Below are 144179 nucleotides of genomic sequence, written 5' to 3'. Positions count from 1 at the left end.
CAAAAAGATCCTCTTTTATTCATCTCACTGAGAAATGTACATCGATGTACAGTGATACAGCAGCAAAGCAGGAGAGCAGAAAATCACACTAAAATTAAATTAGATAAAAATATAAATCAAAAAAATAGTTAAAAGATCCAGCAACTTCTTAACAATGTGAAGAACAAATGAAATAAAACATACAGGAAGTAAAATAAAATACAGAATATAAAGTGAAATAAACCAGTAAAGATGCAGACTGTCAGAGAAACGACAAACTACAAAGACACAGGGGGTCAATCAGACACAGGTGAGACTAATGAGACAGGTGAGAATAATCAGAGTAATCAAGACAGGAAGGAAACAACACTGAGGACCAGAACTACAAAATAAAACAGGAAACACTAAAGACGGAACTAAGAAACACAAAACACTCAGGAAGAATAAACCCGAACTCAAAACCCTGAAACAAACCGAACCATGACAGCAGACGTGAATCTGAAATCCTTCTTCCCACAGAGGGGGAAAGGTTTTAGAATACTGCACACGTTTGTTGTTGTTCATTCAAAGGACTTTAACTCCAGATTAAATTCATCCATGCTCCTTTGTTTTCATTTGGAGGCGCACGTGAAGGGACGTTTTACTGTTAATTTTGCAAAGCATTGTGGGAGTTAAAATACAAATCATTTCCTGAATGGGTGCATCTGATCCATGCTGCATAAAAGCAGGAAGTGAGTATCCATACTGACATGTTGAGTCTACTGAGGTGGACTCAAACAATGACCTCCAGAGTTCAGTCTGCTGAAACTACTGAAAAGTCCTGCACATTGAACTGTGTCGTTTCTTTACTTCAACAAACAGAACTGAGACCTTTGACCTTTGACCTCAGGCTCAACATGTTCCTTTATAGCTGGATGAACACAGGGAACAACCAATCTGTGCTCTGAGCTCTTTACATGCTGATCAATAAAAACTACAGGTCACACTGATCCACTCATATGGGGTTCAGTGTTTTATCCAAGGACACATCAACATGAGGCTGCAGGAGCTGGGGATCGAACCCCGACCCTTCAGATGGGAGACGACCAACTCTACCACTGAGCCACAGCTGACGAATTAAAGGGACAATCTGTCATTTTTAAAGATTTAAACTTGATGCTGATCGAGCGCTGATGAAAATGTTTGTGTTCAATCAAAGTCTGAGAAAAACAAAACTGGAACAGATATAAAAACAAACACATATAGGCCTATGCATATACACAGATATAAATGTATAAACACATATATCCACAGATATGAACGATGTGTGTCAGGGTCCAGCAGCTGGACTAGAACAGGATCCTGGAGATGGTTCACTCTGACCCGTCTGAACCTGAGGAGAAAAGAGATTTAGTTTAAAGCAAACATTTAGTAAAGCTGTAAAAACAGGACAGAGTTGATCTCAGTCAGTCAGTGAACATCTCACCAAACATCTGCTCTCTCACCTGACTCTCTTTTCTTCTCTTCTTCCTCCTCTTCAGATTCTTATGACTCCAGACTCAGCAGGAATGGATCTTCTGACTTCAGACTCTGCAGGAATGGATCTTCTGACCACAGACTCTTCAGGACTGGATCTTCTGACCACAGACTCTTCAGGAATAGATCTTCTGACCACAGACTCTTCAGGAATAGATCTTCTGACTTAAGACTCTTCAGGGTTGGATCTTCTGACTTCAGACTCTTCAGGACTGGATCTTCTGACTTCAGACTCTTCAGGGTTGACTTCACACCTTCCTGTAAGTTAAACATGAATAAATGAGACTTTATTAAATCATTGAACATAAAACAGACTGAGAGTAAAGAGAGTTTAAAACACACCAGGCTGAGTTCTATTTTTCTTCTTCTCATTTTTGAGTCCCTGTGGTTCCTGGCATTGACACTTATTTTGTTTCCTGGAATAAAAACATAGAAATAAAAATCAAATGACTGATGAGACAGACCATAATATCTATAAAATAAACATGATCATGTTTCATTGTCACAGTGGAAACCTAACCTGAGTGTAGATATTGTTTTATCCGCCATCTGAAACAAATCATTCCAAGTACAAATACTGAAATCACAACAACACCACCTCCGACTATCAGTCCAATCCAGACTGACAGTCGTCCTCCACACAGAGCGTCCTCTGTCTTAGTTCCTGCTCTCAGCAGCTGTAGACCCTCTGATAGACATCTGTAATGACAGAGGGACAGTTATTACAGGAACATGTGGAGGATCATGAACTCAGGTGTGTCCATGTGTGATGTGAAGCTTCACTCACTGTGTGTGATTCTGACAAGATGGAAACGTCCCGTCTGAAAATGTTCCATCAGAGCAGGTGGAGCACTCGGTGTCTGTGGAGGACGTTCCTGCAGGAAGGACACAACACATGATTTCACTGAGGCTGATTTAGACTCACAAACACAAACCATCATATATGTTATAAACTCGTATAAAATGATGTCATAAAATAATCAGCTGTTCAAACTTTAGCTAATTAAAGGCCAAACTCCGGAGAAGAGTAATGAGTGATGAAAAGCTCTAAACTGTCCGTGCAAACCATCACTTTCAATGGACGACTTTTTTTTAATGTCATGTACAAAGTGTCCAAACCTTCTGGATTTATAAGACAGTGTTTTACATTTACTATTTAACATTACAAAGTGTTCCTGTCACAGTTCAGTCTTTAACAGTCTCCTGGATCTAAAATCTGCTCCAACAAAGGTTCCTTTTTGAAGGTCATCATAGATCAGACAGACTCAGTGTTCCTCTGGAGTGGTTTCAAACCTGCCGGTCTCTGAAGGTCACGTACCCGTGCACAGAGGGATCTTTGTCTTCAGGTTAAATAAACTTAAAGGCTTCTACTCTCTAACCATCCTTTGAGACAATACGTCTGTAGCTTTGGTCTACAACATAAATCAACCCATCGTTTCTCTCTCTGGTGAGTTAGCAGTGAGTTCACTTTGGAGAGGAGCTCAATCCCTGAAAGAGGAAATCCACAGAAATGTGACGTCTTAAAGAAATCCTTCAGAAGACATGAATGTCCATGTTAATATTCTTCTTTAGGACACAGTGGACGTAAATGTTCAGTTTAGTTTGGCTAAAAATAAACCAAAATGTTTGTTAAAGGCAACTCAGGCTCTCATTGGCTAAAGGCTGGAAACGGAATGGAAGCTCCTCATTGGCCAAATGTAGTGTCAATCAAAAGGTTAGAGTTTTTATTATCACATATAATACAGCGGGACATGTGGAACATTTGCATCAACCTGTGGATCATTATTAATGTGATGTGTTTGATTAAATCTGTCTCTGGATTTACATCATGAGGACTCAGAGTCATTAGACACCAGACATCATTTCTGTATCAGTGGTCTGTAAATCATGGTGACAATGAGAGAACACACTTCCAACAACAGTGAACTGTGTTTGTTAAACTCACCATTCTCTCTGATGTATTCTCCTGGAGCACAGCGTCTGAGTATCTTTGCTTTATAACAGTTGAACCCATCAAACTCTGAGCAGTAAAATCCTTCCAGAGGTTCACAGACTGAGTCTGATGATATGGAACAGGACGTCTTCATCTTCAGACCAGAAGCTGTGGACACAAACACAGAGGTTATTGATGAAGTAGAATCTAAAGAAGAGTTGAAGAAAAGAAGAAGTGGTCAGATGTTCTGAGGATCATCTGTGTGTTTGAGTTCTGCTGAAGTGAATCAAAGGTTAGAAAGCTGCTTTTAGACTGACCACTGTTTAGTAACATGTTCTGATCTTTATTTAGTTTGATCAATAAAGAGACAGATCTACCTTCATCACACTCTGAACAGATGTAGCACTCTCTACGGGAAGTCGGATGGTCCATAAAGGTTCCTTCAGGGCAGGGCAGACAGTGAGTACTTCTGTCCTCTGTGCAGTCTGCATGAACTCGACCTCCTGTTGGAAACAACATGAAGTTTTTTATTCTTAAGAGAGAGAGAGAGAGAGAGAGAGAGAGAGAGAGAGAGAGAGAGACACAGAGAGAGCGAGAGAGGGAGAGAGAGTACTCTGTTGAACCTTTCTCTCTGGAGCTCTTTAAAAAGCAACTTCCTGTTTATTAATATGCAACAAAAATAAACTTATAAACAGGGACAGAAGATCAGGATGTTCATCTGACCTGATAAACTTTAACTAAAGTTGAACAGAGGATCTTACCAGGTGGACACTTAGCACAGCATCGATCATTTATCTCATACTGGTATGGACCACATGTCAGAGTCTGAGCTGAGAGGACACTCATCAGGAGAATCTGTGAAGACAAAGTGTAAATGAACACAGAGAGAAATGTGAACTCATGGTCCAGTCCATGTAAGAGAGAAGAGGGAAAGAGTTGAAGTTTGTCTGTTTGTAAATGTGAAGAAGAATCATTGAGAACAAACAGAAAGAAATGTTGAAGATGTGAATGTGTGCTCAGATCATCCAATCAGATCATTTACCAGAAAGGCTGCAGCTGATCCAGCTCTCATCGTCTCTTTAACAGAAGAGCAGCACACACTGATCGTCTGCTTCAAGTCCACCAACGCACACTCAGGACCAAGACTAATGAAGCAGCTGGAAACGCCTCAGAGCTGGATCTCAGCAGGTGGACACTTCTCACAGCATGGATTATTGATCTGAGTCTGATCTGTGAAGACAAAGAGCAGATGAAAGTACCTGATGAAGAGGAATCACTTTAATACCTGACAGAGGAGAAACAGTGGGAATAATGTCAACATGAAGACATTTATAAGACATGTCCCTTTCAGACAGGTAAACCATTCACACTGCTCCAGGTGAGCGATGAGGATATCATGGTTTATTGTGTCAGAGGCAGCTGTAAGGTGTGAAAGCATGAGGATGACTCTTCAAAGATTCTGTGCTGTGGAGGCTCAAACTGTTCTTTCATCTCCTCATGTTAACAGGTCTGAAGGTCATAAAAACCTCATGAAGCTGATTCATCAAACACAAAGAGTCAGGTTTGTTCATCTATGATGCATTCAAGGAGGTCAGGAAATCTAAAAACTGATCGTCTTTGAGACCCAGCATGGAGCAGGTTGTTCCCTCCAGTATAGAAATGTTTGATGTAGAACAGTTTGTTGAGATATGTGTTCATAGAGAGAAGTCCTGGTCAGATTAATGCTCGTCGATGGGAGCTGGACTGTCCTAACTTAGTCTTTAAACTGGATCCCTGTGAAACCTGAATCCAGACCTCCGAGCAGAGTCCAGGTTTAACATAGAACCAGTTTATATAGATTGGTGCTGCAGAAACATGAAACCAGTGAGTGACTGGGACAGGACAAGGTGCAGAATAAAGTCTGGACTTTGATCCAGAGCGTCTTTAGATAAATGATTAATCAAGTTCATGATCAACTGAGAACCAATCAGAGAGAAGAGGCTTCAGATACATGAGGAACAACCTTAAAGCTCAATATCTGAGAGGTTTGAAATTAAAATCCATCAAAGTGTTGGACTGAATGAAGACGATCTCTGATACGACTCTATGATGAAGAAGGTTTTCTGTACCTGAGACGTGAAGCCTCAGGACTTCTCTGACTGTAGATGTTAATGAGGCTGACCTCAGAGTTCACTTTAAAGACTCTCCTGTCTAAAGAGGGCACAGAGCCACCAGGCGTCATTACATTTCTTTAAGCACATGAACCAACCAGCTGACCTCTGGTTTTAAAAAGACTCTGGATTTACATCAAGAAGAACATCTGTTCCTTTTGTAAACCCACCCACTTTTGTACACCAAGTTCCTGGGGCTGCAGATAAGTGACAATCTGACCTGGTCCCTACACTGCAGCGAATGCACTTTTTGCATTGGATGAAAAGAGCCCAGCTCCTTCCCCGATTCTCACCACCTCCTACAGAGAACTATAGAGAACCTCCTGACCAACTGCATCTCTGTCTGGTCTGGAGCCTGCAGTGCCTCAGACTGGAAGTCTCTGCAGAGAGCGGTGAGGACAGCAGAAAAGATCATCAGGACTTCTCTTCCTCCTATCTGAGATATCGCAAAAAGCTGCTGTGTGAACAGGGCTCAGAAAATCAGCAGAGACTCCTCCCACCCCACCAAGGACTGTTTTCACTGCTGGACTCTGGAAAGAGGTTCCACAGCCTCCAAGGCAGAACCTCCAGGTTCTGTAACAGCTTCTTCCCTCGGGCCATAAGACTCTTTAACACATCAAAATAATCCCCTCAATTCCCCCTCAAACCCCCAAAACTGAGTTACAATATAACATATAACATCAAGAAACGTGCAATATATTTATCTGTACAGTGAATTTATCCATAGCTCTTGTTTTAGATCTATTTATATCTGCACCTACTTCTGTAAATGTAAACATTCTGCACCTACTTCTGTAAATGTAAACATTCTGCACCTACTTCTGTAAATGTAAACATTCTGCACCTACTTCTGTAAATGTAAACATTCTGCACCTTCTTCTGTAAATGTAAACATTCTGCACCTACTTCTGTAAATGTAAACATTCTGCACCTTCTTCTGTAAATGTAAACATTCTGCACCTACTTCTGTAAACATAAACATTCTGCACCTACTTCTGTAAACGTAAACATTCTGCACCTACTTCTGTAAATGTAAACATTCTGCACCTGACTTTGTAAACGTAAACATTCTGCACCTGATTTTGTAAATGTAAACATTCTGCACCTGATTTTGTAAACGTAAACATTCTGCACCTGATTTTGTAAATGTAAACATTCTGCACCTGATTTTGTAAACGTAAACATTCTGCACCTGATTTTGTAAACGTAAACATTCTGCACCTGATTTTGTAAACGTAAACATTCTGCACCTGATTTTGTAAACGTAAACATTCTGCACCTTCTTCTGTAAATGTAAACATTCTGCACCTGATTTTGTAAACATAAACATTCTGCACCTGATTTTGTAAACATAAACATTCTGCACCTGATTTTGTAAACGTAAACATTCTGCACCTTCTTCTGTAAATGTAAACATTCTCCTGCACTACAACGAGCTAATGCAAAACAAAATTTCGTTCTTTTCTGTACTGCAAAGTTCTAATTTGAATGACATAAAGGAAGTCTAAGTCTTTGACTGAAGGTGTTCATCAGACACACAGCATTAAAGATAACCAGGACAAACAGCTTCACAACATGAGCTCGGTAACTAAAGAGAGAGAGAGAGAGAGAGAGAGAGAGAGACTGGCTCCTCTCTCTGCTGCTCTCTATTAAACCCAATTAACTCCACAGACTCCGCCCCTTCCCTGATCCAATTAACTTCAAGCTGTTTCAATTACAGCTGCTCAACACACATCTGCATCTTATAGTTCCATCAACCAACCATAAAGACCGTCCACATACAATCCCTAAATATGAACCTCAATTCAACAGGAAACCAACACAGATCAGATTATTAAGAGTTCAGTTATTAAAGAGTTCTGATATTAAAGAGTTCTGATATTAAAGAGTTCTGATATTAAAGAGTTCTGATATTAAAGAGTTCAGATATTAAATAGTTCTGATATTAAAGAGTTCAGATATTAAAGAGTTCTGATATTAAAGAGTTCAGATATTAAATAGTTCTGATATTAAACAGTTCAGATCTTACCTTGTAGAAGATCTGAACCTCCTTTCTCTGAAAGACTGAAAGAATCTAAACTTAAAGAGTCTAAACTCTTTCAGTTTAGACTCTTTCAGTATCAGCAGTAGGAGGATGTAGGATGTGGGATGTAGGATTATTTCCATGTGATTCATCATGAGGATGTTTTACCATAGAGAGCAGGTTATGTGATGTTTCCTTTTAGACTTTAATCATGTGTTTATTACAGGACAGAGTCGAGCAGAAATCTCCTTCACTGTTTTCAAACTGAAACGTTTTTACTGTGAATGTTTTCGAACTTACTTCAAACTCACACTTTTCATTTTTAATCATCTTTAATAAGCCAACAAAGATCATTTTACATGTTTAATCAGCACTTATCTCTTCTGTGAGTGCGCGCTCCCGTAAAGTGTGCACGACTTTATGGTTGAAATAAAAAGCCTTCTCTAAAGTAAAGCTTCGTGTTAGTGAATATAATCATGTGAACAGTCTGAATATTTCCCTTTAACGTATATTAACCCTTTACAGACGGTGTGGACAGAGTCCTGACTTCCTGACCGCTGAGGAGTCACAGACACAGAAACAGAGACAGAGAAGGCAGCAGAGAGAGAGGAAGACATTTCCTGGTCTCAAAGTACAGCAGCAGTGTCAACGGACAAACGTCTCTCGGTAAAAACCGGAACACAGGCTTCAAATGTGTCGCGATAACTCCTGAAGACTTTAACATACAGACAACAGACTGTAAGTGAGTTTTCAGCTGCTCTGTTTGACTCTTTTAAAGAAAATGTGAAGAGAATAAACAGCTACGTACCTTGTAACATGGAGACCAAAGACTGTAACTATGGGAGAGGCTGAGCGCTTCACAGATGGCGTCACAGAGACGTCCAGAGAACCAAGTCCAGCGTTATAAACCCTCCTCCTGTGTGAATCATTCACAGTGAAGTTTATACCATGTAAAACATTTATCAGGTTTATTGATGAACTCCTAAACGAGACCTCAGAGAGCAGACGAGCATGACTTCAGCTGCTTCTTACTGGTCTGATAATAATAATAATAATAAAAGGTGGGTTAGTTTGTGCACGGTGTATACTTGCAACATGACGATGTTTATAACATTTACACACAAATTAAATATAATATGCATACAAATTATTTAACTTTTAGAACCTTGCTGTCTAACTAAATATACCCTCTTGAGGTCACCCAGGACCTCCAGAGGGAACTGAACCCATCAAGACAGCAGAGGAGGGACTTCCTGCTGAAGAAGTTCAACCTGCCAAACACCATGATGGAGCACTTCTACAGCGCCATCATGGAGTCCATGGAAATCCCCTCATGCTCCTGATCAGCTTCATCACTCAGGAATCTTTCTCTTTCTCTTCACAGATATTCATGATGAATATTTTCATCAGTCGAACCCTCATCTGCCATCGGACAGAATATGAGTTTGGTACCGAGTGCTGTCCGATGTGTCCCGTCGGTAAGATCATGAATCTGATTTCATTTCTAAAAGGTGAGAATGTTTCTGTCCACTGTGAGTGTCTGCGGTAAAGATCGAGATCCTCAGCTCCGTGCATCCTGATCCATCAACACCCACAGGCTGCGTCCCATGGCAGGAAAGGACTTCCTGCTAGTTTTACAGATTGACTCAGGACAGTGTGAGATAGTACGATATATGTGGTATAATAACCTTTAAAAAAATCTAAACAAACACGTAAGGAACCGTCTATACAGAGTGTTTTATTCTGAAAATAAAGCGGATGTTTATTTTTGGGGGCATTTTTAGCCTTTATTATAGAGGGAGGACAGTGGACAGGGGTCGGAAAACAGGGAGAGAGAGTGGGGATGGACATGCGGGAGAGGAGCCACAGGTCGGACGTGAACCCGGGCCGCCCACACGAGGACTATAGCCTCAGTACATGGGGACGCGCCACCAGCGCCCTCCATAAACCAGATGTGTTAATGTTGTTTCGGTCACTGACTTCCTGTCTCCCTCAGTCTGCTCTGTGGTAAATTGCCTTGAGTATTTGCAGCAGAGAATTCTGATCTGCTGAGACGGAGTCAGTGGAAGCACACACACTGAATAAAGTGAAAACCAGCTCTGCTAACGTGGCGGAGTGTCGACAGACCGAAAAACTACAAATTATCTGCGTGACGATGAATGAATCCCACAGAGAAACAGAAATCTAAGTGTAAATAGCAGTGGACCCAGGACAGACCTCTGTGGAAGGACTCAGACTGAGGTTAAATAAAACATGTTGAGATCTTTCAGAGATCGTAAACACAAGAACACCTGACCTGAGTCTGACCAATCGTATGTGGTCGTCTACGCCGCCATAAGCAGCGCTAAGATCCAACAATAACAACAGCAGAGCTACAGAGGAACATCAGGCTAACGTAACGTTTGCTATCACATGATCAAGGTTCAAGGTTCAAGGTTCTTTATTTGTCAATTCCAAAATATGTCAGACATACAGTGAAATCGAAATTATGTTTCCCCCCTCCCCCTAAAAAGGGTACGGTAAATAAAATAAAACGAGGTAAAAAAGATAAATAATATTTACATTAATAAACCTAAATGTGCAAAAGTACAAAGTTAAATAAAATGGAGTATAAAACAAGATTTAAGAAAAGTGAAACTTGTGCATGCGTGCAATGTGCAATAAGTGACCAGGGTTCTGTTTCAATCTTCAAACAGGAGGAGGTTCCAATGTTCAGTGTTCATGGGGGCAGAGGGGAGGGAGGGAAGAGAGGGGAGGGAAGAGAGGAGAGGGAAGAGAGGAGAGGGGAGGGAGGGAGGGAGGGGAGGGAGGGAGGGGAGAGAGTTCAGCTTCCTGACAGCTTGGTGGAAGAAGCTGTTTCTCAGTCTGGTAGAGCCGGCCTGCAGGCTGCGGTACCGTGTCCCCGATGGCAGGAGGCTGAAGAGGCTGTGTGAGGGGGGGGGGGGGGGGGGGGGGTCACTCACAATGCGGGTTGCTTTGCGGGTGAGGCGGGTGCCGTAGAGGTCCAGAAGAGAGGGGAGCGGGACACCGATGATCCGTTCAGCCGCCTTCACTGTGCGCTGCAGGGTCTTGTGGTTGGCAGCAGTGCAGCTCCCCATCCACACAGTGATGCAGCTGGTCAGGATGCTCTCCATGGTGCCTCTGTAGAAGGAGCACATGATGGGTCGGGATGCTCTCCATGGTGCCTCTGTAGAAGGAGCACATGATGGGTCGGGATGCTCTCCATGGTGCCTCTGTAGAAGGAGCACATGATGGGTCAGGATGCTCTCCATGGTGTCTCTGTAGAAGGAGCACATGATGGGTCAGGATGCTCTCCATGGTGCCTCTGTAGAAGGAGCACATGATGGGTGGGGGTGCTCTCCATGGTGCCTCTGTAGAAGGAGCACATGATGGGTCAGGATGCTCTCCATGGTGCCTCTGTAGAAGGAGCACATGATGGGTCAGGATGCTCTCCATGGTGCCTCTGTAGAAGGAGCACATGATGGGTCAGGATGCTCTCCATGGTGTCTCTGTAGAAGGAGCACATGATGGGTCAGGATGCTCTCCATGGTGCCTCTGTAGAAGGAGCACATGATGGGTCGGGATGCTCTCCATGGTGCCTCTGTAGAAGGAGCACATGATGGGTCGGGATGCTCGTGCTCTCTTCAGCTTACGGAGGAAGTAGAGGCGCTGCTGGGACTTCTTGGCCAGTGATGTGGTGTTTGCTGTCCAGGAGAGATCCTCACTGATGTGGACCCCCAGGAACTTGGTGCTGCTCACTCTCTCCACAGCAGCACCGTCGATGGTCAGGGGGGGTTTGGGAGTGGGGGCCCTCCGGAAGTCGACAACAACCTCCTTGGTTTTGTCGATATTCAGGAAGAGGTTGTTGTCTTTGCACCACGTGGCCAGTTGGTCCACCTCCATCCTGTAGTGCGTCTCATCGTTGTTGGAGATGAGACCGACCACTGTTGTGTCGTCCGCGAACTTCACAATGTGGTTGCTGCTGAAGGATGGCGTGCAGTCGTGGGTCAGCAGCGTGAAGAGCAGGGGGCTGAGCACACAGCCTTGGGGGGCCCCAGTGCTCAGGATGGTGGTTTTTGATGTGTTGCCACCAACCCGCACAGTCTGAGGCCTCTCGCTGAGGAAGTCCAGCAGCCAGTTGCACAGGGAAGTGCTGAGCCCCAGCTGGTCCAGTTTGCCGATCAGCTGCTGAGGGATGATGGTGTTGATTGCTGAACTGAAGTCTATGAACAGCATTCTGACGTATGAGTCTTTGGAGTCCAGGTGGGTGAGGGCTGGGTGAAGAGCAGAGCAGATTGCATCCTCGGTTGATCTGTTGCCCCGGTATGCAAACTGGTAGGGGTCCAGGGTGGAGGGAAGGGAGGATTTGATGTGGGCCATGACTAATCTTTCAAAGCACTTCATGATGATGGGGGTCAGTGCAACGGGTCTATAGTCATTGAGAGTGGATGGTGATGGCTTCTTTGGAATGGGTATGATGGTGGTCGTTTTGAAGCATGTTGTAACAACAGTCTGCCTCAGAGAAGTACCCTCTTGAGGTCACCCTCTTGAGGTTACACTTTATTACAGATACACACTCATGCACAAACAGGGTTCTAGTGACATGCATTAATGGAGAGGTCTCAGAGTGAGGGGGCTGCCCACAGCGAGCGCTCCAGAGCAGTTTTGGGGTTCGGTGCCTTGCTCAGGGGCACCTCGGCAGTGCTCAGGAAATGGACTGGCACCTCTCCAGCTACCAGACCAGTTTCCGGACTTGGTCCGTGCCGGGACTTGAACCGGCGACCCTCCGGTTCCCAACCCAAGTCCCTACAGACTGAGCTACTGCCGCCCCAATTCATGAATAAACCGAGCGGATTAAAACACTGTTTGTCCTGCACTGAATGTTCAGAAGGTAAATGAATGTTTGTGTTTATTTCCTTTTGATTGTAAAAGCAGAAAGAAGTTGTTTCAACCTGCAGCTGTTCTTATCACAGGAAGATCAGGCATCCTGACGACATGGCCACGCCAACGCAGATGGTGTTGCGTGACTGTGGCCTCCATACTGGTGCAGCTGGTCTTGCAAAGTCTCTCAGTATGGGGGACCTGGTCTTGCCAAGAGAATGCTTTGTAGATATCTGATGTGAAAAGCAGCCTGAGGTGTCGGCTGTACAGTGTCTATGCTTCACAGCTGGAGAGGAGCGTTGTCAGGACAGCTGCCTGGTAAACGCCTGTTTTGGTTTGGAGGTCTTTATTCTGGAAGACTCTGTGTCTTAGTCGTCCAAAAGAAGAGGATGCCTGCTTGATCCGGTTTGTATTTCTCTTTCAATGCTGCAGTCATCTGAGATATTTGAAGGATTCCTCTACTGCAAGGGGCTTATTGGAGATGGTGAAGGGTGGTGGGTGTGATGGGGTGGTGGAGCCCACCATAGGCACTCGCAGCAGCTGTGAGCACAGTCATCAGCATATTATAGCTCAATGATGTGCTCAGATGATATTTTCGTGACTGCCTGGAGCCTTCTGATGACTGTGGATAAAGTCCACAGTAACTCCACCATCCGTCTTGATCTTGGTACGGAGCAGCAGCGTCACACAGAGAAGGAAGATCTGGAGCACGGACGCACCCCTGACGTACGCCAGTACGTCTCAGACGTACTCTGGACAAAATGCTCTCCATCATGGACAACACACACCACCCTCTGCACAGCACCTTCACCGGGCAGAGCAGCATGTTCAGTGACAGACTGCTGTCACAGTCGTGCTCCACGGACAGGCTCAAGAACTCTTTTGTCCCCCTATAGGCCATCAGACTGTACAACACTTCACTGTCACAGCAGGGAAGAAGTACATGGTGAACCCTGGACTCATTTTTCACTTTTTTTCTCTCACTCCTCATCTGCACTGTTGACCTCAGAGTCAGTCCCCAGCTGGACACTTTAATGCATATTGATAGTCACCTTACTGAGCACAGGTCACTTTAATGATAATCACCCTAATCATGTCTGGTTTCATCCTACTGTTGTGTTATGCTACATCTGTAATGGTTGACATGATCACCCTAACTAGGTCAAGTTTCACTCTATTGTCTTTGACACTTAATGCTAATCTGCTCCTCAATAGTTGGGTACTTTAATGATAATCATGTTACGGAACCCAGAATAAAACCCAAGCGCGAGACCAAGGACCAGATAACAATTTATTATAAATGGGGAAAGTGACACTGGTGACAATAAAGAGCAAGAGTCCAAGCTCCAAGGTGCGTAGTGTAGACAACAATCCAAGTGACTCTCCAACAACCCTAATCCAGCACGCATGAGGTGAAATCCAAGTGAACACGATTCGACGACAGGACACAAGAGGCAGTTAGGTCTGGACTGGGAGCTGACGAAGGGAACACAAGAGGAGGGTAAGTACAAGTAAATCACTAGGAACATCAAATTACAAGGAAGCCTGATTTAGAGAACTGATACCACGGAGGGTTGACAATAATCTGGCGCCGGCTGCATGTGGAGAGCCGGCTTAAGAGGAAGAGTTGACGAGACGTGGAATGAGTGACACCTGGTTGTGCAGCTGAAACAAATTGTAATCAAGGGGAAAGGGAGCACACAGGAGGAGAAGACAAACGGGGAAACCAAACAACAAAAGTGCACACACTAACAAAAACCCAAATCATAACAAATCACCCTAATCACTCCTGGTTTCATCTTATTGTTTTGGACACTTAATGCTAATCACTGCTCCTTTATGTTGCTGAGTACTTTAATGGCCCAGTCTGCATCCCTGCATTGACTGTTTAATGACTGTACTCACACCTCTGGCACTACCTCAAACACCTCTGTACATGCACATGTAACTAGTTTCTAGAAGGTCAGCACTTTGTTTCTAAGGCTCTTTAACTGTTTACAGGTCTCTTTTATCTATCTATCTATCTATCTATCTATCTATCTATCTATCTGTCTGTCTGTCTGTCTGTCTGTCTGTCTGTCTGTCTGTCTGTCTGTCTGTCTGTCTGTCTGTCTGTCTGTCTGTCTGTCTGTCTGTCTGTCTGTCTGTCTGTCTGTCTGTCTGTCTGTCTGTCTGTCTATCTGTCTATCTATCCATCTATCTATCCATCCATCCATCCATCCATCCATCCATCCATCCATCCATCTATTTGATGCCTAAACTGCAGTATCATCTGCATACATAGTTTATTTAGCAGGTGTTAGCAGGAGAGCTAAATCATTGGTAAAGATGTGTCACGCCCTCCACCTCTGCCAGTGGTTAGTGGCAGTTCTCTTCCTCTTTCTCTTGTCTCTCTCTTTGCTCTTAGGAGGGCGTGCACTCGGCTGGTGGTGTGTTGACAATCAGGTGTGGCTAATCACTGATCAGCAGATGAGACGCAGCTGAGCAGAGTTAGTGGCTGCAGCAGTCTGCATTTAAGGAGCCTCCAGCCTGCTGTCCAGTGCCGGACCGTGTTTAGTCACCGTTAGTATTTCGACCTCTGCACATGCCTCGTTTCTACATCCTGTTGTTCTACTGCTAATTAACCTATTCTTGTGCAGTTGGATCCCCTGCAGCCACGGAGCTCGACTTCACTACAGCACGGAGCTACTCTGCTTAAACCCCTGATTTGGCACGACGGATCATCGGCAGTTCGGATCACCACCAGCCTTGCTTCCCCCTCCTTGAGTATACCTCAGCTAGTGTTAGTTTTTAGTCCGTCAACTCGACTCTTGTTTTGAGTTCGTGGCTTTGCCTCTGCTTTGTGGGTAACTTAGTTTAACTCGTGTTAGCACGACGCTTTAATTTTATCTCCGGCTGTTAGTCGCTCTTTTGTTTTTCAGCAGTTAGCCTTTTTTTTCCTCGCCTGTTGTTTAGGGTTGAACGTCCTCTGTTGTGGAATTTATTTTGTGTTTATAAATAAATTTATTATTTTGTACTTGGTTCTACGTGTTCTCTGTTCTGCGCTTGAGCCTCAACACCCTCCGTAACAGTACGGTCCGGCCAAGATGAGCTCAGCAGACAGAGACTCTGGGTCGGACACAGCCCGTGAGAGTAGCGCTATTCAACACGCATTGTCGAATCAAGGTACGCTTTTAGGTCAGCATGACACCGATATTCGCAGACTAATCGAACATAATGCTACACTTAATAACCAGGTCACACTGTTAACCACGCAGTGCAATCAGTTATCTGCACAGGTAGCACAACTGACCAATGCACTAGCTCAGTTAGCTCCGTCTAGCTCGGGCAGTTTGTTGGGTAATGTTCCGGTTAATGCGTCATCTCGTGAACCTAAAGCGTCGTTACCTGAACGTTATAGTGGAGATTTAGGTACCTGCAAGGCGTTTCTAACCCAGGTGTCGTTAGTCTTTACACTTCAGCCACAGTCCTACTCTTCCGATAGTGCTAAAATCGCCTTTTTAATCGGGTTATTGTCTGGAGAGGCTAGGGAGTGGGGAACCTCGGTCTGGGAGCAACAAGATCCCATCTGCAACTCCTACCCATCCTTCATCACAGAAATGAAGCGAGTGTTTGATCATCCAGTGAAGGGACGGGAGGCTAGCCACAGGTTAGCAGGCCTAAAACAAGGAGGACGGAGTGTTGCTGCCTACGCTGTGGAGTTCCGGACCTTAGCCGCAGGAAGTGGTTGGAATGATAAAGCCCTCCAAAGCATGTTCTACATTGGACTCTCCGACGAATTAAAGGACAAACTGGCCACGTTGGAGGAGAGCTCCAGCTTTAATCAGTTTGTGACCCTGGCGATCGACATCGATAACCGGATACGAGAGAGACGCCGTGAACGAGGGTCACGAGCTGAAACCAATCCAGCAGTCTTCTCCCCTCGTATGTTCCAGGCCTCGTCGCACTCTCTACCGGCCGACTCTGAACCCATGCAGCTGGGACGAGCATCGTTATCGGCACAGGAAAGACAGCACCGCCGGGAGACTAATGCTTGTCTTTACTGCGGGAAGAGCGGTCATGTCCTGGCCACCTGCACCCAGCGGCTGGGAAAAGAACGGGCTCATCCGTAAGCGGGGAGGTACGGTTGAGCCAAGTCACACATTCTGCTCCTTCTCCACAACGTCTCCAGGTAACCGCATCTATTTGTCAACAATCCTGCACATCTGAGATTCTGGCCTTGATTGATTCCGGGGCTGAGGAGAACCTTATGGACCATCAGACCGCTCTTCGGTTGAAGATTCCTCTGGAACGCCTGGAGAGACCTTTCAAGGTTCGAGCCCTTAATGACCTCCCCTTCTCTGAAATTTCTCTGAAAACCAGTCCTGTTTCTCTCCTGCTGGCCGGAAATCATTGTGAAACCATTTCATTTTTTGTGATTGAGCATTCCTGCCCTCCGTTGGTTTTGGGATTTCCTTGGCTCCAGTGTCACAACCCCCACATTGACTGGAAGAGAAGAAGAATCATCTCCTGGGATCCTGCCTGCCACGCTTCCTGTCTCCAGTCAGCTCTAACCCCTGCCACGCCATCTGCAACCGCCGTTTTACCTACCATCAAATTGGATTTGGTTCCCCGTGAGTACCACGACTTGGCACCAGCGTTTAGCAAAGAGGATGCTCTCTCACTCCCCCCTCATCGACCATATGACTGTGCCATCAATCTCATTCCTGGGTCCACAATGCCCACCAGCCGCTTGTATAACCTGTCTAAGCCAGAACACACAGCTATGGAGGAGTACATCCGGACCTCCCTCGCTGCTGGGATCATTCGTCCATCATCTTCTCCAGTGGGGGCAGGTTTCTTTTTCGTGGCCAAGAAGGACAAGACTCTTCGCCCCTGCATTGACTTCCGGGGTCTTAATGACATCACGGTGAAGAATTCTTATCCTCTGCCGCTCATTAACTCCGCCTTCACTCCCCTTCACGGTGCATCCATCTTCACCAAACTGGACCTGCGCAACGCCTACCACCTCATACGCATCCGACAAGGGGACGAATGGAAGACGGCGTTTAACACCCCCCTGGGTCACTTCGAGTATCTGGTGATGCCGTTCGGGCTCACCAATGCACCTGCTGTTTTCCAGAACCTCATAAATGACGTTCTCAGAGACATGATTGGGCGGTTCGTCTTTGTCTACCTCGATGACATCCTCATCTACTCACGGAATGCAGTGGAACATACCCGTCATGTGCATCAGGTGCTGGAACGCCTTTTGAAGAATCGCCTCTTCGTTAAAGTGGAGAAATGCGAGTTCCATGCTGCTACTGTGGGATTCCTGGGCTACATCATCTCTGCTGGGGAGGTGAGCATGGATCCCCAGAAGGTATCTGCTGTACAGGACTGGCCAGTGCCTGTGAACCGCAAGCAGCTCCAACGGTTCCTCGGGTTTGCTAACTTCTACAGACGCTTCATCAGGAACTACAGCAAGGTTGCGGCACCCTTGACATCACTCACCTCCATCAAACTAGTTTTCCAGTGGACCCCTGAAGCTGATCGTGCCTTCCAGGATCTCAAGCGGAGGTTTGTGTCTGCTCCTATCCTGGTCCAGCCCGACCCTGCCCTACAGTTCATCGTTGAGGTTGATGCCTCTGATTCTGGTGTAGGAGCTGTCCTCTCCCAGCGTTCCACCTCCGACCAGAAGATACATCCGTGTGCCTTCTTTTCTCGACGTCTGTCACCAGCAGAGAGGAATTATGATGTCGGAAACCGGGAGTTATTGGCAGTTAAACTTGCTTTGGAAGAGTGGCGACATTGGTTGGAGGGCACGGAGAAGCCGTTTATTGTTTGGACCGACCATCGCAACCTGGAATATGTTCGCTCAGCCAGGAGACTCAACGCTCGCCAAGCTCGGTGGACATTATTCTTTGGTCGATTCAACTTCGCCCTCACTTACCGCCCTGGGTCCCGCAATGTCAAGCCTGACGCACTCTCTCGTCAGTTTTCAGTCCAGGAGGACTCGGGTGAACTGGAGCCCATTCTTCCCAGGGACCGTGTTGTGGCTGCCGTGACTTGGGACATTGAGGCCAAAGTCATCCGGGCCCTGCAGCAACATCCTGCTCCAGGTAACGTGCCCCCAAATCATCTGTTTGTTCATGACTCTGTCCGTCCTCAGGTGTTGTCATGGGGCCATGCCTCCAAGGTTTTCGGTCACCCTGGGGTGGCACGCACGGTGGAGGTTATCCGTCAGAGGTTTTGGTGGCCATCGTTGGAAAAAGACACTAGGGAGTTTGTGGCTGCATGTACCATCTGCGCCAGGAACAAGAACTCTTCTCAGCCCAGTTCCGGACTCCTGCAACCCCTGCCGGTACCTCATCGCCCTTGGTCACACATTGCTGTGGATTTCGTCACCGGACTTCCAAAATCTCAGGGTAAAACCACTATACTCACCATTGTGGACCGGTTTTCCAAGGCTGCACACTTTGTGGCATTAACCAAACTGCCCTCTGCTCATGAAACGTCGGAATTATTAACTAATCATGTGTTTCGTCTCCACGGCATCCCTACGGACATCGTTTCGGACCGTGGACCACAGTTCACTTCGGCAGTCTGGAAGGGGTTTTGCACAGCCTTGGGGGCCACCGTCAGTCTCTCGTCTGGGTTTCATCCGCAATCAAATGGTCAGACTGAACGGACTAACCAGTCGTTAGAAACATTCCTCCGGTGCATGACGGCGGAGAACCAGACCACCTGGAGTAGCCTGCTTCCTTGGGTTGAGTATGCGCACAATTCTCTGCCTAACTCATCTTCGGGATTATCTCCTTTCCAGTGCTCCCTGGGATACCAACCACCCATGTTCCCAGCCCAGGAGCGGGAGATCAACATTCCTTCGCTCAATTCCTTCATGAAGAGGTGTGAACGGATTTGGAGGCGGGCCAGGGCATCTTTATCGAAAGCCTCTCTGAGGATGAAGAGACAGGCAGATCGTCGTCGGATTCCCGCCCCTGCCTACATCCCAGGTCAGAAGGTCTGGCTCAAGGCCAAGGATTTACCCTTAAGGGTGGAGTCAAGGAAATTGGCACCACGGTTTGTCGGACCTTTCGAAGTAGATCGGATCATCAATCCCAGTGCGGTGCGTTTGAAGCTACCAGCGACCATGAGAATTCACCCTACCTTTCACGTCTCGCAGCTAAGACCTGTGAAGGAGAGTAACCTAGCCCCCCCGGTCCGTCCCCCACCTCCACCTAGGATGGTGGATAACGGGCCTGTTTACACCGTCCGTCGCATTCTGGATGCTCGGCGCCGTGGGCGGGGATTCCAGTATCTGGTGGACTGGGAGGGTTATGGCCCAGAGGAGAGGATGTGGGTTCCAAGACGCCACATCGTCGATGCTACACTCATCCGGGATTTCAATCGGGAGAATCCTGGTCGCTGCGCACGTGCTCCAGGAGGTGCACGTAGAGGGGGGGGTACTGTCACGCCCTCCACCTCTGCCAGTGGTTAGTGGCAGTTCTCTTCCTCTTTCTCTTGTCTCTCTCTTTGCTCTTAGGAGGGCGTGCACTCGGCTGGTGGTGTGTTGACAATCAGGTGTGGCTAATCACTGATCAGCAGATGAGACGCAGCTGAGCAGAGTTAGTGGCTGCAGCAGTCTGCATTTAAGGAGCCTCCAGCCTGCTGTCCAGTGCCGGACCGTGTTTAGTCACCGTTAGTATTTCGACCTCTGCACATGCCTCGTTTCTACATCCTGTTGTTCTACTGCTAATTAACCTATTCTTGTGCAGTTGGATCCCCTGCAGCCACGGAGCTCGACTTCACTACAGCACGGAGCTACTCTGCTTAAACCCCTGATTTGGCACGACGGATCATCGGCAGTTCGGATCACCACCAGCCTTGCTTCCCCCTCCTTGAGTATACCTCAGCTAGTGTTAGTTTTTAGTCCGTCAACTCGACTCTTGTTTTGAGTTCGTGGCTTTGCCTCTGCTTTGTGGGTAACTTAGTTTAACTCGTGTTAGCACGACGCTTTAATTTTATCTCCGGCTGTTAGTCGCTCTTTTGTTTTTCAGCAGTTAGCCTTTTTTTTCCTCGCCTGTTGTTTAGGGTTGAGCGTCCTCTGTTGTGGAATTTATTTTGTGTTTATAAATAAATTTATTATTTTGTACTTGGTTCTACGTGTTCTCTGTTCTGCGCTTGAGCCTCAACACCCTCCGTAACAAGATGGAAAACCAGAGTGTGCTGAGGAACAGCTCATCGCTCAGACGAGTGGCATGATGGGGGAGTTGAGACCAGAAAATTCCACTACAATTCCAAACCAGCAGGGGGTCTACAGGCAGATCACACTTTGATGTAATATAAACATTTACCAAATTACTGTACTGCTAAAGTTATTCACTTAGGCCAATGTACCTCCGCTTTCAATGTCCTAACTCTGCAGCACTGAACTGACTGTGTACTGAATGTCCTCATATTGCAACACCTCAAGGACACCTTCTTTACCAGACACTGAACATCAGACACCTTCTGCTAAAACTTCTGCTGACACAGCAGAGGAGGTACCTAACTGATAACTACATCATCTTCTAACAGTCGAGGTCCATTCTCTGATTGGTGGCTGATCTGTATGTCAGTGAGGTGGACCTCTCAGCTGAGAATAACTCTTGGTATGTGCATTGTATCTCATTGCTTCATTAAACCTTCTGGTTTGTTCAATTTGACCCTGAGTGTCTTCTCTTCCTTCTCTGAGAAAACCAACACGCACAAGGTGACTTAAAAACAACAGAACAATGTCATGTCCTTAAAACAAGTCAGAATGAGGCTCAGTAGTGTGTGTGTGGCCTCCACCTGCCTGTGTGACCTCCCTACAACACCTGACCATGCTCCTGATGAGGTGGAGGATGGTCTCCTGAGGGATCTCCTCCCAGACCTGGACTAAAGCATCCTCCTCCTCCTCCTGGACAGTCTGTGGTGCATGGTGGCATTGGTGGATGGAGACATGATGTCTGGGGAACGGGCGGGTCGGTCCATAGCATCAATGCCTTCATCTTACAGGAACCGCTGAGTCACTGCAGACACATGAGGTCCAACAATCTCTCTATCTTTCAAATTGTTACTTTAAATATGGTGAGAAAAACACGGACCGTTACCTTCAAGCACCAAAAGGTGTCAATTCCAAATTCAACTTTCGTTTTCCAGCCCTTCAAAATAAAAGCTTTAAAAGTAGAACCAAATAGTTTTCACTTCCTCTGGAAATCAATAGAAACATCTTATTCTGTTATAATATAAAATATATAGTAGAATTATATATAAAATATAAATTGAATCAACTCTGATGAGGACATCAAACAGAGTCCAACTGATCAGAAGAAGAAATCATTTTCTGTGAAAAGCAAATACATGTGATCCTTTAATGCAGTCAAGATGATCCTTGAGGAGGTGAGCAGCAACCTTGCACACTGTGTGGATGATAACACGTCTGAAGAAGACTTCGGTCCACTTCTTTCCAGATCTTCCAAAGAATCTGAAGACCTCACAGGAGAGATTTTGTAAACTGTAACTAATGAAGCTGAACAGGACCTGGATGTTAAACGTGATGGAGAGATCAAATCAGAGATGGAATCACCCAAAGCTTCAATAATGAAAAGGATAGCAAGCAACATGAAGGCTCCCTGTGTCCGTACATGCTCAGGAAGCAATCCTGAACATGAAGGCGACTTTAAAGAACAAACTTCAAATCAGCCAACAAAATACAGAAAAGCTTCAACAGAGCAGCTCTTTGAAAACGTGGATCTCCTGGTGCAATAGATGATCTTTGATGCTGAAGACAGAAACTGGGGGACAGATGAGGTCTGCCTGTTCGAGAAGATCGGCAGCGACATTTCCAGCAACACAAGATGGTTGCTCAGGATCTCAGAGATGTTCAGTGTGATCACCTGAAATCAGCAGGAGAAGAAGGAGAAGTCTCAGGTGAAGACATGAAGATGGAGCCTGAGCCTGAGGTCGAGTCTTTCATGAACAGGATGTGGACCTGGCTGAAACAGCAGGCACAAAGGTACCAGGCTCTGAGCGAGCTTGTGTACTCTCTGCCAGAGGATCCAGAAACTCTGGAATCAGAAATGATGATTTTGCCAGCAGAGGAAGCTGTGTGTGAAGAAGACGCCCCCACATTTAAAACTACAGAGTGTGAGGCAGCATCAGCTCGTGATGAGTCGGAGGTCGTTATGATTTAATCAGAGACAGAGGATAAAGACGAAGAAGAAGAAGAAGAAGCCTCCACACTCTGGGAGTTAGATGAACTGTGATATCCTGGTGTCAGAGCTGTTACACACACACACATGAAACATGTTCCCATCAGTGAGTCCCATGATGTCCAAAGCCACTGGAGAAACTTTGAAAAACATGCTCTTGGCTGAAGTCAGAGCTTTTGGCATTGACATTGATTTACAAGAGAAGAAGATCAGAAAGGTGCACAAAGATGTGTGCCAGCAGTTTGGTGAAGGGTGGCTTTGGAGCAGCCTGCTGACACAGACAGATTGTGACTGAGACTCTGAAAAGGCGTCTTGTATCAAAAGAGGCATGAAAGGATTCTTCCAGTCTAAGTGGAGTTCTGACACTAACCTCTGTAAACGTAGAGACACCACGGCTGCTCCTCAGGTGGGCGGGACACACCTTTCTCACAGCCCTCATTTTGTGTCTCAGCTCCAGAGAAGGACTTTCACTGTTGACGGGTCAGGAAGGGAAAGCACGGGATGGAGAACCGCTCTGAATCCCCCAGGAGAAGCTGGGAAATGTTGAAGGAAGTCTGGGTTGATGTATTTTGTCTGCAGCCACAGAGACCTGACCTCAGATATACTGAAGAACATGTCGAGATGAATGGAGGGGGCTTTTTCATTTATTTCAGCTGATATCAAAACAAAACTTTATTTACAAAATCTTTCATACAGAGACAAACAGGATTATTTAGAAATGGTGTCATCATGTAGTTTGGCCAGTAGAGGGCGCTCCTAATCCACAGTTAATACTCTCAACTATTTTTATAATCTCCCTTCAAACAGAACTGATCCTCAGACTTTTGACCTTTGACCTCAGAGTTCTTCCTACAAAGTGCCTCCTCCATCTGTCAGTACCTACTGTCTGTGCTGTTTGGACCTACTGTCGAGGAAATGATCTCGACTGGACTCAGAAAGTTAATCCCTCAGATGAATCCTGCAGGAGACATGATCACACGTGTGCTTCAGTATCATGTTCAAACATCAGACTCTTCCTCATCCTCCATTTCTTTTGTTTTAGCTTTGTTCAAAAAGAGTAATGCACATATACAGTCAGGTAAACAAAAAGATCTTTTATTCATCTCACTGAGAAATGTACATCGATGTACAGTGATACAGCAGCAAAGCAGGAGAGCAGAAAATCACACTAAAATTCAATTAGATAAAAATATAAAAAATATAAATAAAAAAATAGTTAAAAGATCCAGTAACTTCTTAACAATGTGAAGAACAAATGAAATAAAACATACAGGAAGTAAAATAAAATACAGAATATAAAGTGAAATAAAACAGTAAAGATGCAGACTGTCAGAGAAACGACAAACTACAAACTACAAAGACACAGAGGGTCAATCAGACACAGGTGAGACTAATGAGACAGGTGAGAATAATCAGAGTAATCAAGACAGGAAGGAAACAGAGAGAGGCAGGAAACAACACTGAGCACCAGAACTACAAAATAAAACAGGAAACACTAAAGACTGAACTAAGAAACACAAAACACTCAGGAAGAATAAACCCGAACTCAAAACCCTGAAACAAACCGAACCATGACAGCAGACGTGAATCTGAAATCCTTCTTCCAACAGAGGGGGAAAGGTTTTAGAATACTGCACACGTTTGTTGTTGTTCATTCAAAGGACTTTAACTCCAGATTAAATTTATCCATGCTCCTTTGTTTCCATTTGGAGGCGCACGTACAGTTAATTTTGCAAAGCATTGTGGGAGTTAAAATACAAATCATTTCCTGAATGGGTGCATCTGATCCATGCTGCATAAAAGCAGGAAGTGAGTATCCATACTGACATGTTGAGTCTACTGAGGTGGACTCAAACAATGACCTCCAGAGTTCAGTCTGCTGAAACTACTGAAAAGTCCTGCACATTGAACTGTGTCGTTTCTTTACTTCAACAAACAGAACTGAGACCTTTGACCTTTGACCTCAGGCTCAACATGTTTCTTTATAGCTGGATGAACACAGGGAACAACCAATCTGTGCTCTGAGCTCTTTACATGCTGATCAATAAAAACTACAGGTCACACTGATCCACTCATATGGGGTTCAGTGTTTTATCCAAGGACACATCAACATGAGGCTGCAGGAGCTGGGGATCGAACCCCGACCCTTCAGATGGGACAGATATAAAAACAAACATATATATTAGTATATAAACACATATATACACGGATATGAACGATGTGTGTCAGGGTCCAGCAGCTGGACCAGAACAGAATCCTGGAGATGGTTCACTCTGACCCGTCTGAACCTGAGGAGAAAAGAGATTTAGTTTAAAGCAAACATTTAGTAAAGCTGTAAAAACAGGACAGAGTTGATCTCAGTCAGTCAGTGAACATCTCATCAGCTCTCTCACCTGACACTCTTTTCTCCTCCTCTTCAGATTCTTCTGACTTCTCACCTTCCTGTAAGTTAAACATGAATAAGTGAGACTTTATTAAATCATTGAACATAAAACAGATTGAGAGTAAAGAGAGTTTAAAACAGACCAAGAAGGGTGCTGCTCTTCTTCCGTTTCCTGGAATAAAAACATAGAAATAAAAATCAAATGAATGATGAGACAGACCATAATATCTATAAAATAAACACGATCATGTTTCATTGTCACAGTGGAAAACTTACCTGAGCATAGCAACATCTTTATGGGACACAACAACACAGTCCAATGAATAAAAGAATCACAACAACAACACCAACACCAACAACAACACCTCCGACTATCAGTGCAGTGCTGTGTGATGATGTCAGTCCACACTGAGCGTCCTCTGTCTTAGTTCCTGCTCTCAGCAGCTGTAGACCCTCTGATAGACATCTGTAATGACAGAGGGACAGTTATTACAGGAACATGTGGAGGATCATGAACTCAGGTGTGTCCATGTGTGATGTGAAGCTTCACTCACTGTGTGTGACTCTGACAAGATGGAAACGTCCCGTCTGAAAATGTTCCATCAGAACAGGTGGAGCACTCGGTGTCTGTTCCTGCAGGAAGGACACAACACATGATTTCACTGAGTCTGATTTAGACTCACACACAGTTAAATATGAATTATTTTCTGTGTAAACAAAAGGTCTCTGATGAAGTCAGTCTGTCTTCATGCAGCCTGAAGGGAATGATCCTCTGGTCAGTAAACTGACTCTCAGCTTCCCTTCAGTCACCAGGAAAACAGTTTCATGTTGGATAAACACTGAACAGTTTGTTTTCACTTCATTTTTAGGAGGAACTGAAAATGAAGTCTAACACGGAGCTTTTCCAGGATAATATCTGGACTGGTGTTGGATCCAGCCAGGATGACAAAGTTCAGGCTGTGTCCCTTTGGAGAACCATGACAAAAGACTCTATATCCCAGCAGACCTTGCAGGTACTCCCAGAATGCATTGCCACTCCTAACACATAGGTGTGAAGTTTGGGAGGGATAAAACCAGTCGTGTCCCCTTGTTCACTCTCTTTCACACGTCGTCTGGCGACGTCCGAGGATACCCCTCTGCTTCTCTTTGTTTAAAAGTTTTGGCGCGCAGCTAATCCAAAGGCCTTGAAGCATACCGACATCCTGAATTCCGAGCTTAGATCATCCATTTGAACGCATCTCTAAGAAGAGCGTCTTAATTCTCCCGTAGTAAAACAGTATTGAGAGAGATTGTAAGGATTACGTCTCGTTCCGTCCTTTAAAGAAAGGACATCCATGGAGATCACCTCGCTCGACGGAGGACACCACGGCCCTGCTCACCCTCTGGGACGCGCCACCATCACCATACAACTGCAGGGAGACGGCTGCAGACCGTCCCAGGACCCCTTTGCTTCCTTTCATCAACTGCGGACAAACGGTTCCAAGTGAGGCTTAGCTAGGTCTGGGCAGTTAGATATAGAGAGTGTGTTTAATAACTGAGTTATTATTGTGAAACAGTGATAATATTTGCTTGGTGTTTGACCACCGTGTCTTTGGTTTACCAGAGTAAAATCTCTTTTGTTTTCTTTATTTGTGCTGCTGCGTCCCGTGTGTTTCTCTGTGAACTCTCGCGTCATAACCGGGTAATAGACTCATTATCAGAAAGACTAGTGTGAACGCCGTCTGATACAAATCCGGCCACTGGCTTCTGGTAGTGAAGTAAACTATGCTCTGAGTTGTGCGTGAGCTCCAGGCTGAGATTGAGCTTTCGAGGTGCGTTGTTTTCTCTCTCGCTCTCTCCCTTTACGCACACACGCACCTTTCAGCAGACGCACACACATAGAGATCTGTGGCTTTCCAGACGCTGCAGAAACGTAGATCAGGTAGAGACAGAGGTTGACTCCGTCTCTAGACAATAGACCAGGTGAGGAGACCCTGTGTTCTGTGTCCGCCATCACGTGACCATCTATCTATCCATCTATCTATCTATCTGTCTGTCTGTCTGTCTGTCTGTCTGTCTGTCTGTCTGTCTGTCTGTCTGTCTGTCTGTCTGTCTGTCTGTCTGTCTGTCTGTCTGTCTATCTCTCTCTCTCTCTCTCTCTCTCTCTCTCAGAGAAACACACACACACACACACACACACACACACACACACACACACACACACACACACACATGTTTATGTTTGTTACCTGTAGTTTAGTTTGTGTATTTGTGGATTTGCATTGTGACTTAGGCTGGGTGAAAGGGCTTTGTGTTCGGATTTCACACCTTCAATTAAATACAGATTATTAATTAATTAATGATATTGGTATTTAATTAATCAATTTGAGACTGATAGTTGTAATATTTTGGTTGTTCCCTGTTTACAGGGTGGTGCCCCGAGGTTTATTAAACTCAGTTTAATAATAATTATTGATTTATATTAATAATTAAGTAAACTTAATATTAAATTTAATTTGACAACTAAATTTTACATCATAAAACCCAACCTAATCGTTGGTCAGGTATTCGCTCCTGAAAACCCCAACATAATGGTGCCGCCCGTGTGAGGTCCCTACACTGGATTTCACTCTTCTGATTTGTTCTGGTGGACTCAGGATGCTTCTGGGCGGAGCTGGTGTGTTTCCTCCAGCCAATGACAGCGCAGCAGGCGAGTTTAGGAGTGGATATAGCTCAGTGATTGGACGCCATTTAGACTAGGAAATATGATGGATGTAGTGTAGTTCCTTTGATCTGCTTTCTGTTGGACAGGCAGGTCCCAAAGCCTGGCGGCTAGCTTGTGTTAGCATGCCGTAGTTTGGTGCTCAGTATCAGAATTACACGTATGAACTAACCTGTGTGTCTGATGTATTCTCCTGGAGCACAGCGTCTGTGTCTCTTTGCTTTAGAACAGTCGTTCTTTCTAAACTCTGAGCAGTAAAATCCTTCCAGAGGTTCACAGACTGAGTCTGATGATTTGGAACAGGACGTCTTCATCTTCAGACCAGAAGCTGTGGACACAAACACAGAGGTTATTGATGAAGTAGAATCTAAAGAAGAGTTGAAGAAAAGAAGAAGTGGTCAGATGTTCTGAGGATCATCTGTGTGTTTGAGTTCTGCTGAAGTGAATCAAAGGTTAGAAAGCTGCTTTTAGACTGACCACTGTTTAGTAACATGTTCTGATCTTTATTTAGTTTGATCAATAAAGAGACAGATCTACCTTCATCACACACTGAACAGCTGTAGCACACTGTACGGGAAGTGATCTGGTTCATAAAGGTTCCTTCAGGGCAGTGCTTACAGAGAGTACTTCTGTCCTCTGCGCAGTCTACATGAACATGATCTCCTGTTGGAAACAACATGAAGAAGTTTTTTTATTTAATTAGAGAGAGAGAGAGAGAGAGAGAGAGAGAGAGAGAGAGAGAGAGAGAGAGAGAGAGAGGGAGTACTCTGTTGAACCTTTCTCTCTGGAGCTCATTAAAAAGCAACTTCCTGTTTATTAATATGCAACAAAAACAAACTTATAAACAGGGACAGAAGATCAGGATGTTCATCTGACCTGATAAACTTTAATTCAAGTTGAACAGAGGATCTTACCACGTGGACACTTAGGACAGCACCTATCCCCGATCTCATACTCATATGGACCACATGTCAGAGTCTGAGCTGAGAGGACACTCATCTGGAGAATCTGTGAAGACAAAGTGTAAATGAACACAGAGAGAAATGTGAACTCATGGTCCAGTCCATGTAAGAGAGAAGAGGGAAAGAGTTGAAGTTTGTCTGTTTGTAAATGTGAAGAAGAATCATTGAGAACAAACAGAAAGAAATGTTGAAGATGTGAATGTGTGCTCAGATCATCCAATCAGATCATTTACCAGAAAGGCTGCAGCTGATCCAGCTCTCATTGGCTCTTTAACAGAAGAGCAGCACACACTGATCGTCTGCTTCAAGTCCACCAACGCACACTCAGGACCAAGACTAATGAAGCAGCTGGAAACGCCTCAGAGCTGGATCTCAGCAGGTGGACACTTCTCACAGCATGGATCATTGATCTGAGTCTGATCTGTGAAGACAAAGAGCAGATGAAAGTACCTGATGAAGAGGAATCACTTTAATACCTGACAGAGGACAAACAGTGGGAATAATGTCAACATGAAGACATTTATAAGACATGTCCCTTTATCTTCTTGAGAGTTCATTAATATAATGTTAACGTTCATCATTAGTGAGTTTCGTTCTTTAGTTGAAATATAAAGTTGTATACAGTTCTCTGGGTCTCGACCCATCACCAAGGTAACTCAAGGTTCAATCTTAGGATCAGTTTCCTCACACATGCTCCCTTCAGGTTCCATCTTTGAGTCTGTTTATATCAGAGAAATGAAAGGGCCGCCTGTTTGCAGTTTAAACAACACAGTTAAACAGTGCTGAAGGTTGATGTGGGTCAGTGGAAGGAGGGGCGCACTCTTTGGTCTTGGGTTTGATAGGCTGGCATAAAGAGAGACTTCATACTGACTGATGTGTTCTTGGGGCTGGTGGTCGTATTTCTGTGGAGGGTGTTTGACGTCCTTCACTCTGTCTGACTCTCTCATCACCACCTGTGTCTGATGATCCTCAGGTATATCACTAACACAGTTTCCATGTCTTTATAACACCTGCAGAACAAATCTGATCCTGGTTTTATAGGACAGACACCTGAGGTCTGGACTACAAAGAGAGTTCAACATATCAGGGTCTCTGTGGGGGATCTGGTTTAACAAACTCTGACATCAGAGATGGTGATTATCAGTCCTACGATGCCGGTTATCAACCTGATCCATCAACCCGGGTTACCAAGAGCGCGCTCACGTAAAAGGGGCGGAGTTAGTGTCATTTAACCTATCACAATCATCACTGCATCTGCTGTCAGCAGATCATCATATCTACAAACATATTTACACAAAGTACAAATTATATTACTGATATAAATGTGTTGAGACAAACAGGCTGCAGGAACAAATGCAGGAAGAACAAAGTAAACAGAGGTCAAAGGTCAGCTTGTATTTGTCCCGTGGTTAGTTCACCTTAGAACTGACTCTAAGAACTGGTCTCTGAACTCAATGTGCTGCTCTGACTCTTTAAAGTGGTTAAACTGCAGCTCATCACAAACAGAGCAGGACACATTCAACATGAAGAAGAAAACATTCATTATTTTACATCTTTAACTGAAATGTTCCGGAGCTTTCTTCAGTCTCTGTTGAAGGATATCAGTGAAACATCATCAACAACTAAACACACTATAATGTCAAATCATGATGGACACATCAAGTGTCCTCCCCTCTCTCCATCAGCTCCAGGAGCTCCACCATCTAAACATCTGATTGGCCAGTGGGCAGAGCTTTAACCTGCTCCGGAGCAGGTCAGGTGTTCAGCATCAGTTACCATGGTGATATAACCAGGTAAAAAGTCATCGACCCTCGTAGGACTGAAAACCCAGAGTTAACCCTGAAGTGACCCCGCTAAGCTCAAATCCTGCTTCAGAGTCCAGACCTGACCCCGCTAAGCTCAAATCCTGCTTCAGCCTCAGGTTTAATAAATTGAGCTTGTTCCCTTTGTCCCCCTCTAAGAAGCCTGTTTGATCAAATATTTAACTCATATTTGTACATGAGGTCAGAGAAAGATGTTTTTAAGTCCCTGTATGTTTAGATCTCAGCAGCCTTTAACTGAATGTGTTTAGTTTAAAGTTTCATTTCTCTCTAACACTGTCTGTTAACACATGATCTGAACGAGAGGGAGCATGTAGATGTTAAATAAAAGCGGCCCAAGGATGGAACCTTGAGATCACCTGTGGAGTTCCTCAAGGTTCCATCCTTGGGCCGCTTTTATTTAACATCTACATGCTCCCTCTCGTTCAGATCATGGAATATTACAACGTTTCCTATCATAATTATGCAGATGACACACAGCTCTATATATCAGTGTCAACGAATGACCATAGTGCCTTATACTCACTGAGCAAGTGCATCAACGAAATCACTGAGTGGATGTGTCAGAACTAGAGCTGAAACGATTCCTCGAATAACTCGAATAATTCGATTACAAAAATTCATCGAGGAATTTTCGCTGCCTCGAGGCTTCGTTAAGTTTTTTTTTTTTGCGTCATCAAAACTTTGGTATGAGTATAAAACACGTTTAATGTAGCTGCAGCTACCTGCTCCTCTCTCTGACACACAGACACTTCAACACGCACACGCGCGTACGCGGCGCGCCCCTTTTAGCACACACAGTTGATCCGTGATCCAGACGACCCAGTCGGGAACACGTGATCCGGTCAAATGGTCGGCTTTTCTCCGTTCACTCTCTCCGTGTTTGCAGCTAACATAACGATAGCAACGTCCTCACAGTCTCTGTCATAGACACGTCTCTGGTCTCTGTAGTCTCAGCTAACATAACGATAGCAACGTCCTCTCACAGTCTCTGTCATAGACACGTCTCTGGTCTCTGTAGTCTCAGCTAACATAACGATAGCAACGTCCTCTCACAGTCTCTGTCATAGACACGTCTCTGGTCTCTGTAGTCTCAGCTAACATAACGATAGTAACGTCCTCACAGTCTCTGTCATAGACACGTCTATGGTCTCTGTAGTCTCAGCTAACATAACGATAGCAACGTCCTCTCACAGTCTCTGTCATAGACGCGTCTCTGGTCTCTGTAGTCTGTGAGCGCGCTGAATGCACGCGCTGCAGGAGCAGACAGAGATACACTTTTAATAATATACAGGCTGATTATATTAAATCTCTGATGTCTTCAAAGCTAAATCAAGAGATAACTTGTTTGTGGAATAATAATTTAGCAAATATATATTTAAAGTTTCTCAATTTCCTTATCTGACATAATGATTGATTCTGTGATTGATTCAACAGAACATAATGCTTTCTCTATTAAATGTACTGTAACAGATGTGTAGGCTACACAAAACACTATTTGTTATTTCAGCCATTAAAACGTGTTTGGCCTGTATTTTTCATCTACCTGCCGCCTTGACCAGTGAATCAGAAAGTGAATTTGGGACCCTGTCAGTAATATGATGAGCATCATCAGCAGCTGTAGAGCAGAGGTGGTTGGCTGTAACAAGCAGGCGTTGCCACGGTAACTGCAAAGAAGCAGGTTTGTAGGGACGACCCAAGACGAGTTAAACCTTAATTAAGCAAAAGTTTGATTTATTCGATTACTCGATTAATCGATGGGATATTCGATAGAATACTCGATTACTAAAATATTCGATAGCTGCAGCTCTAGTCAGAACTTTTTACAACTGAACCCAGAAAAGACTGAGGTGATTGTTTTTGGCCCTAAAGAGGAAAGGTCAGAGGTCAGCACTTGTCTTGAATCCATGTCCTTAAGAACAACAAATCAAGCCAGAAATCTTGGTGTGATTATGGACTCAGACCTCAAATTCAACAACCACATTAAGATGGTCACAAAATCAGCTTATTACCATCTGAAAAATATTGCAAGAATCAAGAGTTTTCTGACCAAACAAGATTCAGAGAAACTTGTTCATGCTTTTATTTTCAGTAGGCTGGATTATTGTAACGGTGTGTTTACAGGCCTTAGTAAAAAATCTGTCCGACAGCTGCAGCTGATCCAGAACGCAGCAGCCAGAGTCCTCACCAACACAAAGAGGGTGGAGCACATTACACCTTCAATCACTGCACTGGCTGCCTGTGTGTCAGAGGACCGACTTTAAAATCTTACTACTGGTCTATAAAGCATTAAATGGTCTTGGCCCTCAGTACATGTCAGATCTACTTGTAGAATATAAAACATCCAGACCGCTCAGGTCCTCAGGTAGAGGTTTACTCCCAGAGTCAGAACTAAACAAGGTGAAGCAGTGTTTAGTCACTACGCTCCTCACCTGTGGAACAAACTCCCTGAACACCTGAGGACTGCTGGCACACTCAACTCCTTTAAATCAGGCCTTAAAACTATATTATTCACTCAGGCTGAACATTAGAAATATACTGTCTGCCTTACTGCAACACATTCTTCCTTTTTTAATAGTTTTAACAGTTGTTCCTTTATCGAGTATTTTCACCTGCATCCCCATCTTTTAATGATGTATTTTGCATTCTTTCCTTAAACTCAGTTTTTATGTTTTTATGTTTTTATGTCTGTAAAGCTCTGTGTGAATTGCCTCGTATCTGAACAGTGCAATATAAATAAACTTGCCTTGCCTTGCCTTGCAGTTATAGTGTAACAGCTGCTCCTTTCACCATGAGCCATGTCACTGCCTCAGCCTGTCTTACATTTAATCACAATAATGCATGTTTCCTTCACGAAAGCCTTTAAAGACACTAAACACAACCAAGAAGCTGAAAAAGAAAAAAACGTGTGTATTGTGCTACTTCCTTCTTTCTCCACTTCCTGTTTTTTTGTCTTCTTGGCCTCCTTATATTAATTGTGTTCACATTCACAACATTTCCTGCTTTGTAGATTTAATTTAATAAAGTTGTTTTTTAAACGTCAGACTTTTGGGAGCTTCATGCGGTAAATGTGCCGACCTCTCATTTCCTTATCTTTAGATTGTAGAGGTCGAAAATCATCACGTGTGTATTCATTAACCGATAATCACACCAGAAGTGTTCCAGCGTCATAATTACAACAACAACAACAGAGTTTTACACAGAGCTCACCTGTGCTGAGTGGCTCTATTTAAAGAGAAGAAACATCAACGTACCTGTTATCGAGAGCTTGCGTCTGTTACAGGAAATCAGTTCTTTTTCATCAGCCTCTTAGAAACACACGTAGACGACACGTCTGTCTCTACACCTTTCTCTGTTCTTCACCACAGCACACAACCACCACCTACTTTAGCAAAAACTGATCTGCAGGAAAGAGAAACAGGAAGAGAGCTGTCAGTATTACACAAGTGTAAGGGCAGAAATAAAGAGAAAGAAACAAACGTGCTTGTTGCGGCTTCCAAAACCAAACCCTTTAGTCGCTGAGAGTCGGAGGTTTTGTCCTCAGGTTTCCAACTTTGTGACGCGCTAGGAGGTTATTGTGACAGTGCTACAGTGCTGTTGCTGCCTCTCATTCGTTTTAATGAATCCAATTGAATCATGCAATAACACACATTACATTTTCCCTGCACACAATTAAATAAGAACAACGTTCCATTTGTTTGCACACTTTAATGTGAAAAGCAGCGAAATGACAATAACTGAACAAGTCATGAGCAACTCTAAAGCTGTGTCCCATTCCAGAGGCTGCAGCCTTCGGAGGACGTGGCCTTCGCGGTCCATGAAGGCCATGTCCTCCGTGAAGAGACTTTGACCTGAGAGTTCTTACAGCAGGTGATATATTTAGTTATAAACAGAGAGTTTTACTTCTGATACAAACAGAACTGAGCCTCAGACATGTGACCCTTGACCTTTGAGGTTCACAGACTGAGTCTGATAATATGGAACAGGACGTCTTCATCTTCAGACCAGAAGCTGTGGACACAAACACAGAGGTTATTTATGAAGTACATCCGGGGTACTCAAGTACAAATCTTAAAAAAAGGCCATTATTAAGGTCAGTCAGACAACATGCAATAAGACTGTAATATTCAAAAATATCATTTAAAATGACAAAACTACTAACTAGACCACTTACTGATGCAAAAAGCAGAATCAGCAATATTTTTTGCCAAGCATCGATTTGTCATGTCTGGTAACAAACCTGGCAGGATACTCGCCCGGCTGGCTAGAGACCAAACTGGTCCTACCACAATATCATCTCTCAAAGATAGCACAGGCACCCGGCACTTTAAAACCAAAAGTATTTGTAATATAATCAAAGAGTTTAATCAGAATCTGTACACAGCGGACTGTCAGAACACATCAACAAAAAGGACGTGTTTTTTTGATGGAGTTGGCCTTCCCTCTTTGTCTCAGGAAAATAGTTGAAACCTGGGTCGACCAATTACAGCACAAGAGGTCATGGAAACCATTAAATCCCTGCCAAGTGGGAAAGCTCCAGGCCCGGATGGGTTTGGACCTGAATTTTATAAAAAGATGGCCAGGCTGGTTGAAGGACCTCTGACTCACATGTTTGTTGAATCAGCTGAGAGGGGTTATCTCCCACCAACTTTAAATCTGGCCCACATTTGTTTAATTTTGAAAAAAGATAATTGTGCTAATTATGTCTTACAGACCAATTAGTTTGCTTGGAATCGATTTCAAAATACTTGCAAAATTACTTGCAAGAAGACGGTGTTGCCTGCCTTAATCAATCTGGATCAGACTGGCTTCATAAAAAGTAGATACTCTCACTCCAATGTTCACAGGTTACTTAATGTTATACATTTTTCCCAAAGTTCAAAGACAAGAACACTCCCAGGAGCTCCCAGGAGAAGTTGAAAATAATCTTATTAAAACTACCCTCAAAACATGGCGAGATATTACCAAACATGCTGGCCAACAAGGTTTTTCATTAGCATGACAGACATTAATTCAACATAAAGCTTTCCCCCCTGGTCTGGGTGTGACCGTCTTTAATGATTGGTATTCAAAGGGATTGAGATTTGTGGCTGATTTATTTGACAATGTTTATGTCACGTCATTCTCACAACTTCAAATTAAATCCCACACTGCCCATTTTTTGGCATTTTGTGAAGTCCTTATGCTCACTCCCACTGGATCGACCAATTAAACATCCGATTGAAAGCTTTCTGTTAGATTTTAGCTCACGTGCACTTAACAAAAAGTTTATTTCTCTTTTTTATGGTAAATTATTCTCTTGTGACAGCGTCAGAGTCACCAGAGCTAAAGAACTCAGGATCGACTTGGATTACAACAGTTGGTGTGATGCTTTTGAATCTGCAAAGAAATTATTTTTGTGTAACAGACTGAGAGAAAATCAGTATAGAGTATTACATAGACTTCAGTGCACCCCTTCCCTCTTGAACAGACCTTACGCTGGAGAAAGCTGTTGACATTGCACGCTCATATGAAATAGCGCAAGACTAGCTAAAGACGATGGTGGCCCCACGTCCAAGTTCCCAAGCACCTATAGCAGCACATGCTATTTTCACAAAGCGGGGGCACACCGTGCAGAAAAACCCAAAGACAGGCAGCAGTAACTACCCGAAGTAAACATGCGGGAGGTGTGCGCTGCAGCACGGCGATAAAGAGGAGTGTCCTGCTCAAGGGCTAAAGTGCAAAAAGTGTCAAAAAATGAATCACTTCGCCAAGGTTTGTCAGTCATCACAATACAAGTCTAACAAAGTGTACACAGTTGAGCAACACAATTCAAGTGGCACAGATGAGCTGTTTATTGACTCTATCACTAAAACAAATGAAGGGGAAAACAACGAACAGGCCTTTGCAGATGTGCAGGTAGACTCACAGTCACACAGTATCCGATTTAAAGTAGACACTGGAGCTACCGCCAACATTATCCCTGTTCAGTTCTTCAATAGACTTTTCAAGCATATCAAACTGAGACCAGCCACACGCGCTCTATCAGACTATGGTGGAGAGAGACTAGACATCAAAGGCACGTGAGCTGAAATGCAGCAGAAAAGGCAGTCACCATCCATTGTAAACACAGCAGCCCCTCCAATTCTAGGGCTAAGGGCATGCCTTGACCTTAACCTTGTCAAGTTAGTCATGTCAGTAGAACCCACTAGTGCCACCGAGAGCATCATGGAGGAATTTGCTGATGTTTTCTAAGGGATAGGAAAGTTCTGCATGTAGACCCCACAGCTGTGCCAGTCGTGTACCCATCCATCCATCCATTTTCTACCGCTTATCCGGGGCCGGGTCGCGGGGGCAGCAGTCTAAGCAGAGACACCCAGACTTCCCTCACCCCAGACACCTCCTCCAGCTCTTCAGGTGGGACCCCGAGGTGTTCCCAAGCCAGCCGAGAGACATAGTCTCTCCAGCGTGTCCTGGGTCTACCCCGAGGCCTCCTCCCGGAGGGACATGCCCGGAATACCTCCCTAGGGAGGCGTCCAGGGGGCATCCGGACCAGATGCCCGAACCACCTCAACTGACTCCTCTCGATGTGGAGGAGTAACGGCTCTACTCCGAGCTCCTCCCTGGTGACCGAGCTCCTCACCCTATCTCTAAGGGTGCGCCCAGCCACCCTACGGAGGAAGCCCATTTCGGCCGCTTGTATCCGAGATCTCGTTCTTTCGGTCATGACCCAAAGCTCATGACCATAGGTGAGGGTAGGAACGAAGATCGACCGGTAAATCGAGAGCTTCGCCTTTCGGCTTAGCTCCTTCTTCACCACGACGGACCGATACAGCGACCGCATGACTGCAGACGCCGCACCGATCCGTCTGTCGATCTCACGCTCCATCTTCCCCCCACTCGTGAACAAGACCCCGAGATACTTAAACTCCTCCACCTGGGGCAAGGACTCCCCACCGACCCGAAGAGGGCAAACCACCTTTTTCCGGTCGAGAACCATGGCCTCAGATTTAGAGGTGCTGATCCTCCTCCCAGCCGCCTCACACTCGGTAGCGAACCGCCCCAGTGCGCACTGAAGGTCCGGGTTCGATGGAGCCAACAAGACCACATCATCTGCAAAAAGCAGAGACGAGATCCTGTGGTCCCCGAACCGGACCCCCTCCGGCCCCTGACTGCGCCTAGAAATTCTGTCCATAAAAGTAATGAACAGAACCGGTGACAAAGGGCAGCCCTGCCGGAGGCCAACACGCACCGGGAACAGGTCCGACTTACTGCCGGCAATGCGAACCATACTCCTGCTCCGGTCGTACAAGGACCGGACCGCCCTTAGCAAAGGGCCCCGAACCCCATACTCACGGAGCACCCCCCAGAGGGCGCCGCGAGGGACACGGTCGAAGGCCTTCTCCAAATCCACAAAGCACATGTGGACTGGTTGGGCAAACTCCCATGAACCCTCGAGCACCCGCTGGAGAGTGTAGAGCTGGTCCAGTGTTCCACGGCCAGGACGAAAACCGCATTGTTCCTCTTGGATCCGAGGTTCGACTAACAGCCGGAACCTCCTCTCCAGTACCCTGGAATAGACTTTCCCAGGGAGGCTGAGGAGTGTGATTCCCCGGTAGTTGGAACACACCCTCCGGTCCCCCTTCTTGAAAAGAGGGACCACCACCCCGGTCTGCCAGTCCAGAGGCACTGTCCCCGACCTCCACGCGATGTTACAGAGACGCGTCAACCATGACAGCCCCTGCACATCCAGAGACTTAAGATACTCAGGGCGAATCTCATCCACCCCCGGAGCCTTGCCACCAAGGAGCTTGCCAACTACCTCGGTGACTTCGGCTTGGGTGATGGACGAATCCACCTCTGAGCACTCAGCCTCTGCTCCCTCGGTGGGAGACGTGACGGTGGGATTGAGGAGATCCTCGAAGTATTCCTTCCACCGTCCGACTACATCCTCAGTTGAGGTCAGCAGCTCCCCACCTCCACTGTAAACAGTGTTGGTGAAGCACTGCTTCCCCCTCCTGAGGCGACGGACGGTTTGCCAGAATTTCCTCGAGGCCGACCGAAAGTCCTCCTCCATGGCCTCCCCGAACTCCTCCCAGGCCCGAGTTTTTGCCTCCACGACCGCCCGGGCTGCAGAACGCCTGGCCTGCCGGTACCCGTCAGCTGCCTCAGGAGTCCTATGCGCTACCAACGCCCGATAGGACTCCTTCTTCAGCTTGACGGCCTCCCTTACTTCCGGTGTCCACCACCGGGTTCGGGGATTGCCGCCACGACAGGCACCAGAAACCCTGCGACCACAGCTCAGAGCAGCTGCTTTGACAATGGAGGTGGAGAACATGGTCCACTCGGACTCAATGCACCCAGCCTCCCCCGGGATCTGTGAAAAGCTCGTCCGGAGGTGGGAGTTGAAGACCTCGCTAACAGAGGGTTCAGCCAGACGTTCCCAGCAGACCCTCACTACACGTTTGGGCCTGCCGAGTCTGACCGGCTTCCTCCCCTGCCAGCGCATCCAACTCACCACCAGGTGGTGATCAGTTGACAGCTCAGCCCCTCTCTTCACCCGAGTGTCCGAGACACACGGCCGGAGGTCAGATGACAAGACCACAAAGTCTATCATCGACCTCCGGCCTAGGGAGTCCTGGTGCCACGTGCACTTATGAACATCCCTGTGCTCGAACATGGTGTTTGTTATAGACAGACTGTGACTAGCACAGAAGTCCAATAACAGAACACCACTCAGGTTCAGATCAGGGAGGCCGTTCCTCCCAATCACCCCACTCCAGATCTCACTGTCGCTGCCCACGTGAGCATTGAAGTCCCCCAGTAGAACAATGGAGTCCCCAGTCGGAGCACTGTCCAGCACCCCTCCCAGGGACTCCAAGAAGGCCGGGTACTCCACACTGCCGTTCGGGCCGTAGGCCGAAACGACTGTCAGAGACCTGTCCCCTACCCGAAGGCGTAGGGACACGACCCTCTCGTTCACCGGGGTGAACTCCAACACCTGGCGGCTGAGCTGTGGGGCTATGAGCAAGCCCACACCAGCCCGCCGCCTCTCACCGCGGGCAACTCCAGAGAAGTAGAGAGTCCAGCCCCTCTCAAGGAGCTGGGTTCCAGAGCCCAAGCAGTGCGTGGAGGTGAGCCCGACTATATCTAGCCGGTACCTCTCAACCTCCTGCACAAGCTCAGGCTCCTTCCCCCCCAGTGAGGTGACGTTCCACGTCCCGAACGCCAGAAGCTGCGTCCGGGGATCGGGTCGCCGAGGCCCCCGCCGTCGACTGCCGCCCGATCCACACTGCACCCGACCCCTACGGCTTCCTCTGTGGATGGTGGGTCCACAGGAGGACGGGCCCGCGTCGTCCTTTCGGGCTGAGCCCGGCCGAGCCCCACGGGCAGAGTCCCGGCCACCAGGCGCTCTCCTGCGGGCCCCAACCCCAGGCCTGGCTCCAGGGTGGGGCCCCGGCTCCGCCATGCCGGGCGACGTCACGGTCCTATTCGTGTTATTCTTCATAGGGGTTTTATGAACTGCATTTAGTCTGACCCGTCGCCCAGGACCTGTTTGCCTTGGGTGACCCTGCTGGGGGCTAAAAGCCCCCGGCAACATAGCTCCTAGGGTCATTCGAGTGCTCAAACTCCCCCACCACGGTAAGGTAGCAGTTCAGGGGGGAGCAGTCGTGTACCCCCCACGGAGAATACCGTTCATGTTAAAAGACCGTCTAAAACAGGAGCTGGATGACATGGAACGAAACGGCATCATCACCAAAGTAAACGAGCCTACAGAATGGGTCAATGGACTTTGTGAATGTTGTTAGTATGCTGGGGTATACAAGTCTGGCCTAAGTCTTCTGTTAGAAAGACTGCAGCAATCCAGGAGTTTCTTCAATCTTCTTTAATTGTAATCCAACATGATACAAAATCTCAATGCTGCTTAATAAGCGGTTTTCTAAAGGAAATAAACAAGGAAAACAAATGTCAATCAAAAGCTGTTTACAATCAAACATAAATAGATCACGTGCAGTAAACTGAAAATCACAGGCATACATGTGATCAAACAATACAGCATAGTGTCCAGCAGAGGTCTCCCTACTACAAAGAACACAGCACGTGTTATCAAAGCTAGTGCTAAATTGACATTATAACAAATAACGATTTGTTACCATAAATATAAAAGTGTGGCAAACGCCAACAACATAAAAGTCACACCCTACATAAATGTAGACAACAAAACTCACAGTTTTATAGACGCACGACGGCTGGAAAGTCCGACAACAACAGCGACGTTGTGTTTCATGACAATCTCGCGAAAGCCAGCATCGCGGAGCAGGGAATTTGCACAGCCGCCCCCAAAAACACAGAGTGAGTTTATAATCCTCCAAATGTCCCTGCTGGAGATCGCGGTGGCCGTCACTCATCAGGTATTGCAGGGAGTGGGATGAGCTTGACCACCGGACGGGTGCAGATTGTTCCTTTTATGTTCACTTCAGCTGACCGTATCTTGCCATCATTGCTTGGGATCACTTTGGTGACACGCCCAACTGGCCATAGAGCTCTCGGCAACTGTGGGTCAACAATCATGACCACTTGGTCTGTGGTGAGGTCTGGGTTAGATGTGAGCCACTCCCGACGAAACTGAAGAGTAGGAAGGTAGTTACAGTTAAACTTAACCCAGACATGGTCAGCGAGTACCTGGCTGTGTTTCCAGCAATGACGCCCGAGCAGATCACTGTTGCCACATACTGCTTGTGGCAAGGAAGCATCCCGCCGCCCCATGAGCAGCAGATTTGGTGTAATAGGGTCCAGATCAGCGACATCAGATGTAGCATAACCAAGGGGCTTTGAGTTGAGAATCCCCTCAAACTCACACTTTCCCGGAGGGCCCCATTGTGAAACTGATGCACCCCACACTGGCCCTGGGGTCACAGCTGGAAGCTTCAAGAGCTGGCAGCGGGAGCCCCTCTGGAGAGAGTAGCCGTGGACATAATGGGCCCATTCCCGTGCACAGACAGGGGGAACCGTTATGTCCTGGTTGCCATGAATTATTTTACGAAATGGCCAGAGGCGTACGCCATACCGAACCAGGAGGCAGAAACTGTTGCTGATATGCTGGTGGAGGGCATGTTCGCCAGTCTCGGGGCAGCTGAGACTATCCACAGCGACCAAGGAAGGAACTCTGAGTCAGCAGTTTTCTCTGCCATGTGCGAGTGCCTGGGAATGGAGAAGACTTGGACCACACCTCTGCACCCACAGAGTGATGGACTCGTCGAGCGGTTCAATAGGACTCTGGCAAAGCAGCTGGCAATACTCACCGCAGAACACCAGCGCGATTGGGACATGCACCTACCCCTTGTCTTACTGGCCTACAGGTCTGCTGTGCAGGATTCCATCTCTTGCACACCTGCTCTGCTCATGATGGGTCGGGAGCTGCGGACCCCAGCAGAGATGGTTTTTGGAAACCCCCCGGACACACCAGCAGTTCCACCAAGGCCGGAATACGCCAGGAGGCGCCAGGATAGGATGGAGTCAGCTCTTGCTTTTGCCCGTCGTAAGCTTGGAAAAGCAGGGATGAGGCAGAAATGAAACTACGATCTGAGGTCCAGGGGGAAGGACTTCAGGTCTGGTGACTTGGTGTGGGTGTACACCACGAACAGGAAGAAAGGACGGTGTCCAAAATTGGACTGTCATTGGTTGGGGCCCTGTGAAGTGCTAGAGAGGTTGGGGGAGGTCATGTATAGGGTCCAGCTGCCCCCTAGAGGGAGACGAGTGGCTCAGGACCCCGACATCCCCTCGGAGAGGTGGGACATCACCACCCCTTGACTCACCTCCTGCAAAGCAGCAGGATGCTGCAGGGTTGACCACTCGGCCCCACAGACGAAAAAAGCCTCCGGGTCATTTCTGCATTCCTTCAGCGGTTCAACAACTTTATCCTCACATACAGACTCCACACTTTCACACAGTTTGACCTGTGATAAATTAGGCCTAACTACTATTTTTAAAAGAGTAAAACATCTAGGTTACCTACCTTGTGATCCCCCAACTCAAAAGCCAGACTTATAATAATTATAAGGTGTTTGTCATAGTACTCACCTGCGGCAGGTAACCTGTAGCATTAATCACAGAAGAGAAAACGGAAGTAGAGTGCTGCCTTTAGGGGCTCCTCGGACGGTCCGGAAGTCATGAACCCATGACGTCACTTTACAGACGAGCAGCTCCACCTGGCCATAGCACGCCTTCAGGTCGGTAACAGGCAGTCACATGTTCATGAACTTGGTGTGTCTCAAAGTGTCATCAGCAGAACTACTGACAGTGTTCATGACAGACCCAGGAGTGATGGACCTCAATGAAGACCAGTACCTAAGGACCTCTGCACTCACACACTGTTACTGTCACACAGCTGCAGGCCTGTTTACCAGAAGTGAGGGGTACCAGGGTTTCCAGACAGACCATTTACAACCAACTCCAACCAACCAGCTTTCACTTGGTGCCAGATGACCAAGACAACACCGTGACCGTTTGCAGTGGGCACAAGACCGTGTGACCTGGACAATGCAGCAGAGGCGCAGTGAGTGTCGGGTCACCTTGCACTGAAATGATGGTCATCAGCGTTGCTGGAGAAGGCGAGGTGAGCAATACGCCGAGGTCAACACGGTCCCCAGGGTTCACTTTGGTGAAGGAGGTGAAACAGTCTGGGCAGGCATCACCAGCCGGTGTAAAACAGATGAGGTGATTATAGACGGCTCAGTCACGTCACATCATCATCCCCCAATTCCACCAGCACACCCCCAACTTGAGTCCACCATGTCTTAGCAATCCAGAAAAACTAATGTTAACCTTGACAACTTTAAATGAATTTATCACTATTAATCTTTACACATCCTTAGAGAAATTCTATTGAAATGTAAACTTCCATTTAGAGAAAGATAGTATGTGTGAACAAAATGTAATGTTTACTAGAAAATATGAATATGTCTAACATTGTCAAAGAAAGAAAGGGTCTAAATTTCACTTCTAACCCATTTTAGCCTCAACTCTCGATGTCCGGGTCAACGGACCCTGGGTGTTTAAGGTTGATATGGGGGGGGGGGGAAGCAAATGCATGAAATGTACCATTTTCACATGTTAAGTACAGTAAATAAGCCAAGTAGAAGAAGTTTCATACAGAAAAAACATTTTAATGTACTTTTCATACATGTTGACATTTTCAAACGGGTCAATTTGACCCAAAGACCCCAGGAGGGCTCGACAAAGCTGAACTGGATCAGGTCTGACTGACAGCAGCAGCACTGAACTAACATCACACATGACTGAAGTCATTACAGACAGTATATAACACCTACTGTTCAGCAGACACAGTAGGATGATATTTGTTCCTACTTCGTCTGATTCCTTCACTTGAATTCCTTCACTTCGCTTGAATTTCCCTCGGGATCAATAAAGTATCTATCTATCTATCTATCTATCTTCACTGTGGAAGTGACGTCATTTGTTTAGCTTTATTCAAAAAGAGTAATACAAAAATACAGTCAGGTAAACAAAATCAATATCACCTTAAATAAAGTGGAAAAAAAGCAATAATAAAATAACATACAGTACAGACATGAAAGACAATACACTGAATATAAAGTACCCTTTTTATCTACATTGCCCCGTGGGGAGAGGGGAAACGTAATTTCGATTTCACTGTATGTCTGACATATTTTGGAATTGACAAATAAAGAACCTTGAACCTTGAAGTCAATTAAACCAATATAGATGCAAACGTGAATCTGAAATCCTTCTTCCCACAGAGGGGGAAAGGTTTTATAATACTGCACACGTTTGTTGTTGTTCATTCAAAGGACTTTACTCCAGATTAAATTCATCCATGCTCCTTTGTTTCCATTTGGAGGCGCACGTGAAGGGACGTTTTACAGTTAATTTTGCAAAGCATTGTGGGAGTTAAAATACAAATCATTTCCTGAATGGGTGCATCTGATCCATGCTGCATAAAAGCAGGAAGTGAGTATCCATACTGACATGTTGAGTCTACTGAGGTGGACTCAAACAATGACCTCCAGAGTTCAGTCTGCTGAAACTACTGAAAAGTCCTGCACATTGAACTGTGTCGTTTCTTTACTTCAACAAACAGAACTGAGACCTTTGACCTTTGACCTCAGGCTCAACATGTTTCTTTATAGCTGGATGAACACAGGGAACAACCAATCTGTGCTCTGAGCTCTTTACATGCTGATCAATAAAAACTACAGGTCACACTGATCCACTCATATGGGGTTCAGTGTTTTATCCAAGGACACATCAACATGAGGCTGCAGGAGCTGGGGATCGAACCCCGACCCTTCAGATGGGACAGATATAAAAACAAACATATATATCCACAGATATGAACGATGTGTGTCAGGGTCCAGCAGCTGGACCAGAACAGGATCCTGGAGATGGTTCACTCTGACCCGTCTGAACCTGAGGAGAAAAGAGATTTAGTTTAAAGCAAACATTTAGTAAAGCTGTAAAAACAGGACAGAGTTGATCGCAGTCAGTCAGTTAGATGCTTTAGGCCCCGTTTACACGGAGACGCTGTGACAGAAACGCATCGAAACGACGCCACTCCGGATTGGAACTACAGACCGTCTACACGGCAGGTCTTGCCTGAGTGAAAACGATGTAGTTCTCACGCCCGGCCAGTAGTGGGCAGTGGAACTTTACAACACGACAGTTTGGGGCGGCTGTGGCTCAGTGGGTAGAGGCATCGTCTCTCAACCGGAAGATTGAGGGTTTGACCCCCAACTCCTATGAGCAACATGTCCGATGTGTCCTTGGGCAAGACACTTAACCCTGAATTGCTCCCCCTGCTCTGTCAGGGTGTCTGCAGTTCGCTGCTCCTGTGGCCGAACACTTGGTGCGCTAATTGCCCCTCGGGGATAAATAAGAGTTTAAAAAAAAATTTTTTTAAAAGTACAACCACTTCCTCCACAACATCCTGTTTAGCGGCTAGTTCTCCCAGGTCTTCCCTAAACGCTGCGTATAGTCGCCCTGCGTATGGTCGCCCTGCGTATGGTCGCCCTGCGTATGGTCACCCTGCGTATGGTCGCCCTGCATATGGTCGCCCTGCGTATGGTCGCCCTGCGTATGGTCGCCCTGCGTATGGTCGCCCTGTGCGTATGGTCGCCCTGTGCGTATGGTCGCCCTGCGTATGGTCGCCCTGTGCTCAGGTAAAGGTTGAACTGTTTGCTGCAGGTGTTCGATGCTCTTTGGGCGGCGACACACACGATGTCTCATATCAAGGTTCTGTTTATACAACGAGCTGCTGAAGCTCATAGCACAAGTGAAGTGTTCTGGACTACTGCGCATGTCCACATGTATGGGGGGAGGTGTGGTGAGGTCATCGCAGCCAGAGAGTTCGCTCCGTTCACATGGCTGCGATACGCCCCCCCGTATTCGTTTCGTTCCACCCTGGAGGTCGAATTTGCCTTGAAACATACCGACGTCCTGAATTCCGAGCTCAGATCATCCATTTGAACGCATCTCTAAGAAGAGCATCTTATTTGATGTTTCTTGTTCTAATTTAAAGAGCAGTTTGTGATTACTGTGTAACAGCATTGTGACTTAGGCTGGGTGAAAGGGCTTTGTGTTCGGATTTCACACCTTCAATTAAATACAGATTATTAATTAATTAATGATATTGGTATTTAATTAATCAATTTGAGACTGATATTTGTAATATTTTGGTTGTTCCCTGTTTACAGGGTGGTGCCCCGAGGTTTATTAAACTCAGTTTAATAACAAATTATAGATTTATATTAATAATTAAATAAAGTTAATTATTTAATGCTAATTTCACAACTAAATTTTACATTATAAAACCCAACCTAATCGTTGGTCAGGTATTCACTCCTGAAAACACCAACACTCGTCTCCTGAAGGAGAAATTTGTTTTGGACAAAAGAGAAGCAACATGTAGCACAAAACAAGGAACACAACACAAACAGACAGGAAACATGAACGTCTCATCAAACATCTGCTCACTCACCTGACTCTCTATTCCACACTCTGACTCTTCATGTTCTTCAGGGTCGACTCTTCAACTTCCTGTAAGTTAAACATGAATCAGTGAGACTTTATTAAATCATTGAACATAAAACAGACTGAGAGAAAAAAGAGTTTAAAACATACCAAGAAGGGTTCTGTTTCTCTTCTTTTTTTTCCTGGAATAAAAACATAGAAATAAAAATCAAATGAATGATGAGACAGACCATAATATCTATAAAATAAACATGATCATGTTTCATTGTCACAGTGGAAACCTTACCTGAGTACTTTTTGGAAATGCAATAAAACAGTCCAACTCCAATGGATAAAAGAATCAAAACAACAACAACAGCTCCGACTATCAGTCCAGTCCAGTCTGGTGATTTCTGTCCACACTGAGCGTCCTCTGTCTTAGTTCCTGCTCTCAGCAGCTGTAGACCCTCTGATTCACATCTGTAATGACAGAGGGACAGTTATTACAGGAACATGTGGAGGATCATGAACTCAGGTGTGTCCATGTGTGATGTGAAGCTTCACTCACTGTGTGTGATTCTGACAAGATGGAAACATCCCGTCTGAAAATGTTCCATCAGAGCAGGTGGAGCACTCGGTGTCTGTGGAGGACGTTCCTGCAGGAAGGACACAACACATGATTTCACTGAGGCTGATTTACACATGAACACAGTCCCTCTGTCTATATGAGATAAAGTGAACTGTGTTTATTAAACTCACCTTTCTCTCTGATGGATTCTCCTGGAGCACAGCGTCTGTGTCTCTTTGCTTTAGAACAGTCGTTCTTTCTAAACTCTGAGCAGTAAAATCCTTCCAGAGGTTCACAGACTGAGTCTGATATGAAGGAACAGGACGTCTTCATCTTCAGACCAGAAGCTGTGGACACAAACACAGAGGTTATTGATGAAGTAGAATCTAAAGAAGAGTTGAAGAAAAGAAGAAGTGGTCAGATGTTCTGAGGATCATCTGTGTGTTTGAGTTCTGCTGAAGTGAATCAAAGGTTAGAAAGCTGTTTTTAGACTGACCACTGTTTAGTAACATGTTCTGATCTTTATTTAGTTTGATCAATAAAGAGACAGATCTACCTTCATCACACTCTGAACAGCTGTAGCACTCTGTACGGGAAGTCGGATGGTCCATAAAGGTTCCTTCAGGGCAGGGCTTACAGTGAGTACTTGTGTCCTCTGTGCAGTCTGCATAAACTCGACCTCCTGTTGGAAACAACATAAAGCAGTTTTTTATTCTTGGAATAATCAGAAGAGACTGATTTGGGTTTTTTCTTCAAGAACATGTATACAAATAAAGATTGATTAAAGATTGAACATGATCATTTTAACGTCACTTCTCCTCCTGTTGTGTATCAGAGAGAGAACATTTGAGTTTTAAATCTTATTTATTCGGATCAAAATGATTCACATTTCAGACAACCGATAAGGAAATGATGGATTTATATGATAAGGTGCAGATGTGATGCCAGAGTCTTTGGTATTTATAATAAGCGTCCAAGTCATCCATTTTAAAACTTGGTTGGGTAACGACTTAGACTTCCTTTATTGTCCTTCTCTCCATGGTGTGTCTGCTCTCTCTTTAACTTTAACAGCTTTATCCTGATGAAGTGTTCACACAGAGTCCAACGGCCTTCAAACCGTACTGCTCTCTTCCAGAGGACCCAGTCCAGTCCTTCACAGTCTGGAAGCTTTGGTCTGATACTAACCCCCTATCAGTTGTCCATTAAACCCATCCATCCATTTTCTGCTGTGTATCCGGGGTCGGGTCGCAGGTGTAGCAGTCTAAGCAGAGACGCCCAGAATTCTCTTTCCTCAGACACTAGGTCCAGCTCTTCCGGTGGGACCGTGAGGCGTTCCCGGGCCTCAGCCTCTGCTTCCTCAGTGGAAGACGTGACGGTGGGATTGAGGAGATCCTCGAAGTATTCCTTCCACCGCCCGACTACATCCCCAGCAGCTCCCCACCTGCACTGTAAACAGTGTTGATGAAGCACTGCTTCCCCCTCCTGAGGCCACGGACGGTTTGCCAGAATGTCCTTGAGGTCGTCTGAAAGTCCTCCTCCATGGCCTCCCAGAACTCCTCGCCTCCTTCTTCAGGTTGACGGCCTCCCTTACTTTCGGTGTCCAAAGCAAAAGTGCTCTCTTGTGAGCCCCAACACCAGGCCTGGATCCAGGGCGGGACCCCGGCTGTGCCATACCTGAAGTCTGACCTCATCTGACAGCTTCTCTAGAATCAGCCCAACAACTCGAATCCACCTGACCTCCAGTCTCCTCGCCATGCTTACAGAATGATTTAGCTCCAGCCAGTTCTAACAGCTGGTGGACTCTTTTGAGTCTCTTATTTGTCAGACACAGAGTGCCAAATACCCTGTGGCAATCGGAGGGCCCTTCCAACACGGGGCTTGAAAAAACTTGTGATGGGGGTGGGGGGGGCAGCAGTTTCTCACAAACAAGTTAAGGAGGATCTGAGGATCTCCCCCAGAAGATTTTAGACACCTGTGCAAATTCCCTGCTCCGCGATGCTGGCTTTCGCGAGATTGTCATTGAACGCACCTCGAGGACCATGACGTCATCGACATGCGCATCCGACCTGCTCCGTTCAAAGTTGTGCTGCGATGCAAACAGGTGGTTTGTCGGTGTTGTTGTCGGACTTTCCAGCAGTCGTGCGTCTATAAAACTGTGAGTTTTGTTGTCTACATTTATGTAGGGTGTGACTTTTATGTTGTTGGCGTTTGCCACACTTTTATATTTATGTTAACAAATCGTTATTTGTTATAATGTCAATTTAGCACGAGCTTTGATAACACGTGCTGTGTTCTTTGTAGTAGGGAGACCTCTGCTGGACATTATGCTGTATTGTTTGGTCACATGTATGCCTGTGATTTTCAGTTTACTGCACGTGATCTATTTATGTTTGATTGTAAACAGCTTTTGATTGACATTTGTTTTCCTTGTTTATTTCCTTTAGAAACACACACACACACACACACACACACACACACACACACACACACACACACACACACTAATTAAGCTGCATTGAGATTTGTGGATTAGAATTAAAGAAGATTGAAGAAACTCCTGGATTGCTGCAGTCTTTCTAACAGAAGACTTAGGCCAGACTTGTATACCCCAGCATACTAACAACATTCACAAGTGGTCCTTTGAGCCGGATTGTACAAGCTGCGCTATGGCCACATCCAGAGTTGAGATGTCAGAGTATGATGGACAGCCGCCACAGAGTCCCCGTCCCAGCAGGATTCGCCATATTCCCGGAGATCTGGAGGACTACGAACTCGGCTATCCATTACAACATGAACATTCATCCAGCATGAGGCAAGTCTCACCACCGGGACCCGATTATGTAGTGCCAGGAAGACATCCTGAATACACTTTAGCTCATAATCAGCCCATTGGAAGTCCAGATGACAGATGGCAACACCTAGAGGCAAGATGGTGGGTGATGAGTCAACAGATGAAAGAGCTTGAATTGGAACTGGACAATGTGCGATTAGCATCACATCCCCACACTGCCCTTGCTCGTCCTTCATACCAACATGTTACATATCAGCCTCAGTACAGTAGCCTCCCACATCTAGAGCTGTCTAGTCCACACCATTCAATCCCTCCTATTAGAGCGAGAGAGCAACTTTCCATTCACGAACAAACCATGTTGGTGTCGAGCAGAACAGAATCTCCACAGCCACCTGCATCCCTATCGCAGCCTGTGTCCCCAGCTCCACCCACACAGCCGCCTGCCTCCCTATGGCAACCTGTGTCCCCAGCTCCACCCACACAGCCGCCTGCCTCCCTATGGCAACCTGTGTCCCCAGCTCCACCCACACAGCCGCCTGCATCTCCAAGGCAGCCAGTTACCCCAGCTTGGCACCCGCAGGCTCCTGCTTCTTTGTCGCAGCATGTAGTGTCTATGACTCCAACTCTACCAACGCCATTAGAACCCTGTGTACAGCCCAGACTGTCTGAAACGACTGTGCCTCATCATACACGGGGTCCACTGCCTGCACCAATGCCGCAGGCTCCTGTAGTGCTTGCATCGATGCGAGCATCACCAGTTCAGTCTGCACCAATTGCATCCCAACAGCCATATGGCGCATTCCAGAGTTATAGACAGCCTGCTTCACAGCCTTACCCACATGCATATTACCCTGCACCACATCCTCATGAGCATCCCCAGTCAGGGCAGCATCCCGCATCCATGTGGACTCAGAACAATCCCAGCCTACCCAGTATAATGGAAATGGCAATTGCTTCATCATACGGCATCCCTAAACCTAAATTAGTTGTGTTCAGCTCAGGGAAAGAAAGTGACTTTCTTCTGCTTAAAAAGGGATTGGATAGTATACTTGGCCCTCACAGACATTTAACTGAAGACTACAAATATCAAGTCCTTCTTGACCATCTCCGATTTCCCTCAGCACTTCAAGTAGCTAAGAGGTTTGTGAATAGTTTCACACCATACACAAGTGCCATGCAAGCTCTGATGCAAAGGTATGGGCAACCCCGACAGCTTATACAGGGCGAACTAAAGACTATCCTGAATGCACCAGCAGTAAGAGCTGGCGACTATCAAGGGTTTGAGGACTTTGCAGCATCAGTTGGAACCCTAGTGGGAATGTTAAGCACCATGGAGGGCCCTGCATCAGCTGAACTGAGGTGTGGATCCCATGTTGACACATTACTCACAAAGTTACCTCCCAGCTTCAGGGATGCATTCGCCGAACACTGTTTTAACAGGGGAATTATCCAGAGTGGCAGTGGCCTCACGTATACTCTCCCAGATCTTGCTGAGTGGCTTGAGAGGAAGGTACAGACATTGCAGGTGTCTCGCCGAATCACAGGTACATATCCTTCAGAGGTTTCACATACTGACATTAAGGAGCGCAAACCAGTTAGACCAAAAGGCCTCAGAAATGCCAACGTTTTACTTGGTAGCCCGCAAGAAGCTCATGTGTCCTCTGAGCTTAACCCCACATCAACAGGGCCTAACTACACAACTCAAAACAAGAAACGGGATCGTTTCAAGCCCTACTGTCCTTACTGCAACAACCAAGATCACTACCTGAACGCCTGTGTTGACTTTGCTAAACTTACCAGCAATGCAAAAACAAGCTGGATAAAGGAGAAGAAAAAATGCTGGAGGTGTGGCAGAGGCCACCTGCCTGAGAACTGCACATTAAAGAAACCCTGTGTTACTTGCGGAGAGCAGCATCTCCTCATACTCCATGATGTCGCCCTCACAGAGAACGTCCTAACTGTAAGTACATCTCCCAGTCTTGTCACTGATCAAGCAAGTCGTTCAGGAAAGGTTATGCTAAAAGTCCTCCCTGTTTGCCTGCATAACGGGAAGAAATCAATGGACACACATACTGTTTTAGATGACGGTTCAGAGAGAACAATCATATTACCTGCAGCAGTTCACCACCTCGGTCTTGTCGGAAAGGAAGAGACCCTATCCCTGAGGACAATCAGACAAGATGTAGTGCATGTGCAGGGAGCTGATGTGTCATTTAAAGTGGCTGCAATGACTCAAGGGGGAGTGAAACACAGCATTCATCATGCATTCACAGCCAACACGCTAAATCTAGCAGAGCAGTCATGCTCAGCTGAATCCCTTAAAAGTAGGTACAGACACTTAAAGGACATTCCATTGTCATCCTTCCATAAGGTCAAGCCTATGCTACTCATGGGGTCAGATAATGCCCACTTGATAACACCAACAAAGCCTGTGTGTCATGGTTCTATAGGTGGCCCGGTAGCTGTTCATACTGTACTCGGATGGACCATACAGGGACCAGCCAACTTTCTCCAGCATCCCCTTGGTGAGAGTAGCTGTCTGCACACATCATTCCTTTCGCCATCAGAACAACTGCATCAACACGTTGAGAGGCTTTGGCAGCTTGATGCACTGCCTTTCAGAAACAGCAAGTAAGTGATCCGTTCAGGTGAAGACAAAACAGCCCTAGAGCAGTTGGAAGAAAAAACTGTGCAGGTCATCGTAGACGATGTGTCTCGCTACGCCACTCCTCTGCTGTGAAATAAGCATGCTCCTCTTCCTCATGCCCCTCCAACAGCAGTAATGGCACTCCTGAGAGCTACAGAGCATCGTCTTGCTAATAACCCCGAACAATTAGTAGTGTATAATGAGGAGATTCACAAACTGGAGAAAGCTGGTTACGCTGTCATGATCAGTAGTGAGGAGGTGAGCAACTCAAAGGAGTCGTGGTTTATCCCCCATCACCTTGTACACCATAATGGGAAGGCTAGAGTTGTCTTTATCTGCTCATTTCACTACCAGCAAGCTTCTCTCAACAACAACCTGCTTCCTGGACCTACACTAGGTTCATCATTGCTAGGTGTGCTACTCAGGTTCAGGGAACATGCCGTTGCAATCAGCGGAGACATTTGTGCCATGTTCCACCAGGTGCAGCTCCTCCCTGAGGACCGGCAAGTGCTTCATTTTTTGTGGCGTGATGGGGAAAAAGAGCGCAGCCCCGACATCTATGAGTGGCGTGTACTGCCTTTTGGGACTACCTGTAGCCCGTGCTGTGCTACCTATGCACTGCAGCGTCATGTAAAGGACCACAGCAAAGGGAACGAAGAGGTCGTTAACTCTGTGCTTCAAGCCTTCTATGTAGATAACTGCCTTCAGTCTCTGCAGTCTTTAGACGAAGCCAGAAAGCTCATTGATCAGATGAGAACTCTTCTCGCTGGTGGGGGCTTCGACATCAGACAGTGGGCCTGTAACATACCTGAGGTCATTGCTCACCTGCCAACAGAAGCCAAGTCCACAGGATGTGAAGTATGGTTGACTGCAAACAAGATTAACCCTCAAAAATCAACCCTGGGTGTTCTGTGGCATTGCAGTTCTGACACACTGGGATACAAAAATCGAGTCATTCCAGTAACTGCGCCCACCTTGAGGTACATATCCAGAGTTCTTGCAAGCCAATACGACCCGATAGGCTACATAATACCCTATACAACTAGAGCCAAAGTCCTGGTTCAAGCACTCTGGAAGAAGGAAAGAGGTTGGGACGAGCCAGTCGTAGACGAACTCCTCCCTGTGTGGCAGGCATGGAAACGTGAGTTGCCACAATTGCAAAACATCAGTCTACCACGGTGTTACATATCAGATGGTCGTGTCAGCACACCTTTCGAACTACACATCTTCTCCGATGCATCAGAGAGAGCTTATGGCTCTGTAGCTTATTTAAGGGTTGAAGACAACCAGGGCAGAGTTCAAGTGTCCTTTGTGATAGCTAGGTCTCGTGTAGCTCCTAAAAAACAGCTCTCCATACCTCGTCTTGAGCTCTGTGCTGCCCTTGCCGGAGCACAGTTAGCAAAGGTCCTGCAAACGGAACTGACCTTGAAACTACGGCAAACAACACTGTGGACAGATTCTACTACTGTTCTACATTGGATCCAGTCAGAATCTCAGCAATACAAAGTGTTTGTTGGGACTCGAATCGCAGAGATTCAGGAGCTTGTTGGAGCCGACAGCTGGAGATACGTCCCCTCCGAAGAGAACCCTGCTGATGATATCACAAGGCGTCGTCGCTGGAAACACAGCCAGGTACTCGCTGACCATTTCTGGGTTAAGTTTATCCGTAACTACCTTCCTACTCTTCAGTTTCGTCGGAAGTGGCTCACATCTAACCCAGACCTCACCACAGACCAAGTGGTCATGATTTGTAAACAGCTTTTGATTGACATTTGTTTTCCTTGTTTATTTCCTTTAGAAAACCGCTTATTAAGCAGCATTGAGATTTTGTATCATGTTGGATTACAATTAAAGAAGATTGAAGAAACTCCTGTATTGCTGCAGTCTTTCTAACAGAAGACTTAGGCCAGACTTGTATACCCCAGCATACTAACAACATTCACAACACCTAACATTCATTTTCCTGCATTCTGATCAGTTTTATTATCAATTTGTGCCTTTTCTGAAACACTATTATAGTCACATCTTTTTATTAACATTTCAAGTGTTAGTCAGATTCATGTATCTGACACAACAATCATTCATTTGAATATTTCTATAAATGTGGACCTAAGAGTTGTAATGTTTCGGGATCATGTCACTGACACACACACTTGCTCTGAGCGCTGACTCAGCACGCTGCAAAGAATTAATGTCCAACGGTTTGGACGACCACGCTGAACTGAAGTGTCTCCAGTCTCTGTGCAAGACAACAGAACTCCCGTTTTAAAAAGTTCTGATCCCAGACCCGTGTTAGGAATTTTTTATCAAGATGCAGCAAACCCGAGAGTGTGTGTGTGTGTGTGTGTGTGATTCTCTCACATGGGAGAGAGAATCTTAATGTTGTGTTATTGTTCATATTACTGTTTGTGTATTTTCTGAATATTATTCCTGATATTTTCATACTATTAAAGCTGTTTTGAATTTAAATCACAGAGAGGCTGATCGTGTCCGACGTTATTCAAAAACAAACTTATAAACAGGGACAGAAGATCAGGATGTTCATCTGACCTGATAAACTTTAACTAAAGTTGAACAGAGGATCTTACCAGGTGGACACATAGGACAGCATCCATCATCTGTCAGATACTCATATCGGCCACATGTCAGAGTCTGAGCTGAGAGGACACTCATCTGGAGAATCTGTGAAGACAAAGTGTAAATGAACACAGAGAGAAATGTGAACTCATGGTCCAGTCCATGTAAGAGAGAAGAGGGAAAGAGTTGAAGTTTGTCTGTTTGTAAATGTGAAGAAGAATCATTGAGAACAAACAGAAAGAAATGTTGAAGATGTGAATGTGTGCTCAGATCATCCAATCAGATCATTTACCAGAAAGGCTGCAGCTGATCCAGCTCTCATTGGCTCTTTAACAGAAGAGCAGCACACACTGATCGTCTGCTTCAAGTCCACCAACACACACTCAGGACCAAGACTAATGAAGCAGCTGGAAACGCCTCAGAGCTGGATCTCAGCAGGTGGACACTTCTCACAGCATGGATCATTGATCTGAGTCTGATCTGTGAAGACAAAGAGCAGATGAAAGTACCTGATGAAGAGGAATAGAGCTGCAGCTATCGAATATTTTAGTAATCGAGTATTCTATCGAATATCCCATCGATTAATCGAGTAATCGAATAAATCATACTTTTGCTTAATTAAGGTTTAACTCGTCTTGGGTCGTCCCTACAAACCTGCTTCTTTGCAGTTACCGTGGCAACGCCTGCTTGTTACAGCCAACCACCTCTGCTCTACAGCTGCTGATGATGCTCACCATATTATTGACAGGGTCCCAAATAAACTTTATGATTCACTGGTCAAGGCGGCAGGTAAATTAAAAATAATGGGCCAAACACGTTTTAATGGCTGAAATAGCAAATAGTGTTTTGTGTAGCCGACACATCTGTTACAGTACATTTAATAGAGAAAGCATTATGTTCTGTTGAATCAATCACAGAATCAATCATTATGTCAGATCAGGAAATTGAGAAACTTTAAATATATATTTGCTAAATTATTATTCCACAAACAAGTTCTGTCTTGATTTAGCTTTGACAACATCAGACATTTAATATAATCAGCCTGTATGTTGTTAGAAGTGTATCTCTGTCTGCTCCTGCAGCGCGCTCACAGACTACAGAGACCATAGATGCGTCTATGGCAGAGACTGTGAGAGGACGCTGCTATCGTTATGTTAGCTGAGACTACAGAGACCATAGACGTGTCTATGACAGAGACTGTGAGAGGACGCTGCTATCGTTACGTTAGCTGAGACTACAGAGACCAGAGACGTGTCTATGACAGAGACTGTGAGAGGACGTTGCTATCGTTACGTTAGCTGAGACTACAGAGACCATAGATGCGTCTATGACAGAGACTGTGAGAGGACGCTGCTATCGTTATGTTAGCTGAGACTACAGAGACCAGAGACGTGTCTATGACAGAGACTGTGAGAGGACGTTGCTATCGTTACGTTAGCTGAGACTACAGAGACCATAGATGCGTCTATGACAGAGACTGTGAGAGGACGCTGCTATCGTTATGTTAGCTGAGACTACAGAGACCAGAGACGTGTCTATGACAGAGACTGTGAGGACGTTGCTATCGTTATGTTAGCTGAGACTACAGAGACCATAGACGTGTCTATGACAGAGACTGTGAGAGGACGTTGCTATCGTTATGTTAGCTGAGACTACAGAGACCAGAGACGTGTCTATGACAGAGACTGTGAGGACGTTACTATCGTTATGTTAGCTGAGACTACAGAGACCAGAGACGTGTCTATGACAGAGACTGTGAGAGGACGTTGCTATCGTTACGTTAGCTGAGACTACAGAGGCCATAGACGTGTCTATGACAGAGACTGTGAGAGGACGTTGCTATCGTTACGTTAGCTGAGACTACAGAGACCATAGACGCGTCTATGACAGAGACTGTGAGGACGTTGCTATCGTTATGTTAGCTGCAAACACGTAGAGAGTGAACGGAGAAAAGCCGACCATTTGACCGGATCACGTGTTCCCGACTGGGTCGTCTGGATCACGGATCAACTGTGTGTGCTAAAAGGGGCGCGCCGCGTACGCGCGTGTGCGTGTTGAAGTGTCTGTGTGTCAGAGAGAGGAGCAGGTAGCTGCAGCTACATTAAACGTGTTTTATACTCATACCAAAGTTTTGATGACGCAAAAAAAAAAAACGTAACGAAGCCTCGAGGCAGCGAAAATTCCTCGATGAATTTTTGTAATCGAATTATTCGAGTTATTCGAGGAATCGTTTCAGCTCTAAAGAGGAATCACTTTAATACCTGACAGAGGAGAAACAGTGGGAATAATGTCAACATGAAGACATTTATAAGACATGTCCCTTTATCCCGTCTTCTTTTCTTTTAACTGCATGTTTGTTAAGAACGGTTCAAAGAGGAGAAACCATCATCGTGGTCGTCGGTCGGGTCAGGACGCACGACTCCAACAAAGAAACTTGAGTTTAATGTTCACAGGTTTATTTCCTCCAATCAGTCTTTAAGGATGGGAAACAGAAAACATCAGTGCAGCGCTGAAGTTCTGTCCCATGTGGAGATCTGAACCTGAGCGCAGAGAGCAAACAGCAACCAATCAAGAGGGAGAAGGAGACAAACCAGGAAGTGTCCACACTGGAGGTAGAAAAGAGAGGAAGTGAAAGGAAACAAAAAGGTGATCTTCACCAAATTTAACTCAAAAAGTGTCCAATAAGAAAAAAGTTGTGAGTGTTCGTCTCACTTCAGTCTTTAGAAAATAAACCCTGCCAAGATAACTTGTCATAGAGTCCGTGTGTTCCCGTCTCTCCTGGTCTGAAGTCAATCAAAGAGCCATTCCTACATTATCTTATAAAGACATCACCTATTATATGGACACCTTTGATTTAAATATCATTTTCATACCTGTAAATGGAAAAAAACATCAAGCCCTCTTTTTCTGTTATTTAATAACTATAAATGATTTAAATATCTGAAAAAGAACAGAAAGGTCGACAAACTTGATTCAGATATATTTGAGTTCTTTTCATGCGTCATGCCTGTTTGTGTTATTTCTCCAGCACCTCGTCCTCATGTCATATTTTATGTGTTGATCACTCCAACATTAGTCTCTCTATCCTTTCTGTTCTTCTTCTGTACATTGTCTTGTCATCAATAAAACAGATTATAAGTATAGATATTTTATTAAGACCCCTCGATCAGTCACTTCTGACATGTGGTCTGTTCCCTTTTTAAATTCTTTTTATTTAAGCTTCATTTAAAAGACAAATAACTAATCTTCAAGTGTGCATCAGGATCATTCACAGACACATCAGGGAAAACAACTACAGTCACGTGGTCTGCTTCCTCCTAAAAGCGTCCAATGAGAGAAGTTCGTTCAGTTTTGATTCTGTCGTTTGTAAATTAGTTTGGGGACTGGTACGTTTAACAACCACACTCTCCGAATCATTCACTAATCTACCATCAAACAATGATGAAGTGCACAGACTCACAGAGACACAAAGACCAGAGACATCTGTGCGCGCTCCCGTGAACATGAGCGCGCACAAAGTTTCAGAAAACACTCAGCTTCTCTGGACGGAAACTTGATGTTCAGTAATATCTTTAACTTTGTGTAGAGTCTTGTTGTTGTGTTCATCATGTCTGTCCTGATGTTTGAGGACATTCACACAGACTGAGAGTGTCTCCAGATCCGGAAGCTTCCAGAAGTGTGATCTTTAACACAACAACGATCTACTTTAACACTTCTTTATAATGTTCTTGTACTTTTTACTTTAATCTTTAAGTATAGATTAAACAATCTCTAAATCTTTCAAATTGTTACTTTAAATGTGGTGAGAAAAACACGGACTCTTACCTTCAAGCACCAAATGGCGTCGATTCCAAATTCAGCTTTCGTTTTCCAGCCCTTCAAAATAAAAGCTTTAGGGCGCGGTGGTGACGCAGTGGTAGCGCGGCCACGGGCGGCCTGGGTTCTCGTCCGGCCTGTGGCTCATTTCCCGCATGTCTCTCCCAGTGGGTGTGGACTGTGAGAGAGGATTCAAGATGGCGGAGTGAGAGGCAAGGTCTCTGCAGGCTCTGTAAATAAGTCCGAGTTTAGTCCTTTCATTGTCGCTTTTTCGGTGTAACTTCCCTTCATTTTCATTTCTAAGTCTTGTGCCAAGAATTTGCACATCTTTTTTTACAGTTTGTAAATTTTTGTAAAAGTTTAGTTTCTTGCTGCTAGCATGTCTGACCACGATTACAATTTGAAGGTCGTCCAGGAGGCGTGTAATGACAGTGATATTGAAGATATTGAAGTGGATCAAACTCCTAAAGACAGCAGACGTAATTTGAGCCATACTCCTATTAAAAGTCCAAACCCGAAAAAGATGAAAGCAACACAGGCATCTGACAAGAAAGAAGAAGATAGTGTGAGTGCTGCAATTCTGCACGCCATCCAAGTCTTAACTAAAAAGGTTGACGAACAGACTGTGCTGCTTAAAAACTTTGAGAAGCGTATTGAAGACAACAAAACGGCGATAGACGAGACCAAGAAAGAAATTGATATGCTGAGGAAAAATTTCGACGAAGTTAAAAGAGAAAACAGCACCATGAGAAACACGTGTGAGGAGCAAGCCCGCTATAAGAGGAGATGGAACCTGAGGCTGACGGGGCTACCTGAGGAGGATGGAGAGCATCCAAGAGAAGCTGTCATCGGCATTCTCACACGAGTGGTACCGATGTCTGTGGAGCGTCTGCGAGACACAGTGGACACCGTCCATCGTCTGGGGACAAAGAACGACCCCGCTCACTCCAACAACACACCGAGGGCCATAATTATCCAATTCGGGATGAGAACCGTTCGGGATGAGGTCTGGAGACGTTCGAGGGAAGCGAGAGTCTGCAGTGAGATGCACATCCGATTCAAGGAAGATTTCTCCAAAGAAGACCGAGAGGCTCGCACCAAACTGTGGCCGCTTGTGCAGGAAGCGAGGAGACATGGGAAAAGAGCGTTTCTCATTGATTGATAACCAACGGGTTGATCCAAAATAATCAGTGATAAAAGTTTTAGTTTCTATGGTTACAGGCACGCCGCCTAGTTTGAAGTGTATGTGTGGCACAGTTGTTTATTAGGATGTTACACTGAAAGGTTTTTTGAATCAGTAGGTTGATAAGGACAAAGCTGCTCATTCCTGCGCATCCTTTTTCTAGCGCATTTTTCTTTGAATAGTTTGACTTGGTGAATGTTTTCTTTTATTTCTTTAAATACTAGGGGGTTGAAAAATATTACAAAACGTAAGGCAGCTTTTCTTTTTTGTAAGGAGCAAAAGACTACATTTATTTTCTTACAAGAGACTCATTCAACAGAAGCAGATACTTCATTTTGGAAACAGCAATGGGGGAACTCTGTTTTTTTCAGTCATGGTTCATCTCATTCAGCTGGAGTTATGATTCTGTTTAACAGATTTTCTGGGAATATGATTGACCACAGAAGTGACACTGATGGTCATTGGCTAATGGTAGTGATTGAGTATAATGATATAAATTACATTCTGATATGTGTGTATGGTTACAACCTAAGACCACTGAACCAAAAATTATTTTCTTGTTTAAGCAAACTGATAGAGGACTGGAAAGTGACTTATGCAACCGATAAAATAATAATAGGTGGATTTTAATTTAGCTCCCGATCTTTGGTTAGATCGTCTTCCTTGTAGAGGATTATGTCACAACCACGAAGAAATTGTCCTTGAATTTACTTCCCAGTTAAACTTGACTGATTACTGGAGATTAAAAAATCCTAGGGAATTAAAATACACTTGGTTTAATCCTGCTAATAATGGCCAGTGCTCAAGATTAGACTATTGGTTAATATCTCTAAACTTAATTAACAATGTTTCTAAGTGTGAAATTTCTGCGTCTCCTCTTACTGATCATTGTGTCATTTCTTTGTTGCTTAAGTTGTGTAGTACCGAGTCTGACCTTCACCCTATATGGAAATTTAATAACAGTCTTCTTGATAATCACGTTTTTTGCAGTGAGGTCGTGAAGTTAGCTCGAGACATTTCTGAAATGGAAATGTCCTCTGTTAGTAAGTGGGAGTGGTTTAAATTTAAAACTAAAGAGTCTGCAATCAAAACAAGTAAATATATCTCAAAACTTAAGAAAGAAAAACAACAGGTGTTGATAAGTGAAATAAACAATTTATGTCAGAAAAAAGATCTATCAATGGAAGAACATGTCAAGTTAAATAGCCTCCAATCTGACTTGGATAATTTATACTTGGAAAAAGCAAAAGGGGCTTTTGTACGTTCTAGAGCTCGATGGTTAGAGGAAGGTGAAAAAAATTCTTCATATTTTTTTAATCTGGAAAAGCACAGACAAGCAAAAAAGAAAATTCGGAAGTTAAACATCAATGATGTCATTATAGACACTAAAGACCGAGTTGAGAAAGAAACAGGAGATTTTTACAGTAATTTATACAAATCCAATTTTTCAGAAGAAAGCTGTGCTCCACTTTTTCAAAGAATAAATGAACATAAGAAAGTGATGGATGCCGATTTTAAGTTTGCGTTGGAGGATGATCTCAAAATTGAAGAATTAGATGATGCAATTTTGCGGATGTCTAAAGTGAAGTCACCAGGTGTTGATGGTTTAACCGTTGAATTTTATATATTGTTTTGGAAAGATATCAGAGAGATGTTGTACAATGCTTTTATAGATTGTATATCATCTGGGCATCTGTCACCAACTATGAAGCAGGGGCTGATCACCCTAATCCCAACACCTAATAAGAATACACTTCTACTGGACAACTGGAGGCCAATAACCTTGTTATGCAATGATTATAAATTATTAGCACATGTATACTCTAACCGTTTAGATGGGGTTTTAACCGAGTTAGTTGATGAATGTCAGTCTGCTTTTGTAAAGGGTAGAAATATTCATAACCACACCAGACTGATACTTGATATGTTAGACTACAACCATTTTATTAGTACAGAAAGTTATGTGTTATTTCTAGATTTCTACAAGGCCTTTGATAGCATTGAACAGCCCTTTCTGTTGAAAGCGTTAAACTTTTTAGGTTTTGAAGACAAGTTCTGTAGCATCATTAAGATGCTCTATACTGACATATACAGCTGTGTTTCCCTGAACCCTGGGATGACCCCGAGATTTAAGGTTCTTCGAGGCATAAGACAGGGCTGCCCTATCTCTCCTAAGCTTTTTATTTTAGCAACTCAGCTTTTAACTATTCTTATTCAATTTTCTCCCGAAATACAAGGTATTTCAATCTTCAACAAAGAATTTAAAATAAGTCCATTTGCAGACGACACATCTATTTTTCTAAAAGATAAATCAATGGTTGATAAAACACTCAATACAATCTCAGATTTTTCATATGCTTCAGGCTCCTCCCTTAACATAAATAAATGTGAACTACTTCCCATACATACAAGTTCTGAAACGACAATTGCTTCTATTAAAGTGGTATCAGAAGTAAAATACCTGGGAATAACATTAACAAAGAACCTTCTTAGAAGAGAAGACATTAATGTGTCCAACCGGATATCAGATACAAGAAAGTCTCTTAGTCATTGGCTGTCCAGAGACCTTACTATTTTTGGCAGGGTTATTTTATCTAAAGCAGAAGGTATCTCGAAACTTATTTATCCATGCCACTCCCTGTATATTTCCTCCAACAATATTAATAAAGCTAATTCAGTGATTTTTCAGTTCATATGGAGAAACAAGACTCACTACATTAAAAGGTCCCAGCTTGTTAAAGACTATGATAAGGGTGGTGTCAATGCTCTTGATTTTCAATCACTAGTTGGCACGTTTAAAATCAATTGGATTAAGTCCTTTTTGTCCCAAACAAACTCTATGTGGTTTCATATTCCTAGATCTTTGTTTAGTAAAATAGGCGGTTTAGACTTTCTTTTAAAATGTGATTTTGAAGTGTTCAAAATTCCACTAAAACTGTCTAATTTCCACCGTCAGGTTCTCCATTTTTGGAAAATGATATTTACACATAACTTTTCTCCTCACTGTTCAACTCTGTGGAACAACAGGGTAATCACGATCAATAGAAAATCCGTATTCAAGAATGATTGGGTTGAGAGAAATATTATGTTTGTTACTGATTTATTGAATTCAAATGGTGACTTAATAGACTATACATCCTTTGTTAACAAGTTTAACTTTACTTGCGGTCTTCGTATATTTAGTAAAGTTTCTAAAGCGATTCCCTTACCTTTAATCCAGATAATCAAGAACACCTTAATGTACGCTAATGTTAAGGCTGTGTTACCAAAATTGATGATTGATGGGTGTGACTTGTGTGATAGAAAATGTAATAACAAAGTTATTCGGAATATCCTGAAATCTCGTTTTTTCCATGACTGCCACAGAGGGCCGCTTACTAGGTTTCCAGAGAAAATTGAGCTTTCTATTCTGTCTAAAGCACAAATATATTAAGATGCCTGTTCTCCCTAAAGTGAAAGAAACCCATTTTAAATTAATTCACCAGATCTATCCAACTGCTACTTTTCTTCAAAACAGGTTTAATTTGGAGGTGAACCCTTCCTGTGCTTTCTGTGGTGAATCTGAAGAGACCTTAGAACACTTGTTTGTACTCTGTCCTGTGTCTCAAATATTTTGGGTCAACATTAGAAGCTGGTTATCGCTAAAAATGGACGATATTCCTTCTTTTGATTTTTTCAGTATTGTTTATTTCATGGATAATCTAAAGCCTTCTGTTACTGACATGGTAAACGTTATTTTACTCATGTGTAAATATCATATTCACTGTAGTAAGTGGAGAAATAGCAAACCCTCCTTTGACTGGTTTATGAATGATTTCAAATATTTTTACTTGTCCCTGAAAAAAGTTAAATCTAGCAGGATTGCTAGGAAGATTAGAGCTGATTTGTCTAAATTCTGTTTGTTTTGATTCCTGGCCCTCCTCCTCCTCCTCGTTGTTGCTGTTTGTAATTTGTTTTCCTTTTTACATTGCTCCAGTTTTGTTGTCTGCTCCTTTAATTAATTTGCACTTAATCGCCCCTAGTCTTGACTGACGTTTTTGAATGTACTTGTTCTGTATATTTAGCTATTGTTGCTCATCCTTTTAAGAGTTTGTTTTGTCTTTTTGTGTATGTTGAAATTTTCAATAAAGTTGAAGGGAAAAAAAAAAAAAAGAACCAACTGACCCATAACCCCCTCACACATCCGGCGAGGGAAGCCAGCGGATGTTACATTACTACTTCCGGTTATACTTTCACATAAAATAATCAAACTAAGTGTGATTTGATTCCCTGAGTCTGGCAATAAACAGATTATTATTCATTTTTAATAAGCTTTTCAGTTTTAACCATAATGTTTCATTTATTAACTTATTTATGGATCGGTTTCCTTCTTTAGTGAACCGTTGTCCCTCTTTTATTCTGAATAACATATACAGTATTTGGTAACGCTGGTTTTTAAACGTGCTAAATACAATAAATGACTCCAGTAGGAGTCTGTTTGTTGCATAATTTAAGTGATAAATACTTTTTTTGTCTGCTGCATTGAGAGCAGGCATGAGTAGGGCTTTTATTTTGAAAGGAAACCTGGTTTTGGAGTGCCTCAGTCTTTCGAACTTGGTGGTTTCTTATCCGTCACCATGGTTACCAGAGTCCAAATTCACCTGTCCGGTTTGTTTCTAACGCAGCTTGTTCATAACGCAACCGAACAGTTTTTAATGTTCATGATTGGATTCATATCCGGTTTATTTTTTTATTGTTTGACGAACTTAATGCAGGTTAAATTAATTTTCATAATATGAACAGCTGTATCTCTTCACTCTGTATAACCATTCAAAAATCTATATAGGCCTATATATGTCACGTTTTTGTCATCAGGAATGTAATATTTGTTTTTATTCTCTAAATATTGTTTATTATTTTAGATCATTTTGGGGGGGGAAATAATAAGAAAAAAAGCCGATAGATAGATAGATAGATAGATAGATAGATAGATAGATAGATAGATAGATAGATAGACATGTTTTATTATCAACAGGTGTTTTGTCGTGATCCATGAAACCCATGAAGAGTAACTAATCACTCACCTGCAGCTCCAGGCTGCTCTGTAAGGCTGCCGTTTAGCGCCACCTGCTGGTAGATTTATGAATAACGAGTTAGAAAACCTTGTAGTTTGCTGACTTCCAAAGTTAACTTATAGGCAAGGCAAGTTTAATTCTATAGCACTGTTCAGACACAGGGTAATTCACAGTGCTTTACAGACATAAAGCCTATAGGCCTTTTTTTATTTCGTTTTGACATTTTGTTTGTAACTTCAGTTTATTTTTCATTTAATTCTGTTTGGTCAGTTTTAGGTTGGTGTGTTTTTTGTATTTGTATCATAAATAAACTGTTGCTAATCAACTGGGCAACATTCAGTTTCACCAGATGTTTAAAATTCTTTATAAATGGTTAATAACTCACATAGAGCATGAGATTGTTTTCTTCAGTTAGAGTTATATATTTAATTTTAATGTTTTATTTTTATTTTTTCAAATGCAGGTAAATGTTCTCAAACTACACGTGCTTTATATCCCTGATCACTTATCTATCTTGAATAAAAGATGAAAGATGAGATCAATGTAAGGATAGGATAGGATATAACTTTATTGATCCCCATTTGGAAAATTCGGGCGTTACAGCAGCAGCAGCAGAATCAAAAACAAAAAGTCAAAAATCGAATAAAATAACAACATAAACATAAATACAATCCAGGTAGTGGGGGGAGGATATATACAGAGGACTATAGTGTGGTGGACTCAACAGGACAAAAAAGATAGTAATAATACTGTGCAGTAAGTGTGACATTTGTGATCAGAAGGTTATGTAAACAGTTATAAGTTATAAGTATAATAAATATAGTGGAGTTTTGACTTGAGTATAGATATATAGTTATAAGAATATAAGACTATAATGTAATAATGTAATATATAATATAGATAGTGTAGATATAATAAAGGTAACATAATAACATTGTAATAATAATATTGTATACTATATATAAAGAGAATATATATATAAATACAGACTCGCTCCTGCTAGCACACCACAGCAGAGAAGAGTGTGCTGGCCACCACAGACTGGTAGAAGGTCTTGAGGAGTCTGTTGCAGACACTGAAAGATCCGAGTCTCCTCAGGAAGCCTGCTCTGTCCTTTCCTGAAGATGGCGTCAGTGTTGTGGGACCAGTCCAGTTTATTGTTAATGTGAACCCCAAGGGACTTGTAAGAGTCCACCCTCTCCACTTCCTCCCCCTGAATGATGACTGGGACAGGGGGGCACCTCTTCCTCCTGTAGTCCACGACCACCTCCTTTGTCTTGGCGATGTTGAGCTTCAGATGGTTGTTGTTACACCATGTGACGAAGCTCTCGATCAGACCTCTGTACTCCTCCTCGTTGTCGTCAGTGATGCGGTCCACGATGGAGGACTCGTCAGAGAACTTTTGGAGATGGCAGGAACCAGAGTTAAAGTCTGAGGTGAAGAGAGTGAACAGAAAGGGTACCAGAACAGTTCCCTGGGGTACTCCAGTGTTGCCCATCACCACATCAGAGACACAGCCGTCCACTCGGACGTACTGTGGTCGGCCAGTGAGGTCGTTGTGATGTCGGGGTGCAGATGAATATCCGGGCTGGATGGTGTTAAAAGCACTGGAGAAGTCAAAGAACACGACTCTCACAGTGCTTCCCTGCTTCTCCAGGTGTGACAGGGCTTTATGGGTCAGGAAGATGATGGCGTCCTCCACGCCGCTGTGTGTCGCTGATAAGCAAACTGCCGATGTTGAGACAGAGTTCAGTATTCAGTGACCTTTAACCTCACACATGATCAGGTTTCATTCTTACTCTCCTTTAACTTGAAAAGATCTGAAATATTTGAACCGTTAGCTCAGTGTTGAAGTGAAAATAATAGATATGTCTATTTTGTCCACCAGAGGTCAGCAGCACACAGATATTCAACCGATTGTATATTGTTATTCTGCAAGGTGACTTTGAGTGTCATGAAAGGGGCCTATAAATAAAATGCATTATTATTTTGATGTTATTGTTCGAGAATCAGACACTTTGATTTAGTCCACTCTTCTTATTCCTCGCTCTTTAAAAGAGGAACAAAAACATAAAGAGTCAGTTTAAACTTCAGGTCTCTGCAGGTATTTATTAAATCCATTTTAATTGTATCTTCTTCAAAACTACAGGTCACACTGATCCACTCATATGGGGTTCAGTGTTTTATCCAAGGACACATCAACATGAGGCTGCAGGAGCTGGGGATCGAACCCCGACCTTTCAGATGGGAGACGACCAACTCTACCACTGAGCCACAGCTGGCCAAAGGAATTAAAGGGACAATCTGTTAAATTCATATTCTAAAGATTTAAACTTGATGCTGATCGAGCGCTGATGAAAATGTTTGTGTTCAATCAAAGTCTGAGAAAAACAAAACTGGAACAGATATAAAAACAAACACATATAGGCCTATGCATATAAACAGATATAAATGTATAAACACATATATACATATACACATATATTAGAATATAAACACAAATATCCACAGATATGAACGATGTGTGTCAGGGTCCAGCAGCTGGACCAGAACAGGATCCTGGAGATGGTTCACTCTGACCCGTCTGAACCTGAGGAGAAAAGAGATTTAGTTTAAAGCAAACATTTAGTAAAGCTGTAAAAACAGGACAGAGTTGATCTCAGTCAGTCAGTGAACACCTCACCAAACATCTGCTCTCTCACCTGACACTCTTTTCTTCTCCTCTTCAGGATCTTCAGGATCTTCTGACTTCAGATGTTGCACGTCCTCGACGCGCATGTTATGGGTAAATAAATAATAATAGCACGATCCTATGTGGCTAACTTAAGAAGTCACCTGTTGGAACTGAATAGTTCTACTATTTCCCAGGTGATTCAGAGCTCACGATAAAATCATCAAACACCCAGACGAGGAGAAACGCTCCACCTGATCCGTCCCGTAGGATAATTAGGCATCAGTACATCCCCTTCACAGCTACCCCCCCTCTACTGTCTGCATTCTGTTCAGTGTGCCGTGGTGAGGTGTGTCCATGCTGACCTCCGAGGCTCGCGGGGCGTCGTGAAGAAACCCGATCAAAAAAGGAGGATTTGGGAAGATTTCATGAAATTTATTGAAAATTCAAAAAAAGGTGAAAATCTGACAAAGTCTTTTAAAACTCCAACACAAATCAGTAAAGTAAGAATTTATAAAAGGAAAAAATGAAAGTTAAAAATAATTAATAATTAATAAAAAATACATTTTTTCAAAAGTCCCCAAAAGGGGAATTTTTGTTCAGAGCGTGGAGTCAGCTGGCCGGAGCCAAAAAGACTCGATCAACATTTTCAAGGTCTTTTTATAACCAATCGTCTCTTTGTCTCAAACTTTCATAAAACCACCTGTCAGAGTGGAGGGTGTGTGTGTCTGCACCAGAGTTCACTGATGTCACCTTCAGGTCACATGTCTTGTGTTTGTGTATGGGTGTGTGTGTGTGTGTGCATGTGCACTTTAAAGTGTAATTGTAAGAGTGTTCAACGCTGCAGATGCTTCTGCGGTCACATTCACACCTTGATGCCATCTAGAGGTCACATATCAAGACACCGCTCACCCAGAGGTCACCATAAGTTCACTCATGAACCTCTTTGCTTTCAAACCGGTTCAAACCGGTACATCTCAAAACCACACGCTATCATAAGTGTGTTTGTGATTCATCACTGTTTACTAAAACATTGTCAGGGTTACATCATCACTAAGAACAAAAGAAAAAGGAAAAGACAACGCTTGCAAGAATATGAGATTAAGAATGAGCAAACAAAAGCAGGTATGATTATATGATAGGTTGAAATAGATTATGTCATTTCCGTATTTCGATCATTTAAATTCACCAAATTGCACAATCTTTTCCAGCATTTTCAACACAGACTCTTCAGGGTTGGATCTTCTGACTTCTCAGGGTCGACTTCTCACCTTCATGTACAGGAAACATGAATAAGTGAGACTTTATTAAATCATTGAACATAAAACAGACTGAGAGTAAAGACAGTTTAAAACATACCAAGAAGGGTTCTGCTTGTCTTCTGTATCCTGGAATAAAATGTTATAAATAAAAATCAAATGAATGATGAGACAGACCATAATATCTATAAAATAAAAATTATCATGTTTCATTGTCACAGTGGAAACCTTACTTCGTTCTCAATGATCTATTCCCGTTCTGCGAAATAACACGGAACAATGAATAAAAGAATCAAACCAACAGCACAGACTATCAGTCCAATACAGACTAACAGTAGTCCTCCACACAGAGCGTCCTTTGTCTTAGTTCCTGCTCTCAGCAGCATGTAACCCTCTGATAGACATCTGTAATGACAGAGGGACAGTTATTACAGGAACATGTGGAGGATCATGAACTCAGGTGTGTCCATGTGTGATGTGAAGCTTCACTCACTGTGTGTGACTCTGACAAGATGGAAACGTCCCGTCTGAAAATGTTCCATCAGAGCAGGTGGAGCACTCGGTGCCTGTGGAGGACGTTCCTGCAGGAAGGACACAACACATGAGACCACATGGGGAGCTAGCAAAAGAAAGACAAAGTCCAAACAGGAAGAGGCTCGTGTTTGAAGGTGGATATGTTGTTGAAGTAAAAAAGGAAAAACCTAGTGGCATATAAACAGAAACTGCTAGCATGTCTGCTCGTGCTCATCATGAGACAGAACAGATGATAGTTGTGTCTCGATGTGGACTGGAGATTACATTTACAACCATTTATTAAATGTCTTGTTAACTGAATGTTTTCAGCTTTATTGAACAAAAGGAGTTTTTAATTGAGCAGTTGGTGGTCGTATGTTGTCTCAGGTTTATAACCTATCAGTCTGTGCTTTTATTGTTCCACTGTGGATAGAGGCTGTTCATCTGATTCCTTAGTAACTGTAAGTTTGTATTATTATTATTATTATTATTATTATTATTATTATTATTATTATTATCATGTTATTGGTAGGGGGGCCCCAAAATAAAATCCAGCTTAGGGCCCCCACTTGGCCTGGGGCGGCCCTGCATGAGACCTTTTCACTAAGGCTGATTTACACATGAACACAGTCCCTCTATCACCGTCCACCAGAATGATACTGATAAAATGAATAACATTTTTAATTGTTTTAATACACTAAAGTTAACAGGAAATGAAGATAATTTAGAGAAAAGCACATAAAGGATCTGTGTGTGATAAAGTGAACTGTGTTTATTAAACTCACCTTTCTTTCTGATGTATTCTCCTGGATCACAGTGTCTGCGACTCTTTGCTTCATAACAGTCGAACCCAGCAGACACTGAGCAGTAAAATCCTTCCAGAGGTTCACAGACTGAGTCTGATGATGTGGAACAGGACGTCTTTATCTTCAGACCAGAAGCTGTGGACACAAGATGGGCAGCTGGGTAAGCGGGATAGATTGATAGAGGGATGGAGGGATGGATGAAGGGATGGAGGGATGGATGAAGGGATGGATGGATGGATGGATGAAGGGATGGATGGATGGATGGATGAAGGGATGGAGGGATGGATGAAGGGATGGATGGATGGATGGATGAAGGGATGGATGGATGGATGAAGGGATGGATGGATGAAGGGATGGAGGGATGGATTGATAGAGGGATGGAGGGATGGATGAAGGGATGAAGGGATGGAGGGATGGAGGGATGGATGGATGGATGGATGGATGAAGGGATGGATGGATGGATGAAGGGATGGATGGATGGATGGATGGATGGAAGGATGGATGGATGGAGGGATGGATTGATAGAGGGATGGAGGGATGGATGAAGGGATGGAGGGATGGATGACGGGATGGAGGGATGGATGGATGGATGGATGGATGAAGGGATGGATGGATGGAGGGATGGAGGGATGGATGAAGGGATGGAGGGATGGATGAAGGGATGGATGGATGGATGAAGGGATGGATGGATGGATGGATGAAGGGATGGATGGATGGATGGATGAAGGGATGGATGGATGGATGAAGGGATGGATGGATGAAGGGATGGAGGGATGGATTGATAGAGGGATGGAGGGATGGATGAAGGGATGAAGGGATGGAGGGATGGAGGGATGGATGGATGGATGGATGGATGAAGGGATGGATGGATGGATGAAGGGATGGATGGATGGATGGATGGATGGAAGGATGGATGGATGGAGGGATGGATTGATAGAGGGATGGAGGGATGGATGAAGGGATGGAGGGATGGATGACGGGATGGAGGGATGGATGGATGGATGGATGGATGAAGGGATGGATGGATGGAGGGATGGAGGGATGGATGGATGGAAGGATGGATGGAGGGATGGATGGATGGAGGGATGGATGGATGGATGGATGGAAGGATGGATGGATGAAGGGATGGAGGGATGGATGGATGAAGGGATGGATGGATGGATGGATGGAAGGATGGATGGATGAAGGGATGGATGAAGGGATGGATGGAGGGATGGATGAAGGGATGGATGAAGGGATGGATGGATGGATGAAGGGATGGAGGGATGGAAGGATGGATGGATGAAGGGATGGATGGATGGATGAAGGGATGGATGGATGGAAGGAGGGATGGATGAAGGGATGGAGGGATGGATGGATGAAGGGATGGATGGATGGATGGATGGATGGAAGGATGATGGATGAAGGGATGGATGGAGGGATGGATGAAGGGATGGATGGAGGGATGGATGAAGGGATGGATGGAGGGATGGATGGATGGATGAAGGGATGGAGGGATGGAGGGATGGAAGGATGGATGGATGGATGGAAGGATGGATGGAAGGATGGATGGATGGATGAAGGGATGGATGGATGGATGAAGGGATGGATGGATGGAAGGAGGGATGGATGAAGGGATGGAGGGATGGATGGATGGAAGGATGGATGGATGGAAGGATGGATGGATGAAGGGATGGAGGGATGGATGGATGAAGGGATGGATGGATGGATGGATGGACGGATGGATGGATGGATGAAGGGATGGATGGAAGGATGGATGAAGGGATGAAGGGATGGATGGATGGATGAAGGGATGGAGGGATGGAGGGATGGAAGGATGGATGGATGAAGGGATGGATGGATGGATGAAGGGATGGATGGATGGAAGGATGGATGGATGGAAGGATGGATGGATGAAGGGATGGATGGATGGAAGGATGGATGGATGAAGGGATGGATGGATGGATGAAGGGATGGATGGATGGAAGGATGGATGGATGGAAGGATGGATGGATGAAGGGATGGATGGATGGATGAAGGGATGGATGGATGGAAGGAGGGATGGATGAAGGGATGGAGGGATGGATGGATGAAGGGATGGATGGATGGATGAAGGGATGGAGGGATGGATGGATGGATGGATGAAGGGATGGAGGGATGGATGGATGGATGGAAGGATGGAAGGATGGATGGATGAAGGGATGGATGGAGGGATGGATGAAGGGATGAAGGGATGGATGGATGGAAGGAGGGATGGATGAAGGGATGGAGGGATGGATGGATGGAGGGATGGATGAAGGGATGGAGGGATGGATGAAGGGATGGATGGAGGGATGGATGGCGGGATGAAGGGATGGATGGCCACGCCCACCAATCAGCCAACTTATCTCACCTGTGCACTCACCTGTCTCTCATCTACAATCAAGCCACTATATAATCCTCTCCTGTTCCCCCAGATCATTCTTCCCCTCAAGCAGGACTTTCCAGCACCTCTTCGTGGATTGATCTCGTGGTTTGGACTCTGCCGGCCTTGGACACTTTGCTTTTACAGACTGATGACCTGTCGGTGACCTTACTGCCTCCTCGCTTACATCCTGAGTCTTCTGTTACACGCTGCTGTTTTCTGAACACTTTCTGAGCCTCAAACATTCCTCTTTTGTTTGTTCCTGACCGTTCAGGATTCTTTGGACTTTTTGGACCTCTGGTTTCATTACTGAAACGAACTTGGTTCTCCCCCCTGAACTGCTACCTTATCGTGGTGGGGGAGTTTGAGCATCCGAATGACCCTAGGAGCTATGTTGTCGGGGGCTTTGAGCCCCCAGCAGGGTCACCCAAGGCAAACAGGTCCTAGGTGACGGGTCAGACCAAAAGCAGTTCACAACACCCCTATGAGAGGAATAACAACAAGGACTGTGACGTCGCCCGGCATGGCGGAGCCGGGGCCCCACCCTGGAGCCAGGCCTGGGGTTGGGGCCTGCAGGAGAGCGCCTGGTGGCCGGGCTTTTGCCCGTGGGGCCCGGCCGGGCTCAGCCCGAAAGGATGACGCGGGCCCGTCCTCCTGTGGACCCACCACCCACAGAGGAAGCCGTAGGGGTCGGGTGCAATGTGGATCGGGCGGCAGTCGACGGCGGGGGCCTCGGCGACCCGATCCCCGGACGCAGCTTCTGGCGTTTGGTACATGGAACGTCACCTCACTGGGGGGAAGGAGCCTGAGCTTGTGCAGGAGGTTGAGAGGTACCGGCTAGATATAGTCGGGCTCACCTCCACGCACTGCTTGGGCTCTGGAACCCAGCTCCTCGAGAGGGGCTGGACTCTCTACTTCTCTGGAGTTGCCCGCGGTGAGAGGCGGCGGGCTGGTGTGGGCTTGCTCATAGCCCCCCAGCTCAGCCGCCAGGTGTTGGAGTTCACCCCGGTGAACGAGAGGGTTGTGTCCCTGCGCCTTCGGGTAGGGGACAGGTCTCTCACTGTCGTCTCGGCCTACGGCCCGAACGGCAGTGTGGAGTACCCGGCCTTCTTGGAGTCCCTGGGAGGGGTGCTGGACAGTGCTCCGACTGGGGACTCCATTGTTCTACTGGGGGACTTCAACGCTCACGTGGGCAATGACAGTGAGATCTGGAGTGGGGTGATTGGGATAAACGGCCTCCCTGATCTGAACCAGAGTGGTGTTCTGTTATTGGACTTCTGTGCTAGTCACAGTTTGTCCATAACGAACACCATGTTCGAGCACAGGGATGTCCATAAGTGCACGTGGCACCAGGACTCCCTAGGCCGGAGGTCGATGATAGACTTTGTGGTCGTGTCATCTGACCTTCGGCCGTGTGTCTCGGACACTCGGGTGAAGAGAGGGGCTGAGCTGTCAACTGATCACCACCTGGTGGTGAGTTGGATGTGCTGGCAGGGGAGGAAGCCGGTCAGACTCGGCAGGCCCAAACGTGTAGTGAGGGTCTGCTGGGAAAGCCTGGCTGAACCCTCTGTTAGTGAGGTCTTCAACTCCCACCTCCGGACGAGCTTTTCGCAGAGCCTGGGGGAGGCTGGGTGCATTGAGTCCGAGTGGACCATGTTCTCCACCTCCATTGTCAAAGCAGCTGCTCTCAGCTGTGGTCGCAGGGTCTCTGGTGCCTGTCGTGGCGGCAATCCCCGAACCCGGTGGTGGACACCGGAAGTAAGGGAGGCCGTCAAGCTGAAGAAGGAGTCCTATCGGGCGTTGATAGCGCATAGGACTCCTGAGGCAGCTGACGGGTACCGGCAGGCCAGGCGTTCCGCAGCCCGGGCGGTCGTGGAGGCAAAAACTCGGGCCTGGGAGGAGTTCGGGGAGGCCATGGAGGAGGACTTTCGGTCGGCCTCGAGGAAATTCTGGCAAACTGTCCGTCGCCTCAGGAGGGGGAAGCAGTGCTTCACCAACACTGTTTACAGTGGAGGTGGGGAGCTGCTGACCTCAACTGGGGATGTCGTCGGACGGTGGAAGGAATACTTCGAGGATCTCCTCAATCCCACCGTCACGTCTCCCACCGAGGGAGCAGAGGCTGAGTTCTCAGAGGTAGACTCGTCCATCACCCAAGCCGAAGTCACCGAGGTAGTTGGCAAGCTCCTTGGCGGCAAGGCTCCGGGGGTGGATGAGATTCGCCCTGAGTATCTTAAGTCTCTGGATGTGCAGGGGCTGTCATGGTTGACACGTCTCTGTAACATCGCGTGGAGGTCGGGGACAGTACCTCTGGACTGGCAGACCGGGGTGGTGGTCCCTCTTTTCAAGAAGGGGGACCGGAGGGTGTGTTCCAACTACCGGGGAATCACACTCCTCAGCCTCCCTGGGAAAGTCTATTCCAGGGTTCTGGAGAGCAGGATCCGGCTGATCGTCGAACCTCGGATTCAAGAGGAACAATGCGGTTTTCGTCCTGGCCGTGGAACACTGGACCAGCTCTACACTCTCCGGCGGGTGCTCGAGGGTTCATGGGAGTTTGCCCAACCAGTCCACATGTGCTTTGTGGATCTGGAAAAGGCATTCGACCGTGTCCCTCGCGGCGCCCTGTGGGGGGTGCTCTGGGAGTATGGGGTTCGGGGCCCTTTGCTAAGGGCGGTCCGGTCCTTGTACAACCGGAGCAGGAGTATGGTTCGCATTGCCGGTAGTAAGTCGGACCTGTTCCCGGTGCGCGTTGGCCTCCGGCAGGGCTGCCCTTTGTCTCCGGTTCTGTTCATTACTTTTATGGACAGAATTTCTAGGCGCAGCCAGGGGCTGGAGGGGGTCCGGTTCGGGGACCACACTATCTCGTCTCTGCTTTTTGCAGATGATGTGGTCTTGTTGGCTCCATCGAACCCGGCCCTCCAGCGTGCACTGGGGCGGTTCGCTACCGAGTGTGAGGCGGCTGGGATGAGGATCAGCACCTCTAAATCTGAGGCCATGGTTCTCGACCGGAAAAAGGTGGTTTGCCCTCTTCGGGTCGGTGGGGAGTCCTTGCCCCAGGTGGAGGAGTTTAAGTATCTCGGGGTCTTGTTCACGAGTGTGGGGAAGATGGAGCGCGAGATCGACAGACGGATCGGTGCGGCGTCTGCAGTCATGCGGTCGCTGTATCGGTCCGTCGTGGTGAAGAAGGAGCTAAGCCGAAAGGCGAAGCTCTCAATTTACCGGTCGATCTTCGTTCCTACCCTCACCTATGGTCATGAGCTCTGGGTCATGACCGAAAGAACGAGATCTCGGATACAAGCGGCCGAAATGGGCTTCCTCCGTAGGGTGGCTGGGCGCACCCTTAGAGATAGGGTGAGGAGCACGGTCACCAGGGAGGAGCTCGGAGTAGAGCCGTTACTGCTCCACATCGAGAGGAGTCAGTTGAGGTGGTTCGGGCATCTGGTCCGGATGCCTCCTGGACGCCTCCCTAGGGAGGTGTTCCGGGCATGTCCCTCCGGGAGGAGGCCTCGGGGTAGACCCAGGACACGCTGGAGAGACCATGTCTCTCGGCTGGCTTGGGAACGCCTTGGGGTCCCACCGGAAGAGCTGGAGGAGGTGTCTGGGGTGAGGGAAGTCTGGGTGTCTCTGCTTAGACTGCTGCCCCCGCGACCCGGCCCCGGATAAGCGGCAGAAAATGGATGGATGGATGGAACTTAGTTCTAACACTACATGTTACAATCTGACTGTCAAATCATATTCAAGCTTTAAACTCAAAGGAAAACATCTGCACCAATGAGAGAGTTCAGATTCAAGGTTTGCTCTAAAAACAAAGAACAGCTGCAGTTTCCTGAGGACTCACAGTAAAACAACTTCTTTCTGCCTTTTCATTAAAAAGGTAATAAACACAACAAACATTCATTTACCTTTTGAACATCCGCTACAGGACATACAGCTCTTTAGTCCATTGAGTCCAGCATTGAAGGTTCCCTCTGCACACGGTTGACAAGAAGTCGTTTTGTCCACATCACAGTCTGTTTTCACTCGATGCCCTGTTTTTATTGTGTTACAACAAAAACCTCTAATCATCAAATCTATGAAATCAGACACTTCAGGCATCAACAGTCAGGGACATCCTGGAGGGACAGATTCATGATCTTACCGACGGGACACCTCTCACAGCACTCGTTACCAGACACATATTCTGTCCGACGGCAGGTGAGGGTTCGACTGATGGAAATATTCATCATAAATATCTGTGAAGAGAAAGAGAAAGATTCCTGAGTGATGAAGCTGATCAGGAGTTTGAGGTGTTTTTGAAACGGCTCTGAAATATTGATGGAGGCTGCTGAAATAATGAAGACAAGTATCAGAGGTGTTTACACCCTGAGAGGAACCACAGAGGACAGAGACAAGAAGAGGAGGAGGATGAACTGATGCAGAGTGAAGATCATTTACCAGCAGTGAAGCGGTGAACCCAGGATTTATTCTGAACTTCATTTTAAACTTTAGAATCAAAGTTTTGTGGGACTGAAGACGTCATCTCTCTCAGATTTACAGATTTAAGATCTGAAAACAGAAAGACAAACACAGAAATGAAACATGATCACCTTCATACTTTCTCTTCTTCACTGACATGTCTCTCGACCTGCAGCTCACCTGAGTGTACTTTAATATTAATAATATTTTACATTTTACAGAGAAAATAAAAGTAAGATGAAAACAAAATGAAACCCAGGAAGAACTACAAAATAAAACAGGAAACACTCCAGACTAACCGAGAAGTCAGGGTTAAAAGAGTATGAACGAACACACAGGAAACAATATCAGATACTGTAGAAACTCATTTTAACAAATCCCATCATGTTTAGAAGAAACACTTGAGTGATGAATGAGAAACACGTGCTCAGCTCTAAGAAATTTAACCAGTCCATTGATATCATTTTGGATATTTGCATCCATTTATCAATATACAACTTATAAAAAATAACAAAACAAATATAAGACGAACCACTAAGTTTATTTAGCTTAGTAAAACAAACAATTCGACTTTCCTTTCTTCCCAGGCTGAAACGGTGGAGAATCACCTGTCCGCCTCACCTGGAGCCCTGATTATCACAACACCCACTCAGACTCCACACAGCGCCCAGTAGAGGGACTGCATACATGAAAGAAAATATACAACAACACAGTGTTTGGCTCCAACAGATTCCCTAACGTCCTCTTAAAAGCGTCCAATGACAGAAGTTTGTTCAGTTTGAATTCTTTCAGTTGATTCTGTCGCTGTAAAAGAGACGTCTCTGTGCGCGCTCCCGTGAACATGAGCGTGCGCAACTTGTCAGAAACTTGATGTTTAGTAATATCTTTAACTTTGTGTAGTCTTCTTGTTGTCTGTCCTGATGTTTGAGGACATTCACACAGACTGAAGGTGTCTCCAGATCCTTTGACTTATTTTAGAACATTCACACTCAGAACAAGTTTGAACTTTAACACAACAAAGATCTACTTTAACACTTCTTTATAAAGTTCTTTAGTTTTTACCTTCATCTTTAAGTATAGATTAATCTTTAAATCTTTGAAATTGTTTCTTTAAATTTGGTGAGACACATACCTTGAATCAAACTGCGTCGATTCCAAATTCAACTTTCGTTTTCCAGCCCTTCAAAATAAAAGCTTTAAAGTAGAACCAAATAGTTTTCACTTCCTCCGGAAATCAATAGAAAAATCTTATTCTGTTATAATCTAAAGTATATAGTCGTACTGTCATGGTGGTTGTCTGGTTTTGTTTCTGTATTCCATCTTGTTTTAGTTTTCATTCTTTCCCTTTTGTTTCTGTGTTTGAATGATTCCTAGTGTGGTTTGTTTTAGTCGTTACTAAAACAAAGATATATGATATATATCTACAAACATTATATTTACACAAACTACAAACTATATTACTGATATAAATATGTTGAGACAAACAGGCTGCAAAGAGACACAGCTGCAGGAACAAATGCAGGAAGGACAAAACAAAGTAAAATGAGTGAGTCAATAATTAAACAGATTATAGTCTGATGTAAAATGTTGATCTCTTATCTCCAACATAACCTGCTCCGGAGCAGGTTATGTTGGAGATAAGAGATCAAACTGTGAAAAGCTCCGCCCACTGACCAATCAGATGTTTAGATGGTGGAGCTCCTGGAGCTGATGGAGAGGGGGGAGGACACTTGATGTGTCCATCATGATTTGACATTAGACTATAGTCTGTTTAGTTATTGATGATGTTTCACTGATATCCTTCAACAGAGACTGAAGAAAGCTCCGGAACATTTCAGTATGAATAATACTTTCCACTTTGTGCAATTATTTTTTTTTTCTTCATTTTTTAATATGTTCACCTTTGTCTTATAACTAAATCAATTTAAAAATGTATTTCTGATTAATTTCTAAATGTTCAATAAGTGTGAGGTCATCACGTTCTTGGCGTGCTGCCTCACTGTAACTGAACCAACCCCCTCACACATCCGGCAGCTATTCCACAGGTGTGTGAAATAATGTTGAAATGAAACCTCGTTTTGGAGTGCGTCACTAAGTTCTAACTTGACGGTTTCCTAACCGTCACTATGGTTACCGGAGGCCACATTTTTGTCATAATCATACTTTTTACTCCCTCAATATTGTTTATTATTTAAGACAATAAAAAAAAAACGTGAGCTATTATTTACATGTTTAATTAGTGGATTCGTGATCCAGGGACCTTTGAAAAGTAAATCAAACTCACTCACCTGAAGCTCCAGACCTGCTCTGTAATGCTGTCATTTAGCGCCACCTGCTGGTTGATTTGTCAACAAGTCAAGTCTCAGAACTGAGCCTCAGACATTTGACCTGAGTGTTCTTACAGCAGGTTAGGGTTAGGGTTGGATTGCATGTTTGCCAGTCTCGGGGCAGCTGAGACTATCCACAGCGACCAAGGAAGGAACTTTGAGTCAGCAGTTTTCTCTGCCATGTGCGAACGCCTGGGAATGGAGAAGACTTGGACCACACCTCTGCACCCACAGAGTGATGGACTCGTTGAGCGGTTCAATAGGACTCTGGCAAAGCAGCTGGCAATACTCACCGCAGAACACCAGCGCGATTGGGACATGCACCTACCCCTTGTCTTACTGGCCTACAGGTCTGCTGTGCAGGATTCCATCTCTTGCACACCTGCTCTGCTCATGTTGGGTCGGGAGCTGCGAACCCCAGCAGAGATGGTTTTTGGAAACCCCCCGGACACACCAGCAGTTCCACCAGGGCCGGAATACGCCAGGAGGCGCCAGGATAGGATGGAGTCAGCTCTTGCTTTTGCCCGTCGCCAGCTTGGAAAAGCAGGGATGAGGCAGAAACGATACTACGATGGTTGGGGGAGGTCGTGTATAGGGTCCAGCTGCCCCCTAGAGGGAGACGAGTGGCTCAGGACCCCGACATCCCCTCGGAGAGGTGGGACATCACCACCCCTTGACTCACCTCCTGCACAGCAGCAGGGTGCTGCAGGGTTGACCACTCAGCCCCACAGACGAAAAAAGCCTTCGGGTCATTTCTCCATTCCTTCACCGGTTCAACAACTTTATCCTCACATATAGACTCTCCACACTTTCACACAGTTTGACCTGTGATAAATTAGGCCTAACTACTATTTTTAAAAGAGTAAAACATCTAGGTTACCTACCTTGTGATCCCCCAACTCAAAAGCCAGACTTTTAATAAAATTAAAGGTAAAAAAGAAGGCGCTTGTCATAGTACTCACCTGCGGCAGGTAACCTGTAGCATTAATCACAGAAGAGAAAACGGAAGTAGAGTGCTGCCTTTAGGGGCTCCTTGGACGGTCCGGAAGTCATGAACCCATGACGTCACTTTACAGACGAGCAGCTCCACCTGGCCATAGCACGCCTTCAGGTCGGTAACAGGCAGTCACATGTTCATGAACTTGGTGTGTCTCAAAGTGTCATCAGCAGAACTACTGACAGTGTTCATGACAGACCCAGGAGTGATGGACCTCAATGAAGACCAGTACCTAAGGACCTCTGCACTCACACACTGTTACTGTCACACAGCTGCAGGCGGGGTACCAGGGTTTCCTGACAGACCATTTACAACCAACTCCAACCAACCAGCTTTCACTTGATGCCAGATGACCAAGACCAAACCGTGACCGTTTGCAGTGGGCACAAGACCGTGTGACCTGGACAATGCAGCAGAGGCGCAGTGAGTGTCGGGTCACCTTGCACTGAAATGATGGTCATCAGTGTTGCTGGAGAAGGCGAGGTGAGCGACACGCCAAGGTCAACACGGTCCCCAGGGTTCACTTTGGTGAAGGAGGTGAAACAGTCTGGGCAGGAATCACCAGCCGGTGTAAAACAGATGAGGTGATTATAGACGGCTCAGTCACGTCACATCATCATCCCCCAATTCCACCAGCACACCCCCAACTTGAGTCCACCATGTCTTAGCAATCCGGAAAAACTAACCTTGACAACTTTAAATGACTTTATCACTATTAATCTTTACATCCGTAGAGAAATTCTATTGAAATGTAAACTTCCATTTAGAGAAAGATAGTATGTGTGAACAAAATGCAATGTTTACTAGAAAATATGAATATGTCTAACATTGTCAAAGAAAGAAAGGGTCTAAATTTCACTTCTAACCCATTTTAGCCTCAACTCTCGATGTCCGGGTCAAATTGACCCAAAGACCCCGAGTGTTTTAGGTTGATATGGGGGGGGGGGGGGGGTAGCAAATGCATGAAATGTACCATTTTCACATGTTAAGTACAGTAAATAAGCCAAGCAGAAGAAGTTTCATATGGAAAAAAAACATTTTAATGTACTTTTCATACATGTTGACATTTTCAAACGGGTCAATTTGACCCAAAGACCCCAGGAGGGCTCGACAAAGCTGAACTGGATCAGGTCTGACTGACACAACTCACACATGACTGAAGTCATTACAGACACAGTAGGATGATATTTGTTCCTACTTCGTCTGATTCCTTCAGTGTGGAAGTGACATCATTTGTTTAGCTTTATTCAAAAAGAGTAATGAAAAAATACAGTCAGGTAAACAAAAACAATATCACCTTAAATAAAGTGGGAAAAAAAATAACATACAGTACATACATGAAAGAAATAATACACTGAATATAAAGTCAATTAAACCAATATAGATGCAAACGTAAATCTGAAATCCTTCTTCCCACAGAGGGGGAAAGGTTTTATAATACTACACACGTTTGTTGTTGTTCATTCAAAGGACTTTAACTCCAGATTAAATTCATCCATGCTCCTTTGTTTTCATTTGGAGGCGCACGTGAAGGGACGTTTCACAGTTAATTTTGCAAAGCATTGTGGGAGTTAAAATACAAATCATTTCCTGAATGGGTGCATCTGATCCATGCTGCATAAAAGCAGGAAGTGAGTATCCATACTGACATGTTGAGTCTACTGAGGTGGACTCAAACAATGACCTCCAGAGTTCAGTCTGCTGAAACTACTGAAAAGTCCTGCACATTGAACTGTGTCGTTTCTTTACTTCAACAAACAGAACTGAGACCTTCGACCTTTGACCTCAGGCTCAACATGTTTCTTTATAGCTGGATGAACACAGGGAACAACCAATCTGTGCTCTGAGCTCTTTACATGCTGATCAATAAAAACTACAGGTCACACTGATCCACTCATATGGGGTTCAGTGTTTTATCCAAGGACACATCAACATGAGGCTGCAGGAGCTGGGGATCGAACCCCGACCCTTCAGATGGGACAGATATAAAAACAAACACATAATACATATATTAGGATATAAACACATATATACACAGATATGAACGATGTGTGTCAGGGTCCAGCAGCTGGACCAGAACAGGATCCTGGAGATGGTTCACTCTGACCCGTCTGAACCTGAGGAGAAAAGAGATTTAGTTTAAAGCAAACATTTAGTAAAGCTGTAAAAACAGGACAGAGTTGATCTCAGTCAGTCAGTGAACATCTCACCAAACATCTGCTCTCTCACCTGACACTCTTTTCTTCTCCTCTTCAGATTCTTCTGACTCTTCAGGGTTGGATCTTCTGACTTCAGACTCAGCAGGAATGGATCTTCTGACTCCAGACTCTGCAGGGCCGACTTCACACGTTCCTGTAAGTTTAACGTGAATCAGTGAGACTTCATTAAATCATTGAACATAAAACAGACTGAGAGTAAAGACAGTTTAAAACATACCTGTTCAGAGAGTCCTGCTTGTCTTTTGTTTCCTGGAATAAAATGTTAGAAATAAAAATCAAATGAATGATGAGACAGACCATAATATCTATAAAATAAACATGATCATGTTTCATTGTCACAGTGGAACCCTTACTCCTTATTATCCTTCTGCGTCTGTAATAACACAGTCCAACTCCAATGAATAAAAGAATCGCACCAACAGCTCCGACTATCAGTCCAATCCAGTCTGACAGTCGTCCTCCACACTGAGCGTCCTCTGTCTTAGTTCCTGCTCTCAGCAGGATGCGACCCTCTGATAGACACCTGTAATGACAGAGGGACAGTTATTACAGGAACATGTGGAGGATCATGAACTCAGGTGTGTCCATGTGTGATGTGAAGCTTCACTCACTGTCTGTGACTCTGACAAGATGGAAACGTCCCGTCTGAAAATGTTCCATCAGAGCAGGTGGAGCACTCGGTGTCTGTGGAGGACGTTCCTGCAGGAAGGACACAACACATGATTTCACTGAGGCTGATTTAGACTCACAAACACAAACCATCATCTATGTTATAAACTCGTATAAAATGATGTCATAAAATAATCAGCTGTTCAAACTTTAGCTAATTAAAGGCCAAACTCCGGAGAAGAGTAATGAGTGATGAAAAGCTCTAAACTGTCCGTGCAAACCATCACTTTCAATGGACGACTTTTTTTTAATGTCATGTACAAAGTGTCCAAACCTTCTGGATTTATAAGACAGTGTTTTACATTTATTATTTAACATTACAAAGTGTTCCTGTCACAGTTCAGTCTTTAACAGTCTCCTGGATCTAAAATCTGCTCCAACAAAGGTTCCTTTTTGAAGGTCATCATAGATCAGACAGACTCAGTGTTCCTCTGGAGTGGTTTCAAACCTGCCGGTCTCTGAAGGTCACGTACCCGTGCACAGAGGGATCTTTGTCTTCAGGTTAAATAAACTTAAAGGCTTCTACTCTCTAACCATCCTTTGAGACAATACGTCTGTAGCTTTGGTCTACAACATAAATCAACCCATCGTTTCTCTCTCTGGTGAGTTAGCAGTGAGTTCACTTTGGAGAGGAGCTCAATCCCTGAAAGAGGAAATCCACAGAAATGTGACGTCTTAAAGAAATCCTTCAGAAGACATGAATGTCCATGTTAATATTCTTCTTTAGGACACAGTGGACGTAAATGTTCAGTTTAGTTTGGCTAAAAATAAACCAAAATGTTTGTTAAAGGCAACTCAGGCTCTCATTGGCTAAAGGCTGGAAACTGAATGGAAGCTCCTCATTGGCCAAATGTAGTGTCAATCAAAAGGTTAGAGTTTTTATTATCACATATAATACAGCGGGACATGTGGAACATTTGCATCAACCTGTGGATCATTATTAATGTGATGTGTTTGATTAAATCTGTCTCTGGATTTACATCATGAGGACTCAGAGTCATTAGACACCAGACATCATTTCTGTATCAGTGGTCTGTAAATCATGGTGACAATGAGAGAACACACTTCCAACAACAGTGAACTGTGTTTGTTAAACTCACCATTCTCTCTGATGTATTCTCCTGGAGCACAGCGTCTGAGTATCTTTGCTTTATAACAGTTGAACCCATCAAACTCTGAGCAGTAAAATCCTTCCAGAGGTTCACAGACTGAGTCTGATGATATGGAACAGGACGTCTTCATCTTCAGACCAGAAGCTGTGGACACAAACACAGAGGTTATTGATGAAGTAGAATCTAAAGAAGAGTTGAAGAAAAGAAGAAGTGGTCAGATGTTCTGAGGATCATCTGTGTGTTTGAGTTCTGCTGAAGTGAATCAAAGGTTAGAAAGCTGCTTTTAGACTGACCACTGTTTAGTAACATGTTCTGATCTTTATTTAGTTTGATCAATAAAGAGACAGATCTACCTTCATCACACTCTGAACAGATGTAGCACTCTCTACGGGAAGTCGGATGGTCCATAAAGGTTCCTTCAGGGCAGGGCAGACAGTGAGTACTTCTGTCCTCTGTGCAGTCTGCATGAACTCGACCTCCTGTTGGAAACAACATGAAGTTTTTTATTCTTAAGAGAGAGAGAGAGAGAGAGAGAGAGAGAGAGAGAGAGAGAGACACAGAGAGAGCGAGAGAGGGAGAGAGAGTACTCTGTTGAACCTTTCTCTCTGGAGCTCTTTAAAAAGCAACTTCCTGTTTATTAATATGCAACAAAAATAAACTTATAAACAGGGACAGAAGATCAGGATGTTCATCTGACCTGATAAACTTTAACTAAAGTTGAACAGAGGATCTTACCAGGTGGACACTTAGCACAGCATCGATCATTTATCTCATACTGGTATGGACCACATGTCAGAGTCTGAGCTGAGAGGACACTCATCAGGAGAATCTGTGAAGACAAAGTGTAAATGAACACAGAGAGAAATGTGAACTCATGGTCCAGTCCATGTAAGAGAGAAGAGGGAAAGAGTTGAAGTTTGTCTGTTTGTAAATGTGAAGAAGAATCATTGAGAACAAACAGAAAGAAATGTTGAAGATGTGAATGTGTGCTCAGATCATCCAATCAGATCATTTACCAGAAAGGCTGCAGCTGATCCAGCTCTCATCGTCTCTTTAACAGAAGAGCAGCACACACTGATCGTCTGCTTCAAGTCCACCAACGCACACTCAGGACCAAGACTAATGAAGCAGCTGGAAACGCCTCAGAGCTGGATCTCAGCAGGTGGACACTTCTCACAGCATGGATCATTGATCTGAGTCTGATCTGTGAAGACAAAGAGCAGATGAAAGTACCTGATGAAGAGGAATCACTTTAATACCTGACAGAGGACAAACAGTGGGAATAATGTCAACATGAAGACATTTATAGGACATGTCCCTTTCAGACAGGTAAACCATTCACACTGCTCCAGGTGAGCGATGAGGATATCATGGTTTATTGTGTCAGAGGCAGCTGTAAGGTGTGAAAGCATGAGGATGACTCTTCAAAGATTCTGTGCTGTGGAGGCTCAAACTGTTCTTTCATCTCCTCATGTTAACAGGTCTGAAGGTCATAAAAACCTCATGAAGCTGATTCATCAAACACAAAGAGTCAGGTTTGTTCATCTATGATGCATTCAAGGAGGTCAGGAAATCTAAAAACTGATCGTCTTTGAGACCCAGCATGGAGCAGGTTGTTCCCTCCAGTATAGAAATGTTTGATGTAGAACAGTTTGTTGAGATATGTGTTCATAGAGAGAAGTCCTGGTCAGATTAATGCTCGTCGATGGGAGCTGGACTGTCCTAACTTAGTCTTTAAACTGGATCCCTGTGAAACCTGAATCCAGACCTCCGAGCAGAGTCCAGGTTTAACATAGAACCAGTTTATATAGATTGGTGCTGCAGAAACATGAAACCAGTGAGTGACTGGGACAGGACAAGGTGCAGAATAAAGTCTGGACTTTGATCCAGAGCGTCTTTAGATAAATGATTAATCAAGTTCATGATCAACTGAGAACCAATCAGAGAGAAGAGGCTTCAGATACATGAGGAACAACCTTAAAGCTCAATATTTGAGAGGTTTGAAATTAAAATCCATCAAAGTGTTGGACTGAATGAAGACGATCTCTGATACGACTCTATGATGAAGAAGGTTTTCTGTACCTGAGACGTGAAGCCTCAGGACTTCTCTGACTGTAGATGTTAATGAGGCTGACCTCAGAGTTCACTTTAAAGACTCTCCTGTCTAAAGAGGGCACAGAGCCACCAGGCGTCATTACATTTCTTTAAGCACATGAACCAACCAGCTGACCTCTGGTTTTAAAAAGACTCTGGATTTACATCAAGAAGAACATCTGTTCCTTTTGTAAACCCACCCACTTTTGTACACCAAGTTCCTGGGGCTGCAGATAAGTGACAATCTGACCTGGTCCCTACACTGCAGCGAATGCACTTTTTGCATTGGATGAAAAGAGCCCAGCTCCTTCCCCGATTCTCACCACCTCCTACAGAGAACTATAGAGAACCTCCTGACCAACTGCATCTCTGTCTGGTCTGGAGCCTGCAGTGCCTCAGACTGGAAGTCTCTGCAGAGAGCGGTGAGGACAGCAGAAAAGATCATCAGGACTTCTCTTCCTCCTATCTGAGATATCGCAAAAAGCTGCTGTGTGAACAGGGCTCAGAAAATCAGCAGAGACTCCTCCCACCCCACCAAGGACTGTTTTCACTGCTGGACTCTGGAAAGAGGTTCCACAGCCTCCAAGGCAGAACCTCCAGGTTCTGTAACAGCTTCTTCCCTCGGGCCATAAGACTCTTTAACACATCAAAATAATCCCCTCAATTCCCCCTCAAACCCCCAAAACTGAGTTACAATATAACATATAACATCAAGAAACGTGCAATATATTTATCTGTACAGTGAATTTATCCATAGCTCTTGTTTTAGATCTATTTATATCTGCACCTACTTCTGTAAATGTAAACATTCTGCACCTACTTCTGTAAATGTAAACATTCTGCACCTACTTCTGTAAATGTAAACATTCTGCACCTACTTCTGTAAATGTAAACATTCTGCACCTTCTTCTGTAAATGTAAACATTCTGCACCTACTTCTGTAAACGTAAACATTCTGCACCTACTTCTGTAAATGTAAACATTCTGCACCTACTTCTGTAAATGTAAACATTCTGCACCTACTTCTGTAAATGTAAACATTCTGCACCTACTTCTGTAAATGTAAACATTCTGCACCTTCTTCTGTAAATGTAAACATTCTGCACCTACTTCTGTAAACATAAACATTCTGCACCTACTTCTGTAAACGTAAACATTCTGCACCTACTTCTGTAAATGTAAACATTCTGCACCTGACTTTGTAAACGTAAACATTCTGCACCTGATTTTGTAAATGTAAACATTCTGCACCTGATTTTGTAAACGTAAACATTCTGCACCTGATTTTGTAAATGTAAACATTCTGCACCTGATTTTGTAAACGTAAACATTCTGCACCTGATTTTGTAAACGTAAACATTCTGCACCTGATTTTGTAAACGTAAACATTCTGCACCTGATTTTGTAAACGTAAACATTCTGCACCTTCTTCTGTAAATGTAAACATTCTGCACCTGATTTTGTAAACATAAACATTCTGCACCTGATTTTGTAAACATAAACATTCTGCACCTGATTTTGTAAACGTAAACATTCTGCACCTTCTTCTGTAAATGTAAACATTCTCCTGCACTACAACGAGCTAATGCAAAACAAAATTTCGTTCTTTTCTGTACTGCAAAGTTCTAATTTGAATGACATAAAGGAAGTCTAAGTCTTTGACTGAAGGTGTTCATCAGACACACAGCATTAAAGATAACCAGGACAAACAGCTTCACAACATGAGCTCGGTAACTAAAGAGAGAGAGAGAGAGAGAGAGAGAGAGAGAGAGAGAGAGACTGGCTCCTCTCTCTGCTGCTCTCTATTAAACCCAATTAACTCCACAGACTCCGCCCCTTCCCTGATCCAATTAACTTCAAGCTGTTTCAATTACAGCTGCTCAACACACATCTGCATCTTATAGTTCCATCAACCAACCATAAAGACCGTCCACATACAATCCCTAAATATGAACCTCAATTCAACAGGAAACCAACACAGATCTGATATTAAAGAGTTCTGATATTAAAGAGTTCTGATATTAAAGAGTTCTGATATTAAAGAGTTCTGATATTAAAGAGTTCTGATATTAAAGAGTTCAGATATTAAATAGTTCTGATATTAAAGAGTTCAGATATTAAAGAGTTCTGATATTAAAGAGTTCAGATATTAAATAGTTCTGATATTAAACAGTTCAGATCTTACCTTGTAGAAGATCTGAACCTCCTTTCTCTGAAAGACTGAAAGAATCTAAACTTAAAGAGTCTAAACTCTTTCAGTTTAGACTCTTTCAGTATCAGCAGTAGGAGGATGTAGGATGTGGGATGTAGGATTATTTCCATGTGATTCATCATGAGGATGTTTTACCATAGAGAGCAGGTTATGTGATGTTTCCTTTTAGACTTTAATCATGTGTTTATTACAGGACAGAGTCGAGCAGAAATCTCCTTCACTGTTTTCAAACTGAAACGTTTTTACTGTGAATGTTTTCGAACTTACTTCAAACTCACACTTTTCATTTTTAATCATCTTTAATAAGCCAACAAAGATCATTTTACATGTTTAATCAGCACTTATCTCTTCTGTGAGTGCACGCTCCCGTAAAGTGTGCGCGCTCCCGTAAAGTGTGCGCGCTCCCGTAAAGTGTGCACGACTTTATGGTTGAAATAAAAAGCCTTCTCTAAAGTAAAGCTTCGTGTTAGTGAATATAATCATGTGAACAGTCTGAATATTTCCCTTTAACGTATATTAACCCTTTACAGACGGTGTGGACAGAGTCCTGACTTCCTGACCGCTGAGGAGTCACAGACACAGAAACAGAGACAGAGAAGGCAGCAGAGAGAGAGGAAGACATTTCCTGGTCTCAAAGTACAGCAGCAGTGTCAACGGACAAACGTCTCTCGGTAAAAACCGGAACACAGGCTTCAAATGTGTCGCGATAACTCCTGAAGACTTTAACATACAGACAACAGACTGTAAGTGAGTTTTCAGCTGCTCTGTTTGACTCTTTTAAAGAAAATGTGAAGAGAATAAACAGCTACGTACCTTGTAACATGGAGACCAAAGACTGTAACTATGGGAGAGGCTGAGCGCTTCACAGATGGCGTCACAGAGACGTCCAGAGAACCAAGTCCAGCGTTATAAACCCTCCTCCTGTGTGAATCATTCACAGTGAAGTTTATACCATGTAAAACATTTATCAGGTTTATTGATGAACTCCTAAACGAGACCTCAGAGAGCAGACGATCATGACTTCAGCTGCTTCTTACTGGTCTGATAATAATAATAATAATAAAAGGTGGGTTAGTTTGTGCACGGTGTATACTTGCAACATGACGATGTTTATAACATTTACACACAAATTAAATATAATATGCATACAAATTATTTAACTTTTAGAACCTTGCTGTCTAACTAAATATACCCTCTTGAGGTCACCCAGGACCTCCAGAGGGAACTGAACCCATCAAGACAGCAGAGGAGGGACTTCCTGCTGAAGAAGTTCAACCTGCCAAACACCATGATGGAGCACTTCTACAGCGCCATCATGGAGTCCATGGAAATCCCCTCATGCTCCTGATCAGCTTCATCACTCAGGAATCTTTCTCTTTCTCTTCACAGATATTCATGATGAATATTTTCATCAGTCGAACCCTCATCTGCCATCGGACAGAATATGAGTTTGGTACCGAGTGCTGTCCGATGTGTCCCGTCGGTAAGATCATGAATCTGATTTCATTTCTAAAAGGTGAGAATGTTTCTGTCCACTGTGAGTGTCTGCGGTAAAGATCGAGATCCTCAGCTCCGTGCATCCTGATCCATCAACACCCACAGGCTGCGTCCCATGGCAGGAAAGGACTTCCTGCTAGTTTTACAGATTGACTCAGGACAGTGTGAGATAGTACGATATATGTGGTATAATAACCTTTAAAAAAATCTAAACAAACACGTAAGGAACCGTCTATACAGAGTGTTTTATTCTGAAAATAAAGCGGATGTTTATTTTTGGGGGCATTTTTAGCCTTTATTATAGAGGGAGGACAGTGGACAGGGGTCGGAAAACAGGGAGAGAGAGTGGGGATGGACATGCGGGAGAGGAGCCACAGGTCGGACGTGAACCCGGGCCGCCCACACGAGGACTATAGCCTCAGTACATGGGGACGCGCCACCAGCGCCCTCCATAAACCAGATGTGTTAATGTTGTTTCGGTCACTGACTTCCTGTCTCCCTCAGTCTGCTCTGTGGTAAATTGCCTTGTGTATTTGCAGCAGAGAATTCTGATCTGCTGAGACGGAGTCAGTGGAAGCACACACACTGAATAAAGTGAAAACCAGCTCTGCTAACGTGGCGGAGTGTCGACAGACCGAAAAACTACAAATTATCTGCGTGACGATGAATGAATCCCACAGAGAAACAGAAATCTAAGTGTAAATAGCAGTGGACCCAGGACAGACCTCTGTGGAAGGACTCAGACTGAGGTTAAATAAAACATGTTGAGATCTTTCAGAGATCGTAAACACAAGAACACCTGACCTGAGTCTGACCAATCGTATGTGGTCGTCTACGCCGCCATAAGCAGCGCTAAGATCCAACAATAACAACAGCAGAGCTACAGAGGAACATCAGGCTAACGTAACGTTTGCTATCACATGATCAAGGTTCAAGGTTCAAGGTTCTTTATTTGTCAATTCCAAAATATGTCAGACATACAGTGAAATCGAAATTATGTTTCCCCCCTCCCCCTAAAAAGGGTACGGTAAATAAAATAAAACGAGGTAAAAAAGATAAATAATATTTACATTAATAAACCTAAATGTGCAAAAGTACAAAGTTAAATAAAATGGAGTATAAAACAAGATTTAAGAAAAGTGAAACTTGTGCATGCGTGCAATGTGCAATAAGTGACCAGGGTTCTGTTTCAATCTTCAAACAGGAGGAGGTTCCAATGTTCAGTGTTCATGGGGGCAGAGGGGAGGGGAGGGAGGAGAGGGGAGGCAGGGGAGAGAGGGGAGAGAGGAGAGGGGAGGGAGGGAGGGAGGGGAGGGAGGGAGGGGAGAGAGTTCAGCTTCCTGACAGCTTGGTGGAAGAAGCTGTTTCTCAGTCTGGTAGAGCCGGCCTGCAGGCTGCGGTACCGTGTCCCCGATGGCAGGAGGCTGAAGAGGCTGTGTGAGGGGGGGGGGGGGGGGGGGGGGTCACTCACAATGCGGGTTGCTTTGCGGGTGAGGCGGGTGCCGTAGAGGTCCAGAAGAGAGGGGAGCGGGACACCGATGATCCGTTCAGCCGCCTTCACTGTGCGCTGCAGGGTCTTGTGGTTGGCAGCAGTGCAGCTCCCCATCCACACAGTGATGCAGCTGGTCAGGATGCTCTCCATGGTGCCTCTGTAGAAGGAGCACATGATGGGTCGGGATGCTCTCCATGGTGCCTCTGTAGAAGGAGCACATGATGGGTCGGGATGCTCTCCATGGTGCCTCTGTAGAAGGAGCACATGATGGGTCAGGATGCTCTCCATGGTGTCTCTGTAGAAGGAGCACATGATGGGTCAGGATGCTCTCCATGGTGCCTCTGTAGAAGGAGCACATGATGGGTCAGGATGCTCTCCATGGTGTCTCTGTAGAAGGAGCACATGATGGGTCAGGATGCTCTCCATGGTGCCTCTGTAGAAGGAGCACATGATGGGTGGGGGTGCTCTCCATGGTGCCTCTGTAGAAGGAGCACATGATGGGTCAGGATGCTCTCCATGGTGCCTCTGTAGAAGGAGCACATGATGGGTCAGGATGCTCTCCATGGTGCCTCTGTAGAAGGAGCACATGATGGGTCAGGATGCTCTCCATGGTGTCTCTGTAGAAGGAGCACATGATGGGTCAGGATGCTCTCCATGGTGTCTCTGTAGAAGGAGCACATGATGGGTCAGGATGCTCTCCATGGTGCCTCTGTAGAAGGAGCACATGATGGGTCGGGATGCTCTCCATGGTGCCTCTGTAGAAGGAGCACATGATGGGTCGGGATGCTCGTGCTCTCTTCAGCTTACGGAGGAAGTAGAGGCGCTGCTGGGACTTCTTGGCCAGTGATGTGGTGTTTGCTGTCCAGGAGAGATCCTCACTGATGTGGACCCCCAGGAACTTGATGATGCTCACTCTCTCCACAGCAGCACCGTCGATGGTCAGGGGGGGTTTGGGAGTGGGGGCCCTCCGGAAGTCGACAACAACCTCCTTGGTTTTGTCGATATTCAGGAAGAGGTTGTTGTCTTTGCACCACGTGGCCAGTTGGTCCACCTCCATCCTGTAGTGCGTCTCATCGTTGTTGGAGATGAGACCGACCACTGTTGTGTCGTCCGCGAACTTCACAATGTGGTTGCTGCTGAAGGATGGCGTGCAGTCGTGGGTCAGCAGCGTGAAGAGCAGGGGGCTGAGCACACAGCCTTGGGGGGCCCCAGTGCTCAGGATGGTGGTTTTTGATGTGTTGCCACCAACCCGCACAGTCTGAGGCCTCTCGCTGAGGAAGTCCAGCAGCCAGTTGCACAGGGAAGTGCTGAGCCCCAGCTGGTCCAGTTTGCCGATCAGCTGCTGAGGGATGATGGTGTTGATTGCTGAACTGAAGTCTATGAACAGCATTCTGACGGATGAGTCTTTGGAGTCCAGGTGGGTGAGGGCTGGGTGAAGAGCAGAGCAGATTGCATCCTCGGTTGATCTGTTGCCCCGGTATGCAAACTGGTAGGGGTCCAGGGTGGAGGGAAGGGAGGATTTGATGTGGGCCATGACTAATCTTTCAAAGCACTTCATGATGATGGGGGTCAGTGCAACGGGTCTATAGTCATTGAGAGTGGATGGTGATGGCTTCTTTGGAATGGGTATGATGGTGGTCGTTTTGAAGCATGTTGTAACAACAGTCTGCCTCAGAGAAGTACCCTCTTGAGGTCACCCTCTTGAGGTTACACTTTATTAATCCCACGAGGGGAAATTCGGTTTACACTCTGTCTAACACACACATAGGCCGAGATACACACTCATGCACAAACAGGGTTCTAGTGACATGCATTAATGGAGAGGTCTCAGAGTGAGGGGGCTGCCCACAGCGAGCGCTCCAGAGCAGTTTTGGGGTTCGGTGCCTTGCTCAGGGGCACCTCGGCAGTGCTCAGGAAATGGACTGGCACCTCTCCAGCTACCAGACCAGTTTCCGGACTTGGTCCGTGCCGGGACTTGATCCGGCGACCCTCCGGTTCCCAACCCAAGTCCCTACAGACTGAGCTACTGCCGCCCCAATTCATGAATAAACCGAGCGGATTAAAACACTGTTTGTCCTGCACTGAATGTTCAGAAGGTAAATGAATGTTTGTGTTTATTTCCTTTTGATTGTAAAAGCAGAAAGAAGTTGTTTCAACCTGCAGCTGTTCTTATCACAGGAAGATCAGGCATCCTGACGACATGGCCACGCCAACGCAGATGGTGTTGCGTGACTGTGGCCTCCATACTGGTGCAGCTGGTCTTGCAAAGTCTCTCAGTATGGGGGACCTGGTCTTGCCAAGAGAATGCTTTGTAGGCATCTGATGTGAAAAGCAGCCTGAGGTGTCGGCTGTACAGTGTCCATGCTTCACAGCTGGAGAGGAGCGTTGTCAGGACAGCTGCCTGGTAAACACCTGTTTTGGTTTGGAGGTCTTTATTCTGGAAGACTCTGTGTCTTAGTGGTCCAAAAGAAGAGGATGCCTGCTTGATCCGGTTTGTATTTCTCTTTCAATGCTGCAGTCATCTGAGATATTTGAAGGATTCCTCTACTGCAAGGGGCTTATTGGAGATGGTGAAGGGTGGTGGGTGTGATGGGGTGGTGGAGCCCACCATAAGCACTCGCAGCAGCTGTGAGCACAGTCATCAGCATATTATAGCTCAATGATGTGCTCAGATGATATTTTCGTGACTGCCTGGAGCCTTCTGATGACTGTGGATAAAGTCCACAGTAACTCCACCATCCGTCTTGATCTTGGTACGGAGCAGCAGCGTCACACAGAGAAGGAAGATCTGGAGCACGGACGCACCCCTGACGTACGCCAGTACGTCTCAGACGTACTCTGGACAAAATGCTCTCCATCATGGACAACACACACCACCCTCTGCACAGCACCTTCACCGGGCAGAGCAGCATGTTCAGTGACAGACTGCTGTCACAGTCGTGCTCCACGGCCAGGCTCAAGAACTCTTTTGTCCCCCTATAGGCCATCAGACTGTACAACACTTCACTGTCACAGCAGGGAAGAAGCACACGGTGAACCCTGGACTCATTTTTCACTTTTTTTCTCTCACTCCTCATCTGCACTGTTGACCTCAGAGTCAGTCCCCAGCTGGACACTTTAATGCATATTGATAGTCACCTTACTGAGCACAGGTCACTTTAATGATAATCACCCTAATCATGTCTGGTTTCATCCTACTGTATTGTTATGCTACATCTGTAATGGTTGACATGATCACCCTAACTAGGTCAAGTTTCACTCTATTGTCTTTGACACTTAATGCTAATCTGCTCCTCAATAGTTGGGTACTTTAATGATAATCATGTTACGGAACCCAGAATAAAACCCAAGCGCGAGACCAAGGACCAGATAACAATTTATTATAAATGGGGAAAGTGACACTGGTGACAATAAAGAGCAAGAGTCCAAGCTCCAAGGTGCGTAGTGTAGACAACAATCCAAGTGACTCTCCAACAACCCTAATCCAGCACGCATGAGGTGAAATCCAAGTGAACACGATTCGACGACAGGACACAAGAGGCAGTTAGGTCTGGACTGGGAGCTGACGAAGGGAACACAAGAGGAGGGTAAGTACAAGTAAATCACTAGGAACATCAAATTACAAGGAAGCCTGATTTAGAGAACTGATACCACGGAGGGTTGACAATAATCTGGCGCCGGCTGCATGTGGAGAGCCGGCTTAAGAGGAAGAGTTGACGAGACGTGGAATGAGTGACACCTGGTTGTGCAGCTGAAACAAATTGTAATCAAGGGGAAAGGGAGCACACAGGAGGAGAAGACAAACGGGGAAACCAAACAACAAAAGTGCACACACTAACAAAAACCCAAATCATAACAAATCACCCTAATCACTCCTGGTTTCACATTATTGTTTTGGACACTTAATTCTAATCACTGCTCCTTTATGTTGCTGAGTACTTTAATGGCCCAGTCTGCATCCCTGCATTGACTGTTTAATGACTGTACTCACACCTCTGGCACTACCTCAAACACCTCTGTACATGCACATGTAACTAGTTTCTAGAAGGTCAGCACTTTGTTTCTAAGGCTCTTTAACTGTTTACAGGTCTCTTTTATCTATCTATCTATCTATCTATCTATCTATCTATCTGTCTGTCTGTCTGTCTGTCTGTCTGTCTGTCTGTCTGTCTGTCTGTCTGTCTGTCTGTCTGTCTGTCTGTCTGTCTGTCTGTCTGTCTGTCTGTCTGTCTGTCTGTCTGTCTGTCTGTCTGTCTATCTATCTATCTATCTATCTATCTATCTATCTATCTATCTATCTATCCATCCATCCATCCATCCATCCATCCATCCATCCATCCATCCATCCATCCATCTATTTGATGCCTAAACTGCAGTATCATCTGCATACATAGTTTATTTAGCAGGTGTTAGCAGGAGAGCTAAATCATTGGTAAAGATGGAAAACCAGAGTGTGCTGAGGAACAGCTCATCGCTCAGACGAGTGGCATGATGGGGGAGTTGAGACCAGAAAATTCCACTACAATTCCAAACCAGCAGGGGGTCTACAGGCAGATCACACTTTGATGTAATATAAACATTTACCAAATTACTGTACTGCTAAAGTTATTCACTTAGGCCAATGTACCTCCGCTTTCAATGTCCTAACTCTGTAGCACTGAACTGACTGTGTACTGAATGTCCTCATATTGCAACACCTCAAGGACACCTTCTTTACCAGACACTGAACATCTGACACCTTCTGCTAAAACTTCTGCTGACACAGCAGAGGAGGTACCTAACTGATAACTACATCATCTTCTAACAGTCGAGGTCCATTCTCTGATTGGTGGCTGATCTGTCAGTGAGGTGGACCTCTCAGCTGAGAATAACTCTTGGTATGTGCATTGTATCTCATTACTTCATTAAACCTTCTGGTTTGTTCAATTTGACCCTGAGTGTCTTCTCTTCCTTCTCTGAGAAAACCAACACGCACAAGGTGACTTAAAAACAACAGAACAATGTCATGTCCTTAAAACAAGTCAGAATGAGGCTCAGTAGTGTGTGTGTGGCCTCCACCTGCCTGTGTGACCTCCCTACAACACCTGACCATGCTCCTGATGAGGTGGAGGATGGTCTCCTGAGGGATCTCCTCCCAGACCTGGACTAAAGCATCCTCCTCCTCCTCCTGGACAGTCTGTGGTGCATGGTGGCATTGGTGGATGGAGACATGATGTCTGGGGAACGGGCGGGTCGGTCCATAGCATCAATGCCTTCATCTTACAGGAACCGCTGAGTCACTGCAGACACATGAGGTCCAACAATCTCTCTATCTTTCAAATTGTTACTTTAAATATGGTGAGAAAAACACGGACCGTTACCTTCAAGCACCAAAAGGTGTCAATTCCAAATTCAACTTTCGTTTTCAAGCCCTTCAAAATAAAAGCTTTAAAAGTAGAACCAAATAGTTTTCACTTCCTCTGGAAATCAATAGAAACATCTTATTGTGTTATAATATAAAATATATAGTAGAATTATATATAAAATATAAATTGAATCAACTCTGATGAGGACATTGAACAGAGTCCAACTGATCAGAAGAAGAAATCATTTTCTGTGAAAAGCAAATACATGTGATCCTTTAATGCAGTCAAGATGATCCTTGAGGAGGTGAGCAGCAACCTTGCACACTGTGTGGATGATAACACGTCTGAAGAAGACTTCAGTCCACTTCTTTCCAGATCTTCCAAAGAATCTGAAGACCTCACAGGAGAGATTTTGTAAACTGTAACTAATGAAGCTGAACAGGACCTGGATGTTAAACGTGATGGAGAGATCAAATCAGAGATGGAATCACCCAAAGCTTCAATAATGAAAAGGATAGCAAGCAACATGAAGGCTCCCTGTGTCCGTACATGCTCAGGAAGCAATCCTGAACATGAAGGCGACTTTAAAGAGCAAACTTCAAATCAGCCAACAAAATACAGAAAAGCTTCAACAGAGCAGCTCTTTGAAAACGTGGATCTCCTGGTGCAATAGATGATCTTTGATGCTGAAGACAGAAACTGGGGGACAGATGAGGTCTGCCTGTACGAGAAGATCGGCAGCGACATTTCCAGCAACACAAGATGGTTGCTCAGGATCTCAGAGATGTTTAGTGTGATCACCTGAAATCAGCAGGAGAAGAAGGAGAAGTCTCAGGTGAAGACATGAAGATGGAGACTGAGCCTGAGGTCGAGTCTTTCATGAACAGGATGTGGACCTGGCTGAAACAGCAGGCACAAAGGTACCAGGCTCTGAGCGAGCTTGTGTACTCTCTGCCAGAGGATCCAGAAACTCTGGAATCAGAAATGATGATTTTGCCAGCAGAGGAAGCTGTGTGTGAAGAAGACGCCCCCACATTTAAAACTACAGAGTGTGAGGCAGCATCAGCTCGTGATGAGTCGGAGGTCGTTATGATTTAATCAGAGGCAGAGGATAAAGACGAAGAAGACGAAGAAGAAGAAGCCTCCACACTCTGGGAGTTAGATGAACTGTGATATCCTGGTGTCAGAGCTGTTACACACACACACATGAAACATGTTCCCATCAGTGAGTCCCATGATGTCCAAAGCCACTGGAGAAACTTTGAAAAACATGCTCTTGGCTGAAGTCAGAGCTTTTGGCATTGACATTGACATTTACAAGAGAAGAAGATCAGAAAGGTGCACAAAGATGTGTGCCAGCAGTTTGGTGAAGGGTGGCTTTGGAGCAGCCTGCTGACACAGACAGATTGTGACTGAGACTCTGAAAAGGCGTCTTGTATCAAAAGAGGCATGAAAGGATTCTTCCAGTCTAAGTGGAGTTCTGACACTAACCTCTGTAAACGTAGAGACACCACGGCTGCTCCTCAGGTGGGCGGGACACACCTTTCTCACAGCCCTCATTTTGTGTCTCAGCTCCAGAGAAGGACTTTCACTGTTGACGGGTCAGGAAGGGAAAGCACGGGATGGAGAACCGCTCTGAATCCCCCAGGAGAAGCTGGGAAATGTTGAAGGAAGTCTGGGTTGATGTATTTTGTCTGCAGCCACAGAGACCTGACCTCAGATATACTGAAGAACATGTCGAGATGAATGGAGGGGGCTTTTTCATTTATTTCAGCTGATATCAAAACAAAACTTTATTTACAAAATCTTTCATACAGAAACAAACAGGATTATTTAGAAATGGTGTCATCATGTAGTTTGGCCAGTAGAGGGCGCTCCTAATCCACAGTTAATACTCTCAACTATTTTTATAATCTCCCTCCAAACAGAACTGATCCTCAGACTTTTGACCTTTGACCTCAGAGTTCTTCCTACAAAGTGCCTCCTCCATCTGTCAGTACCTACTGTCTGTGCTGTTTGGACCTACTGTCGAGGAAATGATCTCGACTGGACTCAGAAAGTTAATCCCTCAGATGAATCCTGCAGGAGACATGATCACACGTGTGCTTCAGTATCATGTTCAAACATCAGACTCTTCCTCATCCTCCATTTCTTTTGTTTTAGCTTTGTTCAAAAAGAGTAATGCACATATACAGTCAGGTAAACAAAAAGATCATCTTTTATTCATCTCACTGAGAAATGTACATCGATGTACAGTGATACAGCAGCAAAGCAGGAGAGCAGAAAATCACACTAAAATTAAATTAGATAAAAATATAAACAATATAAATCAAAAAAATAGTTAAAAGATCCAGTAACTTCTTAACAATGTGAAGAACAAATGAAATAAAACATACAGGAAGTAAAATAAAATACAGAATATAAAGTGAAATAAACCAGTAAAGATGCAGACTGTCAGAGAAACGACAAACTACAAACTACAAAGACACAGAGGGTCAATCAGACACAGGTGAGACTAATGAGACAGGTGAGAATAATCAGAGTAATCAAGACAGGAAGGAAACAGAGAGAGGCAGGAAACAACACTGAGGACCAGAACTACAAAATAAAACGGGAAACACTAAAGACTGAACTAAGAAACACAAAACACTCAGGAAGAATAAACCCGAACTCAAAACCCTGAAACAAACCGAACCATGACAGCAGACGTGAATCTGAAATCCTTCTTCCAACAGAGGGGGAAAGGTTTTATAATACTGCACACGTTTGTTGTTGTTCATTCAAAGGACTTTAACTCCAGATTAAATTCATCCATGCTCCTTTGTTTTCATTTGGAGGCGCACGTGAAGGGACGTTTTACAGTTAATTTTGCAAAGCATTGTGGGAGTTAAAATACAAATCATTTCCTGAATGGGTGCATCTGATCCATGCTGCATAAAAGCAGGAAGTGAGTATCCATACTGACATGTTGAGTCTACTGAGGTGGACTCAAACAATGACCTCCAGAGTTCAGTCTGCTGAAACTACTGAAAAGTCCTGCACATTGAACTGTGTCGTTTCTTTACTTCAACAAACAGAACTGAGACCTTTGACCTTTGACCTCAGGCTCAACATGTTTCTTTATAGCTGGATGAACACAGGGAACAACCAATCTGTGCTCTGAGCTCTTCACATGCTGATCAATAAAAACTACAGGTCACACTGATCCACTCATATGGGGTTCAGTGTTTTATCCAAGGACACATCAACATGAGGCTGCAGGAGCTGGGGATCGAACCCCGACCCTTCAGATGGGACAGATATAAAAACAAACATATATACATATATTAGAATATAAACACATATATACACAGATATGAACGATGTGTGTCAGGGTCCAGCAGCTGGACCAGAACAGGATCCTGGAGATGGTTCACTCTGACCCGTCTGAACCTGAGGAGAAAAGAGATTTAGTTTAAAGCAAACATTTAGTAAAGCTGTAAAAACAGGACAGAGTTGATCTCAGTCAGTCAGTGAACATCTCACCAAACATCTGCTCTCTCACCTGACACTCTCTCATCCGCACTCTGGATTCTTGTGTCATTATCCATTTCAGGGATCGTCTTCACTTCTTCCTCTCTCGGGGTGATTCTTCTGACTTCAACCTCGCCGGGGCTGATTTTTCTCCCAACCTGTCCGGGGTTGGACCTTCTGACTTAGGGTCAGGGTTAAACTTCTCACCTTCCTGTAAGTTAAACATGAATCAGTGAGACTTTATTAAATCATTGAACATAAAACAGATTGAGAGTAAAGAGAGTTTAAAACATACCTCTTCTGTTTCTCTTCTTTTTTTTTCTGGAATAAAAACATAGAAATAAAAATCAAATGAATGATGAGACAGACCATAATATCTATAAAATAAACATGATCATGTTTCATTGTCACAGTAAAAACCTTACCTGAGCGTAGATATCGTTTTATCTTTCTGCGACAGCAATAACACAGCCCAATGGATAAAATAATCACAACAACACCCCAGACTATCAGTCCAGTCCAGACTGACAGTTGTCCTCCACACTGAGCGTCCTCTGTCTTAGTTCCTGCTCTCAGCAGCTGGAGACCCTCTGATAGACATCTGTAATGACAGAGGGACAGTTATTACAGGAACATGTGGAGGATCATGAACTCAGGTGTGTCCATGTGTGATGTGAATGTAGCCGGTGGCACCGGAAACGCTGCTGTTCCCTGCTAGGTATAAAGGGGGGGGGGGGCAGGAACAGAGAGGGAGGTGTTGGTTTCCAGCCGGGAGGAGAGGGAAGGTGCACACCCTCGACCACGCCGGCTGTTTTTTTTGTTTGTCCTGAGTTTGGGAGGACCGGTAAGCCGACATGTTTTGTAAGTTTTAATTTATATTGTATATGGGATTTTGGTTGGGAAACTAATGTTTTTATTTCTGTTTTAGGGACGGGCAGATTTCCCTCTGCTGTTTTTACTGTGTGGGTTAGTTTTTGGTGTTGTTTTGGGGTTAGTTTTGTCTTCTTTTGGGTTTTGTTTGTTTTGTCGTACCTGCCACTTCCTCAGTGCAGCTCCCGTGGACCCAACAATAATTGAACCAACTGTTGTGGCGACACAGGGATTTTATATTATTGTTAATAAACATTGGGCACCTTTCTTTTCTAATTTTGTCTCCGTTTCGTTTGTTTGTTTGGTCATTGATTTGACCCCTGCCGGGGATTTCTGGGTAACCTGATAGCACCTGAGAGGGGGGGGTGTAACATGAAGCTTCACTCACTGTGTGTGACTCTGACAAGATGGAAACGTCCCGTCTGAAAATGTTCCATCAGAGCAGGTGGAGCACTCGGTGTCTGTGGAGGACGTTCCTGCAGGAAGGACACACACTGGGATTATTGACACAGTTAAATATTAATTATTTTCTGTGTAAACATGATTTCAAAACATGATTTCACTGAGGCTGATTTAGACATGAACACAGTCCCTCTGTCTATATGAGATAAAGTGAACTGTGTTAGTTAAACTCACCTCTCTCTCTGATGTATTCTCCTGGATCACAGCGTCTGTGTCTCTTTGCTTCAGAACAGTCGTTCTTTCTAAACTCTGAGCAGTAAAATCCTTCCAGAGGTTCACAGACTGAGTCTGATACGATGGAACAGGACGTCTTCACCTTCAGACCAGAAGCTGTGGACACAAACACAGAGGTTACTGATGAAGTAAAATTGTAGAAAAGGCCCAAAGTTAGTCTGCCACCTCAACTGACCACAGCAGTGCCTATTCAGCACAGTAGCACCTCAGGTTAGTGAGCTGATGAAGAAGTAATAAGTATCCTTGAGGCCAAAACCACCAGGGTAGAAGTTGATGGCATTTTACGTTATGCCACCCCACTGCTCGGTCGAAAGGACATGCCGCTCCTTCAGGCCACTAAAGAGGTCGTCATCCCCAGTCTACGAAGTGTAGAAAGGCGATTGGCTAAAGACCCTGCCAAGGCTGAATCCTTCCGAGTTGAGATGGAGAAACTGATCAAGGCAGGCTCTGTCATCAAGTGTGGCCCTGAGGCACCAGTGGAGGAAGGCCATGAGACATGGTATATCCCACACCATATGGTGAACCATAATGGAAAGAACAGGCTGGTGTTCAACTGTTCCTATCAGTATCGAGGGCAGAACCTGAATGACTACCTGTTGCCTGGGCCAACCTTAGGAGCATCGCTTCTGGGAGTCCTGCTACTCTTTCGAGAGCATTCTGTGGCAATCAGTGGAGACATCAGAGGCATGTTCCACCAGGTTCACCTCCTCCCAGAAGATTGTGCCCTGCTCAGATTCGTTTGGAGGGATGTCCGTCTAGCAGAGCCTCCTGCAGTGTACGAGTGGCAGGTGCTACCGTTTGAAACGACGTGTAGCCCCTGTTGTGCCACATTTGCCTTACAGCGCCATGTCACTGATAACAGCCAGCCAAATGACGAGGTGAGATTCTCAGTTGAGAAGTGTTTTTATGTGGACAATTGTCTCCAGAGTGTTCCAACCATCACCGAGGCGAGGTGCCTTGTCGACAAACTACGAGCCCTTCTAGCCTCTGGAGGTTTTGAACTGCGACAGTGGGCCAGCAATAGACCAGATGTGATAAGCCACCTGCCAGAAGAGAGCCGCTCTGCTAGTGTTGACCTATGGATGACTCAGAACAAGACAGAGGCCCCAGAATCCACTCCAGGGCTAAGCTGGCTCTTCCACGCTGATATCCTAGGCTACAAGCATCGTCATGTAGAGTATGGTGTACCCACGATGCGTAACATCTACAAAGTGTTGGCGAGTCAATATCAATCAATCAATCAATCAATCAATCAATCTTTATTTATATAGCGTCAATTCATAACAGGCGTTATCTCAAGACACTTTACAAAAGCAGGTAAAGGACCTTACTGTTTGTCTGTTAACATTAACAAAAGAGCAGGTAACAAGACCATGCTCATTGTTATGTTTACATAAAGCAGGTAAAGGACCTTACTGATGGCTATGTTACAAGAGCCCAGCTTAATCCGTCATAGCGTGGCAAGAAAAAACTTCCTTTTAACAGGCAGAAATCTTCAGCAGACCCGGGCTCATGACGGAACAGCCATCTGCTAAACTGTGCTGGGCTTGAAAATGGGATGGGGGAGATGGGACAAGATGCAGAAAGAAGAATAGGATGGGATAGGTTGGGGGGGGGGGGTCTGGGCAGGCCATCCTCAGGGGGAGGGGGGGGGGGTTGTTTGGGCAGGCCATCCTCACCAACAGTCCCAAGGAACCTAAGAGAGCTCAAGGAACCTAAGAGAGCTCAAAAGGAGAGGTTAGAATACAAAGATAGTGACAAGCTACTGCTTGTCACTATAGACATATCTTATTACTATAAGATAAGAAAGCTGGGAGAGAAAGAGGGAGAGAGAGATAAGAGATACTGGTGCCAGTTCCCCCGGTAGTCTAGGCCTATAGCAGCATAACTATGAGCTGGTCCTAAGCCAGCCCTAACTATAAGATTTATCAAAAAGAAAAGTTTTAAGTCTATTCTTAAAAGTACCTAATGTTTCTGCCTCCCGGACCCCGACTGGTAGATGATTCCAAAGGAGCGGTGCCTGATAACTAAAGGCTCTACCTCCCATAGTACTTTTAGAGACTATAGGCACCACGAGCAGGCCTGCATTCTGGGAACGTAATGTTCTTGATGGATAGTACGGTACAATTAACTCTTTAAGATACGATGGTGCCTGACCGTTTAGAGCTTTGTAGGTGAGCAGAAGGATTTTAAATTCTATTCTAGATTTTATAGGGAGCCAATGGAGAGAAGCCAATACAGGAGTAATGTGGTCCCTTTTCCTAGTTCTAGTCAGAACACGAGCTGCAGCGTTTTGGACGAGTTGGAGGGTCTTTAGAGATTTACCATAGCACCCTGCTAAAATAGAATTACAGTAATCCAACCTGGAGGTAACAAATGCATGAACTAATTTTTCAGCATCATGTTGTGACAGGATCTGTCTGATCTTAGAGATATTACCAAGGTGAAAATAAGCTGTCCTTGAAATGTGTTTAATGTAGGAATCAAAGGACATATCCTGATCAAATAGAACTCCTAGGTTCCTAACAGTGGTACTAGAGGCTACACTAATACTACTAAGGGCCGTCATATCGGCAGAGAAAGTCTCTCTAAGGTTCTTAGGTCCAATCACTATAACTTCAGTCTTGTCTGAGTTGAGCAGTAGGAAGTTTCTGGTCATCCAGGTCCTGATGTCCTTGACGCAGGCTTCTAGTTTACGAAGCTGGTTGGTGTCTTCTGGCTTCATTGCTATGTAGAGCTGAGTATCGTCTGCATAGCAATGAAAGTTCATGGAGTGTTTTCTCATAATACTACCTAGAGGAAGCATATATAATGTAAATAAAATCGGACCAAGCACTGATCCTTGAGGCACTCCATGGCTAACTTTGGTGTACAAAGAGGACTCATCATGAACAAACTGAGATCTATCTGATAAATAGGATCTAAACCAACTTAAAGCAGTCCCTGTAACTCCAAGTCATTGTTCTAGTCTCTGTAACAGAATCTGATGGTCAATTGTATCAAAAGCAGCCCTAAGATCTAACAGGACAAGCACAGATAGAAGTCCCCTGTCTGAGGCTAACAGAAGATCATTTGTTACTCTAACAAGTGCAGTCTCAGTGCTATGGTAAGCTCTAAATCCCAACTGGAACTCCTCAAACAAGCTGTTGTTGTGGAGAAAATCACACAACTGATTAGCTACCACTCTCTCTAAGATCTTGGAGATAAAAGGAAGGTTAGATATAGGTCTATAGTTAGCTAGAGTTCCTGAATCAAGAGTAGGCTTTTTAAGGAGCGGTTTAATTACAGCTACTTTAAATGACTGGGGTACATAACCTGCCGCTAAAGATATATTGATCATATCTAGTATGGAGCTGCTAACTAGAGGAAAGACTTCCTTAAACAACTTGGTTGGGATTGGATCTAAAAGACAAGTTGACGGTTTAGACGCAGAAATAATCGAATTTAGTTCTGCGAGGTTAATTGGAAAAAAACAATCGAGGTTAGTATCAGAATTTGGAGCCGTTTCTGCCGAATCGAAAATATAGGAGGAATCTGCACTAAGTAAAGGTAGTAAGTTGCTAATTTTGTCTCTAATGTTTAGAATTTTATCATTAAAAAAGCTCATGAAATCATTACTGCTAAGGGCTAAAGGAATAGATGGCTCAAATGAACTATGACTCTCTGTCAGCCTGGCTACAGTGCTGAAGAGGTATCTAGGGTTGTTTTTATTTTCTTCAATAAGAGACGAGTAATAGGCAGTGCGGGCCTGCCGTAGAGCTTTCATATATCTATTATGACTATCTTGCCAAATTAAACGAGATTCTATCGTTTTGGTGGAGCGCCAAATTCTTTCACATTTACGTGACGTTAGTTTTAGAGTACGGGTTTCTAAGTTGTACCATGGAGCTGATCTCTGTCGTTTGATTGACTTCTGTTTTAGGGGGGCGATTGAATCCAGAGTAACTCTAAGTGAATCCACCGCACTATCTACAAACTGATCTAGCTGAGAGGGACTAAAGTGATTATAGGAGTTTTCAACTGGGTTAGGGGATGGAACTGAAACAAAGGCAGCTGAAATAGCTTCCTTAAATTTAGCTACAGCATTATCATTTAAATTTCTAGAGAGCACTTTTTTATTAAGAGGAGTTAAGGTTGGTAAAAAGAAATCAAAAGTTATTAGGAAATGGTCTGATATCAGAGAATTTTCCAGAAAAACCGACAGACTGTTAATTTCAATACCATAAGCTAAAACAAGATCCAGGGTGTGGTTAAATCGATGAGTAGGTTTGTTTACACCCTGGGTGAAGCCAATAGAGTCCAATAGAGACATGAAAGCCATGCTAAGACTGTCATTAACAACATCCACATGGACATTGAAATCACCTACAACAATTATTCTATCACTGCTAAGAACTATGTGTGATAGAAATTCTGCAAATTCAGATAGAAATTCTGAATATGGGCCAGGAGGGCGGTAAACTATAACAACTAGAACTGGCTGAAAAGTTCTAGAGACTGGATGTGAAAGACTGAGTGCAAGACTTTCAAAAGAGGTATAATTCAGCTTTGGTCGAGGATTGATTATAAGACCAGAATTAAAAATAGCTGCTACTCCACCACCTCGACCAGTGTCTCGAGCTATATGAGCATTCAAATGACTGGGAGGGGTGGATTCATTTAAACTAACATATTCATCCTGAGAAAGCAGGTTTCAGTTAAACAAAGTAGATCAATATGATTCTCTGATATTAGCTCATTTACCAGGAGAGATTTAGATGCTAGGGATCTAATGTTTAGTAAGCCGCATTTAATTGTTAGATTTTTTTGCCAAATCGTATTTGTAGTTTTGATTTTGACTAAATTGTTATGATTTACGCCTCGTTTATTGAGGCTGGAATTGCCTATGACAGGTGTGGGGCGGAGAACAGACACAGTATCTATAGTATAAGTAGGGTTACAGCTATAAGAAGATCTAACTGAGTTACAGTTAGATTTACAGTCATAAGGACAGCTATAGTGGCAGGTAAACTGATCTAAAGGAAGCGCAGAGAAGTGTGTAAGACTGCAGCTCTGCATCCTGGTCTGAACTCTGATGAGTTGTCAGGGTTTGGGACTAATAAACTCTGCTACGTTTCTAGATAATAGAGCTGCACCAACCAGAGTAGGATGGATGCCATCTCTAGCTAGCAGACCAGGCTTTCCCCAAAAGGACTGCCAGTTATCTATGAAGCCCACATCGTTTGCTGGACACCACCTCGATAGCCAGCGGTTGAATGAAGACATGCGGCTATACATGTCATCACTGGTCAAATTAGGGAGAGGACCAGAGAAAACTACGGAGTCCGACATCGTCTTAGCAAAACTACACACCGACTCCACATTAACTTTAGTAATTTCCGACTGGCGAAGTCGGGAGTCATTTGTGCCGACATGAATTACAATTTTATCAAATCTACGTTTAGCCTTTGTCAGCAGCTTTAAGTGAGCCGTGATGTCGCCCGCTCTGGCCCCGGGTATACACCTAACTATGCCCGCTGACTTCGCTAACTTCACGTTTCTGACTATGGAGTCTCCAATTATCAGAGTTTTTGTCTCAGCGGGTGCGTCGCTGAGTGGGGAAAATGTGTTTGAAACATGAAGTGGTTGGTGGGGAGCCGTGAGCCTCGTTTTCTTACTATGCCTCCCTCGGACAGTAACCCAGCCACTGCCTCCCGGCTGCTCGGGAGCTACCGGGGGAGATTTAACACTATGTCGGCCCGCACCGGCTACAGAAGGCTGGCTAACTGCTGCTGCGTAAGATGACTCTGACTCAAAGGTGCGGAGCCTGCTCTCTAACTCAGACACCCTCGCCTCCAAAGCTATAAATAAACTACATTTAATACAGATACCTTTATCAGTAAAGGAGGACGAGGAGTAACTAGACATCTGGCACACAGAACAAGAGAGAGCAGGAGAGGGAGAGGCAGGGAGAGAAGCCATAGTAGGAGAAGCTAACTGCTAAGTTAGCCTGAGAGTACGTAGTTTAACGCAAACAAAAGATCTATAGATAGCTAGCAGGGGTGCTTGGTGATTATTTCGATTACTCAGAGTGTGCAGTGAATGGAGACAAATGTAAGAAAATACACAGGATAGACAATCTAGCTTTAGCTACCGAGCTATCGATCGGTAGTAGCGATAGAGCGAGACACAACAGGAAGTGATGCAATACGCTCACCGTAGTACGTCAGGACGTCTCTGAAACGAAAGAACTAGGACCTATGACCCCCTAGGATTCATATTACCCTACACTACCAGGGCAAAGATACTCGTCAGGCACCTTTGGGACAAGCACCGAGGATGGGATGATCCATTACTACCTCAGGAGCTTCTACAGCAGTGGGAGGCCTGGGAGGAAGAACTACAGATCCTGTCTCAGGTCACCTTGCCCCGGCCATACTTGCCAAAGGAGGTGGACATCTCAGGTCTTCACAGGGAGGTACACATATTCTGCGATGCGTTAGAAGAAGCCTATGGTTCTGCAGCATACCTCCGGACTACTGACAGACATGGTGGAATGTATCTGTCATTCCTGATGGCCCGCTCTCAAGTCTCTCCAAAGCGACTTCACTCCATACCCCGATTGGAGCTCTGTGCTGCGCTCACTGGTGCCCAGCTTTCACGAGTGCTGGAGAAGGAGCTCACAATCAACATCAATCAGACAATCCTTTGGTCTGACTCCACAACGGTGCTGACATGGCTGAAGTCTGAGTCCTGCCGATTTAAAGTCTTCGTCGGCACTCGCGTGGCCGAGATACAGGAGCTAACTGACAGGCACGCCTGGAGATATGTTGACTCAGCAAGGAACCCCGCCGATGACTTAACACGTGGGAAAACGCTGAAGTAGCTTGTCGAGCCCAACAGATGGAGCCAGGGACCCTCCTTTCTCCTGCTATTGCAAGACTCATGGCCAGAGGATCTCGTTGTGCCCCAAGCTGAGGATACCTCAGAATTGCATAAGTCTATCTTCTGCGGGGTCACTGTAGATGTATCGAGTCAGCCCACTCCAGACCCGAGTCACCACAGCTCTTGGAGAGAGCTGGTAGAAGTGACAGTGCAGGGGTTGCATGGGGCGGCCAACTCTAATGATAACCCCACTGCTGAAGACTACCGTCGAGCAGAGCAGTTGATCCTCCAGAGGGCTCAGATGGATAGTTTCCAGCAGGAGTACAGCCTATTGAAAGCTGGTAAGCCAGTCCCTAGAAGCAGTCGACTTCTCACTCTGTCTCCTGAACTGGATGAGAAGGACGAGCTCATCCGTGTCGGTGGACGACTCCGTCGAGCAGAAGACCTCGAACTGGCGGCTCTTCACCCAGTCATTCTAGACCCAGGTCATCAAGTAACTAAGCTCTTGATTCAGGACTTTGATCGCCGCCTCAGCCATTCAGGCCCAGAGCGGGTGTTCGCTGAGCTCCGACGATCGTTCTGGATCCTGCGAGGGCGTGAGGGCTTGAGGCTGTTCGGCGTCACCAGTATAGCTGTGCTGACTGCCAACGATGGAGGGCCAAACCTGCTGTACCAAAGATGGCGGACTTGCTAGCAGCATGTCTGCGCTTATTCAAGCCTGTTTTCTATTCCACAGGGATGGACTGCTTCGGCCCATTCGAGGTCAAGGTAGGCAGGCGTCGGGAGAAGAGATGGGGGATCATCTTCAAGTGCCTCACTACCCGGGCAGTTCACCTGGACCTTCTTACAAGCATAGACACTGACTCTTTCCTGATGGCCCTCCGTCGATTCATTGCCCGCAGAGGAACGCCGGCAGAGCTGTTCTCGGATCAGGGGACAAACTTCAAGGGAGGTGAGCGAGAACTCCATGAGACCTTCATGGGAATCTCTCCTGAACTACAAGAGCTCCTTGCACCACAAAAAAACGCCTTCCGCTTTAACCCCCCGGCAACTCCTCACTTTGGAGGCGTGTGGGAGAGGGAGATACGTGCAGTTAAGAGTGCCCTCTATGCCACAGTGGGTGCTCAGCCTGTCTCCGAAGAGGTGCTCATCACTGTGCTTACTGAGGTAGAAGGGATCCTCAACAGAAAGCCCTTGGGTTATGTGTCTTCAGATGCCAGAGACCCTGATCTAGTAACTCCAAATGTTCTTCTGATGGGGCGGCCAGATGGTTCCCTACCTACAAACTCAGCTTAACCATAGACCTTTGTTGCCTTTATTGATGAGCAAATGTTTTATACATTTGGGGGCGGCTGTAGAAAAGGCCCAAAGTTAGGGACATGTCTGATAACGTGAGAAGTGAGCCTTCCCATGTGATCAGTCATGATATTCTAATGAGTGGCACGCAGTATCAACAAGCAGACAAGAGAGAGCTTCGGTTGTGACGTTATAACTCAATAGAAGCTGTTTGTGCGTAAATGAAAGTGTGAGCATTTACCTCTTGTATATTTGTCATATTGTTTACTCATGTTGATGTTGTTTGGTTGAAGGAAAGTCGGAGCCTGCGTCCTCGCGGTATGATCAGTCACGTTAATGATAGCTGATTGCATGCATGCTAATTTACGTCCCTCTGCTCACTTGACTCTGCGCATCAGTGTGAGATGCGTCATGTTGAGTTAAAGGCATGTTCATTTATACACTTATTACGTAGTGTTTAGACAGTTGTGATTGAGCCCAAAGTGTTTAGTGTCGATTGAGTATTGTTATTTAGGTTGCCTTTCAACTACGCTAATTTGGCAACCGGATGTAGCAACTTGCCTGTATGTTTCAAAATAAAAGCATCCTGCTGGTTTCGGCAGTTAGAGGATTTATATAACAGGAAATGCTGTGTCAAGTTGTTAGCAGTAACTTAACATGACTGAAATGTTTAAGAGACCTGTGCATTCTGTGTTTAAGTTTGTTAGTTTAAGACAGTGTAAAGAGAAGTGTGATTTTAACTACTGAATTGCTTTCTGTGTAAATGCATGGTTATATTTGACTGATATTACTTTATATAGGTGAAGTCATTTATGTTATTCTGTATTATTGAGACTGTATTTTGTTATTCTTTTTTATAGAAAACCACACACACACTCACATGCATAACTGAAACAACCAGTTACAACTAGCTGTATGTGCTGCTCTATTGGAAAGTAAAGAAGAGCTGAACAGTGTGAAATCTCTCTCTGCCCTTTCTTTCATCATACTCCCTGGAACCGTGGCCTTAAGTAGTGATCTGGCCGACACTTTGGTGTGAACCGAGTGATTAACACAGAACTAGCGCCCAGCCTGAGCTATCGTTATTATCTCTACTACAAGAATCTAAAGAAGAGTTGAAGAAAAGAAGAAGTGGTCAGATGTTCTGAGGATCATCTGTGTGTTTTAGTTCTGCTGAAGTGAATCAAAGGTTAGAAAGCTGCTTTTAGACTGACCACTGTTTAGTAATATGTTCTGATCTTTATTTAGTTTGATCAATAAAGAGACAGATCTACCTTCATCACACTCTGAACAGCTGTAGCACCATGTACGGGAATTCAGATGGTCCATAAAGGTTCCTTCAGGGCAGGGCTTACAGAGAGTACTTCTGTCCCATTTGCAGTCTGCATGAACTCGACCTCCTGTTGGAAACAACATGAAGAAGTTTTTTATTCTTGAAATAATCAGAAGAGACTGATTTGGGTTTTTTCTTCAAGAACATGTATACAAATAAAGATTGATTAAAGATTGAACATGATCATTTTAACGTCACTTCTCCTCCTGTTGTGTATCAGAGAGAGAGAACATTTGAGTTTTAAATCTTATTTATTCAGATCAAAATGATTCACATTTCAGACAGCCGATAAGGAAATGATGGATTTATATGATAAGGTGCAGATGTGATGTCATAGTCTTTGGTATTTATAATAAGCGTCCAAGTCATCCACTTTAAAACTTGGTTGGGTAACGACTTAGACTTCCTTTATTGTCCTTCTCTCTATGGTGTGTCTGCTCTCTCTTTAACTTTAACAGCTTTATCCTGATGAAGTGTTCACACAGAGTCCAACGGCCTTCAAACCGTACTGCTCTCTTCCAGAGGACCCAGTCCAGTCCTTCACAGTCTGGAAGCTTTGGTCTGATACTAACCCCCTATCAGTTGTCCATTAAACCCATCCATCCATTTTCTGCTGCGTATCCGGGGTCGGGTCGCAGGTGTAGCAGTCTAAGCAGAGACGCCCAGAATTCTCTTTCCTCAGACACTTCGTCCAGCTCTTCCGGTGGGAACGTGAGGCGTTCTCGGGCCTCAGCCTCTGCTTCCTCAGTGGAAGACGTAACAGTGGGATTGAGGAGATCCTCGAAGTATTCCTTCCACCGCCCGACTACATCCCCAGTTGAGGCCAGCAGCTCCCCACCTGCACTGTAAACAGTGTTGGTGAAGCATTGCTTCCCCCTCCTGAGGCCACGGACGGTTTGCCAGAATGTCCTCGAGGTCGTCTGAAAGTCCTCCTCCATGATCTCCCAGAACTCCTTGCAGGTCAGAGTTTTTGTCTCCTCAACAGCCCGGGCTGCAGCACACTTGGCCTGCCGGTACCATCAGCTGCCTCAGGAGAGCTAGCGCTAGCAACCCCTGATAGGACTCCTTCTTCAGGTTGACGGCCTCCCTTACTTTCGGTGTCCAAAGCAAAAGCGCTCTCTTGTGAGCCCCAACACCAGGCCTGGATCCAGGGCGGGACCCCGGCTGTGCCATACCTGAAGTCTGACCTCATCTGACAGCTTCTCTAGAATCAGCCCAACAACTCGAATCCACCTGACCTCTAGTCTCCTCGCCATGCTTACAGAATGATTTAGCTTCAGCCAGTTCTAACAGCTGGTGGACTCTTTTGAGTCTCTTATTTGTCAGACACAGAGTGCCAAATACCCTGTGGCAATCGGAGGGCCCTTCCAACACGGGGCTTGAAAAAACTCGTGATGGGGGTGGGGGGGCAGCAGTTTCTCACAAACAGGTTAAGGAGGATCTGAGGATCTCCCCCAGAAGATTTTGGACACCTAACATTCATTTTCCTGCATTCTGATCAGTTTTATGCATCAATTTGTGCCTTTTCTGAAACACTATTATAGTCAGATCTTTTTATTAACATTTCAAGTGTTAGTCAGATTCATGTATCTGACACAACAATCATTCATTTGAATATTTCTATAAACATGGACTGAAGAGTTGTAATGTTTCGGGATGATGTCACTGACACACACACACACACACTCGCTCTGAGCACTGACTCAGCACGCTGCAAAGAATTAAACCCGAGAGAGCGCCGAACCACATCTGCAGCAAGCAGCTGCACAAAACGGGAAAACACACCGTCCTCCTGTGTGTGTGTGTGTGTGTGATTCTCTCACATGGGAGAGAGAATCTTAATGTTGTGTTATTATTCATATTACTGTTTATTGTGTATTTTCTGAATATTATTCCTGATATTTTCATACTAATAAAGCTGTTTTGAATTTAAATCACAGAGAGGCTGATCGTGTCCGACGTTATTCAAAAACAAACTTATAAACAGGGACAGAAGATCAGGATGTTCATCTGACCTGATAAACTTTAACTAAAGTTGAACAGAGGATCTTACCAGGTGGACACTCAGGACAGCATCCATCAGCTGTCAGATACTCATATCGGCCACATGTCAGAGTCTGAGCTGAGAGGACACTCATCAGGAGAATCTGTGAAGACAAAGTGTAAATGAACACAGAGAGAAATGTGAACTCATGGTCCAGTCCATGTAAGAGAGAAGAGGGAAAGAGTTGAAGTTTGTCTGTTTGTAAATGTGAAGAAGAATCATTGAGAACAAACAGAAAGAAATGTTGAAGATGTGAATGTGTGCTCAGATCATCCAATCAGATCATTTACCAGAAAGGCTGCAGCTGATCCAGCTCTCATCGTCTCTTTAATCTAAAAGACACTGCACACCACAATAACAAAGAAAAAAGGGAGTAGTGAAGAAACCACCACCAGGGAACTGGACTGCCGCCTTGGTCCCTCAGCACCTGATCAAAGAAACAAAAAGGTTACTATAAAATCAGGCCAGTACAACAAGTAAAACAGTGCAGACAATCAATAAGGAAAACAAAATGAATTACCAACCAAAACAATGAAACACCAATATAACATGGGGTTGCACACAGACGCGGCGGCTCAAGGCTCTCCCTATTTGGGCTATTTTCTGTGGTTTTTGTAAATACGTGTGCAAATCGCTGCCATAGCCACACAGTCCCAGCTCCCCTCTACATCAACAATGTCTGTGTAGAGAGGGTCCAGACCTTCAAGTTCCTGGGAACACTCATTTCTGCTGACCTCTGACCCCGAACATCGTGGAGATCACCAAGAAGGCCCAACAACGCCTGCACTTCCTGAGAGTGCTCAGGATGAACAACCTGGATGAGAAGCTGCTGGTGAACTTCTCCTGCTCCTCCATAGACAGCCTGCTGCTGTACTGCGTCACAGTGTGCTACGCCAGCTGCACTCAAGCAGACAGGAAGCGACTTCAGATCAACGCAGCACAGAGGATCATCGGCTGCACTCTCCCCTCCCTAAAAGGACATTTACAACTCCTGCCGCCTGAACAGAGCGAGGAACATTGGTAAGGACAGCTCTCTCGCGCTCTGTCCCGGGACAGCCCGGCTGTTCGACATGCTGCCCTCTGGCAGACGCTACAGGTGTGTCCGAGCTCAGACAGACTGAAGGACAGCTTCTTCCCCAGAACCAGAACCACACTGAACCTGGACATGACCATCCTATCTCTACCACACACCCTCACACCCTGCTGGCATGTGAGAGAGTTATATAAAACACTTCTTGTCAAAAGTGACAGGTCTATTGTTCCTATTGTTATGTGTGAGCCAATGAGATTGCAGGATTGTGTCCCTCCCTTTTTCTTGATGATCCAATGAGATTTTTGTTGGTTCTCCACCCCTTTTCTTGATCCAATGAGATTGTCAGGATGTGTGGCTAAGCTTCGCCTTCCCTGTAAACCAATGAGAGATCAGAAGAGTGTGTCTGCGCAGGGTGTGTGAATGACCCAGAAGCAGAATTGAGATATCAGGAATTTGAGTGATCAAAAAAATAATAATAATTTGTGTAAACATGATAAAAAGTAACGAAGATGAACAAGAAGATTGTTTTGTGGAAGCTGTGTTCAACAAAAAGAGAGAGTTGATGTTTCTCTGACGTTTTTTAAAGATTGTTTATCATTTCCAGAAACAAAAGCTGAAGAAACGTGTAATGCATCTATACCGCATCCGAGGAAAATGTGTATTGAATAGACCAGACCTGGGAGAAATCTGAAGACAATAGACGTTATACGGTTCGATCGGTTCCATCCCCCCTCCCCCCCATCATCACCGGAGACCAGGTTAGAAAGGAGCTGAAGAGACTCCGTCCCAGGAAAGCAGCAGGCCCGGACAAGGTGTGTCCCAGGATGCTAAAGGCCTGCTCTGCTGAGCTGGGGGAGCCACTTCAGCATATCTTCAACATGAGCCTGCGGCTCGGGAAGGTTCCTGTGCTCTGGAAGACCTCGTGCCTCACCCCGGTCCCCAAGAAGAAAAACCCCAGTGAGCCAGGCGACTTCAGACCAATCGCTCTGACATCCCACGTTATGAAGACCTTCGAACGGCTGCTGCTCCAACACCTCAGACCCCAGGTCCAACACGCACAGGATCCCCTGCAGTTTGCATACCAGGCAAAGGTGGGCGTGGACGATGCCATCCTCTATCTTCTACACAGGGCTTACTCTCATCTGGACAAAGGGAGCAGCGTGATGAGAATCATGTTCTTTGATTTCTCAAGCGCTTTCGACACCATCCGTCCCCTCCTACTGAGAGACAAGCTGACCGAGATGAGGGTGGACTCGTACCTGGTGAGGTGGATCACGGACTACCTCACAGAGAGACCACAGTACGTCAGACTGAAGGACTGCACATCTGACACTGTGGTCAGCAGCACCGGTGCACCACAGGGGAGCGTGCTCTCCCCCGTCCTGTTCACCCTGTACACCTCTGACTTCCAGTATAACTCTGAGCTCTGCCACATGCAGAAATACTCGGACGACACTGCGATAGTTGCTTGTGTCAGGGATGGACAGGAGGAGGAGTACAGGAGCCTGATCGAGGACTTTGTGACGTGGTGCAGTGACAACCATCTGCAGCTAAACACCTCCAAGACCAAGGAGATGGTGGTGGACTTCCGAAGGAAGAAACCACATCTAGAACCTGTTTCCATCGGCGGGGTCGACGTGGAGGTGGTCAGGACCTACGGGTACCTGGGGCTGCAGCTGGATGACAAGCTGGACTGGTCGCCTAACATGGACACTACCTGCAGGAAGGGACAGAGCCGTCTGTACTTCCTGAGAAGGCTGGGGTCCTTCAACATCTGCAAAAAGCTGCTGCAGATGTTCTACCAGTCTGTGGTGTCCAGCGTCCTCTTCTACGCCGTGGTGTGCTGGGGAGGAAGCTGCAAGAAGAGGGACGCAGCGCGCCTGGACAGACTGGTGAGGAGGGCCGGCTCTGTGGTGGGTACAGAGCTGGACTCACTGGTGACAGTGGTAGAGAGGAGGGCTCTGGACAAAATGCTCTCCATCATGGACAACACACACCACCCTCTGCACAGCACCTTCACCGGGCAGAGGAGCATGTTCAGCGAAAGACTGCTCTCACAGTCGTGCTCCACGGACACACTCAAGAACTCTTTTGTCCCCCTATAGGCCATAAGACTGTATAACACTTCACTGTCACGGCAGGGAAGAAGCGCACGGTGATCCCTGGACTCTTTTTTCACTTTTTTCTCACTCCTCACCTGCACTGCTGACCTCAGAGTCAGCCTCCAGTTGGACACTGTAATGCATATTGATAGTCACTTTACTGAGCACTGGTCACTTTAATGATAATCATGTCTGGTTTCATCCCACTGTTGTGTTATGCTACATCTGTAATGGTTGACATGATCACCCTAACTAGGTCAAGTTTCACTCTATTGTCTTCAACACTTAATGCTAATCTGCTCCTCAATAGTTGGGTACTTAATGATGATAATCACCCTAAGCACTCCTGGTTTCACCATATTGTCTAGGACACTTAATGCAGATCACTGCTCCTTTAAGTTGGTGAGCCAATTTACATTCCTGCATTGACTGTTTAACGACTGTACTCACACCTCTGGCACTACCTCAAACACCTCTGTACATGCACATGTAACTAGTTTCTAGAAGGTCAGCACTTTGTTTCTAAGGCTCTTTAACTGTTTTACAGGTCTCTTTTAACCAGCACACATGTTTTTCTCTCCTCACAGGTTATGTACATTATGCTATATTAGTTTTAAGTCTAATGCTAATGCTAACTGCACAGGTTTAACATATAATTATGTTTATTCTTAGTCACATAGGGGCTGCTATATCTTGTTTGGGGGATTTTGTATACAGAGGGGAGGGGGGACAGCGGGTGTGTATTGTAACTAATGTCTTGTGTCCTGCCTGTCTGTATACTGCTACTGGATGCCTTGAATTTCCCTCGGGATCAATAAAGTATCTATCTATCTATCTATCTATCTATCTATCTATCTATCTATCTTCCTATCTATCTATCTATCTATCTATCTATCTATCTATCGTTTACTTTTTTACCGGTCTCATCCTGCACAGCTCTGTGTAATCTATCTACTCCTCCAAAACTCCCCGGATGAGAGGGGTTGTAATACACTTTTTTCATGACACGATTGTCTGACATGTTTACCTTACAGTCTCTCCAAAGTTTATGAAAAAAACAACAAACACATTCAGCATTTTATGTTTTTTATTTATCCATATCACACAATCATTTAGCATTTTATGGGTTTTTTTATTTTTCCGCAACACACAATTTTTCATTTTAGCTACAATAATAAAAGGTAAAAAAGTACAATCTGTGAAAAATCTACATATTTAAGTACTAAAAACAAAAACAATTCATGTTTAATTATAATAATAATAAAAGGTAAAAACTATCATTCAGATTGAATGGTAAGCAGAGTTTTCCTCAGTCTCAAAGGTGTCTTCCACAATTTTAACATTATCATAATTAAAAACAGCTGGTTTTGACAACTGTAATTAACACAGAGACAAATCGATCAACAATCATGCATTCTTGAACACAGGTCAACATTCTTTGAGGAAGATTCCCCATGTTACTTTTTTTTTTTTACTTTTTTTTTAACTTGTTTTCAATAATAATAATAATAACATTTTTAAGTCATGAGCCTACAACCTGCAGAGGATTAGAATTCTGTAACTACATCGTAGAATGCTGGTAGTTTGTTTTCCCATACCCTGAAAGCATCCTTCAACATAGCCTGTTTGGCTCCGTCGTCTCCAACTAGAATGTCAAGCACAGTTTCAATCTTCCTAGAGATTCCTAAAAATCTCATCGGGTTCTTGCGACATGCTGGATGAAGAGGACTACTAGCCCTTCCTCTCAGTGAAGTTCTACGGTTAGCCTTAACCGCAGGGATGTCAGGTCTTCGCTTCGGGGAAGGTGTCCTTTCAGGGTCCGTGTCAGGCGGTGATGGTGGTGGCGTTGTTGGTGATGGTGGTGGTGGTGATGCTGGTGATAGGGGTGGTGGTGATGACGGCAATGGCGTCGGTGAAATCGGGGTTGAAGAACAGGTCGTTGAATGTGTCAAGTCCATGGTCTCGAAGTAGGCAGTAGCAAAAAAAAAGTGGTTTGCAGAAACTAATTCTTGTGTCTTTTTAAACAGTCTAGACGGTGAGCAAGGAGGAGGAGTAAAACTCATGATTGGTTGCTGTAGAAATGAGGGGCGTGTCTTTGGTTGACAAAAACATCTTCTCTATCATTATATCGCTGGAGGTCCGACTGATGCCATATAGCTGCTTCAGATAGCGGTCTTCCGCTTCCATAACTTTCAACCATTCGTCAACTGGAATATGTAATACCTGTTGAAATATTCCGCATTCGGTGCTAAAGTACTCGAGGCTAAAATACGCGACGGTTCTCTCTGCTTTTTCAACCATGTGATGGCTTGCCCTAAAAAACCATTTACCGGAGACTGAACATTTGGACTCCCACACCATGCTGGATACAATTCTTGATACATTTCCCCTATTTTGAGCAGTCTCTGCCCTCACTGTCGAAGATCCAAACACGCACAGTATAGACCAGTCTGTGGATGTAAGAGCTGTCTTGAACTCTACTGAGGGGCTGTAGTTTTCTGATTCTCGAAGCTGATAAAAACAGGCCTCATTTGTGCTGTAGTCTAACAATGTCCAATTTTTATTGAGAAGCGTTGGCGGAGGATTCTGGATGCAGTACAGATGCATTACACGCTTCTTAGGTTTTTCCCATGTCTCCTGAAAACATGTTACAGGCGTCTCTGCCAATATTCTGTCATCTCTTTTTGTTGAACACAGCTTCCACAAAACAATCTTCTTGTTCATCTTCGTTACTTTTTATCATGTTTACACAAATTATTATTATTTTTTTGATCACTCAAATTCCTGATGTCTCAATTCTGCTTCTGGGTCATTCACACACCCCGCGCAGACACACTCTTCTGATCTCTCATTGGTTTACAGGGAAGGCGAAGCTTAGCCACACATCCTGACAATCTCATTGGATCAAGAAAAGGGGTGGAGAACCAACAAAAATCTGACAATCTCATTGGATCATGAAGAAAAAGGGAGCGACACAAATCCAGCTATCTCATTGGATCATGGGGAAAAGGGGAGGGACACAATCCTGCAATCTCATTGGCTCATACATAACAATAGGAACAATAGACCTGTCACTTTTGACAAGAAGTGTTTTATATAACTCTCTCATGTGCAATACTCTACATTTCAGACTGGAATGTTTTTTTAAATTTACCCCACACTGTGCAATACTTATATTTCTACTATAGTCGACCTCATACTGTGCTATATTTATATTTCTGCTCCGGTTTACATTTCATACTGTGCAATATTTATATTTTATGTTGTTGAGCTTTGCAGCTTCACCAGCGATGAACTCGGAGGATTGAGGACAGAGACGGAACTTTTTCGCTCGCATGACGTGGCTTCTCACGTGACACTGTGCAACTGCGAAGGTTCTAGTCCAAGTCTAGATCAGTAACAAGAAAACGTGATCACATAGTATGTGTACATATCACCCTTACACCATACATGGGGCTTACAGCATATCTCATATGTAAAGCAAACTACATCACTGCACCTCAGTTAATAATAACAGAAATACATAAAATGACAACTGAGTACACAAAACAAAAGCTCATCTCAACATATATCCTGCTATAGTTACATTTCATACAGTGCAAATATTTAGATTTTACACCCTGCTATAGTTTACAGTTCGTACTGTGCAATAACCAACCTGATGTTATATCCACTCAGGTAACTGTAAATGAGTCCTCCCACACATGATCCCACTTTACCTTAACGAGAGTCACTTTTATATTCTTCTGATGCACGCACAAACTAATCTGTTCATGTTATTGAGCGTCCATGTAAACAGTGAAATGGGAATGCCCAACCGGAATGATTTCAATCAGATTGAAGAAATTCTGCACATGTAACTGCAGCCAGTGACAGAGTTAGATTATGATGGTACGGACACTTATCAGAACAGACTGCTGGGCTCATATTAAAACTCGTTTTACTCAGTTTACTCAGGTGAGAAAGTGGAACTCAACTCGGAGTTGATCGGACGGCAGGGCGAAACATTTGAATTTCCCTCGGGATCAATAAAGTATCTATCTATCACCATGTGTAGTTATAGTGACCTTGGCAAAATTAGTCCGGCTCACTGGAAGTCTAAACGGAACAAACCCGGCCCGACCCAATATGAGTTTGACACCCCAGACATGAAGGAAAACGGACAACGACGACTTACCGACCACTCGAGTGACCTGTCTCCCACGACACCAGCTGCGCCAAGCCGGACCTTCCAAGCACACCTGCATTTAATGGTGCTATGGCACCGCCCGCTCTCTGGCACAGTGCACTTGTTACGGGTACAGGCAGAAAACAGGAAGGACAACCCATATACAGACAACCAAAACTATTTATGAAACAAAAGGCAAAACAAAAACTTACATAAATAATAAATTCAAACCTTCCACACAAAAAAAAAAACACAAGGAGCAAAACAAGGTCATCCCATGAGCAGGGAAAACAGTGAAACATCCAACATCTCACACTGACAAAAGACAACTAGACAATTCCTGCAAAAATTGTGAGGGTGGTTGCCGTGTGTGCGTGAGTGTCTGTGTGTGTGTGTGTGTGTGTGTGTGTGTGTGTGTGTGTGTGGGACAGCAGTAAGAATGTAGCCATCTAACAGCTAAGACAGAACTCTGTCCCAAAAACTGAAGTTTTTTGGCAGTTACACTCTAAGATTTGAATTTTTGCCATCTGCTTTAAAAGGGGGAAATTTTGGCCAAATTTTTGTCACTTAAACTCAATTTGTGTCCACACCGTGTGCCCGAGGTTTCCACAAAGTAAGAACACCCATGTCATGACCGAGTCGCTCATTTTGATACCTTTTTTTGTGTGTGGTGCAAACGCTGTGGGAGGAGTACGTGCCAAAAACCGGATATAGGAATAATAATAAGAATGTTTACAATAGCAGTAGTGTGCTTTGCCTTTCAGGTAACCCCCCTAATGAACCGACAAGAGACTAAATAGGCAGGTTAATCAAACACAGGTGAGACTAATAAAACAGGTGAGGACAATCAGGGTCATCAGACAGGAGGGAAACAAAAGGAACAAAGTGTAGGGGCCTTTTTCAAACCGACCCCTCCACACTCCCCCTCCGTCACACTCGCAGCTGAATGAAGTCCCCTCCATCCAGGTGGAGGGTAGAAATACAGCAGCAGGCTTTGGGACAAACTTCACTCTCTCAGGTGGAAACAGGAAGTGTGTGTTACCATGGTTACTCAGCGGCATCCTGGGGGAACGGCTTATTATTAATGTACGTAATACATTCTGTAAAAGTCTTTATGTAGATTATTTTTCTCTAGTAAATTTATATTAGCGTAGATTTATAGCAAAACGATCAGATGGAGACCACATTCTTTGTAGTAATTAATAATGTAATGTTTAGTTAATTTATTATAATATCAAAGAAAAGGTTTTCTTCAATGAAAGCAGACAAGGAGACTATAAATGAACATCACAGCTGCAAGACGTTTATTTTTTGTAGTAGTCTAAATTAAGTTTTACAAAGAAATCAAAAGTAAAACAATGATAAATAAATAAGAGTGAGATGTTGTCTGTAACATAATTTTATATTCTTTAGTTTTTGCAACAGTCCCTTTAAATATAAAACACAATCAAATAAACATCAACAGAAAAGAAGAGGAGGTTTTTATTTGAACCTTTAAAACAATAAACAGGTGAAGTTGTTCACGTCTGTATGATCATATTAAATGTCCATCTTAGTTGGAGCAGTGTTTTAGTTTGTTCAAACACGAACACACTGAACTGACTTTAGTACAGGTCACTCCTTCAGTGACTAGCGGACGCAATAGGCGTTACACGTGATCATCGAGTGGGCCTCGGTGCAGACTCGCTGGAGGAGGGTTTAATGGCCCACTATCACTCCCCGTTAAGTGGTTTGAGATGGACTTAATATGGCGGACCCTCCGCGTGGACGCGCAAACGGAGGGGTCGTGGGGCTAGGGTGAAGTGGACGGTTTGAAAAAGACCCTACAAGACCAGAAAACTGAGGACAAGTACAAAGTAAAACCTGACACTGAAAACTAAAACCAGATATTACAAAATAAAACAGGAAACACTTAAAACAAGACTAAGAAACACCAAACTAAGAACCTGAAAACACAAGTAACAGGAAACAAGCTTACAGACAGCATAGAAGGACACAAGGATACACACTCAGGACTAAAGTAAACACAAGACTAGGAAACATGAAAACAGCAGAGGCAACACTAGAGAACTCAAAACACTGAAATACAACATAAACCAAACCATGACAGTAAGACCATAGCAGGGAGTGGAAGAACACACCACTACACATACAGTACAAGACAAACCACTGAACAAATACACCATAAACAATAAACCTCATGAGGATATCATGGTTTATTGTGTCAGAGGCAGCTGTAAGGTGTGAAAGCATGAGGATGACTCTTCAAAGATTCTGTGCTGTGGAGGCTCAAACTGTTCTTTCATCTCCTCATGTTAACAGGTCTGAAGGTCATAAAAACCTCATGAAGCTGATTCATCAAACACAAACAGTCAGGTTTGTTCATCATCTATGATGCATTCAAGGAGGTCAGGAAATCTCAAAACTGATCGTCTTTGAGACTCTAAAACCAGTGACGGTCAAACTGGGAACCAATGAGACCAGTTGATGAATGGTTTAAGGTTGTTCCTCATGTATCTGAAGCCTCTTCTCTCTGATTGGTTCTCAGTTGAACATGAACCTGATTCATCATTTATCTAAAGACGCTCTGGATCAAAGTCCAGACTTTATTCTGCACCTTGTCCTGTCCCAGTCACTCACTGGTTTCATGTTTCTGCAGGACCAATCTATATGAACTGGTTCTATGTTAAACCTGGACTCTGTGCTCGGAGGTCTGGATTCAGGTTTCACAGTGATCCATGACTACATTGTTTAAAGATGTGGAAACACTCCCTGAGTGCGTCAGGCTGCAGAATAAAGTTGTACCATAAACAGACAGACGTACTGGTTTTGTTTACACTGAAAATATTTAAAGTGAGCAGCTGATCTGATCTGCAGTCATCCGCATATTGTAGCTCAATGATTTCTTGGGCTGTAGATGTTTTTCACTGCATCATGGAAGTTGTGCATATCGTTCTGATCGGCATAAGATTGTATTTAATTTGCCTTTGATATCCACCACTCGTTCTTCAGGGATCACAGTTTAGACTGCTCCTGGATGTTTTCCATCTCTGGAGTAGAGTGGATGTGTGGTTATTGAGTAAAGCCGTGTGTGCTTCATGCTTTTGTTTGAGCATGGAGGTGATCATGCCTGTATGCCAGACAGAGAGGTTAATAAACCCCTCCCCCAATGTGAGTCAGAGTGAAAGTGAAACAAACATGAGTGCATTGTTTATAGATAAGGAAACACTCCCTGAATGCTTCAGGCTGCAGACTGACTGGTTTTGTTTAAACTGAAAATATTGAAAGCAGCTGATCTGATCTGAGATCTCAGGTTACACAAGAACAGCTGCTGAATGTCAACCAAAGATAACCTGAAGGACTCTCGCTCTCTCTCTCGCCCTCTCTCTTGCCCTCTCTCTCTCTCGACCTCTCTCTCTCTCTCACTCACCCTCTGTCTGTCTCTCGCCCTCTCTCTCTCTCTCGCCCTCTCTCACTCACCCTCTCTCTCTCTCGCCCTCTCTCCCTCTCACTCGCCCTCTCGCTCTCTCTCTCTCTCTCACTCGCCCTCTCTCTCTCACTCACCCTCTCTCTCTCTCTGTCTCTCTCTCACTCGCCCTCTCTCTCTCTCTCTCTGTCTGTCTCTCTCTCACTCACCCTCTCTCTCTCTCTCTCGCCTTCTCTCTCTGTCTCTCTCTCTCCCTCTCTCTCTCTCTCTGTCTCTCTCTCACTCACCCTCTCTCTCTCTCTCTCGCCTTCTCTCTCTCGCCCTCTCTCTCTTATCTGGTGGCAGAACTTGTTTCCTGAGTCCTCTCCACAGCTCGCTGATATAAATAAAGTTTGTCATGTGAGGAATAAAAGTTGTTCACATGTTCTGTTTGAAGCTGCACAATAATCGTTTGATGTTTCACTTTTTTACAGACACAAATATTAGTGAACTGATTCAGAGTCTCTGATTGGTTCATTTAGTTTATTTATCTGCAGAAGATGAGATGAGAAGTTATTAAAGCTTGATGTTAAAGTTCAGACACTTTCTCTACATTTCTCTGTTTGCAGCTCGTCTCTTCATTCTTCTGAACTTCAAACTAAAAAAGGTTTTCAGCTGTTTTTCTGAGATTCTGCTTCAAAGATCTCATCATGTGTTGTTTAATATTTAACTGTGTCAATAATCCCAGTGTGTGTCCTTCCTGCAGGAACGTCCTCCACAGACACCGAGTGCTCCACCTGCTCTGATGGAACATTTTCAGACGGGACGTTTACATCTTGTCAGAATCACACACAGTGAGTGAAGCTTCACATCACACATGGACACACCTGAGTTCATGATCCTCCACATGTTCCTGTAATAACTGTCCCTCTGTCATTACAGATGTGAATCAGAGGGTCTCCAGCTGCTGAGAGCAGGAACTAAGACAGAGGACGCTCAGTGTGGACTGACATCATCAGACAGGACTGGACTGATAGTCGGAGCTGTTGTTGTTGTTGTTGTTGTTGTTGTTGTTGTTGTTGTTGTTGTTGTTGGTGTTGTTGTTGTGTTGTTGTTGTTGGTGTTGTGTTGTTGTTGTTGTGTTGTTGTTGTTGTTGTTGTGTTGTTGTTGTTGTTGTGTTGTTGTTGGTGTTGTTGTTGTTGGTGTTGTTGTGATTTCAGTATTTGTACTTGGAATGATTTGTTTCAGATGGTGGATAAAACGATATCTACACTCAGGTTAGGTTTCCACTGTGACAATGAAACATGATCATGTTTATTTTATAGATATTATGGTCTGTCTCATCAGTCATTTGATTTTTATTTCTAACATTTTATTCCAGGAAACAGAAGAAGAGCAGCAAACCTCTTGGTCTGTTTTAAACTGTCTTTACTCTCAGTCTGTTTTATGTTCAATGATTTAATGAAGTGTCATTTATTCATGTTTAACTTACAGGAAGGTGTGAAGTCGACCCTGCAGAGTCTGAAGTCAGAAGATCCTGAAGATCCTGAAGAGGAGAAGAAAAGAGTGTCAGGTGAGAGAGCAGATGTTTGGTGAGATGTTCACTGACTGACTGAGATCAACTCTGTCCTGTTTTTACAGCTTTACTAAATGTTTGCTTTAAACTAAATCTCTTTTCTCCTCAGGTTCAGACGGGTTTGTGCAGCAGAGGGAGCTGCTGATCCAGAGTCAGCCAACGTTTTCATAACTGGAGAATTTTTCACATCAAGTCTGAATAAAAATAAATCAAACCTGTTGTTTTTCTCCTGAAGGTTTTATAAAGTTAGGGTTAAAGATTTGTGGACGGATTAAAAGTCCACTAAAGGACTAAAATACAGTTCAGATCAGATGTTTCAGAGTAAACTCTATTAGTTACTGTGTTAGTGTAATACTCACACAGGTCACTAGAGGGCGCACTGAGCTGCAGGAAACATTATAGACCATGGAGACAAACATCGTCCCTCTCTGCACACAGGTGTGTTTGTTGTCCTCAGAGCTCAGGTATGTCCTCCAGTATGAGGGACAGGACTGTTGTTGAGTCTGTGACAGGAAGTTGAATGTTTAAAGTCATGTGTGACACATGTTAAAGTGTACATGCTAGGCTAGCATACCTGTGGCTAATGCTTAAGCTAACATTAAGGCGCACATGGGGGGGACTGCTGCCCCCTACTGGATGTAAAAAACACTCACCATCAGACACAGTTGGTTCTCTACATCAGTCTAGAAGAACTTTGGACCTTCAGTCCTGGACCGGACTCTGTGACACCGACTGAAGGAACAGAAGCGCTGCAGAGTCTCCTACAGGAGCGGTCTGTGACGGTTCTGATCCAGCTGTGGTCTTCCTCAGTCCCTGCCGCACCCTGAGCGCTCTCAGAGGGTCGGTGGTACCATCATGACAGCGGCGTCCGGAGAATGGTACCGGAATAAGGGATCTGTACTGTCCTACAGTTTTGGTACCCTTCTGATGGGGTAGGTACCGATGTGATCCCAAAGGGTCCCTTTACTTTACTGAGTCTTCTTCTTCTTCTCTTCCTCCTCCTCCTCCTCCTCTTCTTCTTCTTCTTCTCCTCCTCCTCCTCCTCCTCCCTCTTCTTCTTCTTCTGCTTCTTCTTCTTCTGCTTCGGTTCTGATCCCTCAGAAACACAAAATAAAGAAATGCATCGCACGTTTCATCCTTCACCAACAACAGCGAGCAGAACTGGCACAAAGATCGTTACGTGGTCAAACTAAAGAAATGCATCAGACGCCGGCGTGATGACATCCTGCTGTCACGTGTCATCACTCTGTGTCTCACTCTGCTGTGCGGTCGTGGAGACGGGACGACCAGGTCAGAACAGTTTTACATCTGGTTTTTGTCTGGTTGAGGTTAAAGTGGTCGTTTGAAGGAGAATGCTGAAAAAGTTTCCCTCGTGTCAGCGGCGTATTTTATGCTCCATAAAACACGCCGCTGACACGGGGGAAACTTCTGGTCGGAATATTTCCGCATCAGGAAGTGAGAACTTATAATAACTATATAACTTATAATAACTATATAACTTATATAATCGTCGTCACAGCGTCCTGTGAACGTGCAGTTTCAGTCTGAGAAAGTCATTTTCTCCGACAGTGGTTTATAGACGTGTCTATTTTCTCGTCTGGTTTTGCGTACGTGCTGAATGTAAGCGTGGTCAGGCCTCATCCTCGTTCTGGTTTGAACTACGAATATTGAAAACTTTATTCACAACATGACACAGTGACAGTGTGAGGGGAAATAATAACATGTGGAGAGACGGTGGTTTAGTTTTAATGAATGATGTTGAGACGCCACACTGACGGGGCGTGAGACAAAATGGAGTCCATGTTTAGGAAGTAAAGGGGGTAGGGTTAGACGTACTAAAACGTCTCCAGGAGACCCTGTGGGTTATTAATTTCTGAATTTCTTTAAAAACAGTATTGTTAACGTATTTTCCTATGATTAGTTAAGTTTTGTCTTTAACCTGCAATATGCTCTGAAACGTTTTCAGTCTTCCAGTTTGTGAGGAAGTCAAAGATTAATGTTTTAAAAGTGAGAAAACGCTGAGATTGTTTTAAACTTTAAAAACTTTCATTCAGACGATCAAAATGCTGAGTAAAGTTTGGTGAAGCTGCAGCTTGTTTTAGCTGATCTGGTGCATTATGGGTAATGTCTGTCTATCTGGTGTATTATGGGTAATGTCTGTCTATCTGGTGCATTATGGGTAATGTGTGGGCGTGTTTTCCTGTTTTGATTGAGTGGAAGCAGCTGAATGTTTGGCAGCACTTTGAGTCTTTGATCCAAAGTGAAGGAAATGTGTCTCCACAATTTTTAACGATTGAACTTTTTCTTCCATTTTGAATCCTGAGACACAAACACTGAGCGGAGAGACGACACACAGTTCACTTTTATTCAAACTGCAAAACAAAACAACAATGTCCACACACACTGTACAAGACATTTATGCAGAAGAAGTCAGAGTGAAAATATTTACAGGAACAGTTTCTGACGTCTGAAACACAAGTTTGCTTTGACTTTGATTCTAAAAACCGCTTTATATGAAATATTCAGATTCAGCGATGTGTCTTTGTTCAGTCTTTTCATCAGCTCAGTGGAAGAGCAGAGAAACACACCGGCTGTTCTCAAACATTTCATCTCGTCTTTAAATTTACAGCTCGTTTGACCTTTTCTACAAAAACCCTGAAACTACAGTAGCACATCCTGACCAGCAGGTGGCAGACTGCTCACCTTCAGGATCAGGTTCAAGACATCCTGAACAGTAAATGCAGAGAAGATGCTGAACGTCTGAACTTTTGATTATAAAATACAAAAATACAACCTGTTAAAAAAATATATTTTTTAAAACTTTAGTTTCAAAAAGTTGATTTTTTTTTAAAAATATTTCATCAGAATCTGTTTTTTTTAGACTCAGACATGAACTGAGCTGAAACACTCAGTGAGGAGTTCGCTCTCATCATTAAAGGAGAAAACAGCTTTTATAAAACTCAATGTCTGCTTTTTATTTTATTCAAAGTCAGTCTAAACATGCACTCAAATGAAAATAAAAACTAGCTAGTTGAAGATCTACTGTAAGTAAAAGTTACTTATTTACTGTCTCTTTTTTGTTGTTCATTGAAGGAAAATATTTACAGAGATGTATCCTGCAAACATATTCTTTTGTACCCCATTAACAAAAACAAAATATAAATAGACATTAAATCTCCTCTCAATCTCTCAGTCTCAAACTCTCACACCCTCATCTGTCTCATCACTTCCTTAATTCCTTCTTTCTGCACTTTCACAAACATCCTTCAGGATCATTAAAGTGTCTATGTCACCTTTTGCTGCTTTCAATGCTATATCTAATACTTTTACTTTTTGTGATGAAGAGAATCTTCTACATTTCCAGTTTAGTCAGTGATAAGTGGTAAAGTTTCTCTGGATGTCTAAAACAACAGACGTGTAAAAAACGTTCTCACCTCTAAATGAGCAATATACACATTTGACAAATTAGCCTTTAGTTTTACATATTTCTGGACTTGTTCTTCACAGATGTGAGAAGTAAAGGTTCATTTAGTCAGCTATGTTGATGCTTTCTGAAGTGTAAATAATGTGAGGATGGAACAAAACTATTTACAACTTTGTTTGTCTGAGATTTGTCACAGTGAATGTTTTAGATAAGGATGAAGAAAGTCACACTATGTGTTGTCTTTACAAGAGCTTTTACAACAGCCACTGCATATATTGTGCATCAATGCCCGTCTATATCCCCCTTTTTTCTGAAAAAGGGCCGCATTAACAACACCCCCTTTTTCAGAAACATCTAAGAAGAATGGAGTAAAATATTCTGAGAATTAAAACCATTCCATCTGTTAGAGGTCAAATGAACAGCAGCTACAACACGCTCTAGGCCCATAAGAATACAGGGACAGGTAATACACCAGTGAGAGTTAACAACATGCTTCAAAAGCATCATGATACACAAAGTTGGGAGTGTGAATGTAATTTAAAGTGACATGGTACAGGTCTTTTGGAGGGACTAAAGGCTGGATGGACTCCAACCAAGGTTTCCAAAAGTCGTATAAAGCAAGAATGTCCCCTTTTGTCTCTGGGAATGGTCGTTGGTGTACCCGTGAACTCCACTACTGGAACCCATTGCGATGAAGATTGAAGGTTGTAAAACATCACCAGTGAGAGTGGAGTAACATAGTCTTGTGTCAACCATAGAGCTGCATGAATTCAACAGTCATTGTGAGGAGGGGCTCTGCCAAACCCTCTCCCTTAAAGCACTCTGGATGACCCTTGACATTTAACCAGGCTGCTGTCACACCTGGGTGGCTCCTTGTCCATTAGGAGTCCAGTACTGATAAGAACCATGCTGCTTGCTGCTTCAGAGGGCCCTGTGAGGGAGGGCCGGAGCAGCCCACTGTCCTGGGCGGTGTCTGGCCCAGTGGTCGAGTGTCCCATAATAAAAACATCCTTGATTCTGTGGACCTGGAGCAAACCCACCCCAGCCAAGTCCACCATATCCCCTGTAACCACGCCTGTACGGATTGAAATTGTACCCTGTACTCCTCCCATAAGAGTGATATGGCTGCTGTACATATGGTTGCTCTAGATGAAACACCGGAGCGTATTTGGTGGCATCATAAAGTAGCCTCTGCCTCTTGAAGCAGCATCTTTAGGAGGTGAAGCTCTAAGTCCTCTTAACTCTATCATCTGCTGTTTGCTGTTGTTTATGTGAGCGTAAGTGATGTAAGACGTGTATCTCCCATCTGGGGAGCGATACACTATTAAAACCAGGCATTTCAACTAGTTCTGCTTTTACTCATTCTGCTAGGCCTGCTACTAGGACTGCTTGTTTGAACTGAAGCTATGCCCCCCCCCCCCCTAGTACAACCTTATATTAAGAACATGCCAACAAGTGTAGCACCATCTAAGTTGACTTTATTTTTGTGTACAGTTTGTCAGTCATATCAGTAAAGTGTCCAGTCTAATTGTTTAAACATCACTCGTAAACAGTCTAGATATAGTTGAAATGTCAGCAAGGTGAATATATTACAAAATTTAAATGAAGCTATGGGGCCAAAATAAAGTAATAATTTGTTTTCTATTTTAAGAATGTAAAAAACAAAGTCAGAATGGATTGTTTGCATAATAGATGCATGCAAATAAATACTAGTGATCTACGACAGCTAACTCATTTCCTGCGCTCCTTGAATTAATCAATGCTCAAATTTAGCTATATAATATGTCTATATAACAACAAGAAAAACACTATAAAACATGAACACATTTAACTACATAAAAACAAAGTAACAGCAGTGAGGACTGTGGGGTGACACTGAATGGGCTTAGAAAGGATGGGGCCTTCTTCTCTCCTGTAAAACACCCTATCTAATCTCTCCTTTAAAGATACTGATCAACCCAGTGCACAGAGCCAACAAGCACACAGACCAGAGCCCCACTCTTCCAATCAACAGCCAAAACCCAAAATGAATCTTCTAGCAGTTAGAAAGGAACTCCTCCTCTTAACCATGCAAATGTATAGTTCATCTGTTTTAAACCTTTCAGAAGAATTTTAAAAGATCTACTCCTCTCCTTCAGAAAATGTTCCACTATTATTGCCTTTCTAATTACACTAAAATTATATTTATCAATCACACTCAAACAAAATAATTACACAGGCCTTCACACACATGATTTACCACACAGCACACAAACACACATCTACTCAGCACAGCACTCACACACATCCAAAGACTCCACCAGCACACACACACATCTACTCACAGGTTTACCAGGTAGAGATAAAGGTGTTGCTCAAAATACCCGTAACAGGGTAGAAGAAAAACCCCTACCTTTCCCCTTTCCACTCTCTGAACCAGTGAGAGAAAAGGAGGTGCGATGGACGAAAAAATATATATATTTCTAAATATTTGTACTTAAGGAACAGAACTTAAGTTCAAATTAACACACAACAGAAAACACTATATACACGTGAACATCAGAAAATGTATAGACGCAATGCTCTATTTGGAGTCCTAACTGGCAAGCTTCTACAGCAGTCCTAATGACAACTGCAGCCAGTCACTGGGGGTTCTATCCCAGACTCGCAAACAGTTTTAATACACTTCTGCTGATTCACCGCCTCCCCAATGATCCCACACACAATTCTCTGTCGACTGAAATGACCAGCGCTCAACCTGTTGCCTTCTTTACATTGTCATTCAGCGTCAAAAGAAAAGACCCAGCCCAACATTCAACCCAGCCAGTCTCTCGCCCCTGGTTTTCTAACCGGTCTCTCGCCCCTGGCTTTCTAACCGGTCTCTCGCCCCTGGTTTCACAGCCAGTCTCTCGCCCCTGGTTTCACAGCCAGTCTCTCGCCCTTGGTTTCACAGCCAGTCTCTCGCCCCCGACTTCTCTTCGTACGGCCTTCTGTTCGATTGCTTACTTGTATTCTTGATTCAATTTTCTAAATTTAGACATTAACACCGTCTATACCCAAACCAGACAACGATAATTTAGATTTTCCAATGTGCACAATTTTATGAAAAAGGTTTGTGTTCACCTTTGGTTTTTGTGAGGCCTCTCGATGTCTGGATAGGTCTGGACGTTGTACCATAGACTTCAATGCAGTCGTTCTAGTACCTTAAGAAATTAATACATTTCAATTAAACATGTTTCAAAATAATTTCATAAATTAATCAATACTTACGTCCTCCGTCAAACCTCATCCCCCATCACGGCGGGGTCACCAAGTGAAGGATAAAAGTTGCTATTTAATCCTTTTCCTAAATGTTGTAAATAGAAATCTGACTCCTCTAAATAATTACCTCAAATCTCTCTGTGCATTCTTTTGATGGGATGAGAGGAATGACTGAAGGCGTCTCTTTCAGGTTAACAGAGTTTATTAACCTGATGAATCAAGAATAGAAGTTACAGAGTCTCTGGGTTCAACACTACGTTATAACAATCCCCTTAATATTTTTAAGGTCACCGTTACGTAATTAAATCAAAACCTACTGTAACTCAAAAGTGTCACTGGGTTAGGACCTTACTTTCCCCAAAATAAATCAAAAGAGCACTGGAGGAAATTAAATACAGACTTTACTCCGTTTTTAGCAAAAAAACAAACCAAATGTCATTGCCACAGAAAAACAACAATGTCCTCCTTTAACAGTCAAGGAAAAAAAATGTTCAAGTCCACTGAAAGGGATCCGGAAGGGGAAAAAAGTATACTCCACAAAAAAAAGGAAACAAAAAAAGGCCATTCGTTTGGCACTCACCGGTCTGGCGGCCTACTTCCTTTTTGAGATTGTCCAGGGTGAATCAGGTCTCTTTTTGCGACGTCCGGTCCTCCCAACTCCAACAAAAAAACCCTGTCCAGGAGGAAACACCGCGACTTCCAAAAACCCTTATTCCCTCATCTTCATCCAGTAAAAAAAAACCTCTCTCTTCAGCCACACCGTCCCCCTGCTCACTCCTCACCAAAACAAACAAAATTTCCAACAAACATTTCCCCCTCTCCCTTTGTTCACCTCTGCTCCGCCCCCTTCACACACCTGTGTATCCCTAGCTAATTAGGTCCTCACTCCAGTCACACAGGCAGGGAGATCACACAGACACACACACACACCCACAGGGACCTCCCTCACAGTAGTGGCCATGTCACAACGTGTCCCTGACCACAGACAGATACCTGGTCAGTTCATGAAGTCTGAGCCCCGACTATCTTTCCCTGAACCCTTTTATACATTAGACAAAGATTATCTAACCAAATAATGCATTTGAGAATGTGCGGTTTCCTTCCTCCGATTGGGCAGCTTTCCAAATTATGCGCCTCCTGATGTTTGGTTCTGCTTCTCTCATTGGTGCATCATACTCCTGAATCCTTTGTCCTTCTGTCGGGGAAGACACATCCTGCCTGTTTCTTATCACAGGAAGACATCTAGTCTAGTCATCATTTCCTTTTAAGCAACAAACCATTTAAGTGATTAACTATCAAGGCCCACTGAACCTATCAATGTGAGTGAGTGATTAACTGTTCAGGGCCTTAAACTAAACCTATGTTTGACTTGGTGAGTGATTCAGTTTAAAGGGCCACATCAAACACATGTTGGAATGTGCACTCACTTCTGCAAGCCCTCTTCACAGAATACCTTTAACCTCTGAACTAAAATCTCAAACAATTAGATTAAAACACTTTGATTATAACACTGAGATTAAAACATGATATAATAACTGATATAATATAAATGTAAGCGAACATCATTCATACTGTAAATATCAAACGTTTCCTTTGGACCGGGTGATGAAACTTTATTACAGTAAGCACATTGAATATAAGCAGAAAGAGGCCTAATATTCTATCAGTAATGTCTGTCTATCTGGTGCATTATGGGTAATGTCTGTCTGTCTGGTGCATTATGGGTAATGTGTGGGCATGTTTTCCTGTTTTGATTGAGTGGAAGCAGCTGAATGTTACACAGTTTTTAACAATGTAACTTTTTCTTCTATTTTGAATCCTGAGACACAAACACTGACCGGAGAGACGACACAAAGTTCACTTTTATTGAAACTGCAAAACAAAACAACACACACACTGTAGAAGACATTTAAACATCTGTAAGTATTCAGACTGAACCCTTCAGGCTCTTCCATATTTGACCTTTAACATCGAACATGCAGCACACAACACTCGGTGAGGAGTTCGTTCTCATCATTAAAGGAGAAAACAGCTTTTATAAAACTCAATGTCTGCTTTTTATTTATCGTTTTAGTCGACTTAAGATACGTTCTGACTCGTCCTCGTTCACAACGTGAGGTGTTTGCAGAATGCAGGAACTTTCAGTTCCATGGTCGTTTAGAGGAACCTTTTCAGCTCCTGTGTCTCTGTATGTTTTCTCCCAGCACCATGGAGGAGTGAACACAGAGATACTCCTCATGGAGGATAGTATCCTTAAAGGAAGAATGTGCAACTTTTTAATCCAGTAGGTGTCACTCTTGAGCTCCAGCATGGAACCAAAACAAACTGGTTAGGCCACGCCTCCTCCACACTGCAGCCTCCGCCCTCCTCCAAACCCCCCCACTTGTGTTCAAACAAAATGAATGAATCGTCCTTGTCTCAAGCTGCAATCACCTGTCCTGCATTGTTGTGTTAGCATGCTAATGTTAGCGCTCTTCAGTTAGCTGGTAGCTGCAACCACCTGTCCTGCGTTGTTGTGTTAGCATGCTAATGTTAGCACTCTTCAGTTAGCTGGTAGCTTCAATCACCTGTGTCCTGCATTGTTGTGTTAGCATGCTAATGTTAGCGCTCTTCAGTTAGCTGGTAGCTTCAATCACCTGTGTCCTGTGTTGTTGTGTTAGCATGCTAATGTTAGCACTCTTTAGTTAAACAGCTCTGACAACAACACAGCCAGCAGGACTCCAGCTTCTCCCTCACTGGAGACAGTCAGGACTCACACACACATTCACACAGAGAGAGGCTGGAGTTATGATTATTGATGTGTCAAACATCCTTCCTCTCAGATCTGGTTCTAACTCGTCCTCAGTCTGAACTTTGTGAGCTTGGACCGAGGTCTTTTCTGAACTCTGCAGAGAGAATGTCCCAGAATCCATCTGGATAATAAGACCTGGATCCTGGAGAACATTTAGTCTGCAGGGGTCAGAGGACCGGCCTGCATGTTTAGGGATAGTCTGAAGGATTCTGAGGAGAGAAAAGATGAACTTTATGTAAATGTGAATGTGTCAGAGGTCATTTAGTCTAAATGATGAGTCTCTGTGTTCTGAGGAGGACAGTTTGCTGTCTGAGGTTGAGTTTCTTTATCTGCTCAGTCGTTGTTATTTCTAAAGACGTTCATCTCTGACTCGTGTCTCAGAGATGGATTTGAACCACTATGCTTTTTGTTTTGGATGTGTTCAGTTTATTTTCCAGGATCTATCTTCCTGTGACATCTCTGTTCAAGATGAACAATCAGCAGCTGTTGTATTTGATGCCTAAACTGCAGTATCATCTGCATACATAGTTCATTTAGCAGGTGTTAGCAGGAGAGCTAAATCATTGGTAAAGATGGAAAAGCAGAGTGTGCTGAGGAACAGCTCGTCGCTCAGACACACAGTGTGAGCAGCTTCCATTAAAGAAGACTGTGAGCGCTTTGAGGGCTTCCACCCAGACAGCTGCTGATGGTCTTTAACAAGAAGAAGCTGGTGACTGAGGACATCACATGCTGCTCCACAGAGTGTCCTCTTCTAAAGGCACGCTGGGATCACTTCATGTTGTTCAAGCTCTTTTAGTATCTGATGACAAACTGAGTGCTGGAAACTCGCTACTGGGACGACTGGTAGGCTCACCTGATCTCCTGTTGGTCCTAATATAAACAGTTCCCGTCTCTCGCTGTCTGGATTCAATGGTTCCTTCAAGAGGAAATATTCAAAGTGAGTGAAATTTAATGATTTAACTGTAGAGCTGATTGACAGTAAAGAGATATTAAACGTACCGTGGGAGATACTGCTGATATTCTTTTTTCTATAAGACAACATGAAACATCAGTGATGGTTTCTATAAAGACACATGATCATGTTTTTATTTTTAAATGATAAATTCTTACCTATTTTTTGACGTATTATCTTCTTTTTGTAACGCCACGCTGCCACAAGGCTGAGACCTAAAAAAAGAACCAAAACACCACCAACAACACCTCCGACTATCACTGCAGTCCTGTCTGATGATTTCAGTCCACACTGAGCGTCCTCTGTCTTAGTTCCTGCTCTCAGCAGCTGGAGACCCTCTGATAGACATCTGTAATGACAGAGGGACAGTTATTACAGGAACATGTGGAGGATCATGAACTCAGGTGTGTCCATGTGTGATGTGAAGCTTCACTCACTGTGTGTGATTCTGACAAGATGGAAACGTCCCGTCTGAAAATGTTCCATCAGAGCAGATGGAGCACTCGGTGTCTGTGGAGGACGTTCCTGCAGGAAGGACACACACTGGGATTATTGACACAGTTAAATATTAAACAACACATGATGAGATCTTTGAAGCAGAATCTCAGAAAAACAGCTGAAAACCTTTTTTAGTTTGAAGTTCAGAAGAATGAAGAGACGAGCTGCAAACAGAGAAATGTAGAGAAAGTGTCTGAACTTTAACATCAAGCTTTAATAACTTCTCATCTCATCTTCTGCAGATAAATAAACTAAATGAACCAATCAGAGACTCTGAATCAGTTCACTAATATTTGTGTCTGTAAAAAAGTGAAACATCAAACGAAGATGAGATTATTGTGCAGCTTTATTTATATCAGCGAGCTGTGGAGAGGACTCAGGAAACAAGTTCTGCCACCAGATAAGAGAGAGAGAGAGAGAGACAAAGGGCGAGTGAGAGAGAGAGGGAGAGAGAGAGAGAGAGAGAGGGCGAGAGAAAGACGGCGAGTGAGAGAGAGACAAAGGGCGAGAGAGAGAGAGAGAGGGAGAGAGAGAGAGAGGGAGGGCGAGTGAGAGAGAGAGAGAGAGAGAGAGAGTCCTTCAGGTTATCTTTGGTTGACATTCAGCAGCTGTTCTTGTGTAACCTGAGATCTCAGATCAGATCAGCTGCTTTCAATATTTTCAGTTTAAACAAAACCAGTCAGTCTGCAGCCTGAAGCTGTTTCCTTATCTATAAACAAAGCACTCATGTTTGTTTCACTTTCACCCTCAGCTTCTGGGGGGGGGGGGATATTAACCTCTCTGTCTGGCATACAGGCATGATCACCTCCATGCTCAAACAAAAGCATGAAGCACACACGGCTTTACTCAATAACCACACATCCACTCTACTCCAGAGATGGAAAACATCCAGGAGCAGTCTAAACTGTGATCCCTGAAGAACGAGTGGTGGATATCAAAGGCAAATTAAATACAATCTTATGCCGATCAGAACGATATGCACAACTTCCATGATGCAGTGAAAAACATCGACAGCCCAAGAAGCTGCTCAGTCTGCTGATGGCACCGCACTCATCAAGGATCACAAGCTCATCACCAGCACTTTGAAGCCCTCCTGAACCAGCCATCCCCAACAGACCCATTAGTCCTGGGCGAGTTGGACACCCATCCTACCATCCAGGACTTTGACCTCCCACCAACTTTTGAAGAGCTTAAATGTGCAATAAGATCGCTGGACCTGATCGTGTCCCTGCAGAGATCTTCAGCTACCTCTGCACCCGTGCACTTCTCCTCTTCATCAAGGATGTATGGCTGCATGAAACAGTCCCTCAACAGGGGAGGAATATCATGACCATCTACAAAGGGAAGGGGGAGAAGTCCATCTGTGGCAACAGCCGGGGCATCTCACTGCTGCCGGTTGCTGGCAAAGTCTTGGCCAAAGTCATGAGAGAAACTGCAGAAGGAAAAGAAGCACTGTGGACATGGTGTTTACATCACAGCAACACCAAGATCTCTTTATGGCTTTCATTGACCTGTCCAAGGCCTTAGACAGGTCAACAGGCAGCGGTTATGGAGTATCCTCCTGAAGTTTGGCTGCCCAAGAAAGTTTGTCAAACTCCTTCAACAGTTCCACGAGGGCATGATGGCACGAGTCGCTGTTGGAGGTCAGGAATCAGAGACGTTTAAGGTCACCACTGGCGTACGTCAGGGGTGCGTCCGTGCTCCAGATCTTCCTTCTCTGTGTGACGCTGCTGCTCCGTACCAAGATCAAGACGGATGGTGGAGTTACTGTGGACTTTATCCACAGTCATCAGAAGGCTCCGGGCAGTCACGAAAATATCATCTGAGCACATCATTGAGCTATAATATGCTGATGACTGTGCTCACAGCTGCTGCGAGTGCCTATGGCGAGCTCCACCACCCTATCACACCCACCACCCTTCAACATCTCCAATAAGCCCCTTGCAGTAGAGGAATCCTTCAAATATCTCCGATGACTGCAGCATTGAAAGAGAAATACAAACCGGATCAAGCAGGCATCGTCTTCTTTGGACCACTAAGACACAGAGTCTTCCAGAATAAAGACCTCCAAACCAAAACAGGTGTTTACCAGGCAGCTGTCCTGACAACGCTCCTCTCCAGCTGTGAAGCATGGACACTGTACAGCCGACACCTCAGGCTGCTCGAGGCCTTTCACATCAGATGCCTACAAAGCATTCTGGGGATGTCTTGGCAAGACCAGGTCCCCCATACTGAGAGACTTCGCAAGACCAGCTGCACCAGTATGGAGGCCACAGTCACGCGACACCATCTGTGTTGGCGTGGCCATGTCGTCAGGATGCCTGAATATCGCCTGCCACGCAAAGTTCTCTACGGCCACCTACACCTCAGCCTTCTCTCAGCAGGTCTAAGGACCAACTAAAAACCCTGATGAAGAGGTGCAAGCTGAACCCAACCCAGCTGGAGGGCACCGCCACCCAACGCTCCACCTGGAGAAGCTCTGGCACCAAGGAGTGCACAGACTGCAGGAGGACCGAGAGGAACGACGGACTCAGAAACACCAAAGGAGACATGAAGCTAGGACCGCGCCTACCCCCCTTGGACTCCCCTGATCACGGACTGGACTCTACAGCCACAGCAAGACTCACAAACAGCAGAGAAATGATCGTCAGAAACTACATGAACTAACCTGCATGTCTGATGTATTCTCCTGGATCACAGCGTCTGTGTCTCTTTGCCTGACCACAGCCGCCCTCTGCAGGCTCTGAGCAGTAAAATCCTTCCAGAGGTTCACAGACTGAGTCTGATGATTTTGTACACGACGTCTTTATCTTCAGACCAGAAGCTGTGGACACAGAGAGAGTTAGATACACTCTAATCAGCAACATGATGAACCTGAATCTGACTGTTTAAAACATCTGCACCAATGAGAGTTCAGATTCAAGGTTTAAGAACAGCTGCAGGTTGAAACAACTTCTTTCTGCTTTTACAATCAAAAGGAAATAAACACAAACATTCATTTACCTTCTGAACATTCAGTGCAGGAGAAACAGTGTTTTAATCCGTTCAGTTTATTCATGAAGGTTCCCTCTGAACACGGCTGACAGGAAGTACTTTTATCCACCTCACAGTCAGTCTTGACTCGATGCCCTGTTAGAAACACAAAACGTTAACATGTAATCAGCTAATATCTCTGATCCTGTTTGAACATGAAACCACAGGTAGGTTTATCATGAGGGGACGCTGCTTCATGTCTGAATTCACACGTAGCATCGTTAGCACGTCAGGCGGATCATTCTGGACTGAAGTGATCATGTGATAGGTCTTCCTCCTCCCTCCACCTCTCTATGCCCTCCGCCCGCCTCAGCACCATGGGGAGCAGAGCTTTCCCAACTCTGGAATTCTCTCCCATCAGACATCCGTAAAATCGATTCTTCACCACAGTTCAAATCAAGACTCAAAACTCATCTGTTCCAATCCGCCTATTTTTGCTTTGCTACTTGTCTGTTGTTTTTATTTGTATTTATTTGTATTGTGTTTTTAATCCAATGTAAAGCGTCCTTGAGTGCTTGTGAAATAAAATGTATTATTATTATTATTATTATTATTATAGCAAACGTTACGTTAGCCTGATGTTCCTCTGTAGCTCTGCTGTTGTTGTTGTTGGATCTTAGCGCTGCTTATGGCGGCGTAGACGACCACATACGATTGGTCAGACTCAGGTCATGTGTTCTAGTGTTTATGACCTTATAACATCTGACTCTGTCTCAGCAGAGCAGATTCCTCTGCAGCAGATACACAAGGCTTCTCTTTGTGCAGGATGATGGAGCATGACATGTCAGTTTACCACAGAGCAGACAACATCAAAACATCTGTTTTATTTTCAGAATAAAACACTCTGTACAGACGGTTCCTTACGTGTTTGTTTAGATTTTTTTAAAGGTTATTACACCACATATATCGTACTATCTCACACTGTCCTGAGTCAATCTGTACAACTAGCAGGAAGTCCTTTCCTGCCATGGGACGCAGCCTGTGGGTGTTGATGGATCAGGATGCACGGAGCTGAGGATCTCGATCTTTACCGCAGACACTCACAGTGGACAGAAACATTCTCACCTTTTAGAAATGAAATCAGATTCATGATCTTACCGACGGGACACATCGGACAGCACTCGTTACCAAACACATATTCTGTCCGATGGCAGCTGAGGGTTCGACTGATGAAAATATTCATCATAAATATCTGTGAAGAGAAAGAGAAAGATTCCTGAGTGATGAAGCTGATCAGGAGTTTGAGGGGATTTCCATGAACTCACAAATATATTTTTAGTTTGAATCATTTTTAAACTGATCTGAATGTGGGCTGATTGGTTTAAATACACTTCACACCTCTGACACTTCACCTTTCCACTGAGAGGAAACTCTACAGCTTAACAACATGTGATTTATTATAAAGGTTAAATCTGTCCCACACTTTCTCTCCACCCACAGAGGGAAAAACCAAATCAACCAAGATGGAACTTTTCAGTGAACAGAAGAATACTGTCAGACCTTCAGGGGAAAGATTACAAAGACAGGAAGAAGAGGAAGATGAAGAGGAGGAGGATGAACTGATGCAGAGTGAAGATCATTTACCAGCAGTGAAGCGGTGAACCCAGGATTTATTCTGAACTTCATTTTAAACTTTAGAATCAAAGTTTTGTGGGACTGAAGACGTCATCTCTCTCAGATTTACAGATTTCAGATCATCTGAAAACAGAAAGACAAACACAGAAATGAAACATGATCACCTTCATACTTTCTCTTCTTCACTGACATGTCTCTCCCTACAGAACTACAAAATAAAACAGGAAACACTAAAGACCAACAGAGAAGTCAGGGTTAAAAGAGGAAGAAGGACGACGCAGGGAATAAAACAACATCAGATAAAGAAATCAAACTAAACTAAACCAGAGACTCGTGACACACTCTGCACCTTCACATCTTTACATGTTTTTACTCTCCAGACGCTTTCGCACTTTGAACTTGAAGTTAATCACATTTTTAATTCACATTTGAACTTCCATTATTTAGCTTTTTAGAAAGTGTTTGTATGATTTTGTCTTTCTGTGGCGCGTCCCTGTAGGTCCTCAGCTTCCATGTTTTCAGCCTTCAGTTCATTATTTGATTTAAGGAGGCTTCAACAGGAACTGAAACTTTATAATATTACACACGTGATCTTTAGTGGCGTGCATCATGGAGGCAGTAAGTCTAGTGAACAGTGATCACAGCCCTGATAAGATAATCTGCTTCTAAACCTGGACAATAAACCCGGTTTAATCAGTACCAGAACCTTACATGTTATATCCTTTGTGATTGAAGACGGAGCGGCTCGGAGAGAGTTTAAATATGAACTCTGTTAATGATGGTGAATCATTCACACGATCAAAGTTCAAGGTTTCTTTATGGAGAGGAGATTCAGTGTTCAGGGCAGAGGTCGCCCCACGGGCAGGAGAAACTGTTTCAATTTTTGCATTTCAAATGTTTGATAGAAATATTCAACATGCGTAACAATGCTTTTTTTAACAGAATAAATGCACAGAATGAGGCAATTAAAGGCCTTCTCATATAAACAACACAACAAACAGTTTTGCAAAGTTAAGATAAGAAATGAGGCTATAAAACATCCTAAATGAGGACGATAACTAACTCTTATGAAATGAGACTCTTACCCTGCAGAAGATTCAGACTCTCTCAGAGCTCAAACACTGGCTCCTGTCTCATAATCCTGTGACCATTACTCGTGATGGGTCAGAAAGTTTTAGTATGAATATAAACAGTGTCATGGGTCCTCTAACAGAAAGTGTAATTAAGTTACAGGAGTCCTGCTGAATTCCCCTTTTTAATCTGAAAGTGAAACACTGATGGATGTTTAGTAACTATGGGAAACTTTGTGCTGAATTTACCAGAAAAACAACTTTCTTCTTCTTCTTTTAATGGCTGTTGGCATTCAAATACTGTATGTTACATCCACCCACTCCGACAGATCGTTATACTGGCTCACACAAAGGAGCACTCACAGTAGCTTACTCCCGTCTCTGAACATTATCCGAGCTATGGACCAAAACTGCTTCTCGACCACACAGCCCAAATCTTCATTTTTTTTTAAATCATCCGTGAGATTTGAGCTCCCGCGAGATGCAGACGTGTCTCTGTTTATCACCTGATCAGTCGAGTCGAGCTGTTTGTGACGTCTGTATTCAGTTAGAGACGATCCGGATCGTCCGGACCGTTCAGAACACACAGAGCATTATAACTGTAGGAGATCCAACTTTATCACGACAACTAACAGACTTTAACCTGTGCTGTGTGACTCTTTTTATAGAAAATATGGTGAGAAAAGAAGAACACATACCTTACAACATGAAGACCGAAGGCTCTGTGAGAAAAGGGGGGGAGGGTTCCTGTTTCAGCTCTTCACAATAAAAGTCTGTTAGCATGAAGAGCATGAAAACATACATGACAACATACATGAACACACATAAAACACAACACCATTAACAAACTAGACAATTCCTGCAGAAATTGTGAGGGTGGTTGCCGTGTGTGCGTGAGTGTCTCTCTGTGTGTGTGTGGGGGGGGGGGGGGGGGGGGGGGGAGACAGCAGTAAGAATATAGCCATCTAACAGCTAAGACAGAACTCTGTCCCACTGAAACAATGATGTCATCACTCTTAACTCTGAACACCTGCTGCTCACTGATTGGTTGACATTCAGCTTTGATCTGCCAGAACATTCCATCAATGTATTTGAATGGGTTTACCACTGCTCGCAAAACCTCACATATCTTGAAAACTAAACATGATATCACCGATCGGTTTGGACTGTGAGCGACAGCACAAACAGGCGCACGTTTTGATATATTTTATTTAACATTCAGATTGGGACCACAGTCGCAATTTTAAAACATGAGTAAAAACTGTGAAATTCTGGACATCAGTTAGAGTGTGTGTATGTGGTGCGTGACTGTCAAACAAAGTCCTCTCCTGAGAGACTGAAACATTTTATTTCTTTATTTTTTGCTTTATGAGTGAGAGGACACTCAGAGATGTGGGAGGAGTTACGTGCCAAATTTTGAGGATATAATAATAAGAAGAATATTTACAGTCGTCGTAGTGTGGTTTGCCTTTCAGGC

At 44.4% G+C, this 144179-nt stretch overlaps 3 protein-coding genes across 3 annotated transcripts; all 3 read right to left on the bottom strand.

Moving 5' to 3' along the window:
• Window positions 1-44016: 44016 nt before the first annotated feature.
• Window positions 44017-77345, bottom strand: LOC306833413 (tumor necrosis factor receptor superfamily member 14-like). The gene is made up of 10 exons (XM_079358660.1): window positions 77233-77345; window positions 76937-77030; window positions 76701-76826; window positions 70398-70553; window positions 47102-47189; window positions 46841-47013; window positions 46705-46736; window positions 46562-46620; window positions 44258-44994; window positions 44017-44149 (listed from the first exon to the last, which is right to left on the bottom strand). The coding sequence occupies exons 1-8, from the start codon at window positions 77272-77274 to the stop codon at window positions 46570-46572; spliced, it is 762 nt and encodes a 253-aa protein (XP_079214786.1). The 5' UTR covers window positions 77275-77345; the 3' UTR covers window positions 44017-44149; window positions 44258-44994; window positions 46562-46569.
• A 5422-nt stretch (window positions 77346-82767) lies between these two features.
• LOC306834211 (tumor necrosis factor receptor superfamily member 14-like) lies at window positions 82768-126788 on the bottom strand (the record flags this gene model as incomplete). The annotated part of the gene is made up of 10 exons (XM_079360048.1): window positions 126479-126788; window positions 126036-126089; window positions 85594-85781; window positions 85313-85406; window positions 84931-85056; window positions 84566-84721; window positions 83408-83495; window positions 83150-83319; window positions 83014-83045; window positions 82768-82929 (listed from the first exon to the last, which is right to left on the bottom strand). The coding sequence occupies exons 3-10, from the start codon at window positions 85621-85623 to the stop codon at window positions 82768-82770; spliced, it is 858 nt and encodes a 285-aa protein (XP_079216174.1). The 5' UTR covers window positions 85624-85781; window positions 126036-126089; window positions 126479-126788.
• A 7852-nt stretch (window positions 126789-134640) lies between these two features.
• Window positions 134641-143614, bottom strand: LOC306833412 (tumor necrosis factor receptor superfamily member 14-like). Its single transcript, XM_079358659.1, has 9 exons — window positions 143401-143614; window positions 141642-141755; window positions 141156-141249; window positions 140028-140153; window positions 139693-139848; window positions 136964-137051; window positions 136685-136875; window positions 136574-136602; window positions 134641-136490 (listed from the first exon to the last, which is right to left on the bottom strand). Exons 2-9 carry the CDS (start codon window positions 141681-141683, stop codon window positions 136326-136328), a joined length of 891 nt encoding a protein of 296 aa, XP_079214785.1. The 5' UTR covers window positions 141684-141755; window positions 143401-143614; the 3' UTR covers window positions 134641-136325.
• Window positions 143615-144179: the final 565 nt, after the last annotated feature.

Source organism: Symphodus melops (genome assembly GCF_947650265.1).
Source record: "Symphodus melops genome assembly, chromosome: 13".
Classification (NCBI taxonomy): domain Eukaryota; kingdom Metazoa; phylum Chordata; class Actinopteri; order Labriformes; family Labridae; genus Symphodus; species Symphodus melops.
The sequence above is the reverse complement of the archived record's forward strand: the minus strand, read 5'-3'. Positions and strand labels throughout refer to the sequence as shown.

Excerpts from the sequence above, each read along its gene's own strand:
- LOC306833413 (XM_079358660.1), bottom strand. The coding sequence starts at position 77,274 with ATGAAGTTCAGAATAAATCCTGGGTTCACCGCTTCACTGCTG. Across the intron at positions 70,554-76,700 it reads CTGTAGCGGATGTTCAAAAG|CTTCTGGTCTGAAGATAAAG; the intron begins GTAAATGAATGT and ends TTGTGTCCACAG. Across the intron at positions 47,190-70,397 it reads AGAATACATCAGAAAGAAAG|GAACGTCCTCCACAGACACC; the intron begins GTGAGTTTAATA and ends TCCTTCCTGCAG.
- LOC306833412 (XM_079358659.1), bottom strand. The coding sequence starts at position 141,683 with ATGAAGTTCAGAATAAATCCTGGGTTCACCGCTTCACTGCTG. Across the intron at positions 139,849-140,027 it reads CTGCACTGAATGTTCAGAAG|CTTCTGGTCTGAAGATAAAG; the intron begins GTAAATGAATGT and ends CTGTGTCCACAG. Across the intron at positions 136,876-136,963 it reads TCTTGTCAGAATCACACACA|ATGTCTATCAGAGGGTCTCC; the intron begins GTGAGTGAAGCT and ends CTGTCATTACAG.